Source organism: Atractosteus spatula, chromosome 14 (assembly GCF_055471065.1).
Source record: "Atractosteus spatula isolate fAtrSpa1 chromosome 14, fAtrSpa1.hap1, whole genome shotgun sequence".
In the NCBI taxonomy this organism is placed as follows: Eukaryota; Metazoa; Chordata; class Actinopteri; order Semionotiformes; family Lepisosteidae; genus Atractosteus; species Atractosteus spatula.
The window spans coordinates 38,525,123-38,669,301 of NC_142719.1; the positions used below are offsets into that span (position 1 = coordinate 38,525,123).

The 144,179-nt window shown below is 37.7% G+C and overlaps 3 protein-coding genes across 3 annotated transcripts; 1 reads left to right on the forward strand and 2 right to left on the reverse strand.

The window, feature by feature from the left end:
* Positions 1–41,020: 41,020 nt before the first annotated feature.
* Positions 41,021–74,005, forward strand: synpo (synaptopodin). Its single transcript, XM_088932693.1, has 4 exons — positions 41,021–41,235; positions 48,989–50,909; positions 64,017–65,920; positions 71,132–74,005. Exons 2-4 carry the CDS (start codon positions 50,429–50,431, stop codon positions 71,735–71,737), a joined length of 2,991 nt encoding a protein of 996 aa, XP_088788819.1. The 5' UTR covers positions 41,021–41,235; positions 48,989–50,428; the 3' UTR covers positions 71,738–74,005.
* Positions 74,006–81,128: 7,123 nt separating this feature from the next.
* tspan17 (tetraspanin 17) lies at positions 81,129–109,722 on the reverse strand. Its single transcript, XM_088932270.1, has 8 exons — positions 109,258–109,722; positions 93,629–93,679; positions 92,605–92,751; positions 91,003–91,173; positions 89,262–89,387; positions 88,809–88,856; positions 86,417–86,533; positions 81,129–85,774 (listed from the first exon to the last, which is right to left on the reverse strand). Exons 1-8 carry the CDS (start codon positions 109,342–109,344, stop codon positions 85,709–85,711), a joined length of 813 nt encoding a protein of 270 aa, XP_088788396.1. The 5' UTR covers positions 109,345–109,722; the 3' UTR covers positions 81,129–85,708.
* A 4,068-nt stretch (positions 109,723–113,790) lies between these two features.
* Positions 113,791–118,420, reverse strand: eif4e1b (eukaryotic translation initiation factor 4E family member 1B). Its single transcript, XM_088932695.1, has 7 exons — positions 118,397–118,420; positions 117,902–118,017; positions 116,454–116,549; positions 115,709–115,772; positions 115,293–115,406; positions 114,450–114,589; positions 113,791–113,967 (listed from the first exon to the last, which is right to left on the reverse strand). Exons 1-7 carry the CDS (start codon positions 118,418–118,420, stop codon positions 113,853–113,855), a joined length of 669 nt encoding a protein of 222 aa, XP_088788821.1. The 3' UTR covers positions 113,791–113,852.
* Between the last annotated feature and the right edge of the window lie 25,759 nt (positions 118,421–144,179).

The following is a 144,179-nucleotide window of genomic DNA, read 5'->3' on the forward strand; positions in this document are numbered from 1 at the left end:
AGATGAATGAATTGAAATCATAACATTAAGATTGGGTCCTCGCAGACTGACATTGTATCTAACTGGAAAACTACCACATTAGTCCATAGAAGTGCTACAAAAAGCAGGTGAGCTTCAAATTCTGTTTCCAAGGATTGGTTGACACTTTCAGTCACCCCTGCAATCTTATTAATCGGTTACAAATTTATTTGACTGATGTTTTTTATAGAGAGGGATTTGTACTCAGTTATATAGTTGGGTATTTCACTAGAGCAGTCTGATTGAAGCACCTTGTCAAGAATACAAGAGCAGTGTAACTGAAGTGATCTCCTCATGGAATGAACATTTAAAAAAATCAGCAAGACTCAGCCATGAATATAACAGAAAGCTTGAAATAGTAGTATTTTTCTAATAGAATGCTAACTTTTTTTTTTAATTAAAGAGAACAAAATTTTAAGTGTAATAGGAACACATTAGGGTTTTAGTTGACTGGCTGCAGTTCAAGCCTGCTCTCTGGGGCACAGATCAGAGGCCCTGATACAGCAATTTAGTTTTTAGAATCCTATTAAGAAGCCATCCTACTGTAAATACAAGTGACATTTTGGTGGACACTCCTTACAAAAACCCTATACTTAAAAAAAGCTTCTGCTGTTTATATTGTGCAAAGATGCCAGCTGTGCTATCTGTTACATTTCTCTAAAAGTGAATATGAATGCAAGGCTCTCCCAGAGCTCATGTGAAAGGCCAGCCTGGGCTTCTGCATTTAGGAAAATGTTAATTCCAGTCTGGACCGTTGAGGATAATATTTCTTTTTGATGTTATTATATTATAAAGGGAAAAAATGTGATTTCCTAATGCAAACAATGAAATGGCCAACCCGAGTTACGAATATCTGAAAGCTCCATTTGAGTTTGGGGCTGGGAAGGGGGCTGTAATTTAGCAGAATTAGTTTTATTTTTAAACATGAATTCCTCCGACTTTCTGCTGCTTCGTTGAAAGACTATGCAAACAGTGAGAGGCAAACTTTGAAGGTAGTATTAAAGTAGAAAATAAAGACAATGTTGATTTGAAAACTAGAGAATCTATGACTGTACCTACTGTCTCTGAAATGGAATTATAATACAGTATCATCAGCCTGTTCCTGGGTTATATTAACTTCATTGCTTCAACAATTTTTCATGTGTTTTGTTTAATATGAAAGGGTTATGTCAAATATCATGAGCAGGGCAGAGATGTAGACAAATAAGAGGAGGCACAGCTGATATTTATAGTCCTGATCTGTGACAAACAAGCATGAGTGCTATTATAATGTAACTAATTCGTAAGAGTACAATACATTTGCTGTTTGTTTGCTTTACCACTCTTTACAGGGCAGGTTGCATTTCATATGCTATATAGCATTAGAATTTATTATGAAGTTCTTTATAATGTACGTCAATGGAAAAAGGGCTGTTTTGTAAATAATTCCATCACATTTCAACATTAAAATTAATGTTTTAATTCCTTCGTATTCAAGACGTAAAGCAGCCTTTGAATATCCATGATTAGGGCGAGCAATGATGAGTCCTAGCAACAGGTTTTCCAGACATCTCTCAGATGTTCCCAGCAATCCCTAATCAGATACTGATTAGCTGGATGGCCAATCACAAACGCTGAGGTTCTTCAGTGCTTTGTTTAAACCACAGGCCTCTGTTTAATTTCCTGTCTTGATGCCTGTGAGAGTGGAATTCAGACAGCAGTATTGATTACACAGTTGATTTCATTTCCTGCTGCTGAGGAAATATTTAACTAGGCATCTAACCATCAAACTAGCCATACAAATGAATAAAACCCACTTTACTCTGCCCTTTCTTTCTTTAACTATATGCCTTTCATTTTCTTCTCCTTTTTCTCCTTCTTCCAAATAAAAACTTGTTTTTGAAGCACTGAACTGCATAGGTTAGATGCTGGCTACATGGAAATGTAATTTTCACTTCACATCTACATTTGTGGGACTGAAAAGCAAATAGATGAGGTGGGAATGATGAAAATCAGGGGGAAAGTCTGCTTTTGCCTGGAAACGGTTAACATGACCCACATGTCTGAACAAACCAAATCCTGTCTTTCTAAAATCTAATGGCGAACACGCAGGATACCCCCACTACTCTCATTCACCAAAACATTCACCAGAGAGTACCTTGAAGGGGAAAGCAGTCTCACACAGGGGATGTGCCATCTGACACCACTCTGCGGACTCCTTCCCCACTCTCTAGCCAAAACAGAAGTGCTCCAAGCAGAACCTTTTCATTCTGTCTGCATGCATTAATGTGCTGAGCTGGGGTCGTGTTCACAGTGCAACACGGGGATCAACGTTGCCATTATTTCAAATTTCCAAAGTCCAAGACGCAGTTTACCAGAACAGCCGCTACTCTGTGGAATAATTGGGGTTAATAGCTCTCAGATCATGTGCTTTTCTAATATTTTCTTTCTTAAATGCTTTCTTTTCATATATGCTTTGCGTGCCGCAACTCATATCAATGTCTATTTCACAAGCCAGAAAATGAAACTCGGGTGGCCATGAATTGGGTCATTTTGTGTTGTCCTGGACTGTAATAAAAAAACACGAAAATAGTGTTTGGTGGTTTAATTTCTGGGAACACTCATCTACAACAAGCGGCTGCTTGTAATATATACTGTATGTCCATGGTCCTCTAAATGGTTTTTATCACCCCTTATCAAACATGGTGGTAAGGGAAATTCAAAGCCCTATGGGCTATAGAATGTTGTGTTTCCTTTGGGCTGTATCTGTAAACAACAGTATCACCCCTGCTAACTTTATACTGTTTTTTTCTATTAAGAAATCATCAAGGAGTTGTAAAGCATTATATATATCTTCAGGGTGATGATTTAAGAGTTCCCTTGGGCAGTTTAAATCTTTCTTCCTGATTTTGCAACATGATGAGCTTGTTTTTCCTGTTTATAAAGAAATGTGAGATTTGGCTTTATAGAAATAACTCGTCCCTTTTCTGTGAATCGCAATCAAAAGATGGGTAATGCCCAGAAAATGCAAAGTTAGGGAACTGTGGATGTCCTGGAAGTAAATATAAGTTGCTGAAATGTGGCTGAGGTGGAGGACAGATCGACCAAAAGCATGAACCTTTTAAACAGGATCCAAAAGCATCAGAGAATCGATTAAAAAAAATAAATAAAACAGTTGCTCATTGAAACAGTGCTTAAACAGGTTTTAGACATGTAGGAGGACATGTAGGTTTTAGATATGTAGAAAAAAACACGTTATCAATGTAAAAATAGCTCTCAGCATATCAAAAAATAAGACTTGACAGTTTCACCACTGAATTCATAAATGACTGTACTGTATATCTTACTGTCTTAGCAAGTTATGAACAAAATACCTTCAGATAAAAGGGAAACAAAGCATTATTTCTCTTTGAGTATGTATTGGAAGTGCTCTCTTGCTTTTTGGTCTCTACAGCTTTCTGTGGCCCACCCTTCACTAATTAAAGAGAAGTAAAAAAACATGCTGAATTTGCAAAGCTCATCATATTTTGAGCCTAGGTTCATAACGGGGTAGGTTTATTGCCAGAGACCTTTTAAAAACACACTTGCCAGCATACAGTAGAAAGTAGGTCATGAAACTGAAACCTTCGTCCTTCTTTCCTGCCAAATAAATGGAGTCCTTAGGGGTGAAACGAGCCCTGAGGAGACTTACAAGGGGGACAAGACTGCATAGGCCAGGTGGGGTACAAAAGGGTAGGGTAACCTTTACCTCTAGAAATTCAAAACCATGTGGCCCCTTCATAATTGATGAGGTAGGGAGGATTCATTAATGATACCAATGACGAAGGAATGGGAACATTGTTCTCTTGCTCTGCGGAAACGATTTTTGTTCAATCAATCTGGTCAGGATGAGGCTCCCTTTGGGAAACTCCTAAGATTAGAAGCTATTAATCCATCTACAATATCTTCTCATCTTGCCATGCGATCCGCAGATTTGATCCTTGAGATTCTGGTAACTGTAAAGGTCTCCACTCAACCTGTGTCCTCAACAATTAATATATTATAGAACACCTTGACTTGATTGGACTAGTTTGCACGTGTTAGAGAGGATATTTTGTATTCAACATAAACATGTTCGGTGGTGTGAATATATGTTTTGTTTTGGTTAAAACACATTCACTTATAATAAGTATTACTTTATGGTATGTTGACTTATCTCACTCCCAGAAAAACATCATCTTTTAGTTTAGAATGGAAGAAAAAAAGGTTTCAGATTTTAATTTGAAATTGTAACGTCTTTGTCTACCCTAGGCTAGGAAGCCACAAAGCCACAATTAAAAGTCCTGGGAAATGTTCTTGGAGGCTGAACTGCATAGCCCGAGCTTTGCTAGAAGTACTGTATGCCAAAATTTTCCTTATGTCAGGATATGGAACACAATGAAGCCTGCATACACCTGCAATCTATAAACACTAGTCTTAAACAGTAAGACTAAATCCTACAAAGCTGAGCTCTAACCAGATTCCAGATTTTGGCACAGCTTAACAAAGTCATTTGTAGTCTTTTCTGGTAAAGTAAAAAGAGCAGCTTCCTTCAGGAATCCAAGAAAAACATGCTATTGCAAAAGACGTTTCTCAGATCCAACTTTAAATAGAATAATGCATCCTTTTCGTTGACTTTGCCAAAATACTAATTTCTAGTATGTTTCGATGAAATTAACATGCTGCATACAAAATTTGAATCTGATAAAAACTGATAAGAGGAACAGCTAATACTGTTTAAATGAATAGATTTCTATCTAATGCATATAATGTTCTACCTATTGCAAATGTGAGCTGTCACGTCAGAAATGTAGGTAATTGATAGTGCTATTCCTAAAAACTGACTTGCTAAAAAAGATAAGTGTATTAGTTTTGCTGTTTGCTAAGTGATTTAAATAATTTTGAAGTTATTTCAGTTTTACTAATCATGATTTGGATCTAAATTTAAATATCTTAAGTATAATAAACCTAAACAGTATATAAAACATATAGGTACTGTGTATGTGCTGCAGCAAATTGTCCACCTCATTGAAATCCTAGTGTGTTGTTGTGGTATTTTCTTGGTTTATAAATGCTTTAGGGCATGCAAGGGACCACATTCTTACAGCAAAGTCACCCAGGTTTTGAAAATGAAAGTCAGTAGATGAAGTCTTAAAGAAAGTAAATTTCATGAACCAGCCCTCAGCAGAAGTTTGTGGGTCTCCTACAATGCCAAATGTAAACATCTAAACCAGACTAATGACAAATCTGTCCACATTATAATGACATGAAATCCCTTGAGTCCTACTCCTAGAATATATTCCCAACTCAGTTCTGTTTTTGGCAAGCTGCTTAATGCCTAATAATTAGGATCAGTTTTCATAAGCATCTCGGGTTCTTCTGTCCTTATTATTTGTATGTGAAAGGTCCCCATGCTCTCTTTCAGGTTACATGGGGAAGAAAGGCTGCAGTGTGTGGCAGTGATAGCAGGGTGAACTGTATGGAGGCCTGTCTGTCAGTGTAAGAATCGAGTTATTAAGAAACTATCCCTGTAGATGGGTAGCATTACACGGCAGCCACGCGCTGAGTCCTCCATGCTTTCTCAGTAAGGTCGCTGGGTAACACCAGCGTGGTCATTCAGCCAGTTCTGATGGGGAGGAGGTAACACAGACACAGGAGAACCCTTGTGAATGTGGCAATGTCTCACAAACGCTGGCTACTTGGAATTTCACAGTATGTGCAAGCTTTAATCTCATGACGACAGGTATAAAAAAGGAAGTTAAATTTAAACCTTGACCAGCAGCTAACCTGTAACAGATGTCCTATTAAACAGATCGATCCCATTCTTTTCTTTAAATAGTAATAGTAATTATTGTATACAATATACAGGTAAAATCTTTTAAAATTCACTGATTATGTATGTATTTTTCTGAATGGGGACTATAAGAACAGCTCCATAGAAGAGGACATCTAGCCTGTTTGGTAGTTTTTAGCTATTTGATCCAATAGCCTCATACAGCTGTTTCTTGAAAGATGGCAGAAGGCAGAAGCATTTTAGAACTTTCCTGTGTATGAAAAAACACAACTCTGAAACAAGAGCCTTGTTGTATACAGTATCATACCACAGCGGCTACAGCAGTAGGATCCTTCAAAAGTTTGATCTTCACAGTTCCAGCATGATATGTTTGAGTGTGGTATTTCCATTGGAAGCGGGGCTGTCAAAACAACAGTTTGTGTGCTGTCAAAGCCAAGCTCTTTAATATTATTATTTACGTAGTCCAAGCAGGTTGGTGGGGCATCACTGTTCCTCTGTTCTGAAGTAATCTTACTAAACTCAGGCAACGCATTCTTTGTAAGCGATGTTTGACACAGTGGTTCATAGAAGATTTATGAGTCCCCCATTGGTTCTTAAATGGCCCAGTGTTTTCACACGTGTGCAAGGCTCTCAAAGAGTGAGGGTGTCGCCAATGTAGCATGAAGAGGGAACGTTCTGAAACTGTTCAACTAGCTGATGATGGAGGTCTAAAATTACAAAGGACCTTGAGTGTGCGTGTCCTAGCCTGCGCAGGACCTCACTCTATGAGGGCCCTCTTTGTGTTATTGGAGACGTTAGACTCCATAAAACTGCAGCTGCCATGAAAGGGAATGTGCTGGAATAGCAAAAGCAAACTTGCTCGGGTTCTGTGAAATCATCGTCGCAACTTGCTGAAAGATTCACAGAGCGGCAGTGAAACTAGAGCCTTTCTGCAAAGGTAATGGTATCCTTTATCTGTGGCTGATGTTGTCACATTCACAATATAATGGATTTTTCTCTGCTTTTACAGGCAACATTGCACTCGTCTAGCAATCCTGTGTGATACCAGGTATTTTCTTCCCAGATATTTTGTCTTTATGTTGTCATTTGGTTTCACTGTAGATTCATCACTAAAAGGTTGAGAATTAATCATTAAAGAAAAGCACAATTCAGCACCATCCTGCAGGAGTTCAACATTTAAAAAGAATTTTGACAGAATTAAAATAAATGAATCCCTTCTGTCAGGCTGCTGTATACACAGGCTTGTTAAGGACAGATAAACAAAGACTTGGTGAACTCCATCTTTCAGCAGGTCACAGTGCTAAACTTAAGAATATGTTTATCTTTCACATTTCTCCCTCTGCCTAATTAATAGTGTGTGACCTTTAGACAGACGGGTCTAATGCTTTTTGATGAACAGTTAGAATTCCAGTGGGATCAAACTATTGAGGGGAAACATCAGAGTAACGGGAAGTTCAGGCTAGGAGATCATCTTTGCATTGCGTTAATTTCAAAATGCACTTCAAAGCACATGTGGTGTATTTCAACTTAACCTGAATTGCATATGGTACAAATCTAATCCTAACCACATACAGAGAAAGTCGGGGAAAATATTTTTTAAATCATTTCAGTCCAATACTGTGAATCTCCCTTTTTCTGTGAGTTCAGTTTCAGATCCTCCTCACTGCTCAACTTTCTTTCCCTAAAAAAGGATATTTCAGAAGGCTTTGCTATTTCTGTTCATGTATACAATGCCAAACATCCAAATACTGTAACTGTCTAAATCCTAGTTAATGAGACCCTCCCCTCAAAACCCATGTGCTCGGTTTATGAGTGGAAATATCCCAGGGCCAAAACTGTTACCTCACCTCAGTACAGTTTGTAATTAGTTGTTGGTTTCTTGGGAACGTGTACAGTATAATGGTTACCAATTTGATTTTAGGAAGCACATGTTCAGTATATGTACTCCACATGTGTAATATTATGCATCTCCATTGCATTGGTTTGGTTCCAGAACATATTTTGAGATTTTGTGTCTACTCAGAATATCCATTTCTGGTCTTAATGAAAAAAGTTAATTGCTTCATGGTCAGGGATATGCCTCAAGGTTATAACAGATTTCTGTAGCATGGTTTTGTTATCTCATAAAAAGAATATTGTGGTTTTAGGGGATTGTTTCTAACATCAAACCATGTCTTCTGTTATGGTGGTAAAGGCTGTTACTATCTTGTTAACCCCTTTTCCAATTCTTAAATAGGTCTGATTGTATTTAAGAAAGTAATTTATAAGCATTGTTTAAACATGTTTCTTCATATTTCTTGGTGATCTGCAGTATGTCTGGCATATTCATTTTTTTTATTTGGTTTATCTTGGAAACAATGTATAGTGGTACATGAAGGTTGTTCATTGGAAAAGTTTAGATTTCCACCAAGTGCTGAGTTCACTGGCTGCAAATTCCTTGAATGAATTAAAGCTCACACTGTGCAAGTTAATGGCTGTTTTCTTCACCTGGATACCCATGTGTCTTAAACTCAATCTGTGTTCTGCATTATCAAGGTGCTGTTGATATTTAAAACTCATTGGAAAGCAATTTCAATCCAACCAAAATTAACTCTCAGCTAAATACACAAACGATTTTTTAATCATATGGAAGTTGTGAAATTAACATCTGTTCATGGAACATTACAATATTACTCCTGCAATATTCCATCTGTAATTATTTCTGGACTGGTGTCACCCTGCAGTCTGATGCAAATGTGATTCATTCTGAAACTTATATCATTGGATATTTTTATGGCCTCAAACTCAGGAACTAAAGGTATTGTCCAAGTCTTCATGTGGAAATACTGATGCAATTCTTCATACAATAATAGCAATAAAAACTCAAGACAAAGAGACATGAGAATTCCCAAATCACCGGTTAGCGACAACAAGCATCTACTAAATAAGGTGTTAACAGTGATTAAAAGAGCACAATTAATTTTTCAGAGTTGGGGATTGGTACAGTGCTGTTGGAAGACAACATTATTCACTCAGTAGAATTTCCTCCAGACATTCTCACTTCTCATTAAAACAATGTGTCCCAAAATAGCCCCAGTTCCGGGGTTTACAGTATGACTCTGTCATATCAAAGCTTATATGGTTAATTTGGAAATACGAAATCAGAAAAATGTACCCTTAAATAAGCCAAATACTGCACTGTCTCAGTGGTTACATTTTTAAAATGGAAATTTTATTGAAAAAAAAACGAATGTGGTGGAAATGGTGGAAATGAGTGGTATTAAAAAAAAATACAAGACATGTTGGTGTCGGACCGAACCTTGGATCAACAATGAGAAAAACATTTAAGAGTCATGAAAACAATGTAATTTATATTACATTTCATGTACTGTAATGTAAAATATGTATATTACACTTCGTAGATCTGTCTATAATGGAATAATTTCAGTACAATATTTCACAAATGTTACACCTGAGACATGAGCAATGCAGTTCCTCAGTGCTGGCTCTCTGAAACACCAAATTTGTCATGATCGTAATCCCTCCTCTTAAAGGCGCTCCGGCCCTTTTGTATTTTAGTTGGTTTCATGCACTTGCCCCCTGTTTGTCCGTCTTTATTTTATGCCTCGCTCTAGATTGGAAGACGGGACGCCCGGAGGCCCCACGTCCGCGGTTTGAGGGCTTAGGCTTCTGATCGGCGTCCAGACCTGCTGAGTCCGGGGCTTGCAGCGCCTGGCCTCATCACTGTTTTTATCCTCCTGGTTCCCTCTCCCTGTCCCGGATTTTAACTGTGTTTGTCTCGTCTCGAATTGGATTTTGGATTGCGCCCTGTTTTTCCCTTCTGGACTCCCACTGGACTTGTTTGCTTGCGCCATGCCCCCTGAGCACCAGATCACAGCCATCACGCCTCCCTGTCTGTCTTCCCGTCCTGCTCCTGCTGTGTTTCCCTAGTAGTCTTTTTCCAGTCACTTCTGGATTATACTGTCTGCACAGGTGCACAGGTAAACTACGCATTGTGACAAAATTCAGACAATTTGGTGATTCAGACTGGCTAAATTTTTACAGTATCTTACTGCCCAGTTTCAGTGGTATTTATGATACAAGATGCAACAATAAGGTCTGAACATGTTCATCAGGATATCCAGCCATTTTTAGAAACTTTTGGGAAATATCATTATTTTTAAATATCCAGTTTCTTTAACCATTAACATTTATGGAGCTTGTCTTAAGAAATGACAGTTTTAAAATCTGAAGAGTTCAGTAATTTGAGGCAAAAACCTTATGCTGTACAATAGCATAATGTATACATTATCAAAAAGCAGCCTAGTTCTAGACCCTAACACAGACCCTATCTTGGAAGCCCGGAGAAGGTATGACTACAGTCGAAATAGGATCCCATCTCAGGGAACACACAGAGGTAGGAGACGTCAATTAATCTAGCCAGCATTTCTTTGGAAGGTCAACCACTGATGCCAACTACTCATGAGAAATGCCCCATTTTGGAATCAAAACCAAGACCCATGAGCTGTGAGACAGCTGCTCTAACTGTGCTGCCTATTCTGGAGTGTGTATTTCTCCAGATTCTTTTGTCATTGTGTTAACTGAAGTAGCACAGTCTCGTGTTATTATCCCATAATGTGAGTTTAATCAAACATCCATCTAAATAAACAGGATATTTATTTGTTCTTTAATTTTGTTAGGGTGTATTGCTTTTCTTTTCTTGCTTTTTTCGCCTAATGCCTAAATGAAAGGCCCACTCTCCATTCTGATTTTCCCTTCATTAACACTGTGCACTGGACTTCAAAGGTTTAACAAAACAGTCTAAAACAGTTCGTTTGGTGTCTCATTAAGTTTTGGAATTATTATTATACACACTATGGCTTTCCTTAACCTTTAGAACTTTGTATATGAACCAAAGCAGATGATTTTTAAGCAGCTGCCCTTTCATCTTTGCCGTGTGCGATTACTTTAATAGCTCCCATTTTCTTTGCCCTTTGCCCTGATTAGAGATACAGGACATGACATCAAAGTGGTGGTATGTTTTGCAAGCCAAGCACCAGGTATCTGTGCCAAACCCATGGCCACAGTGCTCCAGTAACAGAGGATGGTGACGTGACTGTCATTGACTTCCTGGCAAGGATGAAACGTTACGTAATGCCCTGAAAACATGAATTGCTCACATCTGTTTCCACACGGAATTGCCCTTGTTTTATCGTCCTGGTTTACAAGGCTTACCTTGTTATTGCTATAAACCAAAAATGCCATCAGTGGTACTTTTGATTTTGTTGCCTGCAGTCCACTTCTTGATACTAACTAGACCACCCAGGACAGTCTAATTATCCAGCTGAGCAGAGTGGAAGTTTCTTAAGGTCGATATTATATGGCTTAACAACATAATGGAAAATCAACTAGGGTTTATAAAACCTTTTCTTAAGACATTTCTGAGATTAAAGCTTACACTTATAACCTGAATTGTTTTGACTTTGGAACCAAAAGTTACAAATACAGACTCATTGAAGCTGGTCCATTCTTCATTGGTGGTATTTTTCAGATGGCGTACAGTTTTCTCTCCAAAATGATTGCGTATTGTACTTTGAAGAAAACAGCATTTGTGATTGCTTAGGTCTTGAGTTGACTAGTATCCCACTATACTAAGAGGCTGATGTAGTGTCTCATTAACAAGCCGATCATTCATATACATGACTTGGTGATGCTTATGTCACAGAAGAGGGGTTTTTCAGTCCCTAACAGGCTAGTGTCGGGGTGGGCTAGTGTTTTAAGTTGAATAGAAAATAGCTGCTCTAAGCTGTTGAGAGCTATACAACAGGGGGAAGAGCCGGGAGAATGTAAGTTACATTGTTCAATTTACTGTACTGTATTGCTGATATTGGTGTAACAGGGTTGAGCCTGTTACCGTTGTGTTAACCCTCTGGAGCTTGAAAGGGACTTCAAAGGTTCAAGTCATATAACCAGTCTCCTTACTCACTAGATTTGTTCACCTGCCTGTGCACTGTGATGTCCAAGAGACCGTAGATCGAATCCTGGCTGCAAATGAATGCATGACCGTTATATTGTTAATGATAGTTTGCCTCCTAGGAATAATTTTGATCTGATGGTCAAATCAAGTCATTCTTAAAGCAGCCTAGGTTGTACACTTCCGCAAAACAGCCATGTGTCTTGTTCAAGCATCCTAAAGACTTTAGGGTTGACTAGAAACACAACAAAGGTGCTGTAAGTCATCAGTACAAGTGTTATGCCTTCTGATACCATCACAGAGATGATAGGTGTGATCGCTGTTCTTTTTTTTATTAATCACTTAAGATAGATTTTTACTGACCCATCAATTTTTTAAATTCCACAATCATTTTTAAAAAATCCGTGCATCAGTCAGCCACTTGAAAGCGTCACTGTCTCTATCTGTCTAAAAAAAAAACAGTTTTCTACAAATAGAAGTTCAAAACAAAAACATTCAACCCCTCAACAAAAAAAAGCACATTTGTCAAGAGAACTTTCTTACAGGAACCGGTTGAAAATCAATTCCAGTGTCCAGTTGGTAAAGTACATAAATCCCAGATTTTTCCCCACATCTGGAATAACAAAGAATCACCAGACTGGATCAGCTGAACAGTGCTGGGCATTGTAAAGACCTAGTGGTGCTGCCAAGCCGAGCCGGCCCTGTACTAATGAGCTCCAGAACATACAGCGAGAGCACAAAACCATCACAGCACCCCTGATCCACTGGGACTGTGGGATTCCAGTTACAGCAGAAAGAAATGTGTACTGTAAGAACTAACACTACTTCCCAGTACATACTGAACTGTGAAATCACTGTCTTGGGAAAGGGGCTTTAAACCGCCGTCTCAGCCAAAGACTCCGGGAATTTTGCTGGCATTCGTCAGGCATTATTTTAAAAATAAAACTGCGGCACAAAACCTACCCGAGTGAAAATGCAAATGCAAAACTGATTCATTAAATTGGATATTGTGGGCTATGATTTAGTTTTTTATGATCTATAAAACAGCCAATTTTTAACTCTTTTCAAGTTTCATTGGGTCATTAAAAATGATTGCAAAGCCAAGATACAAAAAGCATGTTGATGTAGAAGAGACTCATCTGCTGTTGTGCAAATGCAACTTAAATCTTTTTATTCTCTGGTCATGAGCACAAATTCAGTCAATAAATCATTCATAGCAGTGTTCAAAATCTAAAATGTGTCCTTTTTTAAAAACAATGCTCATTGTATTTATTTACAAAATGGATCGATATAAGTATTTCTTGTATTTATGCAAGGGAACAGACAGTATATTACTGGGAGACACAAATACTAGTTTTTCTAAATCTGTTTTATAGATTTACAACATAATGAGCACAGCATTTGTGTTAATGTTGTCATCAACAAAAAATTCATCACTCGACACAGATTAAATCCGAGGAAACACAAGGAAACTTTCTGCCATTTTTTGTTGTTTACACAGGAGAAAGCATAGCACCAAATCACCAAAGGACATATTTTCGCAGAACGCCTCCAGTTGCATGCAGTTACTTGAATGTAACACCTGTGCATTATTTTTCAAAAAAGCAGTTGTTTTTCAAACAACTGCTTTTGTCTCAGCCCCGTGCCCATACAGAAGTGAACAATACCTCTCATCGAAAAATTACAGGACCTTCTAGAACTGAATTCCAAGTTGATTCCATGGAAACGTTTGCATTTTTCCTTCATGAGAGAATCAGGATCATTGTAGCTGTTCTAACAATACAATACAGAGGAGGTGTCGGACGAAAATCTTTGAAATAAAGCCTGAGAACATGAAATGCCTGGAGTAAGGACAAAATGGTTCGAGTTACAGTAGATGTCATCCAGGATGTGGATGGCTGGAAATCAAGGCTTTGAAGTTATCTGTTTTCAGGAACCTTGTCAGACCCATGCTAACTGATCCCATATTGCAGTTCATCAAGTAATCAGCATAACGTTCTGAAATGAGTTATAGTTCAGATTTGCTGTAAACCTTTACTGTTTTCACTGCTCAATAGGGTGAAAGCCAAGAGCAATATTGCCTAGTCTGGACAGGATCTCTTAAAGATTACACACTTGAGTGAGTTGCATTTGGTCTGGTTTAAATACTCAGACTTCATGATAACAGCTCCTTTATTTGGTTATGCTTATTACTGATGAGGCATTTTCAGCCAGTCCCAGTTTATTTGACAGTTAACATGGTAACACAGACTCTGTGTTTGTTAGCCTCTTATATGTTAACTGAATGTAACTCTGATTCTTGTCATTGTTTACAGCTGTAATGTCCCAGAAAAAATGTTGCACAATTTTACACTTTTGTTATTTTTTTAGCTAGTTCAGAGGAGAATACATGATAAAATGCTGCTTAATTACAGATAAAAATATGTGTTTATGCACTAGGTTTATATATATGCTTTTGTTTCTTATTATTGAGATGGTTTTAATCAAGCAATTAAGCTCTGGAATAATTAAATGCATTTTGGGCATTTGGGAATTTGTTGTTGGATGACTGTGTAGCAGAAATAACCACTTCAGATAAACTGAACAATGTCTGGATAAAAAGAAATGTGATGCAATATCGTTTTTTAAAATCTTATACTTTTTATTATTGAATGGAGAATTGGACAGTGATGTGAAAAAAGCACATCTGTAGAGTCAGTAATCTACAAGAAGAGTATCAATTGCTGTTGTATGGCAGGTCTTTTTTGCATAAAATGAATTTAAATTATGTTTCATTGACTTAAATTTACACCCTTAAGGCATGTGAAACCCTAAAAAATGTTGGCCTGGAAAAGTTATTATAGTGATCGGAGCGTCTTGAAAGTTTCCACCAGTGTAAAATTTTGCTCTGCATTTGAATATCGTATTTATAACTTACAGTTTGCAATGCCAAACTCAAAATAAAAAGGTAGCCCAAAAAGATGTTTGTGGCCTTTCTTGGAAAATTGAATCATGTACATGGGGACATACCTTATTACAAATACCTAATGGCTACAGCAATATAAATTGTATATGATGACAATAAAAAGCTAAGAGTGCCAATATGCTTGACCTGTACTTATGCTTACTGTACTCCTAGGATTATACAATGTAATAAGTTACTTAAGAAGCCTAAATCATTTTCCTTACAGTCCTCACCATCTTCATTTCCTGCTGTGTAAACTAAATTGTTTCTGCTGCTCAATTTAAAGCTGTGACAAAAGTTTGAGTTGGGCTCCTGAATGATCTGACACACTACAGTATGTGACCAAAACAAATTGGAGGTTGTCTCAATTAGCACGTTGTTTTATGTCCACCAGTGACTGAACCTGGAGCAAATCAAGTTAGATGCTCACAGATGACCACAGAAATATGAGACAACTTGGCCAACAGTTGACACAGCTTTGTAATATCTGGATTGTAATGAACTGCATCTGATGCACCTGAATTGTGCTTACTGCTGCCATTTGTTTTATCTACTGAAAGCTTGTCTGAATTGACACATTATCCAGGTCTGCTGTTGCCTTTAGCAATTCACAAAAAGCACATACACCAGATCTTCTGAGATAACTTACATGAACCTTCTTTATCAGAGCACAGCACAATGAGAGCACAGCCTGGTCTGCTACTATTCTACCATGTTCAGGGGAACTTTCTCAATAAAATGGAACATTTAAAGCAAATGACTATTGCACAACAAAAGGCTGCTTTTACAGTTTTACATACCATACAGCTAGAATGTCTCATTAACAATGTTCATATCTTCTTTAGAAATCATGTTCTACCTTTGGAAGTACTGTTGTGATGGAAATGTAACTATTCAGACAAGACACAAATTGTTAATGTTTAAACCAAATTTAACCAACCATAATTTTCTCATTGCATCATGATTTCTTTGAATCTGCACGTAATGAAAGCTTGAGAGAACAAAAAGCCACCTGCAAAAAACAAAAATAAAAACAAACAATACCTAGCTGTATCTGATTTCCAGAATATGACTAAATAGAAATTTTGCAGTGTATCTGCCTTTAATAAAACATTAAGGCTGCATTGTAGTAAGGCTTGGAAAAATCATTGCATTAACCTTTATACCAGTTCTTAGAATTTGCACAAAATATGGAGATATCTAAATCTAGTCTCATGTTTTCCACAATATTAAAAAATGTCAGTTGGGTACAAATGCTTCTACCAGTAAAATAGAAAAACATGGAGGATCTGAAGTAAACAGGTTGTTTAAAATGAATAGTTTGCAGACACTGAGCTCCGTAAGAAGCAAAGGCAGATGGAAAATGTTTTACATTAAGGAAAAAAAAGATAAATTACTGCATTTTATCTTAGTGCACTGTGTGACTTCTTGACCTTGTAAAAAATATGGAACACATGTATTATTGTCATAGAAAGCTGAGCCATAGAAGCTATCAGGCTGTGACAGATTCTATTATCATTTTAAACCTGTAATTTCACTAAATATAAAATTGTAACTACTACTCTCCTCAAATGTAATGTCCTATTCAGTATTCTGGTGTAATTCTGATTGTGGTGAGATGATAAATACTGAGGGATAGTGCACTTATTATTTTGGTGTTTGGTGTTACCTCGCCTGGCTGAGGAAAGGACAGTCTTGTCCGTGAGGTCAAGGTTTCCAAACCACCCCTCACATGAGAGGAATGAACCAGGGAGCCAGCTGCAGGGATGAAGATGGGGTGGAGGGAGGGGGGTTAGAAAAGATATGCAGGAAAGGGTACTTAGCAGGGGAAACATTCACATTTAAGACAGAAGAAGGGAAATTATTTTTTAAGTGCTCTTTATGAGAATAAGGGAACAAAAGTGAAATATTCTAGAATTTTGTTTGCTTAGGAAACACATTTGCTTCTCAGTTATCATTATTTAAATATGTATCCATTATCCATTAGAAATGTATCCATTAGAAATCTTTAGTATCCATTAGAAAGTTTTATCTGTTTGGGATTTGGGAATCACAGCTTAATGTTATATGACTATCCTCTGGGAAATCCAAAGTTCATATAAATTGCTTGCGACAACAATAGGACACATATTAATTGAATGACTCTGAAATCACTTTCTTTTCAAGAAGACACAAAAAAGCATCCTGTCTTAAAAACTGAATTGAAATGCAAATAAATAATTAAAACAATATGCTTGGTTGTTTACTGAATACAGACAACACAATAGCTCAGAACATGTGATGGCTAAAAAAATAATTTTGAAATTTGTATTACACAAAACGAATTGCCAGTCCCTGAGATAAATCAAACAAAACAATGCACACAAATTAGTCTGTGGTCAGTCTGGTTCAGCTGTTGTTACCTCCGGTTAGTCAGAACGGTTGTTATTTTAAAGCAAGCTTACGCCAATCAGGACGACCAGGACATTTATTATCTGTTAAAAATAAATCAAGGAATAACTACAGTATGTCAGTCTGCAATTGTGGCGTGGGATACAGATGCTCTGATGCCTGTTGTCCAAGTGTCATTTCCTTTCAGAACTGTGAGAAATCTTTTCTGTTTCCCCTTCTGATGCCAACTTTAAATCAGCTATTCCGGGACACGTAATTCCTTTCGCAATGCTGCTCAAATGATTTTCTTCATCCTAACCATGTCATGTGCCTGCATCCACAAACAAGGCTTGTATTGCTAACTTAAACCTTATAATGATGAAGATGTTGCTGTTGTTGTTATGTTTATTATTAATCATAATATAATCCTGTATGGAATAACATCCTTACTGTTATGAATAGATTAATTGAATAAAGAAGGTACTGTTATTTGGGGCAATATCCTTTGAATTTGTAGAACCAGAGATGTCTTTATGTAAGTTTAAAGTTTATCCTGGTGATAATTTTGCTGTGGTTATTCGGTAAACCAGTTCAGGTGTGGTATGGAAGTATTCATTTATGCAAGGAAGACAGGTGCAAAATGTCAGTAAGTAATAACATTTGTTATATACAGTTTATGAATACAGTTTTGTTATATTTGTTATATACAGTACATTTTATGAATGTTACAAGATACATTGGATTGGAAACTGAATAATGGATAGAAAACAAACAGACACATGACTGAATATTTAAATTGGGGTGATGTAACTAGTTGAGCACCACAGAGATTTATATTAGGAGCACTGCTCATCCTAATTATGTCAGTAATGCAGATTCTGGTATCCATTCAGAAAAATGGTCAAGTCTATATACAGTATGACACCAGAAGTGGAGGATTAGTAAACGCTGTAGAAGCAACCGAATTAAATTCAAAAGGATTTACATTCAGAATTGTTACATGCAGGCTTCAAAAAACATCAACTACAAATACAAGTTGGAAAACAAGGAGTTTGTAGACTCTACCTATGAAATAAGAATTTTTATTGCTGTATGATTTTCTTCCTTTAGACAGTGAGGAGAAGCAATAAAAGAGAATGGTAGGTTGTATAGTTAGAAAGGTAGAAGATAAATGTACCATGCATTTCTAAGACCTCATTTAAAATATTGTATATAATTTTGGTCACCACATGCTATGATATTACCTCTCTGGAGTCAGTCCAGAGATTACCAAATAGGTATATAAATTGATCAAATAAAAGAACGGAACCCTTTTTAGCCTTGGTCATTAAAGACCATGAGAGGGCTCAATGCAAGTAATCAAAATCCCAATAGAGATTGATGAAGTTAATGCAATGTATGGTGAAAATAAAATGAAATACACATGACAAGATACAAGTGTTAACAACAGTATGGAGAAGCTCATTTAAAAGTGAAAACGGAAACTAAGGGGAAGCTGAAAACAGAATGCACTTTTTTGGGCGCTGTGGCTTGATGGTGTCTGGAAAGAGAGACTCAGCTATGTTGTTGAAGTTGATTCCCTGGCATCTTGCAAGAAGCAGCTGGATCAGATCCTTGGAGCAATTAGCTGCTAGGAACAGAAATAACTAAATGAGTTGAATGGCCTCCTGTGATATGTGTCTTCTGATTTTCTTAATTCACTGATTTACTAATTCATTTAATTCATCCAAGTGAATACATAAAGATCAAAAATGCTTATCCTCAACACATGCACAGAGGCTTGCAATATGCGACATTGTTACGTTTCTCAATCATTCCAAGCCTATGAATTATGTGTCATGTCCTAATTACAGTATATATGCTATTTGTTTAATAAGGATATTAGATAATAAATGTAACAAGGTATTTTCCTCAGCGGGTGCTTTGCTGACTACTGTATGTGTAAAGATTTATTGAGCCCATGTTCATTGGAATGAATATTTTCCTGGCACAAAATATTTACACTAATTAGACCATATTGTCAGCTCATATAAAGCTAACCAAACCCAACTGTGTTTTGATGAGGATTTTCTGAAAAAAAAAAACATTACTGGTTTTATTTAAGATCCTATGGTTTCTAAACAATTTGTGAATTGGTATGTTTATACGTACACACTCAGGTTTCAACTAAATGTTTCTCAAATTGATGTACAGTAGAATTTTGAAATGGGAGGAATGCACTGAAAATAATTACATTTCTCTTCTAAAATCCTTTGTTTCAGCAGATCAATACTGAGCAAAGACCCACATTAATAAATATACTGTATATGGTACATCATAAACCTGGTATATCATCACATGAAATAACATGTACATGTGACAAGAAGCAAAAAATAAAAATCCACTGTACATTGTACCCAATGAACATCACATTTCTTTTTGTGCTCTTTAATCTTTTAAAAATAATATTAATGTTTTAAATAGTTTATCTATGTACTGTAGAAGAGGTTTTGAAAATCTAACCACCTGCAAGTTTCTCTGATCATGTAATGACTTTTAAGACTGTGCAAGCATAAAGCTCTGGAGTTATAATATGATCTTAATCCACTTGACACTACTAGGTGGCTAACAAATGGTAATGTTGGCTTAAAAAAGTATACATTTTTACTTCACTGCTCTGTCTTTCCCTGCTGGTGTTAAGAGCATCCTCAGAATAAACATTTGTGGTTTATTATTAAATAAGAATAGTTTTCGTAGCTTGTAATGATATTAAATCCTTGGTCACCATTACAGGTAACCTGATCCATAATGAACAAAGCAGTAAAATTTAAATGAACCCCAAGCTGCTCCAGTCTTTAAACTACTATTTTAATTCTGTATTGAACGTTATAGCGCACATGGATAATATTCTCTCTTCTAAAAAAGAAACATCTCTAACCACAGTTTTTCTCTAGGTTTTTGAACCAAACATCGAACCAGGATTTAACTGTGAAGCAGACAGAAAAGCAGTCATTCATACAGTCAGAGCCTCCTAATCCGGTTTCCTCAGAACTGTACAGTTGTGGTTTTTTCTTCAGTCATACAGTAAGCTCTTCATTGACAAGAAAATAAGTTTAAACCCTCCTACAAAAGGCAAGCATGAAACTATCTCCATCAAATGTTTTTGTGGTCAGAGTTTAATGTTGTCACTCTGGATCAAAGAACTGTAGGCAGGCCTATTACATTCCAGATAGCATTGTTTCGGTGTATGCTGTTTTTTTAATAGAAAAAGTTGGTATGTTTTACATGGTGTGTAGGGTATTGCATGCATGTATTTCAGTTTTATTATGACTTAAACATGTCTGCAAAAATGCCAACATTTATTTTTTTTAGCCCAGATTTCTAAGAGAAGGAATGAGCTGGATTAAAAAAAGAAATGCAAAACAGATGTAAACAGGAAAAGAACAAGAAAGGAGATAAAAAAGCTTGTAGTCCATATTCCACACTGTCGTTTTCTAGAAACCACAGGTAAAATGGTATCGCATTACTAATACGAGCTATTAAAAGCATTAAACTTTTAACTAACAAAAAGGGAACTTAATGAAAATAATCTTGTGTGATCTAGGCACTTCACCTCCCCCCAGCAGAAAATGAAATTCATCCAGTGGAAAATCAAAGCTCTCCAAGAAATTCCAGGGCAGCCTGAGTAACAATATGGGGAAGTGTAATGGGAATCAGCTGTGAGACTGATTAAAACAAGATGGGGAGACAAGTTACAAACAAAAACGAGAGCGAGCGGAAATAGGACCACGAAAATGTGATAACCAGATGTAAGCCTTCAAGAGTAAGGCAGCAAATTAGCCCACTTTCACTGTAATCAAGCCACGGCTTTCATTCCATTTTTCCCCTTTCTGTTTTCCTTAGGAGAATGTGGCCTCTTGATTAAATCCTTTCTGTCATTTATAATCAACAGAGAAGAGGCAGTGCCAGGGGGGGTCATAGTGAATGTCCTAGGAGCCTGATTCCAAAAGTTTCCAAAAGCTTCAGCATTGGATTAAGGGGTTTATTTGTAGCATTAATTTACAGTGAAAACTAAGAACCCTGTTGAACAGCAGTTTATCCATTTTGTATTTGAAATCTCTAATTTATTTTACATTCTTGTGCACTTAACCCATTTCTATAGCTATCATGTGTTATATACAGTATCTATAATATTAGTCATTCTTATAGTGTATACAGTACATATTAGTCATTATTTTAAGCATTGCTTGTAAGGCATAGTGTCGTTCTTTATTGTTGGGAAATGATCTACCGACACTGCTTGTGTCAGAAATTTAATATATTCTATCATATATTTAGTATACTGTATGCCTTGCCCATAATAATAAGCATTTATTGTGTCAGGATACCTGACTGTTAATTGAAAGAACCTGTTGAATTAGACTCAGCTGCTCTGAATGACTAATTAGTACTCAAATTTAGTGAAACCCCACATAAGGGGTAAGGAGCCAGTGGGATAGGCTCTGTGGTCTCTCTTCTGGGCTAATTAAGAGGTTTGCAGTATGAGAACAGCCAGGAAGAAAGGAGGTTTAGTGTGCATCTACACTCCAGGCTGACGAATTAGTGATAGATTAAGTTGGTGTACAGTCCTGTGGAACCCAGTGAGTTATGGATACTTGTAAAAATACAGCTTAGCTTCGTACTGAAGGGTGTAACAGGTGCTAGGCTGGTTGTCATTGGGTAGATTGTTTGGCAGGGTCAGTAGGGTTCAAGCTGCACTAGGGCTCATGGGAAGCATTAGGACCTGATGGAGTTGGGCTTGTCTGTCAGTAGTATAAGTTACTGAAGAGTGGTGTCTCTGGCCAAACAGGATCAGCCAGAAATGTCAGTGCCGGGATTAATTGCTGGTTATTGACTAAGTGCTTGGTGAAGTTGGAGATGGTTGTTGTAGTGCATATTAATGTAATGTAAAAAAAGAACTGGGTGCCGAGTTTTAAGCTGAGTTCAGTGTATGATGTTAAGTAGGATTCTCCAGTGCATGCAGGTCTAAGATTATGGAAGAGTTAAGCTGGTGATTGAGGATAGAGTGAAGAGTTGATGAGAAGATGGTCACTTCTGTGAGTAGAACCAAGTGAAGGATAATGAGAAAGGAAGAGGTTTGTGCAGCCTCCCCTCCCCTCCACAGGGGTTCATTGTGTAGATCCAGGAACCCAGAAAAGGTCCGAAAAATAAGGACAGACCACTTAAATGTAACAAGTGGCATGGTGGCAACTATATGACTATGGGGACATGTGTGACTGTCATACTGAGTGAGATGCAAACCCACCTCACCAAATGTCAACAAAACCTTTACACATTTGTGGTCTATGAAGTATTGCATGCTAATATGTCAAATGTACAGTAATTTAAATCATTAAGGCTTTACTGATCTGACCAAAAAAACGCTGTGCTATAGTTGCCCTGTTTTGGGAGGAATCAGTTTACTGCAGTGGACTGGTGTCACATATTATACTTCATCGTAGCAGCCAGTAACTTCACCACACTCAGTGTTTGACTGTTTAAAATGCAAATAAAATTTACATCCAGGGGCTCCCTTGAACAATTCTCTTGTAGGTGACAGCTTTTTTAATTCTTTTAACAGCTAGAAGCTCTGTCCTTGGATTAGGAGTGACAAGCTACCCATTAGCTGACTGTTTGACTGCACTTCTACTAGATTTACATTTAATCTCTGTTTGACCCATATGGGAAAGTGCAGTGGTAAGATTTGAGGTTTGTGGGACAGCACTGGGGTTAATAAAATTATTGAAAAAAAATGGGAAATTATAAGCAGAGGAAAAATCAATTTGACCATGTTCTCTGGTTTCATTATAGTACCTGTTTTCCTCATGTGCTTCTACACTGGGAGAGTTGTATCATTTTGCTTTTACAGCTCAAACTTACCACTTGTTAGAACTTGACTCTTCCTAAATCTATTGCTTCTCCCATCTGAGCTACTAAAACCACCAGGAATGCAAGTTAATCCTAAGTGGTTAGGGTACCTTTATGGTGAAGACTTCATCGTGTTCATTAAAGTCTGACAACAGTTCATTTGCTGTAACTGTTACTACCGAGAATATTTTTCAGAAAATAAGGCAATGGGATAACCATACAGACAGCTAAGAAAACATTGCAATGTTGGAAAAAAATGATTAAACTATAAAGACACTTGCTCCCTTCCACAGTGGTCCAAGGGCTACGCTATACATTTTAAGGTACACTGTTGCTATTCTCCATATTCTTCTGGTTTCATTCAGGAATGGCATGCTATCATTAAAATGATATAATTTAGTAAGGAGATACTTCCATCTGCCTTAAGGGCAGGGATTTCTGGAAATTCTCCTGACCCCTGGAAATTACTGGGAGCAAATTTTATTTGCTGAGCTATAATTGTGTGTTGTAAATCATTGTAATTTTCTCTGAAGTCAGAAATGAGGGGGTTACTTATACATTTTTTATCCCATACAGAATATATCCACTCGGTCTAATTTAGACTACATCGGAGAAGATAAATTGCCTAAACAAATTCCTACATTTCTTTTTGAACTTGGCATATTCCTGCACTCCCAGCTCCCTTGACTTCCTCAGGTCATGTATTTGATACATAAACTGTTTCTAGATCAGCAGCCTGCATCAGCTCACCCAGAACTGTTTACTTCAAGTCCCTTCCAATAACGTCAGATTTATCTGCTTTGAAAGAAAACAAACTCCCATTTGACTCCTATTTGTGTTTGGCCTGGCTGTCTGTTATTCATAGTTTACATCCAACAGGCCATAAGAGTTCAATAAATATACAACCTCATGAGAATTGTAATAAGTGAACTGGAAGGAATGAAAGAACAGAAACCTCACAGAAAGTGAGGTGATTATTTCATTATCTGCTGATCATTGTGGTCAGAAATAATAATCGTAACTTCTCGGAGACGTAAGGGAAACAGAACAAGGCAACATAAAAAGAGTGGAGGTATTGTTATGGACACTGAAAGGATTGTGAAAATATCCAAAGAAAGACATGAAGGAACCTATTTAATTTTTTATTGTTTTCCTGCTTATGATACACAGAGAACACATAGACAGATTTAACCAAACGCATAGTGTTCACACCATACCTTCACAATAAATATCCTTATTCAAGATGATTCGTTATTTGGTCACAAGTGGTGTCTTTGGGGTTTTATCTTTGAGTAGAACATTGGCGTTTGAAAAGGTGAAACCCAGCTTTAATCGATAATAGAGCTGTAAACATTAAGTACAATCTCTTCTTTGTGAGGCTTAAAATCATCCTAATTCTGATAAACTGTCCAGACACAAGGTTATAATAATAAAATATGTAGAAGAATGTGTATGTTTGTTTCAATATGTTTTTTTTTTCTTCAAATCTGAACAACGTGTGAGTGTATTGTTTAGGCTCCTGATTTTGTTCTGACAAGACAGCACATGAAAATGCCATTCTTCCAGACCATTTCCATTCTTCAGCTGTGTTTGTTGTTGGTGCTCACACTTCAATAACTTAATCTAGAACTATATAGCCTTGACATAAATCTCAGTTGTGAACTGCTGAACAGTTCTGAAGAAAATCTGAGTCAAAATATTCAATGATGCTTTTTGTTTGACAGAAGTCTTTGGCCAAATCCACTTCTCATTGAGCCTGTAGCTTGCAGAAGTAAAGATGGCTAAAGCCTTGATTAACACTTCAGTATCATTAATAGAATTGTGAGACCTTTTGAATAAGATAGATTGACCATGGATATTGAATGTACTTGACAGTGGATAGGTAGGAAATTGCTTGAATAAGTTCTTAAACACATGTAATATGAAAAACTTTGGAAAATCTCAATTAATTGTGTACAATTTTCATATCAAACAGTTAAATAGTCTAATACTGTACCTCTAATACCTGTAGAAATCTGAGAATTAAGCAAGGGGAAATAATTTCTGTGGAACTGTTGTATCTTAGGATATCTAAGGCAGGGACTTGAATAGTTCTAATACAAATGACTTGGCAATTATTGTGTACGTCTGTTCTAATATTTATAATTAGCACTGTATTCTTTTAGGAAAACAATATTTAAAAGCTAATTGCATACACAGAAAGTGTATACCAGTTATATATTCAGTACGAACCAGTAGTATATTTTTCATATGCAGTGTAGTAGAATTTTCAGATAATAACACTGGAAAAAAACACATTTCTGAGTCTCCATAGAAAGGAAACTGCGATTCCAAGGGTTGCGGTGACACCATCCAAGGGAATGTTGATCGATTAGCTTGGCAGTAGCAGCCAAATAAAACTATAGCCTTATATTCCTGTCAAGATTGTTATGTTTACTATTATTTTCGCTTCCTTTCTCAAGGTAATTTGAAAAACCACACCGAGTTGCAGTGTTTTTTTATTTGTCAAATGACAAATTTGCACTGTCAAAAGAAACTGATTCAATTTCCACTGTAAAATAAATTACTCCAGTAGCTGCAGTCCTTCACTAGATTTTAAATGTGAAATTGAATTGCATAAGCTCAGTGCTGATAAAAATAGATTTTACATCTAATTCCAGAGAAGAGTAACTGGTATGGTTTTAAATTAAAGCACTTTTCACCTAGAACATTTTTTAGTTGTTCCTGTTCTTCTAGATTACACATCAGTCTTGTTTCCACAAGGACAATTCTCCACTGCCTCTGAAGATGACCAGAACACGTTCGCAGGTATTTCTCAGCGAGCCAGTTCACCAGTATTCAGTTCTTTGGGCAGTCTCTGCTTTCTCTTGTGCTGTTTTTCACGGTCAAAAAAGGTGCTTTGATTTTGAGCTTCATTTCCCCCCCAAAAGATGTAGTGACCTAAGCTCAGCACATTTTGTGCTGTGGTGGCACAATCGGCCTAATGCAGGGTATTAGCGATGCAGTGTCAGCCTCACCACCAACAATGAAATACCTTGTGGTTAATCAGCCGCTACAGGTGTTACTTGCTTAGTAAGGACAGTGCAAAGGCCAGGGCTTAGGAATGGTCAAAACACACTGTTTTCCTTTGCAAGCTAATGGCGAACAATAGAATGAGCCTTGTGACCGCACCGGGGGCTCGGTGACCTAGTATAGCATTGTTGGGAAAGGAAATCAAGAGCCAGACTTGTAGTCATCTATAAATTGTGGGAATAAAACAACTGGTTCGTTAACCTTTTGTGACAACCTCTTGGATCGTTACTGTTTTGTAATGTTAACAGCAGTACGAACCCATGCAAAAGTAAATATGCATTAAAAATCCCTTTCTGAGACGTGAGCCATGCCACGATGAGGAAGTGTTTTTTAATGTCTATATTCATATTTACCTAACTAGCCTCTTTTTTTCGGACAAATCTAAATTGCAGCACATCTATCTATGTTAGTGCAACTGTCAGCACCTGACAATGCAAAAAGAATGGATACTAGCATATGGTTGAAGGAATAAATGAGGAAATATATGTAATTCAGAAACATGAGATGTTTTTCATAATGGAAATTATGGTATTTTATCTTTGTCAAACTACAGGCTCTACTCTACCTCCAGTAATACTGACCCACTGACAATTTCTTTTCCCCTACAAATTTTGGTTAAATCAATGCTTCCTGTCTCTTTACCCCAAGTAGAAAAGATCAGAATCAAAAATGTGGTGAGAGTTCTATCAACTCAAGACATATTTATACTGAGAGGTATTAAATGTGCAAACAAATTAAAACTTCTACAATAATTTATAGCAACCTCATACTCTTAAAAAGCCAGTAGAATCCTGGAACTTGCTCCTTTTTATGTTGTAATATGTGTGTGTGTATATATATAAATGAACATAGGAAAGGTTAAAATAAGAGGAGGCCATTCAGCCCATGTACGTCATGTGATTGCTTGAAGATAATTTACTGTATATGAAATATTTTGTGCAGCCATTTTGCGAAAGAAGCCAGGGTATGAGATCCAGAAATATAGCTGGGTAGTTTACTTTAAACACTGTTTTGAGCCCTTTAAACTTGGGAATTCACCTGATTGCTAAATACATAATAAATTTAAAGTCAAAATGTATTAAGTGTGATAAATATTGCTTGTAAAACCATATTTATTTCTCAGTAATACAACTACAATGTGCTAAACATTCGTACAGTACATCATTTAAAGTGACAGTTAAGAGGTTTCAGTGGATTAACTAACTAAATACAGTACTAACACTTAAATCAGTGTTACTGAAATAAGAGTTAAGTGACTGTGGTTTAAAAATGATCATGACTTCAGTGTCATCTTTTTCCAGTGAAAGTCAATGTGATCATGGCATGTTTGTTCTGTGTGCCTCAAGGAAAGTGAGGAATTCTGTGGTTACCTGTGAGTACTGCTTGGCCAGACTCTCTACTAATGACGGAGCATGCATATCATGCTGTTATGGACATAGAATAGAGGGCTCAACTGAGGATCAGGCACCCATTTTTAGAGATGTTTACCTGCAACATTCACACAAGACGCCGGAAGGATAATTAATTCGGTATAATGTCAAGCTTTAATTTAGAAATGCAAAATGCAAGACAAGTATAAACTCAAATCAAATTCCCTTGTAGGATCCACAGAGAGAATGCAGATTAATAACACAGTAATGGCTGAATTTATAGGCTCAGTTTAGAAGCCACCCCATTAGGTTCTCATGGAGTAAATTAGACCCCCTCCATAGTTTTACCAAGAGGCCAGGACAGACCTCCCAGGTGTCATCACAATACATTTTCCATTTAAGTAGCTGCCTTTATTGAAATGTCTTCAAGATGGCCCATAATTAAGTCTGCAAGCTATCAAACAGTGAAGGCATTATATATCATTATAACCCACACTACTGTGTCCAAAAGGTACTTAAGAAATAATGACAGTAAAACTAAAAACGTATTTGCACTTTAAACACTTATTCCTTAAAGCATGAGATTAAAATGTATGGGTGGCATCAGTTTCTCCGATTGTATACAATGCAGGCATTGCTTTGACACACCAGTACTGCAGCAGCTTCTTACCTTTGAAGGCAGCATACAGTTAGAGTGTAACACCAGTGGTGTGCAGTGCAGTAGGGTCACTAACCTCACTAATCTTATGTAATATACTGTAAAATACCTGGGTGTCCAGGGGGTATATTGCCTTGGGCCCATTGCTTGGATAGGCTCCAGCTCACCCACTACCCTGTATTGGATAAAAACCATTACAAAAATGTATGAATACCTTTTTCATCAAAAATGTCATAAATCTACTAACAATCGGTTTACTTTAATAAGACCCAATATGCTACACCTAAAATGTAATGTAAAAAAGACTGCTATTTGTTGTGTTGTACTGTATGTGACGATAAATGATTGCAAAGCCCTTTGCCATAAGGACACTTCATTCAATTTGATTGTGCCATTTCTTAGCTTATAATAACTCTCAGTATATTTAATAATTAACAAGTGTTATGGTTACTTTTTGAAATTTGACGCTGAAACCCGACACGTCTGATATTTCACGTACCTGTATAGTGCCTTTATAAAAACCCATGTAAAAATGAGGGTAAAGCACAGACCGATTATGGTAAAACAAAGGGAGGTTTGGTTATACAAACTATGCAAAGCAAACTAAATGCATGATACTAGCAAGGTAAAACACTGGCAGACTGCAAAAAATGCTACGTACATTTTAGTGGTAGACATACTCTTATAGCTACTCTTGTGCGGCTATAACCAAGCATTGCTGTTTAGGTTTCTGTGCTGCTGAGGCTTTAATAAAGCCAAAGACACTCCAGGAGACTGTCAGGCTGTGTGGGAGATCCATCCAACAGCTAGACGCTGAACTTATGAGGGACGTGAGCAGGAATTGAGACATTCCAATTTTCCGCATACAGATTAGGCAGCTAGTCAAAACGGAGGTCTTGGTTGTGTTAGCCAAGTGCTGACCTCTGAAAGAGACTCGGGCTGGCTAAAACACCAAACACTTTCCATCATTAAAGCCATCAGGAGTCCATTTCAGCTGACTGGAGTCACAAATCATTTAAAGTTAAAGACGTGCAGTTATTCTGTTCAAGTAAAACATTCTGTGTAGAGGAAGAAGGACAATATTAAACAAGTTTTCTCTTAAACTACAGCCTCAGATATAAAAAGGGCTTTAATCAGATGACTGGTATTTATAATAAAGTTCAAATTATAGTCTTTATGGACTTTTTAAGAGATCCTTCATTTTTTATCACCTTCTTCATTTCCTAAGTAATGCAATAATCCCAAGAGCTGTACTTTCTTATGCCTGGTAGACAAAGATATAAATTTGGTGTTACGTGCATGCAAGGAGAAGTATGAAAATTAGAGAGGAGTTAGAGGTGCTTTGTTATAAAATTAAACACTTTGTAGGAACTTTAATGTCTCCTCAGGTGCCAGGTGCAAGAACTAAGGCATAAATTGGGCTGGGAGGTGTAGGGCTCTGGAAGTGGGACAGGAATTTTTGAAAGGATGGGGCCCGATGAAGTAATGGGACATTTCAAGAGGAATGGAGTGTGCATAGCTCAGACACTGCAATGAGAACATGTCTGCGGTCTCCCTTATTGCAAGAGAGCTGCGGGCTACAGGCATTTCACACACCTTACTCATAGTGCAGTTCCTGCCTCCATGAAGCCAGATAAGAGACTGCGAGAGTTTGCACTGTAGACAAAACAAAAGAGGGAGAGATTGTTTTGGGGGTGGGGGGTTAGCACAGAGGTTTGTATGTCAGGGTTCTTGTCTTAAATTATTTTAGGCACTATCAGTGAGGAACCAAGGGTCTGATATGTAGTCTGAAAAAGTGAATAAGGAAAACAGAGTTGTTCTTGCATTTTTGTTCACGAGCACCATTAATAATGTATTTATTTAACTTAGTCATGCTTTGTTCAAGTTCATAAAGGCAGATTTTATATCAAATCTCTTATAATAAAACTATGCAATTATGGACTCAGAACAGCTTTTAGAAGCGGCTCTGAGGTCTAGTGCTTATTTTGTCTTCATCCATTTCCATTTATTTAAATTTCTACTCTTCAATGGTCAAACCCAATCTCTTATTCCTACATGGTCTTGTAAAAGAAGGATCTGTGCACATGTGCTCATGAACAATTTTGGCTAAATTTGCTTGCTTTCAATATCCCCTTTCACGGGTGCCAGAAAACAGAACAATCATTCTTAATGAGAACATTCTAAAAGATAATATTGAGAGCAAAAAATCAAAGAATAAAAAAGCACTTTTTTTAAAAAAAATGAGTGTAGGTTTAAAGAGAGAGAGAGAATAATGAAATGAATACTACGTTTGAGAAATACTTCAGTTCCGTGCCATTTAAGTCCAGAACTTGATAGATTCCTTTGTACCTTTGTAACTTGCAGGTAAATCCCCTGCATCTGCACGGATGATAATACTGCTGCATTCCTGAGGCTCCCAGCCTAATTACTCTTATCCTGAGCAGCCATGTGAAGGGTGCCAGGACTGTGTGGTCAGGCCCTGTGAGTGTGAGACCATTAGGCTGGGCTGGACGAGAGTCTGAGAAGGGATGCCAAGCTGAACAAAGAGACTTTCATCAGCTGCAAGCTCTGTAATTTTATTCTGTAAACACAGTGGGTTGATTCAGATCTCAAGCCATCACGTCAAGCCAGGAGAAGATGCTGCATACCAAAACAAACAGGCCGTATTTATCTGTCTGTGTTTCTCTCCATGTCTCTTTCTCTCTCTCCCTCCCTCTCTATCTGTCGATCTGTCTGTTTATCTAAGAGGATTGCATATTACATATTTCATCCATCAAGCAACAACAAAAAATCTCAAAGGTTTCCGAAAATATCTTGTGAAATACAAGGAACTAAATTGTTCTAAATTGTGTTCAAAGCAGTTTCCTAGAAAAATGATTAATTTTGAAAGCTAGATCCAAAGAATGATAGGTGAAAAGGGGGTCACACTGTGGTGCAGTCGTTAGCAGTACTGCCTTGCAGTTCTGAGACCTTGGGGTGCTGTGTATGTGGAGTTTGTACAGTATGTTCTCCCCACGTTCATGTGTTTCCACCAGGTACTCTGGTTTCCTCCCACAGACTAAAGGCATATTGTGTCTGTTGGCTTCTGAGTGTGTGTGTGTAAATGTTTTGTCTGCGTGTGCCATCCAGAGTGTAGTCTGCCTTGTGCCCGTTGCTTGACAGGAGAGGCTTCGTCTCCCCTGCAACCCTGTACTGGATAAATCGGTTAGAAAATGGATGGAAAAATATAGATTTTGTATGTCAGAACTGACTTCCCTCCTTGTATTACATTAATGAGATTTAAGTTTTGTATTTTGGCCACAATCGATGTCAGCAAAATTAAGACTGTAAATGTCTTTGTGGTATTGTCAACTGGACAGATATGTTGAAGCCAGCAGGCAATTATTGCTCTATTCAATCAAGAAAACAATACTTTTATTTGTCAGAACAGTTCCCTTAACGAGCAATTTAATCTGTGTATTTCTTCCCTGCTGATGGATTTCTCTTTCTCCTTAGTTGCTCTTTAGTTCTGTTTTGGACACGTGCAGTTGAGATTGTGAAAAAAAGAACATGGACATATTGTAAGGAATTAATTGTGTCATTGAAATGAGTTTCATTTTAGCCATTTTACTTACGTGTATCCAACCTTAAAAAACTTTGAAAACGTCCATGTTGAGATTAATCATATAAGTACTGTAGTTTACAGAGCTGTGGCTCTGAATTTCAACACATTAGCACAAGAAGCTTGGCAACACGGTATGCAGTGTAAATTTCAGAAAACGATTTGTTGGCATCGTGGTCAAATGCCCTGAGCTGCTCATTTTTCGAGCAAGTGAGCCAGGACAGAATCGTGGAGGCAATAATGGATTGGCAAAGGTCTGTTTACTTTCGATGGTCTTGGTGGCAAGATCCTGTATACAATGTGTTTGATTGTCAGAAGGGTAATAGCTTTTAAGACAAAACCAGTAAAAAAAATAAACAGCAAATAACCCTGCCAACTACAGAACGAGAAAATTACAAACTAAAAAAGCCAGTATTGATAACTGCAGTCCTGGGTTGAGTTTGAAATGAGTCCTTTGTACAGCATGTGTAATGGAACAGAGCTGCATAACTTTAAGGGTCTCATGTCATGTAGCAGCTTTTTTATGAGAGGAAGTTCTTCCCTAGGCGTGCCAGGACAGCAGTGCCAAGTCAGACAGATCTCCGACACTTGCTGACAGAGCTTCACGAAAACGGCTACCCACCTTTTCCTTAATGTTATCCTGTATTGTGAGGGGGAGACAGAAGTTCAAAAGGCCTTTGAAAGACTGTTTAGTTTAACAATGTTAGCAGCATCCATCAGAGCACTGTATCTAATCTGTGGGTAAGCACTACTAAAACCGCATTTTATGGAACATTAAACATGAAAACACATTAAATTAATCCATGCAGATGATCTATTACATTATTAAAGACCAAAACTTTTTTTCATATACAGTACAATTTACTCACATCAATAATTTTTCTGTCTGAAACCTCATCAGTTCTGCCTTTTGCCACAGGTTTAATCTATGGATGAGTATAGTAAGTCAGATCCATTGCACGATTTTGGACTATAGATGGAAACTGGAGTGCTGTAACTGAAGAACTCTCTGTCTGAATATAAATATTTAAATGTTTTAATAATAGATAAATTAGAACAGTCCCTGAGCTAATTTAAAGGGCTTACCAGAAAATAAAAAGCTCTTGTGCCTGTACAGGTAGGCTGTTCCAAGTTCCAGAAGACTCTGTTGATCTGATTGGTCATTTTCACTAAAAAAACAAAAAATCAGGCAAGAATGAATGTTATATAAAATTTCTGTCAGATATCAATTATTCAATTGGCTTTGAAATTAAACATCTGCTAATCCATAGATTGCTGGCTTTCAACATACTTTTGTGGTAATTTCAAAATGTGCTTGTTCGTTTTAATGCAATTAAATCTTTCTATCACACGGGATAGAACAATTTGTATGGTGTTATGGTGTTATCCCTGTCTTGTCCTGGATGGATCACCTGGTTTTAGGACTTTGGACTGCACCCCGGATTTTCCATTCTGGACTTCCCTGGATTAGTTGCCTTCGCCACGCCCCCCGAGCACCAGATCACCGCCCCCTGTCTGTCAACCCGTCCTAATCCTGCTGTACCTTGCCCTGATGTCCTTCTCCACTTACTTCCAGATTATACCGTCTGCACAGGGTCCTGAACTACACTTCACAGGAGCCTGGACCGGCTCCCGTTACATTAATTACAAGTGTTCTAATTAGGAACTGCTAAGAAGTGAATTACAGGGGGATTGCTTTATAAATGTAATCTCAGTTCTTTCTGATAACCCTGTAGGAGATGTCATTTTAGCTCTTTGTGAAGGCAGCTGCCAGAGCCTTTAACTTACATACAATCAAGGCGGCTGCTTGGCATTAACTAAGCCTGGCAAGCTGTACCATCTTGACTGCATAATTCATAACATCCTGAGACAGACTTTTCTTTGTATTCTCTTTAGTGTTTCTTTACTGTTTCAGACTTTTTTTTCTAACCCAAATTAAAACTGTGACATACTGTAAAGTGTATTTCAAATGAAGGGATGTACTGTAGAGGGACAACGGCTGATAGCCAAGACAACAAAGACGAACTTAAAAGCATTTGTCTGAATGACTAACAGGCTCCAATGAATAATGTGAGAACAGTAGCAAATAAATCGTCCCTGAAGATCTATGCCATCTACAGAACTCTCCCAGCTGTCAGCAGTTAAAGAACATCTCTCTACAAACTCCGTCAATTTTATGCTGTTATAAATCTGCAAGAGTCAAGTACCAATTTGAGCAAGAAATCAGGCCTACACAGAAGTGCCAGACGTTATATATAGATTTGCTTAAATGAATGTGAATATACCTAAAACTCTTTGTATTTCTGGGGACATCAGTGTAAAATATGGTTAACTTTGAGCATTTAAGATCCTGTCTGAATATAGGTAATTGTAATTCCAACTGTTCTAATAAATGTAGTGGTAAAAGTATCCAAATTCGGTATTTGATGAAGATAATTCTACTACACAAATTATTTCCACTGCATTAGTCTGTAATGTTGCTTTGAATATCATTCAAAAATCTTCTTAGCAAACACTTCCTTCAAAAAGGAGAGAACCTTTTACCAGATCTTTAGCTAGGAAACAAAATGCAATTCCATTTTCTTCCAATAAAAGAGGCTTTAGCTACAAAAAAATAGAAGCATGTCTTGTCAGTTCGGCAAATAACATTTTGGGAACACAAAACCCAGACTGCGTGGGCATGTATTTGAGAAGATTTAAAAGCTTAATTGCTTCCAGAACTGAAAGAAGCTCCAAAGAAATAAAAGAATCTGGATTCTAGTTAGTTCCAGTGAACAGAGTTGCTTTTATATCTGTGACAGAAAAAAAAATATTGCACTCTTCTGTGAACTGCTGATTTCTGTAATCATCTTCTTTTTGGCCTAGCATGTGGAATATTAGATATGACTAATTATGAGAGAGCTAAATAGTTTTCTGGGACGATTATTGCTTTTATATAAAGCAAAGGTCTCAGAGAAATTGAGATGTCAGCATGGCGTAAATGCAAAAGATGAAGCATGTTTGATAGTTATACAGGTTGTAAGGAATTCTTAAAACTACAATTCAGATGCTGTTTAAATACAAAACAAAACCAGGCAGAGTCCTGCCTATCAATCTTGTGCATTCTTACCTCCTTTTTCAGACATTCAGACCTGTGGCTTTCTTTCATTCGCTTTGTGGGATCTCTTGACTGTTAACACAAGTTACCTTGGGGGGCCTACGGGAGTTAAAACAGTAAAGATATTTACATTTTATTCATAGCAGCAATGAACTTGTCACTGAGGTGCCAAAATTCAGCCTGGAAGATTTGACTGTTTCAGTCAGAGTATTTAAATTGTAGACCTATTTAATTTAACTAATTGTTGACTATTTTATTTTAACTAATGAGTTGTCACAATATGTTGAAATTCCACTGTAATAATGTACTTTCATACCACTTTTCTCACGGTGATGCTTTATTGTGATCGGAATTCAGAAGCAGATTTTGGAATAGCAAGTGTGATGAATGCCAAGCATCAACCACAAACAATCCTGTAAAATGTACCTGGTAAAACTGTATGTTACAATCTGTAATATTTTTATATACCGTACACCATAAATGTCTATGAGCCAAAATGACCAATGTAACATATTCTCAGGGGAACAAAAAACAACAGAAACTGCTTACAGTATAATTGTGCTGAATGTGGTTATCCATCAGTAAATACAAACTTTTTAGCTGTAAATTAAATTAACCCATTTTATTTCTATACAAACACAACTTACCGTACAACTTACTGTGAGACAATGTGAACAACCACACACCAAAATAGCAATATTTCATTTTAATTCCTACACAAAGCACAATTTTTCATTTTATTGTCTCTTCGTTCAAATCGTGAAAGCTGGTTCCTGGAATACCACACTATAGAGTCTGGTGTGAATTTTGAATCAATATTTTCGGCACATCCTCTTTAAAGTTTGTGAACTTTAAATATAAATATTGTGTTTAGAATACTCCTGTGTCTCATAGATGAAGTCTTTTCTTTCTTGTTTTTTTCTACATTCCAGATGACCTATTTCTTCAGTGAGAGAGGAAAAGTACCTGGCTGGAAAAATCCTAATAATTCCTCCTGGTCTGCAAATGAGAGGTTGTACAATAAGAACGCTGAAATATTTAAGGTGGAGATCACAGCAGGAGCACAGGTTTTTGGGGCCAGTATTAACACCAATGTTATCACCCTGTGGTGTGTGTGTTTTTTAAGGTTTCTGGACAGAGGAAAAGCTCACACCCTTTTCCTTTAATTCTCTTGTAGGCATTGCCGCCTTGATCGAAACTCACAAACAAAAGCACTGGCAGAAACACTGCTGGGAAGTTCATAAGTAGGAAGCCCACATTCATTAAGAGTTTTGACTACACCTGACCTTTTTCTGTTGACCATTTAATTTCTTGGTTACATAGAGTCATGCCATGATAAAAAGAACAGCATTGAGGATTAAATAAAATGGATGTAACAAATCACCAAGAACATGGACAAGCAGAGACTGACACTGCAGCATGAGACAGCCTGGACTGACACATAGTGCTGACACACTCATGCAGATTAAAAAAATCCATGAAACCCACAAGGGTTCTGAGGAGTGTGGAACAAGCTAGCCCCCTATTTTGTTGAAGACAATCCCCTGGCATCTTAAAGACACAGCTGAATAAGATTCTGGGATCTGATAACCATTTACTACCAAAAGGGTTAGATAGACTAGATTCTTCTTTCTGATGTTTAAACCATAATGTAATTTAACTATAGAAAAACTAGATGATGGCAGGACTTCTGGCAGGTTGTGTGCAGGCTTCAACACAATTTACAGTGTTAAACACCTCTCCTGTACTACAATGATGAGCTCCAGGTAAAACTTGACTTCTAGCAGTTGACCAGGGGACACAAATGAGAGTTTCATCAGAATGCAGTAGTTGGATGGTTTCTGAGAGAGGCTGTTTTTTTTATTCCTTATATTCTTAAAGCAAGACAAATCAACCAAATCTCAAATGAAAATCACACACAACTCCGATCTGATCCTGGAGTCTTCAGTGTCCTAGTTAACAGCCCTAGCAGGACAGAAAGGTCTGTAAGCATGCTAGTAGACAAAATAAATTATCTTCAACCACAGAGTACAACAGCATCAGTGTATCAGACTACTGTCTGTCTGTGTGCACTGCGTGTTTATTTAAATATGTCTAGCTTATCTGCTATATTGTTTTTCTTTTATGCTATCCCTGGTCTGTTAATGTTTTCCTATTACAACTGATAATATACATTAGACATTTAGAAATTGTTTCATTGCTTCACTTGAGACTCTAAAGTATAGTGTAATCTGATGACTATTTTTTAATTCACTCTAGTGGTTGCAGAAAATGTTACAGTCTGATATAACAATTAAGGGTGAAATTTTCAAGCAGGATTTCAAAAGCAGACAATGAGAATTGCTAAAGTACAATTGCACAGTTAGGTCATGTGTTTTTGTTAGCTAATGTGCTAGATATGCGATTATTTATTATGTGCTAGAGTCATCCAGGCATACACAGTGTTCAATTCAAAACAATTTTTGTTCCAATATATATTTAAAAAAGGGTCTTAATTGTTAACAACAAGGGCCAACATTTTTGGAGTTTCATATCTCACTTTTCTTTGGCTGTTCTTTTTAATCTTTCAGCCTGCTTCTTTCCTAATTCCCATTTTTTTTCTTTTCTCCCTCTGCTTCATAAAATCCATTTGTAAAATGGGACAGGTTCTCAAAATGACCATTTAACAAGTCAGTTGAAGGGGCGGATAGAAAGTACTTTTATTTTTCTAAAAATGTTTTTCCTGCCCAATAACACTCGCTTAAAATAAGAATTCTTTACAATTTACTGTATGAACTTGAACTTGAACTATGAAGTGTTCATAGAGTAAATTACAGTATATTCATAGTAATTGATAACTAATGAAGAAACACCAAATGTACAGTATCCACAGTATTTCATTGGCGACCCAAAAGTAAAATAAGACATTGACAGAAAGATCACACTATAGCACTTCAAAGACTACATAATCAATTAGCTGTGCCTGTGAGTTCAATAGGATCAGAGCAACTAATTATAAGATTCAGGGACATATTTACTGACAACAATAAATGTCAACTCATCTGAATGTGTTTAAGTAGAATTAATCCTGTTTCTTTTTCTCCTTAACTAACTAAGCAAAAGTCACTAATGTTACATAGATCACAAATTGTTCAAAAGTGAACAGCTAGTGTATTTTTCCTGTCATTTTAGATTATTGTTATTGGACCAGTCACACCGCATATCTTTCTTATTAACTGCAGTGCCAACATCTGACTCCTTTGGAAATACAAGCTAATGAAGCATGCATGCATGTGTAACCTGTTTTTTATTGCAATTCGAAATCCCCACATTTACACTATACAGATATTTTTATCATGAACCATGTAGGAGGGTAGCAAGTTTTTCCATCAATAAAACAAAAACTTGGGTGATGTAAGACAGTACCAGCAGCCCCACCTTGCAGCAGATCAGGAGAAACTACTTCATCAGTTGACTTAAGAGGGAATTTTACTGAGGTTAGATTGTGCAAGGGTAGACTTTAACCAGGACAATAGGTTTAACACTTCTTTTTCTATTGCAAGAAGCCTTAAAGCTCTTGATGCAACACACTGTACATCAAAAGCCAGTGCACCTGCAAAGACAAGAATTTAATCAAGTGAGCTTTCTCTGCCAGCTTCCATGAACACTTTCATCTTTCTCTAGAAAACACCCCGTGGCTAGATGAAAAGTGGCAAAAATCGAGTGGAGCTCATAATCATAACCTCGTCTGCACCATGATGCTACTTTGTCTGGAGTAAAGCTGAGTCAGTGAGATGGGAGATGCAATCCAGATCTCCATAAAAATGCCATCAAACTCCAAGAACAAAAGCCCAGTTTTGATGGAATGTCTGCTGACATTTCCTCTGGTTCTTTCTCCCACGCACGGTTCTCCTTCGGAGAGTCACGATAGCTGGAATTAAGAGCTGATTATTATCAGTGGAAGCAGCACCAGTTTGCAATAACCCAAACAGCTAAGTCTGGTTATGAGCAAGAGAAGGAGACGCCTGTTTTTAAGGGGAAAGACATTGAAATGTTTGCATTATTATAATTAAATGCTTATTAGCTCTACAATATTAAGAATGGTATATAAAGTTTTGTTCTTGTGAGCACAATATATTCACTGTACAGATGGATGACAAACACATAATGGCCTTTGAATAACACGATCGATTAGTTCTAGTTTATTTTGCAATTAACAGAAAACCTCAAATAATTAAAGAATCACCAATTCGGCAGTAACGTCTTAGGACCACCTTTTTTTAGTCTTTGTGAAGCAAATAAACCAGATAAGTTATCTTGTCAAATAATATTATGTAGCCTATAAAAATGGTCAGAGGTAGATAACCTCAGCAAATACTGAATTTTGTATCACATGAGGAACAAATCCTAGAGATCAATGAGACTCTGATCATCAAAAACTAAGCTTGTTATAGTGTGGAAACAAAATGTAATAAACCTAAGAAGGCAAAGCTTGTTTAAAAATCCATGACCAAGCTGGGGTCAAAGTGTCCACAATCCTTAAGAAAATTACCCAGTGGAGTTTACTATGCACCTTGTTGGACACGGGAAATCAGGCAATCATTAGTTTTTTGTCAAAGGCCACTTTTTATGTACGAGTCCCCTGTGGACTTCAGAGAGGCTCCCAGATCTTCAGTAACACACTTAGCTTTCATTGCAGGTTTGCACCTGAGAACAGGACGTAAATTGTGTGCCATGACCAGTAATCCTTACAATCCACGATTGGTCACAGCAACAGGATAAGATGGCATAAAGACCTTTGAACTGCTCACCACTGCTGTTGCCACGAACAGTGATTCCTTTACTTCTGCTGATACGGAACGTATTCAGATGTGTCTAAACCAACCTACTGACACGTGGAGAGATCAGAAAGCCAGAGATGCACTCAAACCATCTGGTCAGTTCTTTGCAACAGCCGAATTCCTCAATACTTTCCACTGCAGACTCACTGAGCTATTCTGTTTATTGAATATGGTGAAAATAGCAAAGCCTTTCGTTGGAATGTATTTTTTGAACCAGCTGTTAATTCCAATTTTTCAAAAAGGACTTTCAAGCAGGCAGTTCCAAATCAGTAGTTTGTTATAGCTGTTTATTCATTGGTCAATGCCACAGAGCTACAGCTGAAAATCCTAGGAAGTGCTCTTAACCATCCGCACACCATCTCTTCTGAAATTGTATGCCAACATTTGTTTTTTTCCACATAATGACCATCAAGAAGTTCTTATGTCAAAATTCTGACAAGTTGATTACAAAATAAAATACATATATCTTTCTGTATCATTTGGTTCCTGAATGAGTAAACCTTTGGAAAAATAATGTGCGGTCTAATTCCTTTTCCATACCACTGCATTGTTAGGTATGGCTTTTATTGACTTATTTAATATTGCACTGGCATTTCCTCCAAATGGTATACATATTTTCTTAATATTTGCAGAGAATTTATTTAAACCACCTAAGGGTATACAGGTTTCTGAAATGAGGAAACACTCTAATCACGCTGACAATACTGATTACAAATACAAAACAAGATGTGGGAAGTTACTTTTTACCTCCAGCTTGAGTCCGACTGGGAAGTTCATGGACTAAAGTTTCAAAGCCTCCCAGAACCCACAGGTAAGTCTCGTCTCCTCTGATGTGGTTGGTCCCTTTGTTATGATTGCTGCTGGCTGTTTTTTTTTTGGGACTGGGCTGGGTCTTTTGGCTTAGGCAAAGGTTATGTGTTTATGCTGGAGTCAAGGGAACTGAGGTTCACATCATATCTAGGATGTGAAGCAACAGCTTGGCTGTATATTACACTGTAAATCTGGATAGTAGTGCAGGGAAATTCTTCCCAGTTTTCCCAGCTAAACACTTCTTCGTTTTTTTCCCCAAAGTGTTCAGACCTTATTTATTAGTTCTATCTCCTGGTGGTCTGCTGTTCATCACTCATATGGTAGATGATAACAGTAAAAGCCTTTTCAGGCTTAGCATATGGGTACCTTTGTATGTATTTATCTAATACTCTTTGTATAAATATACAACAGTGAGTATGTTAAGAAGATGGATGGTACTGTGAAAAGGGAACCTATTTATTTCCAAATCATATAGGTTTTAAATATGAAAATATATAGTGGCATAATGCTTTCAGTGTGCTTGAAGTAAACCATATGAAGGAAAACAAAGGGCCTTCTGTGTTCCAAGTACTGCAGCTTCCACACCCCCTTTCCCTGTGTCTGTGTCTCAGGAGAAAGGGATTGAATGTACCAGAGAGAGAGGAGCAGGAGACAGAAACTGAGAAGGAGAGAGATAGAGGTGTGTGCAGATAACAGGAGCTGGACGACCCTGCTACTGCACGCGGCTTTCATTCAGGAGTCCAGGTGAACTGTACTGCTGTGAGATGTGAGACCTGAGATCAGGTCTGAATGAAAACCAGCATTTGTGTGCTGAAACAGCAATGGCAGACGACTTCAGCATGTAGGTGGGTAGATTTTGTGCAAATGTTTTCTCTGAGTGCAGGTAATAAAAGGTGCAGGAGCTGCCAGCAGCATTAACTAACAATTGCTCTCGATCATGGGGGACAGAGAAAGACTACACACTTGAAGTCCCAAGGGAAGGTGTTTAAAAACATTAGGATTTTTACGAGCTTTTTTTTTTGTCAAAGAGTAATGTTTACATATCAAAATAATGCAATAGAAGTGCAAAGGAAAAAATATATATTTCTCTCTACTGAAATGTACTTGTTTTGTCAATTAGTTTAGGTAGAGTTCAGACTATATTTGGTGACTGAACATCTTTTGTTGAAATATGTTAAACAAAGTAGTAGTTGTTTGGTAAACAGCTTTAAAAATTCTACAAAGTCAAGCATGAGTTAGTTTACGAGAGGGAAGTGTGACTGCTTGCAAAATGCATGTATCACAGTGACTTTTGCAAAGTTATGCATTCAACCTTAATCGGTAAATCACATCTCAGAAAAGGCACGTTAAAGTTAAGGCAATAAACACAAGCTGTTATGATTTACTTAATTGTTTCCAGAGCTCCACTCAGGAAGAGGTCCTCAAAGTAATTCATCAAGCTTTGAAAGTCAGAGCCACGGGACTTGAGAGTATGTAAACCAACTTAGGTGTAGACATCTACAGAGAAACCTCCATATTATTGAATTAGTTAATGGCAAAATGCAACAGAAATACATTTTTAATTCATTTCAATATCTGCTAATATACAATTTATTAATGTGCAAGCTAGTTTTACACTTATGCATGAATACTCAGAAATAAGCATGATTGTCTTAACATAATTTTCACATACAGTAAGTAAAAAATAGTAACATTGTAAGGCTGTAGAGTTACCTATAAGAAAGAGTAACTTTTTAAACTTGAGACTGAGCAACAGAAGCCCTTTCAGCCTGTTTTGTGGTGATGGCTACTGTAATAGGAAAGGCTACCTTTCACTGACCGTTTGCAATGTCTTTGTGCATTTGTAATTAAACACTGCACTGAAACAGCAGATGGTGTATCAGATGTAAAAGGCCATTTGATGGATATAACTCATATATTATTTACTACCTTTGTGGACACAGAGTATAATACAGTAGCATCATTAGAAGTATATTAGGAAATAATTTCAATCACATCTATTGAATAGAATAGAAAACAGAAAACACCCACCGTCCACAGTATACAAAACAGAGTCTGGAAATTTAAATCTTTATATACAGGTACTGTACTGTATGCAGTTAATCATTTGCTAAGTGCTTATTTGCACTTACCACAGACAAACAATCTAGGATTAAATGTTGGAAATAGGTATTAGATTTCATTTTTGTAAAGACGTTGATATTTCTGGGTAGTCAACAATAATTTTGGGGTGAGTGGATCTCGCAAAGCACTATGGTCTGTTTGTGTAATCCCACAAGATTAGATATAATTGGAAGGAGCTAGTTGCCAAAAGAGAGGATCACAGAGGATCTATGCCTTCGTGGTGAAAGAGCTGTCTGACATATCAGATATTTTACAAAAGTAGTGCAATGAAGTTTATACATCAAGTATAGTAAGTTTCTATATATTTTTTCAGTTTTTTTGCATGTGTTCCAATGCTAGAGAAAATGATACCAGCAACAGCAAATGGAAAGTGTTGGGAAAAGTGTCTCAGGGAGATGGAGTAAAAAGAGGTTTTAGAAACAGCTAGTACAGTACCTTGACATTTGGGAAAAGTACTGTACATTGCATTGTACAGAATGCATTGTGCATTCTGCTCTCACCTTGGGATTTATTCATGTGAACTGGTGGAAAATCCACCACAGGAAATGTGTGGTTCATTTCAATTTTCATCAGTTGAAGTTAAAATTAATAACAGGTTACATTGTGACTCTCCCCAAACCATTAGCTCAAATGCAATTCGTGAAGCTTATCCAAAGCTGTAACTGTTAATGTGCTCTTTGGAACTCTGTCATCAAACACCACAAGCTGAAGCATGTCTGCTGCCACGGCCTGTGAAGTATTAGCTAAGCAATACCTGTCAGATTTGCCACTGAGTGCCAAATGATTTTCAAGTCCTCAAAGGTCTGAATGGGGCTTTGTTTCATCGGGATTGGGTCCATCCTCTTTAAAAACATTAAAGCGATTTCTTCAATGGCCTATTAGAGAAACAAGACAAGGCCAAAAAAGAAGAGAAAACATACATGTGATAATATTTTTGGAGAGCATGTTGATTGCACTAGGAAACATCAATTAAGGGCATGATAACCATGACATTGTGCAAAGTACTGTGCATGATTGTTTTAAAAAATTACAGTAACTTTTGAGAGGACACAGCATGTACATAATCTAATGAAATATGAGTCATAATGTACCATTTAACTCAATATGATATTATTACTTACATCTTAATTAATTATATTGTGCATGCAATAATTAGATTAATTTAGAACAAGCTCATCATTCACATAAACAAAGATCACTTAAGAACAACCTCAGTGCTGCGACAAGTGAGATTACGTTTTTGTCAGCAATTCATCTGATAGACATTTGACATGCATGTCAATTACATCGGTAATTTTAACGATTTCCTTCTTTCCTTTGCTGGGACATTTTTGTCATTTGCTTTGTTTGTTTGAGATGATGGAGTTTACACAATGTCATTATTAATATGCTATCTTAAATTCCAGCAATATATAACATATGTGGAGTTAACACATACAGTATACGGAGTTAAAATGTAATATATTGTAATTGGCTTCTGTTGCTATGCCCCAGTATTTAAAGCTACAGTATAAGTATCTGGAAATCTGTGTATGTTAGTATAAGAGGTGTTTTAAATCGGTACATGTCATTAAGCCCATACTGTATTTTTGGACATACAGTAGTGTGGTGTTATACTCCTTACCAACTCTCATTACCTTTTCACTTGTGGTGAGTTTGCTTTAGTATGTGCAAACCCAGTTGCCCTAATGTTCTTTGACACTGTTCCTTTAGTATCCTTTTCAGGCCAGAGTTAGGAGTTAGATCCTGTCTAGGATGGGTCATATGAGCTAAAGGAATAAAGATTAATTGATCATTAGAAATGACACCTTTTTAATGTTTATCCCTGAGAAATCAAAAACCTGACAACTTGTCCAAACATAGCGCCCATTTTTCACAGTCTTGCTTCGGTACACTTTGCAGATTTGCAGCTTTTCAACGCCTGTGTGAAAGCTATTGTGTGAGTGTATGTGCATAGTGATGTTTCTCTGGAAAAAAAGGTGAAACAGCCTCTTTGTTTGCAGAGTGAGTCAGCTGTGGCAGTGTGGGCTATAGGGTGTCAGGAGGAGGCTGGGTGGATGTATTTAACAAGACCCTGATGTCTTGGCTCTGCACAGCTGCGACAGTGAGGTATTCAACAGGCAGAGACAAGCCCGACTCCTCTGAATGGTATCTCCGAATCGCAATAAACTGCAAAGCATTAGTTACACCTTTCTGAAGAGCAGGAGAGTCTTGAATGTAAAAAGTGAAAGTTAAGGGAGCACTTAAATTTAATTGTTGAAGCTACTGCTCAAATTACTTTTAAAGTATGTTTTTGTTTCCAAAGAGAAAGAAATGTGTGTCATGAAAAGATTTTCCACACACCTTCTGCTATCAGTACAAACACATTTTTGCTGAATGGCATATGGAAAATGCCCATCACAACTAAGAACAGAAACTGCATTTTTAGAAGTACAGTGGCTAATTAAAAGTCATAACTTGGAGCTTTCAAAGTCTTCATGACAAGAAGTCTGAGCTTCCCATTTGTCTTAAAATGCTCACCAAGTGATGAAAACTGAAAAAAGATATGGTCTTGCTCCAGACATCCCGTTCAGGGCAATTTTTTTATCTAAAACTATAGATTTCAAATGATTCGTTTTTACTACTTCTTAGTGTATTAATATAAAGGCCTCTCTTTCCAGGTTGGTCAACTTTGTGATCTAAATAAGAGGTTCCATATGCACAGTAATCACTACTACCATGTTTTAAAAACAAAGGAAGTGCAATTAATAAACCTACTTTGCAATCAGCTATGAGCTAGAATTGAGTTCTGACAGACACACTTGCTAACTTTTGCCTCTGGAAGGGATATTTTAACTAAGATTTGACATGGTTCTTGAAGAAACCATGGTTGTATCACATCCAGTTATTGTGCTGCTCTCTGCTTTGAGTAGGGCTACAAATATGAAATATTTTGTGTCTAGGAGTAGAGGTCAGAACAAGGAATGTGAGTTTTAAGTTTTCTTTTCTCCTATTACAGCTGGTTAATATGGGAGGACTTTACGTTTTTCTCTTACAGACATGCATAATGCAAACTTTTCTGATGCTGCAATGTAAAAAACTATATAGATGACTTTTCTATTTTGTCACTAAAAATTTAGCTGAAGGAACAATCCTGAATTTTTATCAGGGTATTTTGAATGTACATTGCAAAGTCTGTGTGAGATACAAGAATATCGATCAGCATGCTATTTCTTTTCATTCCAACAGTATATCACTGTTTTCATATTCACATTTCATATCATACAGGAAAAACATTATCTCCCAGTCATCACTTTATATAAGCCAAATTGACATACAGTAAAGTAAAGTACATTGAGAACAGAGGTCACTTAAATTGATGTCTCTCTTCAATTGGCCTGCTCAATAGGGTTTTCTGCCCTTTTATAGATGCAGCCCAAACAGTAATTTTTGAGGTTCTCCTGCCCTTTTGTACACAGACACCAAACTTCTATTTTTTTAAGAATAATTTTAAGTTTTTGAGGTTGATAATGCTACCAAGACAAACAGTAGACAGGAATTTCACATTAAAACATAGAAGAAACATACTAATTCTGTAGCTGTACTACAAACCTGAGGGATTTCTGCATACTCTGTAGATGAAAAAATCAAGAAATTCAAAATATCTTAAGAATGACTACAAGGTTTGCTCACGAGCTACTCATTCCTTATTTACGCACATTAATTTGATGTAATTGAGACAACACCCTTGTTTTCCGCAACAGGATAGATTCGCTTGCCAAAAACAAGTAGAAACGCAGTCCTCTGTTGCTAATACCCACCACCGAGAGCATTGAGAATTAATTTAATCTAAGGTCGCATTTAAACTTTCAAGTATCCAAAAGGAAATTGTCAATGACATATTTTTAGTATAAGTCGTGATGCTCTAATCTGACTGTCAGAATGTTTTATTTCCTGACTGTTGAAAAGCATTCCTTGTGTGTTTAAACAATACACAAATCCCTGATTACCTTCCAATAAACAAAGTCTGTAAGTGATACTCTTCTACTGAGCTCCCCACAATGCCTAGATATGTAAAATAAAATAGATCTTGTCCATTTAAAACGTGCTTTTCCAGGAAGGCTGAGTCTGTTATTGATTCAGTCATCATAATGTGCCAGAACATGTAGCAATTAGGCAAGCTAGAGCATCAGACTCAGCAGAGACAGTGATCTGTGATTAAAGCTACTGGAACACGGTGGAGAGGAATCTGGCTCTGGATACAACATCGGGCACAGCAAGCGGTGGGTCGGAAATTTGTGGGAAGGGGTCCAAATTACGTCAACGGAATCAGCAATCCCCTCAGTCAGAGCCCGGCTTTCAAATGGCATCTGATGCTCAAACAGCATTAGTGAAATAGGATCCCATTCTTGAGGAAGACACTAAACGGAATAACTGAGTGCTGGGTTTGACTAGCATGTCTGTTTTCACAAAGCCTTGGGTTTGGCATCCACTGGAGATGAACCAGTGGCTACCTTGTTTAAGAGCGTGTTTGTGGTACCTAACCAGCTGGTAGCTTTTGAGATTTTTGGGATGAACTTTAGAATACGTCTCAAGTGGAAGGAAGATGTGTGCTTAAGAGGCTACTTTGTGAATAATGGGAATTTAGTTGGCATTTATCTCTCACCGTTCTTTTTGAGATTTTGTTCTCCTCACATGAGCAAAACTCACAAATTCAATGTGAAAGCGTGCCTACACTAGGTTAGTTACTATTCAATTCTTCCACCAAAACACATTCATGAGAATAGGAAGCACTGATACCAGAACATGCTCCGTAGCCAGTAGCTGAAGCTGATTCTCTAGAAAAGAAACATTCCGAAGGTACCCTCAAATTAGTTACTAGTTACCAAAAGAGAGTCTGACTGAATAGCCTCCTCTCATTCACAGTCTTTCTTAGGTTCTTGTATGCTTCCTTAGTTGATTACACAGTCTGCAAAATAGCTAAAGTTGTCAGTTCCATCCTGTCATTGTTTGACCGAGGTCACCAGTCTGGAGCTCAAAAAAATTCCATAACCTTAAATGCCTTTTTTATTAATGAAAACCACTTCTCGTCATCTAAAACTTGCTTTGTTGTGAAGAGGCAGCCAGATGGCAGCCAAATGGTACGTGATCCCCACTATCAGTCATCTGACCACTTATCAAGTCATTTTTTTTATTTTTACCTGACAATGTCATAAATAAAAAGCTATTCTTAACAATTTGGAAAGCCATGTTTTTATTCTGCAATGTGGAACTTGTAACTGTCTTGTTCTAAAATTAATCAGACATGTTCATGTCAAATGGGTTATCCCCTTCCTAAACATTAGAAAACATTAAAGACGTTTAACAGATTTTCTTCTTTGTACGTTAGATTAAAACAGTTGCTACAGTAGCTCTTTCCCTGCTTGTGGTCCTCCTTCCTTTCAGTCTGTAAAACTGGAAGTTAGTCCATCAAGGTTATATCGGGTTTTAATGCACTTAACCATCCCTCTCAGTTCTGTTATCCTGCGCACTTGTGACATCTTCAAATAGTAAAAGAGTGGCTCAACTGGCTCTTTGTTTGAAGACTTCTCAGCTGTAAAACTGATGTATTCCAGCCAAAAATATTTGTGTAGGAGGAGATTAGTGCTATTTGGCAGGGGGAAGGGTTCATTAAAAATAATCTTAACCATATTAGAAGGACAGAGAGACCACAGTCTTTGGAGGAAACGTCCCTCCCTTTTCTTTTTGACAAAGTATGTGCGGACTGTTAATTTAGATATATCACTCTGCTTGGAAAGTAATTGGTAGAAGGACTTAATGTGTTGTCTTGCTAGAACAAACTTACGGGAAACTCCAGTCACTCCCTTTGGCAAATGTTTTCTTTTTTAAGCATTGAGATAGCATTGTTAAATACAACATCTCCTCTTTCGTGGGTCCCAGCAGAAAACAAGGAAATTAAACAATTTCAGAGCTCTTACATATTTGCACTAATTAACTCATTTTAAGAGTATGTTTTCAGTTTCATTCTCATACAATGTCTCTACAGAAGGAAGCTGAATTATAGCTTCTTTAATATATTAAGATATACTTGTTGTATTATTAAAAAAACTCTAAATTGATGTATGCTTCAAAATTAACTATTTTCTGAAAGATTAAGGTGAAATGCTACTCCTCTATAACATTTAAATATGAACAAAAATTAACACTGACCAGTTTAACTATTCACTCCTCACTGGGGAAATGATAAATGAAAATTTAGACTGCAACTTTATTCTAATACATTTCATTTCAAAAACTGCTACTTTTTCTTCATAAGATTAAGAAATGATTGTTGGCTCTTAGATTAGCCCATCTGGTATTTAGTACAGTAGCTTATTGATCCGAGTATCTCATCCAGGCATTTCATGAAGGAAGCTAGCTTCAAAAATTAATTTAAAAAAATCTATCAAAATATGCCTCAGCAGGGACCAACTTCTCTCTTATTTTCGTTTACAGGTAGCTGCTAAGTGGGAGTCAGTGGAATTACACAACAGAGTGCAGGCCGGGTGTACCAAAACAACAACAACCAGTTCCCAGAGCTGGGACTTTTTCATTACCCTCACACCATCTGGGGACAGTCTTCACAAGATTCTATTAGAAAACCCACAGAGCACAAAAAAACAGCGGAAAACAAGAAGAAAGACATTCAGCAAAACAAAACCAGACCAAATGACTTCACAATGACTGCCTCCCTTTCATTGGCCTCGACCTGGAGGTCTTGAGAAGTATTGATCCCTCCACTTGTTTACAGGAAAGTAAACGGTTTGACATGCATTTCAGGACAACAGAGGAATTTAAAGTGACCCATGGAATCAGAATTGCATTTGAAGTGAATAGGTCATAGAAATCACACATAAACCCAGCAAGAACAAAATCATAGTTTATCGAAATTAAAATGATTGTCTACATTTATCTTCACTAAAATTATAACTACAAAATATTTTAAGCAGTTAAGCACTGGCATATTGAAAATGTTGATGTGACCACTACAGTCTCCTTTATCTCCTGGGACTGTTTCTAAGATCTTGAAAGACACTATTAAGGCTAAAGATACTCTTTTTTTTCAGCCCCTCAAAGGCTGTTTTTCTTGACTCGCAGCCAGAAGTAATTGCCAGTTTTATTAAGAAAATACTTACATAAAAACACTTCTTTATAGAAAGTGAACAAAGAAAAATATCTGTATTCAAACTTTACAAAAAGTTTTGAAACAAGGATAGGAAGCAAATCTGTTTGCTCATTTTATGTGAAGGCCTGCTGTAGCCTTCAACCAACTGCGAAAGAAACAAATCTGGAAGGCTTCAAAATGACCTTTCTAACTTCAGTATACACTCAGACATATACACACCAAAAACAGCAACACAGGAAGTTCTAAAACATTGTTGTGGTTTGTTTAAAGTGTAATGAGAAGTTCCTAACATTTACTGGAGCTAGCAGTTCATTCTTACTCTGTATGCAGCAAGAAAGATAATCTACCCAGGAGACTTTCCAATAGAGGCCAGATTTATGTTTATGAAAGTGCCTGCTACCGGATTAAGACATGATGGTCAAAAACATCCTGTATTTGGGACATTCAGCACTGTTTTAAGCAAATAGAGTGGAATTAGTTTGGCCTTTACAGGAACCAAAGTAGAGCACACTCAATGTTAAGCAATTCTGATGGCAATATTTTTTGTGGGAACTGTTCCAAACTATCCTCTCTGGGATTTTAGGGGAGGTCTTCTTAGATTTAAACAAAAACAGCGCATGATGATGTGAAAGTATTCTTAGCATTTATCTTCTTCTTGTTGTTGTTCCATTATCAAACACTCTTTAACGGGAGCCAGAGAGAAGAAATCGGCAATAAACAGAACAATTCGTTTTTTATAAACCTAGCCCTGAAGAACAAAAAACTCCATAATGTTGAAAATTGATGTGCATCCTGATGTGGCTGGAGGGTCTCCTGCTCAAGCTGGGGACGTTTGCAAAGAGAGTGGCATTAGTTTAAAACCCAGCGTTCCTCTACAAGGCTATGGCCTATCTGGGGATACAGAGAGTCCTGCTTCAGAACCTGATGTAAATAAAACCGTGCAAAACCAAGGACTACGACAAACCACCACCTGGTCTTCAACAGCACTGAGTCAACACAAAGAGGTGGAGCAGGACAAGAAAGCGAACCAAACCATCAGGAGAGGAATGAGCTGGACTGGTCCCAGTTCTGCAGCGGCAGGCTGGACCAAGAAGCCCAGCCAAGAGAGGCAAAGGCCACTGGCTGTAACAGAGCCGCCCTGGAAAGAAGGAAGGAGCAACAGAAATGAGGAGATTCAGGACCAGGAGTGGAAGGTGGTAAGGGTGAAACCGGTGGTCAATGCCAGCACCAATCAACAAGGACGAAAAACAAGTAAATATGCCTTTATTCTTTTAGAAATCTGTTCAGTTCTGAAACTCACCTGACAATTTCAGTATTGAAACTGTTCGGACTGTTATATTCCACTGATATGCATTTGTCCATCTTCAGTGGCAGTCAAGAATTAGTGATAATGACAGTGCTAAATGACAAAAAAACACGTTGGAAAGAATACTTGATATCTTTGCAAAAATACTTTGAATTCAGAAATACTTTCTGAATGTGTTTTGTAAATGTTACTGGTATCTGTAAGATTTAAACTAACAAAGATTTAATTGGCATTCCTAATGAATATGGACAATGACATCAAACATTAATGTCAGTTAATATAGACATAATGTATAATGCTTTATCCCATCATAAGGAAAGAATTTTAATCCTACTAAAAAGAACAGAGGCAGGAAAAAAATGAAGAAAACAGATTTTTGACTGGCACAAAGGCCCAAAATTCAAGATACTTAGCAAAACATCTGTTTCCTTGCGGTCAGAAAGAGAATATAAAACATGAATGCCGTCATTCAAAAAAGCTTTTGGGTTCTCACCATACTTCATAAAACCATCTTAGACTACAAATGTCTGACCTTTCAGGATATTTGCTAGGAAAGAACTATGATAGATTATCCAGCTCGTAGTCTTCTAAACTGCTGAGTAACATTTGTAATTCACTTGAATGATGAACATTAAAAAACATCACTGGGAATTGGGATTGGGAATAAATGTAGGTATTAATTTGACTATCTTTTATATCTGGGAGGGCAACACCAGTTCTCAGTGGTCTTTTTTATTTTTATTGCACCTGAACTTAATGACATATTAAAATTAACTATTTTTTGGATAGAATTGATATCACCTGTTTTCTAGCCATTTATCACTTGCTAATTGAAAGATATTTAAAACCTGCAGGTTCCTCTTCTTCTGGAGGCCTCATATACTGTATGCAATCATTTGGTATATAAACCGTATACATCGGGAAGATCTTGCGCTTGGCAAAATTGTGTAAATGTCTCGTGTAGCCTACTCAAAATTTTTATTTAAAACATATCAAGGAGACCATTGCATGGCTAGACATAATTCAAAACAAAAGCTTTCAAAGAAACTAATGATATTGCAATTGACTGAAATGAAAAAGCTCATAGAAAATGTTCCAGCTTGCCCCTATCTGTTGATCACAAAATCAGAGAGGGTTTAATTGAAATATGAATTGTCTGCTTGAACAATGGATAATACGAATGCTCTGGCTTGTTTTTGTCATGTCTAAGCAAACAATAGATTTGAACACTTTTCACAGCGTGGTTTTACAAGGGAAATTCAGTGAAAATATGAGGTGGTCCCATTTGCATGCTGAAAAGATTAGCTGAAAGATCTTACATGGCACATCAGCACAGCCAATATGGTACCCAAAATGAGTCATGCATCTACTTTTACTTGAAAAAAATACCTATTTTTAGCAAACCAGTTTGATATTGTTACCTAAGTAAAGAACATACTTGTAAGAAAGGTCACTGACAGGAAGAGGCCATTTGGCCCATATGACTTGTTTGGTAGTTAGTGGTTAATAGATCCAGCCACTTCTTGAAAGAAGCCCAGGTATTGGCTTCTGGCACATTGCTGGGCTGCTTGTTCTGTACTCCCACGGCCATCTGGGTAAAGAAGTTCTCTGTTTTAAACACACTTCCACATACTGTAGTTTGCACCTGTGTCCTCTGGTTCCTGTTTCACTGTTAACCTTAAAGCATTCTGCTGACTTCATTTTGCCAGAGCCTTTGAGGGTTTTGAATACTTTTATCAAGTCCCCTTATAGTCTTCTCTGTTCAAAACTAAAAAGGTTCAGTACCTTCAGCCTGCCAGTGTAGAACATTCCTTTCAGTCCCAGAATGTATCTGGCTGTTTGTTCTCTGGACAGATTCCTAAACAGCAATATCTAAACATGGTGACCATGTACAAAAAAGCTTATGTCTTCCTTATCTAATGGCCTCTTCTTTAGAGGGGAGGGTTTGAGCTTAATGGAGCAGGAGCTGTGTATAACTGGGTGTCACATGGGAATCTGTGCATCCAAAACACAAATCTGTCAGTTTAGTACTTTGCTATCAACAGTTCCAGATAATTCCTTGCTCTCCCTGCTGCACTGCAAGAATGCTGATGTTATTCTACCCGAATGCCTCCTCCTAGTCTGAAAGTTTAGACCTGACAGTGGATCATTCCTCTGACAGACAGCTTGGAGCAGCACAGAGAGTGCTCAAATTCTTCTCCTAAGCAGTACGGGCTAGAATCCTATCTGCACCTAGAGACCAAAGTCCAAGGTACGTTTGCATCAGAGTTTAATATCTGCCCTTTAAAAGGAAGGAAATTCTTCTGCACTCCCAGTGGACTGCTGCTTAAGGTTCACAAAGGTCAGTCTTTAAACTGGGTAGGCTCGCCGCAGATCACTAGTTTGAATTCAGAAGGCCAGATGTCTTTAAACAGCCTCTAAATCCTCGCATTCAGCAGTATGCTGGGGAGCTCTCCTTACCTTTCACATTGTGAACGCTAGAGGGCAGCCGAACGCAGAAGATTTAAATAAAACCGATGAAGATCTTCACAGTTGACTTTGAAACCTTTAAAAATGTTTGTCGTTCCATATAGATGATCTAAATCCAAATAGTAAAATCTCATTTTTTTGCTTCTATTTCATATGAACATGAGTTTCATACGGTGTTCAGTGAATAAATCCATTTATAGATCTCTTTAAATGTGCAGAAGTATCCTTGAAGTATCCTTGGTATCTAAAGCAAAGCCTAGCATTACATTTTTACATTACTTTTTTTAAATGATCCTGTCTGACATATATTTGGTTAGTCAAGTGATTAACTCAACTTTATATGGAACTCATTAATAATACCACTTAAATGATCCAAGCAAATTTCCCATTTGAGACAATAAAGAAACGTACTGTACTGTAACTCCTGTTGAATGGTGGTATCGGGCAATTCCCGATGAGCGATTTCTGCTATATTCTACTATATTTTACTGTTCGTAAGAAGCATTAACGCAAAGCCCAGCAGAGATACAGCTTTTAGAAACAGGCCATTAGAAATCAGGAGATTGTTGAACTGAAATATAATCCAATGATTTTAAATTAACCCAAGACATCTACAGATCAATTATGATTCTTCTCCATCCGATTCGATTTACATTATTGTCTTTCATCACTTTTTCTCATAATATAAAAATATTTTGATTTCAGATATATACAAGCTTATTCATACGATAGTATCAGAATAGTAATATACAGGTATAGCATTAATAGTATCAGATTATACAGTATATAGTTGGTGGAGAACACATGATTCAATATTAGGTGCTTACGATTGAATCTTCTGTAATGAGCTGAATAAGAGTTCAGTGGTAGATATAATAGGCTGAGCAGCCTGTAATGTAGAGAAATCTGCCCATCTTTCTCATTTTTTTATCTCGTATGCTCTGCAATAATGTCTTTTCACTGTGATAAATGCAATACTTTGTAATAGAATTCTCACACAAAGAAAAATATAACAGCAGTTTAAAGAGTTAAAATAGTCCAAAGAGAAAAAACATTTTCTGGGATATTTCTGCCTTGTATGGTGCTTTTGCTCACTGCTGAAATCTTTTGGGTACAAAATTTCAGTACTCTATCTTCACAAGATCCGGGTTTCGAGTTCAGAAGTCATTGCTTTTTCATTTAAGAGAGTAAACCTACAGTATATTTAGTTCAGAAAAGTTAAGGGCCATGCTTTTCACAAGCAGTATTTCATCTTTTTGTTTGTGTTTTTTTCCCCTGTCATTGGGTTGCTTCCTGTCACTTGCCCTCACAAAAATAATTTTATTGGAATCCTAAACTATTTTGATATAAGGATTGGAAAGTGCAATGACATCACTTCGTACCTGAAGCTTTTTACAAAGCAATAGAATTTAATCATTTCACAGAGTCGCTGTGTAATGAGCATACCGTTGATCCTGTGTTCAAATATTCGACATTAATTATTTCAGGCTTGATAAACACGAAGACGACAGGATTAAAATAAACTTTTCTTAACACACACTGTTGTGACAAGCTGAATCTTGTAGGAGCGGGGAACGGTGTATTGCGGGGAACTGTGGGGATTTCCTGACTAAAATGACTTTTTAATACCCTGCAGTCATTGTGGTTAGAAAAGTAAAAATGAAAGAAAAAACAAATACGTAACTCCTTCAAATTAAAGAACGACAAATAACGAAAAGCTTATAATGGCGTTTACATCTATAATTATTCGCCAGACAATGGCAAGATAATATATTTAAAGGGAAAACGATAGCACTAAGACCTTGGGGCATCCATCCATCTTAACACAGATGATAGATAACTACGATAGTGCTATAGACAGTTCTAAAAGTCGGAGCTGGAGTTCATGATATCAAGATCAGAAGAGTGTTCAAGAACCGAAAGAGCTTTTTGACGGACGCTGCCATTCGCTATGAAAACGAAATACGATCCTCTCTCCGGCTGAAAAAGGGGGTGTGGAGGAAAGCTATACAGTTAAATTGAAAAAGCTGGTGAGAGTTTTATTCAGAGAACGGAGTTAACTGAATAAAAGGTAAGAAGGGAGATCATTATTCTAACTAGGTATCTTTCAGAAACATAAAAAGTATAATGGAAGACCTTATGCAGTCCTGGTATGAAGACCTACTGACCGAAACGGACGGAAAGAAGTTTGCAAAGTCCAGTTTAATACCAAATGCGTTTTCTCATTGCATACAGTAAATGATGGGGCTGGCAGTAAGGCTTCGATAGTTGTGTAAAAACATTTTACGGCGAACGACTTCAAATTATTAGAGTTTGGTAAAATAAATCAGTGTAGTACTACTCACTGTGTTTTATTAAAACAATCGGGAACTCGCTGCAACATAATGTGAAAAGGTTCGTTGAATGTTACCTGTAAGCAGTACTTATGTCTCTTATGAACTTGAGTACTGTACCTCTGTGCGTCAAGCGAATGAAGTTATCTTCTTAATGATAGCTTTTACTGGAGTAGTCAACATTTTTGGTTTTATTTGTAATGTAGACCTTAGACATCTAGGAGTTTAATTTCAAGAGCAGCTTTAGTCAAAGATAAGCATCTTTTCACTAAAAAAGTGTTGGGTAGTACATTATATACCTTTCGTTCTCTGAGAAGACCTTCACAACTCTGAAATGTGGGTATTATAACAGATAATTGTTGTTGGTAATATTTTCTATGTAACAAATAAAAACAAATGTATACAGGAAAGTTAGGTGCTTTGTCTCAGTAAATTTCCCTATCGACTTTCAGTTACTTACAGTTTAGTAATAGTTCAGTCAGTTTCGTTATTGTTGGTATTATCCCCAATCGTATTGCTAATTAGTAGCATTAGCAGCACAATGTTAATATGGACCTTTTATACTTGAGATATATTTGAATTCTAAAACCAAAGAAGTACAAGAGCACATCATGAAATAACTTAAGAAGGGGGTAAAGTGTCTACGATGCTATTTCAGAGTAATTAGTGTATTACGTTTTTCAAACAGTTATAATATTTAATTGCAGTTGGTAACGACTAGTTTATGCTTGTTGCTCTTCAGATGCTGACCTCCGGACTAACCTGTATTATTTCAACATCATGAAATGGCGCACCTTACACCCCCCAAGAAATCTGTTTTCTTTCTAAAGGTTTTAATGACCGAAAACGTTCGTCTCCACTGCAACCATTCCAAATGACACTTGTCCAGTGACAAGTTAACCAGCGTTTTATCTCGGGTCTCAAACTCCCACGATAGATAGCACTTCGAAAGCTGAATATGAGCGTATTCTGTACAGGCTAAGAATCAAGTCCTGTGGAGTAAAACTATTTAAAGGAATCATGAAGTGTTCTCTCACAGGCTTTGGAAGATAGTGACCTGACCAATTAGAAAGACTCTATTAACATTCTGTTTGATTAGCTGTAGTTCGGAAAAATGGAGAACAAAATGAGATGACCCATTGCTTGTATTATTTCATCACAACACAGAATATTTTAATATTTCAATACTTTTCTAGCCAACCTGCAAAGCCCGAAATTTGTGAATATGGCAGAATATGCTCAGTTCATGCTTGTGATCTGTAACTTCCAAAATTTCATAGTTTTGTGTTTTAAATTGTTCTTTCCAAAAGCAGACTCACAACTTTGGTGATGGCTAATTATTCTTTAAATTGTAGAGCTCAAAAAAATAAATGGCAGCTATTGAATGATAGTCCACAATGTTTACTTTCAATAGGTTTGAAACAATAATAAGCAGTTTTGTACCATGCAGTTAGGCTTATTTCAGTGTGTACAATCTATTTGAAAAGTTAATGGACACCATTTCAATGCTGTGGTGTTTTATGAAAGGTTTGTTGAATGCTTTGGGAAAGCAGGTAAAGCTGTGTTTGCTATGTAATTCACATTACATAGCAGGTTACTATGTAATTTAGTGAAAGGGGACAAATATTTTCATATTTAATTCATGTCCAGCCAAAGCACATGTGGCAAGTGATGTACTAAACATTCAACTTCCAAACCAGAAAGCCTGAGTTGCAATTCAGACAACACTGATAACCATTTTTAAACTCTGCCTGCTCTTATCATAATGTACATTTCCCACTTACTCTTTTCTTATTATGAAATTAACAACTGAGTACTAGCATAGCTTTTGAAACCGATGTAAGCTGTTATGTGAGAAATAGGAGCAACCTTAGAGAGTCTTGCATGTGGAAAAAGACAATGAAGTTTGCGAAGTCACCCTTGAAAGTGATAATGCCTTTTTTCAGCTTGTTAACACTATAAATTACTTCAGCTGTGAGCTGAACACTATGTGTGCGCTTTGACGGCAAATGAATAATTTCAAATCAAAGCCGGTTTCCTGTTCTCCTAAATTATTGCACAGGCCTGTGTGCAGTGTGTCCTGTGGTTACACTGGGTTTCAGTCCTGTTTAGATCCAACTGTCTCATAGAAAAGATCCAATAGAAAACATCTGAAACCGGATATTCTGTTTGCGTAACCCTCCTAGCAGTCTGGACTGTTACAGCAAATGTTTCATAACATAACGGGGTTTAACACATACTTATGGAGCAGCACCTTTTTCCATAAAGCTATAATCCTACTGAAGAGGATCTGGCACAAAGTTTTGGAATTGATGGCATGAAGATGTTTTCCAAGTTTTATTTTGAGTAATTGTAACATGATGTAATCTTACAATATGTGGAAATCGAATAGAAAGAAAGCATTTTATTTTTTGTATAAATGGTATTAATCAACATACTGAATAATGCATAGACTTTTATAAGATTTTCATAAGCCTGTTTTTTAAAAACAGTTCCAGAAGCACTGTGTAACTTCAATTTTATGTTCAAATGAATACACAATGTATGGAAACGGATAATTATACAGTACTTTATTCACTTTGTTATTTTAGAAAGACGGCATTTGTAAGGTTCAGGAAGATTTGCAAAAATGATTTGCATTGTTTCCTTACTTTAGGACCAAAACCAAGGTTGAAAATTCCCATTTTAAAGCACTTCTGAAAAATATTTTAAAGTTCAATGTAATGTTTGCAGAACAAGAATGGCCCACAAGTTGACAACCATAAAATATTGTTTTATTAATTTTATAAGGGGGCACCCTTGAAATGTGATAAAAAGACTTGGATTTGCAAGAACAAGTCTGCAGGTTGCTGTGTAATTTAGTGAAAGGGAATAAATTGGTACCTTCATTTCAGACATTACCTCAAGCCTTTTGGCATTTTGATACGTAATAAAATCAGATATTACTGTTCTGCATTAACATTTGTTTTTCAATGTGGAACGTTTTTGGTTACCATCTTAAAATTCATCCTCTGAAAAAAAAAACAGGCTTACACAAATAAGAGAATTTTAAAAACATTATTAAAAGGTGTACCAGGTACAAAATACAGTACCTTATTAAAAAGTGTGGAGCAGTGGATAGAGTTCAGGATGTCTACCTGGAAAACTGTTGGTTCAGATACCTGGCAGGATACTCTGGTACCCTTTAGCAAGATGCTTTATGCAAATTGCTCGAGTAAATTAACCAGCTGTATAATTACAACCAAATGTAAGTCACATTGGAGAACAGTGTGAAGCACATTAAATAGGACATACTTAATCATGATTTACAATGTATGTACATGATTTACTGTGAATATATCATAAATACTTTATATAAGCTATACAGCTGTATAGTGTAGTAGGACACCAAAAGATTTGCGAGACACTAGTGCACTATTCCAGCTGATGTTTTCTTTCCCATAAATCTTACACGTGTTGAACATGCTATGAAATTCATTTTTGGCCTGGGGCCTTCTTGTGTGGCTATAAAGGACTCAGTGTGTCTGTTGTTGTAACAAGCTGTTAAATGTAAAGAAGGTTATTGAACTTTGATAGTTAACAAGAGAGTTAAGGAGAAATTACAACTGTTAAAATGTATAGATTTAGGGCATGACGTGGTTCTGTAAACATGTTCTTCATTTCTGTCGTTTTACATGGTTCTGGCAAAGGTACAAAATATTCAGGACCTACTGTATATTAAACCCTAGTGGAGAGTAAATGAGAGCAGACTGAGCATATATTCGTATTGAAGAAGGCTCCACGGCCGAAACGTTGTGTTTTCTTTCTTCTTTTTTTCCAGCATGGAATAAACCTATTACTTGTTCCTTTGCATATATTCATATTGTACTTTCATTTTAAATATTTAGGATTTCTGCATGTCAGTTTCAGGGATCACCCTTCTTTTATCCCTTCCCACATTTGACATAAATAAAAAGATCAGTTTGTATGTTCTTTTTTATAGATCTGTGTGTTGCAGATTACGAAAAAGTCCAGTTATACATTCTTATTACTTTTTCTTCTGCACTCGGTGACATGTATCCTACATGTGTCCTCATACAGCCAGTATATTTGGGAAGGAATTAGCAATACTGGAAGTGGTTAAGAATGAATGAGTGAGAGACTTAGTCATACATACGAGATTCCAATAAAGCTAGCCACACATCCTGTGTTACCTTACAGTTTGTTTATTGAGAAACTTTCTTTCTTGTTCAGACCTCAGCAAGAACAACACCCTTTTGTTAGTGTGGCCTAATACCTTATCTGCTGCACAATTGTGTTTTCCTAAATTAGCTGTTTTGTTTTCTTTTCTGATCATAAAGGAAAGACGGAACATTACCCATTGTGTAAAGAATGTTCTTTTTTGTTTTAGCTTGCTGTGAAACAATTCCAGTGCTGATGAAGTTCTGAAGGCTTGTTTAAGTGCTACCACAATGCTACAGTATCCCTACTCCATAGCAAAAAAAAAGCTGGCTGCTTCGAGCTTGTGCTAATCGGATGACCTGTTCGTCACATTCAATGATCACATTCAATGATATTGCTCCAATATCATTGATCACATTCAATGATATTGTTTCTTCTGTATGTGCCCTCATACATCTGTCACATGCACTGCTTTAATCCAATTTTGTAGTTCAAGTATCAGGTGTAGAAAATTATTCCTAACTCTACTTCCTAACAGGTGTAAAGTGTATCTGGAAAAGAGCAATGGTGCATATGCTATATAAAGTAATATTACACATGTCATGGTTTTTATTGTTTATTTCATGTCTGTAAGAAATATGTATAGTACAGATAGAGAACCTACTGTAGTCCATTAATATTTCTCTTATCACAGTATTATAAACTTTGTTGATTGCCATCCGTCCTGGCATTGTTGAGCTGGCAGCCAGAGTATAGGCTCAGGCTGTAATTTCCTGAGGGCTGACATTTCAGCCATTCCCAGTGAGTGGTCTGAGGGCATTAGGAAGCCTGAGCTGCACGATTCTAGGCTAGGTCAGGGCAGCATCAGATAGCGTTTCTTCCATGGTTTTGTTGCAGTTCATAAAAGAAGCGGGGGGGGGGGGGGGGTTAAGATCAGCAGGTTCATTTTGGACACAGAGGAGGGCATATGAATTCCTGAGATTTACTGAGCTAACTGCATGTTTTAGATAACTGCAAACAGGCTAGCTGTCACATTAGGTAAGAAATACAGAGAAGAGGTAAAGAACAGAACTGCTGGCACGTTCTTGGATCAGTACTAACCAGACATTGCATGGTACAGTAGGTCTTTTTCTATTTCTAGTTGAAGAATATTTCACTTTCATTTGTATCTCAGAGGGTCTTTTAATTGAGTTTGTTTTGAGCAAGAACTTACACATAATAGATAAAATGTTGCCTCTTGTCTGAAAAAGAACAGCCTTATTTGGTGTGGAAAACACAAACGTTTCAACAAATGCAAATTCCTTTTTCAAGCATTCCTGTGTTGCCAGAGAATGTTTTGCAATGCAGCATAAGTCCTGTCCTTCTCTGCCTAAAAAAAAAAGGATCCAGCTGCATCTGTTTATACTGCTATTTAAAAAAAAACATTCCACAGTTGTTTCCAAGGTGAACCAAGGTGGTTAGGGATCCGAGCCTATTGCCTAGCTTGTACGTACTTAAAAGAAAACTTAGATGCTTGGGTACCCAGTTCATCTAAATTGTAAAAAGAGGGATTAGCTTCTTTGATTTTTTGTAATAGGTTGTGCGTGGTTGGGGAAAAGAGGAAATAGGTTTGTGAATAGCTCACCCTCAGTGGTACAGTACATGATTGTTGCATTAGGGTGACGAGCAAGTAAAAAAATTGAAGACACTAAATAAATTCCAAATTATTTCAGGGAGTATAGTATAGAGACAGGGTAAGGGAGGTGGGGCCTAGCAAAGGTGTAAGAAGCAGCTTCTAATATTTCAGTCTAATATTCTCCAGGCAACTGTTGTAACGTAGACTAGACACCATCAGGCCAGACAACCACATAAGATGCATTGTTAATTTCTGCTGTCCTCAGGGAAAACAGAAGTACTTCTTTCCGGCAATTCATCAACACTACTATCTAGAGGACATCTGAAGAACCAAAGGCATTCCTTTTCTTAGATTTGGGCTTTTAGTACTGACTCACACTATGCCTACACTTCTGCATTGGAGTGGATTAATAAACTGTATTTCTTTATATCACTTATTTGTTTTGACGTACTTTTTTTCTAAGAAGTGCTCCATTTTAATTTGTCTCCTGAATATCTCTTTTGTTTTAGGCAATGACTGATCTTCTAATATTTTTTTCTAGCTTTTAGTCTTTAATCAGTAGTTGACTCAATTTAAGATGTATGATTCAATCGGATTATCTCCAGTTAAAAGATTTCCTTGCTTATGAAAGCCATGATAGAGGGACTGATTAGGGAAAACATATGACGGCTCATTTTTGGCATAGAAGGCACTGGAGTTCTGACGGCATGCTAGGATTTCATGCAACACTCTTCTAGGTAGTTATGGAATGTCCTGGGATGGATTACTACAGATGGCTGAGGAAATAACTGCACAGATAGCATTGGCAGTATAGGTAACAACAAGAAATCAATGCATTGTTGAATAAATGGATTTGACAGATTTTTAAATGAATGCAGAGAGATTTTAAACCCACAAACGTGACTGTTGCTGAGGCTGGGGTTAGCGTTCCCTTAGAAAGAAGAAAATATGTTTTACTTGTTGAGTGAAATAGTAGTCTTCCCTTAAAGCACTTATGACCAAATCCAAGAGATTACTTATTGGCAACAACAAAAATAATGAACAACAGCGCTGGTTAACATTATTTAAAAATAGTATGTCTAGAGAGGAACTTTTAATCTAAATATATTTAAATGCTGTGTTGTAACACACTGTTAATTTAATGCAGTGAAGCAAGCAATGTTCTCATACAGTATATGTGGGAGGCAAATACAGTGACATAATTGGTTTATATATTTTAAGATACTATGTATATTGTGGCCAGTTTTCTTGTGGTTCAAAAAATAATATTGGATTATTTTATGTCACTTTCCATTTTGTGCTGCACTTAATAGGATTTACACTTCCAAGGACTTATGTATTCATGTAATTATCTCAATATCTACAGGAAAGTACAGAGCACCAGGTTTTAGTCCATGGGGTATCTGGTTACAGTTGTGATACATTAATAATGCAGTATAACTACATAGCATTCTACAGGGAGCTGGTTGTTATTTTGTGTTGTTATTCTAGTGCTGACATTCCCATTCTACAGGGTCTGTTTTTATAAAAATCCTAAGTAAAGGTGTGTAATTTTGGGCTCTATTAACAATGCATACAAATATGTCTCAAAATCTGAACTCAAAATTAGTTCACATTGAATGCTAAAACATGTGCTCATCAAAGCACTCCTAAAAATACAATGTGCTACCTGACCCCAAAACTTGACTGTTCGTAATAACAGCCCATTAGATGTAATGGATCGGCTTCTGGAATGGTATTAAAGTTTGATTATTTGACTTGCTTAGTGACAGCAGTTAGTTTTCTTTGAAGTTAGCAAATGGAGAAGAGCTGTAGCCAGAGAAGTGTGGGTGGTGGGAGTTGTGACTTTCTAGACTAAATGAAACAATTGCTCTGCTAGCTTTTCATTTTAACATTGTAGGTTGTAATCTTTGATCCTTCATTTTAAAGCATCTAATACTTTGGCAGAGAGACTGTTTACCATCGCAGACTTGTTACAGGGCACAGACGACGATGCTTCTCTATTCCAGGAACAGCCTCCTGATTTGGATTAGAGTTCCCTTTAATGCCCCCTTCTTGATTTCCCACTCACTACATGCTCAGCATAGTTAAAAATAAAGAAGTATAAAAATTCTCTTGCTGCAAAGAAACCAATAAACAACTGTTTCTGTAGTTGAAAAGAATTATTATTCTGAATAAAGCGAGCAACATGCTCAATGTACATTGACCATCTGAGCTTAGGCAATAAAAAATAATACTGGAGCTGCCAGAGAAGCAGTTAAAAAGCAATATTTTTAAGTTTAATGTTTAAGGAAAAATACTCTTTATGAATTTAAACTTTTTTCCTTGTGTTAGATATTGCATTTAAGAACTGTAAAGTTTCCACATTGTTTTAAACCATTATGTTTCTCCTGAAATGTTTACTGCAGCCTTCTATATCAATTGAACTTCCTCCCTGTTTGTTTTATTGAGGTCCCTCTTTGTTTTAATTGCAGACCTTTCCAGAAGTGCCAGTTTATCTGAAAAAGAGCTGAAAGAAGCAAGAGACAGGAGTCAGATCATAGCTGCCCAGCTGACAATACCAACCAACTCCAGCTCCAGGGGAGTGCAGCTTTTCAACAGGCGGAAGCAAAGGGTGAATGCCTTCACTCTGGTCAGCTTTGGAAAAGGAGTCCAGCAGCAGCCTGGGGGGAACAAGACACAAGGACCTCTCCATAATAACTCTGTAACATGGGAAGAAAAGTGCTCTGAAGGAACAACTGTAGAATCGAGCCCTTGCAGCAGTAGCTCAAAGACCAACTGGTGTCCCAGGGGAAGAAAATATACAGGGACTGAAACAATGGCGGAACAAATTGGCAGTATCCACGAGGTGGAAAATACAGATCACTTGGGCAAGCCAGAGATTCTCCCTGTGGATGGGATAGATGAATTGCCAGTGCAGCCTTTTTGTGAGAGTTCAAGCACGGAAATTAAAGATGAGCCTCCCAGTGATGTTTATAATATTAGTACAGACCAGCCAGCTAATGGGCTAGAGGTAACTGAGACAAATGAGACATGCACTGACTCTTTGGTCAAACCTGCAAAAATTCAGAATGGATGTTCAAGCACTGCAGACGTAACCTTATGTCTAACTAAACAACCACCGGCTATCACCAACAGAACAGCGAAGCCATTTGGCTCACCAGCTATGGTACGGTCACCAGAGGCTAGAAGTCCAGTGACAGATCTTCTTCCACTAGCTCCAATTTCAGCTGCCCCTCTGCCTACCTTTTCAAATCCCCCCCCTGTGTCCCGAGTCATTTCACCATCTCCTCAGTACACATCAAACATCGGTGCAAGTCTGACTCCGGCGTTTGTGCCTCAGCACATCAAACAGTCAGTGCCTGTCAAAACGGGGATTCTGGAAGAAGGCGCTGCTCGTCGGGCAACCAGAAAGTCGATGTTCACGTTTCAGGAGAAGCCCAAACTGGCCCCCAATCCAGAGCTTCTGTCCCTGGTGCAAGGAGTGGACGAGAAGAAAAAGCAAAAGCAGCCATCCGAGCACACACAAGATGAGGAACTCTTGGCTCTCGGTGCTGAGGCTTCCAACTTCCAAACCAAAGCAGATTCAGAGGAAGTCAAAGTACCCGAATGGTCTACGTGCTTGAAGAGCTCAGGAGCAAGAGTTCGGTCTGAGCCCAAACCAGCTCAAGGCCTGATGAACGTGGCAGGGAAGGGAGCAGAGCTGTTTGCAAAACGGCAGTCTAGAATGGAGAAGTACGTTGTAGAAGCCCCATCGATGGTAGAAAATGTTGGAAGATCCCCATCCCCGACTATGTCCCTGCCACCTTCTTGGACATTTCCATCAAACATGCCAGGACGGGTTAAAGCCATGGCTAGCTCTTCCCATTACAATCCGAACCCGTCTAGGACTTCCAGATCTTTGGCTGCTGCTAGTTATGGAAACCAGGAAAGGTCAGTGGTGGAAAATGGCTGCACCAAGAAAGAGATGGACATCATAAAGCACCAGCCCTATCAGTTAAACTCCTCTCTGTTCATCTTCAACCCAGCCAAAGACCCAATGAGTTCTTTACCCAAGGCAGCACCACCGCCTAAACCCATGGTTCTTGATAAGGCTTACACAAGACAAGCTTCTCTGCCGCTGTCTCCTCCTTCACCCTCTCCACTCTTCAACTGCCCAGCACCCTTTAGAGCAACCAAAGGCTTTTCTCCTCAGGTACCACCTAGCCCAGTCAATGGAGTGGGAACCGTGGATTTCAGACCAAGTCGGGAGCCAGAAGTTGTCCATATAGCCTCCCCAGTTTCTGCTTTATCTCCAGAACGGGTATCATCACCAAAACCTGGTATCCAGACACCAAGACCTACATTCTCTGCCAAGAAGGCAGGGATTGAACCACAGGTGTGGAGGCCTTCCTTTTTCTTTAATTAATCGAAAAATATGAACGAGTGCTTGCACCGCACTGATCGAAAGATATTTGGTATCATATTTTAAAATGAAAATCCATACGTCGGCATACTTTTTCTCTTTTTTTCTTTCTTGAGTGAGCCATCGTCATAAGCAATTAACCAATCACCTGCACAATTTGTCTCTCCTTTTCTTGTAAAAAAGGAAAAAAAAGAAGAGAAGGAGTTGAAAAAGATGTTAAAATTGTAAACAAATGTCTGACATTTGTGTGCTGGGTGAAAGAAATTCTGCTACATGGATTTACATTTAGTATCCAGGTTAAGTATTATTAGGGAAATATTTTTTCAAAAGGCTGTGAACTTCTGCAGCTGTAGAAATAAATGGGAAGTCTGTTCAGCAAGCTTGGATGGAAAAGCAGAAATATAATTGGCTGCTCTTCCCTTCTCATGCTTTGGTTAATACACAAAATTCAATATTTTTAATTCAATTTTGTTCTAGTAAACAGAGCCGATTAACATTATTCATTTGTGAATCAAAATTTGTATTTAAATACGAAGGGATCTGAAATACTGGCTATGTCAAAATATGACAAGTAACAGTTCTTTGAAGTTAATAAGCATCAGTTATTGTCATATTGTGCTAGTTAATAAATGCAGTGGCAAGTTATGTTCAAAATAATTGAAATTGTGAGTTGTTTACAAAAAATAGTATTTTTTTTGATTAAATACGTATGTATAGACTTATGTGTTTTGAAACATTTTCCAGAGAGTTTGAAATGCTCCGAAACAACCTTTAGAATGTAATGTCAATTTAAGTGTGAGTAATGCAGTCCAGATTTCTCCGAGATTTGTTTTCGGTTAGCTGCCTGTTGAAGGGCGCCGGTGATGGTAACTACTTGAACAGATGGCTTGGCTCCTTCGGTTTTTGATTTATGCTTTAAAATTTAATTTGTACACCCAAGGAATTGAGGGAACTCCCAGTTTCGTGTTTCACTTTGATTCTGCCACAGAACAGAAATAGCTCAATCCAATTAAAATCCAAATGTGAAACACAGAAAAATAGTGCTATAAAAGCATATTTTGCCTGCATTTTTTCTTTCTTTTTTAACAAGTCCCCTCAAGGGTTCAAGAGAAAGATAAAACATTTAAAACCCTTCTTAAATGTTCCTTTGTGCACTGGCATCAGTTGGTTTTATTGTCACTGTGTTCCTTGGAAAAACATTTATTTACATACCAAACATGATAGGAAGTCTTCTCTGTGTTAATCATCTAATTGCTATAGATGTACATTATATTAGATCACTCTGATGAATAATCTAAAGAATTCCTAAAAAAGCTAGCAAAATAAAAAAAAAATTCGAAGGCTCTGTGTAATAAAACTACACAATTTTGATGGAGTACATCAGTAAATATGAAGTCATATTTTAGTTTCTGCCTTTTCAATTATGTAACAAAAGCCTGTGAGTGATAAAATATTCATAGATTGCAAGCACTTTATTAGAAATATTTCGTATTACAGGTCAAGAACAAATTACCATTAACTGATAACAATATTAATTTTTTAATAGCATGGTACTGTAGGGGTTCACTATATTTTTCAAATATTTATGTTTATTTTCCAAATATTTTTATTATAAATGTTATATTTTAATTTAATTAATTTTGAAGATGTATGACTCCTTTGAAAACAAAGTTTTAAAATTAGCTTTTAAAGTGTTTTATAGCAAGTTCAAATGGCTATAAACTTTTTACAGCCTGTTTGTGTGGAACCTGGTCTTCAGTGAATTAGGAAGACCTAAACTAGCAGATGACAGAATAAAATTGTGCTCTTTTTATGCTATAGATTGATACATACAATCAGATTTATCGTAAAATAGAAGTTACTGATCAGATTGACCTTAAATAGCTGATACTGTAACTACAAAATAATAGTAAAGTTCCTACTTAGAGTTGTTTATTTATGATATGAACATAATAGTAAAATAGCAGTATTGTTAGTAGGATACTCTCAGATCTACAGTCTGAATTAAGTATAAGGACTTAATTCTGTCTTTTGTTATAACGTGAAAGGTACTGTAATTAGTACATAAAGTGAAAAAAGTACAGGTACTTTATCTACTGTATATTTAAACATGATATAAGGTCACCTACACTTCGGTTGTGGGACTGTTTGCAAAACCCATCTTTGTTGGGAAAATGAATCTAAAAGATATTGTAGTATTACTTAAGATGTATTATGCTTTTGTTTCCTTTAACAGTTTTTTTGCTTTATTGTCTTAACTGCATTTATTTGGCTCTGTCTTACCTTCTCCCTGTCTTTATTTTATTTCACTCTTGAAACTGTTTGAAAACTCTTTTCTTTATTAAAGCTTAATCGTCATAATTCTCCTGACTATCTTTCTTTCCTCTCTCTCTTTAATGAACACTATTTGTCATTTACAATATTTAATCTATTTATAATAGATTTCAAATGTCATAGTGTTTAAAATTCCAATAATCCAATAGCAATAGCAAATCCAATAGCATATCAAAGATGAATGACAAGAGGTCAGACATCATTCTCTAGATGTATAAGATGTGGAATACCCAAAAACTTTTCTTATCATAATCAAGACACTGACAATGCAGAAAAAGGTGTCATAACAAGTTGTATGGACTGCAGAATGATTTATTGTAGAAATTGTAATATCATATTCTACATTTAAGCTTTAACAACATACTGTAAATAAGACTGATTTAACTGGGATTCACATGATTGACTCTTTAGATTTAATTGAAGTAGAAAGTGATTCAGGAATGGACCATCTTCTGTGTATTTGGTATAGAACAGAAATCAGAAATTATTCATTAATGAAAAAGCTATAGATTTGTCAGTAAAAGCACTGTCCCTTTAAAGTAAACTTGGCAACACAATACAGGTGTTTTAGCTACTTGTAAACTTCCAGGATTTTTCATCTTGTTGGTGCATTGTTTGGTTTTACTTTATACTGTTTTTTAAACTCTTTTGAAGCACAGCTTCAATAGTTGATAGTGTCTAGGTGGTGAGTTTTTTCCACTTTGAGATCATTCATAGTTTAATGTTTTCCACATTTTGCCTCTACCCATGATATTTCACCGCTGGGTGTAAGATAACTTTAAAAAGTTCAACCATGAATTATGACTTAACAACAACTAGCTGTGAAGTTTGTTTTAAGACATTAGTGTTGAGGGATGGATCTTGATCAGAAAGATACAGCATCTGTGGCAAACTAAGCCGAATGGACACAAACACAGTGATCCACAAAAATGTCCCATAATGTGTCTAGAAAGAGGTTGAAAGGCTTTTGACACAGGAATGCAAACAAGTGATCTTGATCTTATTTTACTACCAGTATTCTTAAGTTCTAGATCCAATGTCAAGTCTGGAAGTCATTTTAAATAAAGGGCAGTAAAGGAAGGGGGAATGGAATGTGGGAAAGTTTATTTTCTCTTTTATTTTGAAAGACTTAATTTTTTTATTCTTTATTCTTTAAGACTTATTTGGCTTCCCCAAATCTTTTTTTTTATATTGTTTTTTTTTAAATGTAAAATTACAAAAAATCAAATGCTTGAGACTTCAAGATACACATAGATTTTTTTAAAAAACAAACACAAAAAGACAGCAAGCCATTATCCTAACCAAGGCCAAAACTCAACATTGACTGAAATTAAGACAATCATTGCACATTCCATTCCAACTCCTGGAGGCTGAGTTTTCGATGGTCCCTGCTGTTTCCATTAACTACAGTTAATAGAATGTGGTCAGGCAGATGTGTTCAGTCAGATGGTGAACAGCAGCGTCCCTGCTGCAGGAATGCATATCTACTCCACGCTGAAGAGCTGATTGACAGTTCCGAGTGTGAAAAACAAATCATGGGAAAGGTTATGGAGTTAATCTGAGCTTCATTACAGTAATTTGAGGAGGACATAAAAACCTGCTAATGGCTGGTGTTCAGGAATCCATGTGTAATCACATACAGATAAAGGATAACATTTCTGCTGAAATACAAGCAGGAATATAAAATTTGGGAATCAAGCATTATGCATATAAGATATTTCTTAAAACTCTTTATTCAGACACATACGGTACTGTATAGCTCTTAAAGGTCTTGGCAGCCAAAGGTTACTATGTAGCTTGGCAAGGTAGAAGGTATGTCCTAAAAATAACTAGGAATAATTATTAGTTTTTAAAGTTAAGAACAGAGACAAATGTGTAAATCTTAGCCCTTTGTATTTAACATTTTCTGCGAAAAGACACTTCCAATATATTTGTTTTCTATTATTTCTTCTGAGATTAAATTATTTTAACACTACAAGATTTAAGTCCCTGCTGTTCTGTCTATTGATTATGAAGAGAAGAGTAATAGATAGTAAGGCACACAATTCAAAATGTTTGTTTAGTAGTAGTAATGGTGGTGAACATCCCTCATACAAAAAAGGGTCAAAAGGACCTCAGCTGACCTTTTGATTGAGAGATGCAGGCTTCCTTCCAATGTTTTCAGTTACAGTAAAAGGGGGATTTGGTCAGTCTTTACAAATTAGAAAAATAAAATTTGGTCAAAATAGTGGTTTGCTACCGATGATGCATATTTTCCCTCCATCATTTGTCAGCGTGAAGGAAAGATTTTGTAACATAATGTATAATCATTATGCTAAGCTCTCCACTTCCTGCAGGCTGACACAGCTAAAAAGACATTCCCTGCCCTCTTCACTAAACAGCATTATCCAGCTGTTGTGTTCAATCCAAACCTCTCTGCTTCTAAAAAACTTTTTGTGTTTTCATGCACAAGTAATCTACAGCCTTGCCGTATCTTCTTCAGGCCTATAAGATTAAAGACTTTTATGTTTCCCGCTCTGAAAGCAAAACTTCTGATGATTCAATGACAATGCATTTATGACTTTGTACTCGATATAGGGGATCTTCATTGTCCTGATATTTGTAGATTTAAGGGCTCTGGAATTCTGTGAAATCAGTGTGCTTGTGGTCGAAACATCACAACACAAGTAAAGTGGGCAAAGCTTTGGGGATTTTACATAGTCCCTAAAGGAATACGCGCTACATCAACATTTCAATCTGAAAAATACCTGCTATTGGAGAAAGTCTGTGGAGAGACCATGCCACACTTATTATCCCAGTACTTATCTATGCTTATCACTAATTTTTTAATGTCATTCTTTCTTCATGCAGACCCAAAAAGTGCCTGTCCCTGTAGCAGCCACCTGGACGCCTACTCTGTCTGCACGGGTCAGCAGCCCAGAGTCTACCGCGGTCAAGGCCCACCCAGCAACAGAAGTCCAGTTACCGTCCTCGCGTTCCCCTTACCCTTCCACGGGCTCCTCCCCCATCTCCCCGCCCTGGGAAGACAGATGCCAGTCCCCCATAGGGCAGGATGTCAAGACCAACCGTCGACTGCTGGCCAAGAACATTATCAATGCTGCTAGAAGGAAAAACAGTCCATCTCCCGGAGGACTAAATGGGCGAGGGACTTCCATATCTCCTGTAGGTGGTTCCATTATACCCCACGGACATCAGCCTTTGAGCCCCTCCACCATCCGATCCAGAGCTTTATCTAATCAGTCTCCATCTTTTAAGAGCCCCCCAGCAACTCCATCTAGAATGATCAGGTCACCAGTGCACTTGTATACTACTCGGTCGCTGACGGATTCTGATGCATCGGTAGAGTCTGAAGATTCAGGGCTGAGGTCTCCCAGCATCCGGAGCCACAACACCTGTCCAAGAGGTTGGGAGGGCAACTTCAGCATTAAAAGAGGAAGCATTCCAGCAGATCTATAAGGATACCAGAGCAAGTCCCTGGGTAGGCCCCAGTATAAAGGCGTCACTTCGATGAAATGTTTGGCTAATACAAGAACCATTCCTTCAAAGAAAGGGCAGAGACTGTTTCATTTTTTGGAAGCATCTCTTGTTTTCAGGCTTTTTTTTAAAAAAAAATGCAAATACTGTAAATTGAATAAACCAAAATGAAATTCATTCTTATTGGAATTGTTCCTCCTACCAAAGAAAACATTTTTTTACAAGTTCAAAAGTATTAACAAATTTGAGTATTTTATTATATTATTACTGTACATTATAAAATCATTTCCATAAGTTTTCAATAAGCATTTATTTGTGCTCCTTTGAGTTTTTTTCTCATTTTTGTACATTCTACTTTTTACAAATACAGCAGCGTCTTGAGAAAAGGAACAGAATCCTAGCAAGCACATACTTCTGCAAGATATTTACAGCCTGATTCTGATCATCAGAGAGACTGTGAGGACATCAAAATGATTCTTCAAATCCAGAAGGAATTTTGAGGCGCAAACATTCCAGGCAGTACTGGTGACCCGGGACACTGCAGATTTTCAGCTACCAGGTTCTGCTTTGTGGATGTCATGAATGCACTTTGATGAGGGAACATGAGTGAAGACTTTTCTATTCCCAAAAGACTTCAAAGGGGATTTAGTAGAAACAGGACATAACTGCATTTACATTCCTTTGCGAGTAAGACTGATAATAGCATTTCAAACCAAAAAAATACTGCCGTCTTTCAAGCTTTGAGGCTGCCTCATATTTAGACTTAGAAATATATACTAAAACATTTTCTACAACAGCAATAGATATGCTAAAAACCTGGTTTTAAATTCTTGTAACAGTGCAATAATCCATATATCCCTTAAATTGTGTATGTTTTGTGTTTGCAACCAGAATGTCTTAAACCACCTGTGGTAATTGTATGTGAGATTGAGCAAGTGAAAGAGCCATTGATTGGTAAAAATTCTTGTCCATGTGATGGTTTGCTGATGGTGAATTAGTGAAGTAGTTCTTTCAAGCACTGCAGCTGAAACAGACTCATATGTAAAGGAGGTTCTTCTTTATAAATCCAGGACAAGGACACACATTTATAAAAATGCAAATTCAGTTTCCTTAATTTTATTAAGGTAGATTGATTTTTAATTTGTGCTGATAATACACACCAAAGAGTATAAATAACTGAAAAATACAGCTGCTTTAGAGAAACCTTACTTTCTATGCTCTATAGTCAGCTCCACCATAAAGTATACCATAATATTAGTCATGTCAATAAGGCAGAGACAGGAAAAGTAAGACGTGAGAAGCAGAATAAGTGGTCTTTTATTGAAGTGTAAATGGGGACAGACAGCTGTTGATAACCATGTTACTATAAGAAATAAGTTTGAGGAGAATACATATCTAAAGACATCCCTGAAAGTAGTGTGTTATTACATATTCTCATTGTAAAAGGATGATTAACACTAGGATGGAATGTCTGAAACACCTGTTTTAACACTGTCAAAGTTTAAGTGTGTTTTACTTTCTTTGCCTAGCATTTTGACTTGTAATAACGTGGTTAAACTGCTTTTTACTGAAAGGAGTAGAGTGCTTCCAGAGGGATTTGTATTTGTTTGGAAAACAAAACTGGGACTTCACAGGTTATCACACACTGAATATTTATCACTATCATTATAACTATAAGTATTAATAACATTTTTTTCTCTTCACAAATTTTTCTAAAGGCAGTTTTGCGTCATTCTTGACAAACAAGTCTGCAAATACGTAGACAGTTTTAGGTCAAGAAACGCACTACAGCCTTTAATAAACATTATGTATCATGCTTTGTTTTACATGGATTGATAGCATTTAGAAGAATATCAGTTCTTCAAACACCACGCAGAAAAATCTTACGAAATGGAGATGGTGTGACGTCCCAGTTCAGTTCATCAGCAGATTTTTGCAACCTTTAAGGCCCAGCGATTATTTACAGACCTTCTGATTGATGAGCTACCAGCTGTGTGGTGACATTGCACCTCCAACAAGAATAACTTTTCATTGTCACAGTCTAGTTTAAATCATAAGAGCTGTGCTTATTTAGCCCTGTACTCAATCAATTTAAAAAAACCAATATCTATTTTTCCCTAGACTGTCAAACACATGGAATCTTCCATGATAAATTGATCTTGCAATGCTCTTACTGTTAATTACAGTGCCGATTACAACAGAAAACATATATAAAGGAATAATGCTACAAATAAATTATGGCTATTGTTATTTGTGTGTTCTTCCTTAAAAGTTTAACATAATCATTTTGTATACTTACAGTACATTTGACATTCAAAATGGAAATAACCTTGCTTGTATTTTTAGTCACTTCTAACAACTATTTCATTTAGAAGACAATAGAGAAAATGCCAATGATTTGGAAAGTTTAAGTGTTTTCTTTTGTTGCTGCATAATGGGAATGTGTTACCAAATGTAGCAGTTAAAGTAAAAGAGTAAAGCAGTTTCATTAGGAGATCCAAGAAGCATGTCAGAAAAATGAACACAGTAAGGCTCCCTTTTTTCTTGAAATGCTCCATCATATTTAAAAGGGCTGCCAAGATGTGGTTGGGGTGTTGTCTCTGGACGTCGTATGAAAGTCACATCTCTTTTCCCTGGAATGCAGTGAGCTTCTCATTTTACACATGCTAATGGAAACACTACAAAACTTCTTAGTTTAGACAACCAAACATCCATAATGTTTTTAAAACCTTGCAGGAGTGTTTATTGGACACTGCTTCCTACTGTACTGTATATTCCAATCAGAAATCACCGGGTAAATTATTTTTTAATGGAAGAATTCTCTAGTTGTTATATTTTCTGCAAGGAATGTTAATGGTAAAATAGCAGGAATCCCAGGTTCCAAAATCGGATGGGATCAACTGGAACAGCAGGAATCATTATAGTGGGTAGCAGTGTAATCTGGTGTGTGTTATGTACTGTAACAGTCTATATAGAAAGTGGTGTCCTTTAACATCTCTGCATACATTGTGTCACGATCGTAATCCCTCCTCTTAAGGGCGCTCCGGCTCTTTCTTATTTTGCTAATTACGTGCACCTGCCCCCAGTCCTGCCCCCACCTTATTTAAGCCTGGAGCTCTCGCTACTCTGGGCTCTGCACTGGAAGACGGACACCCAGAGGCCCGCCTACCATCAAGTCGCCCTACTGTATGTCCGCGGCTTGAGGGCATAGGCCTCCTATTGGCATCCTGACCCTGCTGAGTCCGGGGCTCGGAGCTCGCCACCCCGTTTTTAATAACCCGTCCCTGTACCGGATCCCATTCTGGCTTTTAACTCTGTTTTGTCCTGTCTCGATTGGATTATCCGGTTTTGGACTTGTTCACCCTGGCTACGCCCCCCGAGCACCAGTTCACCTTCGTCACGCCCCCCCTGTGTGTCAACCCCTCCTGTTTCACGTTGTCTCCTCCCCGTCATCCTTCTCCACTTACTTCCGGATTATACCGTCTGCATTGGGTCCAGAACTACGCTTCACGGGAGCCTGGACCGACTCCTGTTACACATTGTTGCACACATGGCATTTCTATGCACAATAGAATATATAATGAATAGATATTGTATTTCCTTTCCTTCCCCTCAAGCAATTAAATGTGGTTGATCTTCCTAGAACTCTAGAGCAGTAGGGCACTTTCATAATTGGTGATCGAAATAATACACAAATTTCTAAATCAATTCTTACTAATGGTCTATGTAATTTTAAATTTAAATTGCAGTATACTGTTTTCACTATCCTGTCCTTTTTCCTATTGTTTCCCCATGATGTCTAGATCAGGACAACTACTATAGCACTTTTCCCAAGGATTCCCCTTTTAATGAAGCCAAAAGGGCTTAAACTGTGTTGTATTCTAATCTGGAAACTATGCTCTGCCTATTAAATGGCATTTCCATACCAAATAACCCAACATAAATCCAAATTCCTTAAGATTCTTGTGGTCTGTGAGATGTATTCCTCTTAGTACTTCATCTTCCAACAGAAGATGCTTAAAATACAACAACTCTTACGTTTTCTGATTTAAAAATCCCACTTCACTCATAATACATTTCTTTATTTTTTGAATGCACCCCATTTTAAGTGTAAATATCTGAAAGGTTTTAAATTAGAATAGGTTGTTTCACCCTATTCTAGTGTTTTTCAATAGGTGAACTTTAAGGATTGTTGTTAAGACATTTGGGTTGTTGACGTTTTACTTTAGAAAGAAACCACTCCGTTTTAAAATGGAACTAATCGTTAGTGGCATGTATTTATTTTTTACGATTTTCCGAGGGATCCCTAGACGGTATTGGCTCACTCTCCTCACTAAATTGATATCATGCCAAGGACCGAAAATATTTTTCCAACTCCTTCCATATATATAAAAAAGTTTTATATTTAGTAACATTTGTGGATATAAAGTTTCCCGTGTTAGTGTTCTTTTTGTCTCAACAAAAAGATGGCGCTGAATGACAGTATTTGCGTGAAAAAATACTGCACTTAATAAAAATCACAAAATAAATTGTATTTTTGAACACTTTCACCGCCATTTAGCAATCTTCATCCACGAGATTGTAAATATTTAGTCTTTCTAATGCTAATATCGAAATTTTTTACTTGGAATTGTGTATCACGCACTTCAATCGCAGTACAGTCGTATTTATCTATCCCCCACTATATTAAGTACAACGTATAAAAATCAAGCTGTTATTTTAATACAGGGTAGTTTTATTAAACGACAACAGGGTTTAATTACCGTTAATGTGCACAGCGGTCGTAATTTGTTTTACTGGCATGAGAGGTTAAAACGAGGTCCTGTGTACTGCGTCATGAAAGTCCCCACCCATATCGCCACTTATATGAGCAGGGGTGTAACCCCGATGTCCTGGCTCAAGTTCTCTCTGGGTTTACAGTCTTGATTTCCTCAAGTCCCCCATTAATTCAGCTGGCGAATTTCCAACATTTGTAACTGATCCGGTTATGTACTGCGGCATAATGGCTCCTGCACACCAATCAGGTGAGTACTGCAGCTCAGTGGAGGATGAGGTAGGTCCTCTCTGCTCTGTAAATCAGAAGGAATGAAGTCCTCTGTGAATGCGATTATTAATAATTAAACACCGCTAACCGGTGATTCATATGGGGCATTTTTGCTTCCTAAAGGGGATTTTCCGTTACTAACCAATTAATCTTTTATCACAATTTTAAACAACGTGTAGATACACTGTACCGTACATTAAATTAAACCACTTTATCTGCATATATTTGTAGAAAAAAAGTGCATTCTGGATATTAATTACAGGTTTTTGGTGTTTAATTAACTGATCACACTTGAGTGACTTTGTTGCGTGTCTACTAAAGCACCTCATGATTTAGTCGAACTGAGAAACGGGACAGTTGGGGGGCACAGGCGATGAGATGATTTTAACTCGTTGAATGTCATTCCTGGTGAAAATCAAGGAAAGGAAAAACAAAAAACGGAACCACCATGCCCCCCTTGTCAAGGAAACGGCACCTTTTCGCCATCAGTATGTTGGAGGCTTGACTGTATCAGTGTACTGCCTCTTCATGTCTGTGTTGTTTACAGTCCACAATTTCTAACCTGCCAGAATGTTCCGGCCAGATACAGGCTGTCAACGGCAGGCTATAATCTGGAAGAATGCGATTTATGATGAGATCAACACATCATCATCCAAGTGTGATGATCTGGTCAGAAGTGTTAAGTCAGTACTGAACACCTCTTGTAGTGATTGATGGGAATCTGCCTGCATGTCTCTACATTATTAAGTCTTGGGACATCACTCTCTGCCCTTCCTGTGGGCAAGACAATGTACTGTATGTCCCCATGCTGTAATGGTGACTTTCTTGTGAGATGAGAGATAACAGGTACACCATTGGTGTCATATGTTCCAGTCATTTGGAAATAGATCCCCGTTGATCAGCTTTTTGGAAGACAAATGTTAATCAGCATGACTTAACTATGTCATGTGTGTTCAATCTCAATTATACATAAATATGTGGTCACTGTTCTGGACAGTAAGTTAAGTTTTTTTTTAAGGGAAACAAAAAAAATTTTTTTTAAATAATTTTTCTTAAGAAAGCTTAAACATTTTAAGGTTGGTAATTTGCTTTTTATCATGTTTTTGCAGTCTTTTATTGAACCTGCTTTAAACACAGTATATTTGCATGTACAAAAAAGAGCTCTCAAGGCAACTGGGCGGTTAGTTTTGAAATGCATTTCAGAATATTTAATTTGCTTGTATGAAAACAAGCAGGAATGTACATGAAGAAAAGTTAATAATTGCACATTTAATACACTTTTAGAACACTTTTTGAACACTTTTGCAGAAATCTTGAATCGGCTTTGAACTTGTTTTTGAATGAGATGAGATGAACGAGACTATTTCTTGTGCAGGATTATTAGGGTTAGAAACACCATAATACCTTGACTTCAGCTAACATCACTGTTGCATTACTCAAGTCAAAATTAGAACTGGGTGATGTGAATTGCAAGCTTAGCATGAAAGATTTGTGGAAGCACGACTTAGCTAAGTCACATCTTTATTCCTAATGCAATCTCCAAACCCTAAGAAAGGCTGCAAAAATATTTGGAGCTAAATCCAAAACACCAATTTTCCTATATTTTAAATTGCATCACAAAAACAGCAGCAACATTAATAGATGTCTACTCTGAAGGTGAATTAACCTTAACTCTAGCGCCCCTCTCAAGTTACCATTAGGGAACTATGGTTAATTTCAAAATGCTTTTTGAAATACACGAGCATCTGTGAAAAAGAGCAAGAAAAAAAACAATTAAGAAAAGTGAATAATTGCACATTTCAAAAACTTTTAGAGCACGTTCTTAACACTTTTGCAGAAATCTCGTATCGGGTTTGAAATAGTTTTTTTGAATGAGCTTAAAGTCAATGCCGATGACAATTCCCTGGGTAGGGATGGTTAGAAATACCATAATACTTTGATTTCATCTAACATTATAGTTGCTCTTCTCATGTCAAAATTTAGACTAGGTGATATGACTTGTAGGTGTAGCATGAGAGATTTGTGTGGATGCACAACATTGGTTAGGTCACACTTTTACTCCTAATGCAAACTCCAACCCCTAAGGAAGGCTGCAAAAAGTATTTGGAGCTCAATCCAAAAGTCCAAAATCCAAAAAATCCCATTACAAACACAGCAGCAACATTAATAGCAGTCTACTATTAAAGGGAGTCCTAACCCTAGCTCCACTCTTAAATTAACTTTTCGGTTAATTTTGAAATGCATTTCATTATACAGTACTTAAACAGTTCCCAGATTTGATTGTTTGGGAATCTGAATCTGAGGAGTGAGAACAAACTGCTGAATATTGTCATACCGTGTCAGAAAGTCTCTGATGATTGATCTTTCGGCCCTATCCCACATCTATCGTTGACAAATTTAGAGTTGGAACATATTCTAACCTACAGGACTATTGCTTAATTGAATTCCAATTGCTCTCCTCAGAACACAGATTCCTATTTCCCAATTTAAAAACTCTCAGTTCTCAGTTGTAACTGTTGCTATAGAAACAAGAAATATGTTTATTCCGTGCTGAAAAGAGAAGAGAAAAGCTCTTTTCAGCATGGATTAAACCTATTACTTGTTCCTTTGCAGACTACGCATGCTGACGTAGCTACCCACCTGTTTAACGGATGTTTTCTTTTGTGCATGTACCATATACAGTATGTGTATTGTTCGTATGTTTTCTCTTTATTGTCTACTGCTGTAATACAAATTGCTTCCAGAGGTTTTTATAAAGACTCTCTGTTAATTGATGTGAATAGATGCTATCATACCTGAATATTGATCAATAGTCATGACTCAATATTTAGATTTCTTCAAGGTGAAACTGGATCCTGGGCACGCTGGCCCAATACTGCTAATATGTTCTACTACGGATATCAAGAGCTCATTGCTCTTCTCTAAGACATTAAGATTTCCTTTAACATGAGAAAATATTTCCTAATAAGAAGCAGAAGGTATTATTAAAAAGGTCTGCCACTAAATCATGAATTCATGTGTTTTAATGTGCCCTAAGATAATTGTAACCATACTTAATCAATTGTAAACCCTGATTAATACCAGACAGATCAATAGTAGAAAAGAGTTTTGCCATATTATGTTCAGAACACTTGCACATCTTTTTTGGAAACTAAGACATTGTTTTTTGTTAGCTTTATATGCAGAAATATGATCCTTGTTCTATGTGGTCTCTGTTCTAAAAGCTCCTGTTAACTTGTGGCCATTGATGCAAATGGCAGAAGTAGAAGTAACATTGTAATTCCAGCATTCACAGAAAAACAGCACTGATTAAAACTACAAAACTTGAGTGTGCTAATGTTTGAAGCAGAAAATCTGTGACCGAATAGTTTAATAACGACTTCTGTATACATGTCATGCTTTTTTTAAATGTAGTTAGTAACATAGGAAGAAAACTATTGCAATTGACCTTTGTAAATAGCATCCTCTAGTGGTGATGAATGCTACTTTAAAATCAAATGACAACTGGTCAATAGCCCCCTCTTGTGATAATGCAAAGAAAGGTAAATGGAGATGGAGAGAAATATTTTCATGTTTGTAGACTTCTTTGCAGCCTTTCATTCAAGATAATTTAAAGATGAAGCAGAACAGACTTGTGTATAAAGGCTTGTACATATTTCTTCTGTTAGTATTATTGCTTTGTTTTAACCAATTCCACAATACCACTAATTTTAATACAAAATATTAATACCATTCTAAGGCTTAGTGGAGGAATATGGTTATGAGGAGGAGATCAGACAACTGACATCAGTGCCTAGATGTTATTTGAGTTTCATCTGTACTGCTACACCTGATCTGAAATCTGTCAAGTCACACTACTCAAAAAACAAACAGACTTGTGACTCATAACATTAACTTTAATAAATCCCTGTAGTTAAATCCCCACACATGAATTGGGTTTCAAAATCTTAAGAAATAAGTGTTTTGGGCTGCAAATGACTGCTGTGCACGAGAGACTGGGCAGTGTTAAGAATTGCAGATTGCAACTTCTGAGCTAGAAGAATTGCAACATTGTATAGACCTCCTTACCGTGCATTTGTATAATTGTGTCAATTCATTTAGATCATTTAATATATTACAATTCTAATACTGTACGTTTTCAGTGCTTGTCAATATGCAAAGGCACATTTACTTACACTCCATTCCAAAGTGAAAAAACTTGTAACTAACCCGCAAACTAACTCCTGATTTTGCAAATCGTATATATATATGAGAGGGATCAAAAGTGGTATTTAATTCAATGTTAAAAACAAAACAAAGAGCTTTATGAAGACGCATAATAACCACACATTTGTCAAATCATTTTATTCAATATGAAAAAGAAGCATATCTGTAAGACAATATACAGTGTAACAGACCATGTCCAACAATCAATGTCCTTTCTTTTCCTCAGAACTAGTAGTTCAATGAAATTGGTTCAGGAATTCAACTTGTAAACAATTCAACATCTTAAAACGTTTACTATCAGAAAAAATAAAAGGAAAAGTGTTTTCTGTTTTTTTTCCATTTCTTTTTAACTTGAACAACTACTTGACATTTATATATAAAGGACCTGGTAATACTGCATCACAAATTGTTTGGTAACATATCTTAAAAATGAATGTATTCCGTTGATGGTCACTGGGAACTCAAGCCCACGCATAAGAATATCAACATTGAGTGGTAAAAAACAGGAAAAAAAACATTTAAATACAGAAACATACAGTAGGTCCAATGAATGGATGGGCAATGTAATTAATTGTTTTTATTAGTAACATAAAATTGTAAAACCTAGGATCCACAAAGAAGGCATAATCCCTGGGGAAACGTGTGCCTTTTTGATTACAAGAGTATAGATCCTGCCCCCTCTGTCATAAAAGTAAGGGACATACATTCTATATAGTAAAAAAAGTTATACTGTGACTAACGTTCTACTCATGCATTGAGTAAATAGAGGCAGCAGGTCAGGTCTATTAGGCAAAGACAAAACCATCTGTGTTTATTTCAAAGGATACTGAAATTGAATCCATTAAAATCAAGGTGACAAGAAAACTAAAGTCTAATGGCAAGATCAATGTTACAGTCCACAAAACAAAAATAATTAGAAGTACTGGCCTTGACCTACATTTATAAATATGTTCCAACATTTCTCTGTGAGAACAGCATTAAATATATGGTTAATTCTGTTTCGTCATATTGAGTATGGTATAGAACTACAGCCAAAACATTAATCAGCCAAGCATCATACCAGCAAGACTATGACCTGAGAATCAAAATTTGCTTGCCTCTTTACAGAAAGCCAAGCACGTGGTAAGGGGACCGCTTAGAACACACCGATAAATGAATGAAAGAGATTAGGAAATTAAATTAATTTAAAACTAACAAAGAAGCACAGCTTTTAGATACTGATGTGTGATGGGCTTGGTGTGGTTCACATTTTTAAATGCTTATGCCGTTTTTAACTTATGTGGGTAAAAATAGTAGTATTTCCAAAATGATCCCACAATCTCTAATTATATATTGGGAGATGATTTTTTCTGTGACTTAAGGCTTGGTTAACAGTATTTTAAACTGGCAATAAGAAGTCAGAATTTTCAGAATTTGTTGTCTTCATGTCCTCTATGCTAACTACGCAAAAAAAACCCCAGAAAGGTTAAAACCTATGAGTTTTGTTTTTAGGAAAATTAAAAAAAGATGCTTGTAAAATGGTAATTTAAATGTACACATTTTGTGATATGCAAAGCAACAAGAGAAAATCCTATCTGATGTGATTTAGTCCTATTTTCTGACTTTTTTTTAAACTGAGGTAGAGTTAAAGGTTTCTATGAGTGTAGGCAGTTTGACAGCTTGTGAGCACACCAAATATTTTTTTTTGTGTGTGGGATTTGTCTTTAGAATTGGTCCTGTTCATGAATTAAAAATCACTAAAATGTTATGATTTATCTTGGGGGGGGGGGGGGGGAAGAACAACCTCTTGTTTTAAAGAACAGCTTTAAAAATATCTGCAGAAAATTAAAAAAAATGGAATACCCAATATATCCAAGAGTATCCTCTTCATTGATCTTGGACTGCAAGCTAGTTGTCAGACAACTAGATTGTTATTATTGCAGAACAACACAAAGATAATTGTACAGAGTAGGAACAGTAGCACAGTTCCTCTGCTTACAGATGTAACCTTTCCACAGTAAGTTGTGGTGCCTAAAGAAACTCTGATCTGCTCTTTTTAACATTCTTTCTAGATACATCTGAATGTTAAAAATGACCTCATCTAGAATGTCAAGATATGAGGTCAAAACTGAGCTTGGGATTTTCTACAGGCAGCATAAAACTATTTAAAAAAACAACAGCAAAAAATGAAGGGTTTCAACTTGTAAACGAAATTTATTGAAATCCAGTAACGCACTCACTGTGTTAAAGTCTACTAAAATTGCTGAAAAAGTGTCAACTGGCATATTTTAATCAATTCAAGAGGTATAGGTGTGTTGTCTAAAAGGAATGTACATCAATGGTAGACCACAGTTATAATGTAAGATTGCACATTCACACTATCAGACAAGGAGCTTCATTGTCTACATTACTATCACTCCAGCCCAGGAATGTTATAGTTTAAATCTACCGAGACAGACAAACTTTAAAGAAGGCATCTCTGTCATAAGATGTAAAAATAAGCAAAGTTGTCCAGAAATGCAAGATCATCATAATGTCCGTACAGGAAGACACGACAGAATTGCATATTAAATTAAAATGCTTACTTTTTTTATGGGTACCAAAATATATCTACCCAGCACTTCAAATGTACAACTGCAGGAGTCAGCATGAACATTAGAAAGTAAATAGCCTGGATGTTTTATTAATATAAAAAAATTGAACGCCAGGCACGATAGCTAGCACAAGCTCAGACGTCCTGTGTATATGCTGAAAACCACAAGATAAAAACTCTTATTTTACTCACAGGCACCCAAATTATATTCATGGAGCTTTCATCAGGGCCTCACATTTAAGAATCTAACATGCAAGATATTTGTCCCAGCTGTCCCAAAACACTTCTTTCTGTGCTAACACAGTCATCCTTTAATAAAAACCATATCCCTATGGATGAGAGAGTGGCTGATTTCAGGAAAAAGGGAAGTGAATGCTACAGACATTAACTTTTCTTTAAAAGAGTGCATCTGAAAATGACTTTGTACAGGATGCCACCATTTAAAAAAAAAAATCCCGTACAGTATGTACTGTACTGTTCCAAGTGGCGCAATGCCTTTTTTGTTGTAGCGATGCTTGTTGGCACTTCAAGAATGCTGGGGGTTGGCACTCAAAGGTATGTGGTTAAGAAGCACCAACCTAATTTCTGAGTGAGCTCCACCAAATTTAGATTCTACACTAAACTTCTGTAAGCAATGCAGACTGGAACTGAAGACCTGTATGAGAAGAAAAGGGTATGGCAGATGAAAAAGGTAAACCTCTGTTTTATAAGTTAAAAGCCGTACACAGGCAACACCCAGCAGGATCTGATCATTTTAAACACGAATCCAGACAAACACTAAGTTTCAAAACAACGCAGTCAACCCTGTCTTTCTGGGATTTAGATGCGTGGCCAATTTCCAGCTTCCTCTTCCTCACAATCAATCACGTAACAGGAAGATGACTTTGTTTTTACCAGGGAGGCTGGTTTCTTCTTTATTTAGACAACACTAGAACAAAAAATAATTGAGAACTGAGAGGCACTGCAGCACTATTCACACATTTTTAGTTAGGTTCTCATTTGAAAAATATTTTTATATTTTTCTTACTGGATAGGTTTTAGGCAATAAACCTACATTCAGTAGAATGTAGCCTCCATTCAAACGCAGTCTAATGCAGTGTTCTTTGATGTGTACAAGACTTCTAAAGTGAGGTGAAATCATGTCTTTCTAGAATTTTTTTTAAAAAGTCTTCCTCCTTTTTTAAGGAAACATTTTTATGCAACACCAAGAGAGGGAGGAAAAAACACTTCAAAAGGATTTATACAGAATAAAACTTCTGCTGAATTTCAGTTTGGCTTTTGAAATTTCAGCCAGAACTTTCTATTTGGAAAACGAACGCAGAATGACCGCCTGTAGTGTCAATAATGAGAAATTAAATTATGCTACTGGATCCCTATAACCCAAAGAAGGAAAAAAAGTCTAGAGGCAAAGGGACTAAAACAAATGAGGACACATTTTTGAATATCTTTGTATTCATTTACCAAGTTATAAATTATCCAGGACATGATGTCAAATACTCAGTTCTGGCAGTTCGCTGGAAGGGAATGTGTCCTCCACCTACCCTCACTTCTCCAGCTATCATGTCTCCTGAATGATGTGTATCATACTCAGTAGGGGCTCTGAGCCACAATTAAGCCCATAATTTAAGCAAATGAATCACTGCCGGCCTATCAGATCAAGAAAGAAAAGCAAAGATTAAAAAGAAGGGAGAGGGAAGAGCAAGTTCTTGGGGGGAAAAAAAAGGTTCTGCCGTGATCAGGAGATAATTATAATCTCCGATCAGCTGTCGTTCTAATTATTATAACAACAACAACAAGGAAAGGCGTTTCCCAACGGTACTTTTTCCCTTCAGCCCAATGCGGATTTCTTAACATTCTTGCAAGGGTATGTGTGCTTTGTGACAGCTCTTCTGCATACCGCTTAAAAAAAAAACCCAAAAGAGAAACAAAAATAAAATCGATTACTTCAGGAGCCGGCTAACTTATCAATCCACAGGATTGTGGATCCGCTTGAGAAAGAATCGCTCCCCACCCCCACCCTGCCCCTGCTGCAAACACTGCTCCATGCATTAGTTCAGTTTCCAGTTGCTTGGCAGGGCAGTCTGGGGGTTTAGCTCTGGCTGCTGGCTTGGCTCGTCTTCCTGGCCCTCCATCACCAATTTGCCTTCACTGCTTTAATATCGCTTACAAGGTTTTGTGCCAAACAGATTCCAAAGATCTAAAAAAAAAAGGGGGGCACTTATTAGTAATATTAAAGGCAGCATCATGAAAACCAATTGATGGGAATCTACGTCTGAAACTTTTATAGGACATGTTGCCAGTGGTGTGAAGGTGCTTTAAGAGTAGCCTAACAAAGCTGTTTTAAAAAAATGAAGGGAAAAGGTGTCAAATGCTAAAGATGAAAAAAAACAGACAAAAGGTCGTTCTGATGGGAATTTAAGGTGCTCTTGAATTTGCTCAAGCTAAACTGATTCTCTTAATTCTAGGGGTGTCTGTATTATAAGGCAGTTCCATCTGCTGGAGAGGTGCAGTAAAACAATGCACACCCGAAGTGAAAACAATTATAATGAAAACAAGAATGGTGCTGATGTGTATCTGAAGTTACACCATGTTTTTACAATGTTTAGGTAGTCAAATTTGAAAACTGGACTTGAATGCATTTATTGTAATACTCTATGTCAGCACCAGAGGGCAGTGTCATTTAAGACACAATATCTTAGACAAGAGGGCTGTCACAATGTCGGAGGCAATCAGCAAAGCCCACGTGACCCCAACACAGGAGGTGTTGTTTTTCCCCATTTGTGAACTTCAAACAATATGTTCTTCAGAAAATAAAACACGGAAATATACCAGTCCCTACCTGAAGTAGTGCAATTCCAACAAAAATACCAGCAACGAGGATTAAATTGTCTTGAAGCCACTTTTCAAATTGTCCCACGCAGCCCTTGGTGTAAATATATTTTTGTTGATCTAGTTCCTGTTAGACAAAAAGAACCTTTCGTTAGACAGAAACTGAATTAATTGTGTGTACTGCTGTAGTAGCATATGTGAAAGGGCCTTGTAAAATGATCAGTGAATGCTGTGTAACACTTTTGTCCTTCAAAACTCCTTTTACAAAACAGGTGGAATTCCATCAGTTTGGATAACTGGAATAAAACAGCAGGACCACAGTAGCACTACAAAGCATAGTAGCTAAGAGTTCCATACTTTGATACTAATGGACAGACAAAGAAACCATGACTTCTGTGTAACTTCGCTGATGCGTGACTGGTCCTCCAGCTACACACATCCCAATACAGTATCAAGATCACAGCACACCAAACTGCCAAAATAGCTGAAGCACATCCCTACATCAAATGGGTGAATTCATGGGATTACCAGAAAGACTTTTGTTGGGGGGGGGGGGGTAAAAATGACCATATGAGTGGCTTAATCTGAATTTATGAGTAAAAAACAAGCCTTATGAATTAACTGCTACAGTGTGCTTTCTTTTATAGAAGAACTTTTGTTTTACTTATTAATGGCCATTTTGAAATGACAGACAAGTCGAACTCTGTAAAAGGATGTGTTTCACTACAAGCTGGATGGACTGTGCAGTTGAGGAGGGGAGGATATTCAATAGGGAAATCCAGAACCTAGCCACCCCCCCCCACCCCTCTCCAGAGACCCCTCTTTGTTTGCAAAGCCACAGACAGAAGGAGTCTTTTGTTTCCTTGAGAAACCAACAAAAAAAAAAGCTTGGCTATTCAAATCCCAACAACGCTACTGTCTGTGAGGAATGAAGGCTTGGTAGTTTGTTACAGGAACCACACCACTGCCACAACATGACTTTGACTAAAGGACTCGGAGGTGTTCCTGCTGCCTTTCACTTTGTGAAACCCTTTTCTTCCTGAGGGCAACACACCCTACCTACCTACAGGGAAAAAAAAACTTGGCGGTACAAAAACTAAGATTCACTAATTGCCTCAGAACAATTAGAATTTCTCAGAATTGATTTTCCTAGCAAAGATTGTGTAAGTGAGAGCTGTGGGACAGGCTCCATTTTTGTTGGAGAAAATACTTCTAAATTCAATACATCAATTCATGCAAATAATCTTAATGTCTCCTGAATTATATTCTTTACCATATTTGTGTTCTGTAGGCAGTTCCCTGGGTGTACATATATGATATATAACAGTTAAAATAAAAGTTTATATGCCATGAGCTAGGAAAAGAGATTCTTATCTCCTGAGAGGATACTGACATCAGTGGCACATACTGAACTGCCTTTGCATGTCCATTTCAATATTGAAGAAGAGTCTGAAGGTCAAGACTGGAAAAGTGTCTGCAGACGGAATACTTACAGAATGCATACAGTTGTAATCAAATATTAACAAATTGCATTCCACGGCTGAGACTGCAATTTTTATGATATGCAAGTTTTTGTTGCTAGATTCCAAAACCTTTGTTCTAAGCAGTTAGAAAATGGATGGATGACCTACGCTGTACTGGAAGATAGCCAACATAATCACTCTCATCTGTCATGTCCAGTGCGCTGTCTGTTTGCTGATTGCATTTACAGGCTTTAAAGTACACGATTTAAGCCCCACACTATTCCTTAAATTTAACCCTGTTTCCTTTTTTAAATGTATGTATTGAGTCTTTGAAGTGCCACTCTTCTAAATGAAAATATCCACATCTTAATGGCACACTAGATGACACAACTGGAAATGTATCTTTTCTACTCGCATTCAGACGTACTGCAAATCAGTAACATGAGAATCAGCTGATCTACTAAGTTAGTTAGAACTCCTGATTCTTTCAGAGCTTTGGGAAAATTCTGAAGCAACTTTGGTGCTATCTGAGTTTGCATGTTTTCCCTCTGTTCATGTGGGTTTCCTGTGTGCTCTGGTTTCCTCTAATAGTCCAAAGACACACTGCTACGTTAAAAATCTACTGGGAAAACTGACCCTTGTGTGTCTGTATCTGTGTCTGTGTGTGCCCTGTGATGGACTGGCCTTGCACCTGTTGCTTGCCAGGATAGGCTCCAGCTCCCCCACAACCCTCAATGAGATGAAGTGGTTAGAAAATGGATGCATGGAAAAAACCAAAGTAAATTAACAGACTAAACCTTAATCTGAACCAGAGGGAAATTTAGGTATCACACAGAGAGACCCCTTTTTTTTTTTTTGCAGACTCATGCAACAACTTCATCAACCTTTTCTCCATTAAGAATCCAAGATGAGGAGACAAAGGAAAAATGCCATACTTACACCCTGAAGCCGAACGTCGTAGCCACACTGTGTATTAAGTACATCTTCCTGCCCAGAAAGAAAAGGAAGATTTAATTGAAGTGAAAAATCCGTAGTTGTGAAAACTGCAATTTAATTTAAGTACATGGGCAGACACGGTGTCTTTTGGTATTTGTTCTCATCATGCTTGCCATTACTTAATTGGTTCAATTATTTGATTAACTGTTAAATTACAAAAAAAAAATAATTTCCAGGACTCAAAATGTTTTACAGATCTTGCACTTTGAATCCAGTGAGTCTTTCATGGTCATCCGCGCTGGGGAAAAATCAAAACCATGACCCCAGCTGAAACAGTGAATCCTTTTGTATGTGTATGAGGGAAGCTAAAGGAGAACGGGGACAGCAGAACGAGTATAAGCCCCAGACAGGGCAGAGGCTCTTGGTGTTGCAGGTTGAGCGAGACATGATTCTTACCGCAGGGTCTCTGACGCAGCAGGAGAAAGGCACTCCACAGCGCTCTCTGCTGGGGTTCAGCTCAGTGCAGTTAAAGTAGATATTCAGGTTCCAATCGTTGGGGCCGTGCGCGCCACAGCAAGACCACTACAAGAGCAAGCTGATGTTAGATAAGGAAGGTATGTGGCGTCTCCTTCGGCTTATGGAAATAAAGAAAAACAAAAATGAGTCCTACAGATCGCGTACAGAACCTGGGCTTTGCTGCAGTGAAAACGGTCAAATCCATGCTTGGGCCTAAAGGCTCATCATTGTTTCTGTAGCACTAAGCAGACTGAGAATATAGGACTCCCTCTGGGTGGATGCTCATCCAGCTTGGGGCTAACCCTAGTAATGCAGGCACACACCTGTAAAGCAGAGTGGAGTGGAGCAACTGGGACAAAGATCCTTGCTCAGTCCAAAAGAGACCCACAACCATCAAGGGTTGAATCCAGTGCTCTACTCACTAGTCTGTGCTGGTCAGTTGGATACAGAGGACTACAAATGTACTATATTCCGTTACTTTTCTAAGCCTCCAAGACATCACCCAGTACAGATGGGTTGTATCAAAATGTAATAAAGAAATAGGTATTCATGCAGAAATGAAAAAATCGAACAAATGTTTCAGAAAGTTAAACTTATGAAGATGAGTCGGAAATTACAGCCAAAGTGAGTTTGTCACAGATCTAAATAGGGCGTTTCAATTCCTAGCACAAAACTGTATCCCTTCCTGCACATAATCACTGAGAGGACCGGCTCTGACCCCTGCCTTGCGTATTGTGTTCCCCTCTGTAGGTCTCTAACTGAAGCAGACTGTTTTTATAGCCAGCTCCCATATCAATGTTTTCACAAGAAGAAACTCAGCAGGCTCTATTGTGTTTCAGGCCTGAACTTCAGCTTGGGCCTGCCTCTATCAGAGCTGGAACACTTAGAAAAAAACTGTCAAACATTCATCCCTAAATTTATGGAAACTCAACATCCTGTACTTATCTGTAAACGGCAGGCCCTTTGACATCAGAGTGCAATGTTGCTTGCTTTTTATTTTACTGAAAATGCACAAGACCTTTAAGTTAACAAAAAGCCAGTATTTATATTCGTTTTACTGAGTTTTACTACAGTTCAGGTTTTTTTTTTCAAAATACCCATAAAACAAGACTGGCCAATATTCGAACTAATCCCAGAGAGCTTGATGTTGGTGCTGCATTTTTACTCCAATTTTGGCAATTTGATTCCTTATCTAAAACTGTCTCGGCAGAACCCGAGAGGTTATCTGTGTACGTATTGCTTTGCGAAGTCCATTGCAGATGACAGAAAAACGTGTATCTTCCACTTCTGAGCCATGAACAAACAAGAATTCAGAAGCAAGAAATTACAGATGTTAAACTGAAATACAGGAGACTCGAAACCATGAGTTCGTGCTTCAGCTTTCATTCTTTTGGCTGAGAAAAGTGTTCCAGAATTCCCAAAACGATTGCTAGAATTTTCTCTTCCATCGTAGCCAAGTAAAATCCTCTTTCATTACAAATCGCAGCAGTTACCCAGAAAATCCTCTACAGGCTCATTTGCTAATTTAATATCCCTTAAATAAGGGGTGGTTCTGACATGCTGGACCAGACTCAAGAGCTGTTACGGTGGGGTCTTAACATTTTCCAGACAAAGAACCTACAGTCGTGTCATCTTATCGGGTAGTGAGACTCTGTATGTAATGATACATGTGTAAACTCACATATTCTTGTGCAAAATCGATGAGGTTCTGTAGATCAATGTCATCCCGATATGCCTTGACGTTGTTATTAATGAAGAAATTCAGCTGATCCTTGATCCAGTCCTTAAACACGAAAGCTAAGATCCCTGCTGTTAGCTCCAGGAAAAAAATGAGACCTAAAAATACAGAAAACTGGGAAAAAAAAGGAAAACATGTTTAGTCTTCGCACTTGGCTAATGGGAGACCACAGTGGTTCACTTTACATAAAGGGGGGGGGGGGTCTACATACTCAGAATTACATGTTCAGAATGAAAACCACTATGCAGTAAAACAAATTTTCCTTTTTTTGTTGTTTAAAACTAACAGAGCAGACAATTTATAATGATCATTAAAAGAATATTTTGAGGCCAGACCAAACCAGAATACAATGGCATTGTTTTAATTCGCTGGGTTAGACCAAAGCAGAAATTCTGAGAAAAATAAACACAGGATTCTATGTTGTTTAAGCTAAAAACGCATGTTGTGTGCCCCATCTGTTTGATCTGTAATGTGTTGACTGTAAATACTTCAGTGTATCTATATCATGCTGGTCATAAATCACTTTCTCGGCTTCTGACAGGCTAAGATTGCTTTGAGGAAATTTATAGGTGAAAATGAAATTATATTAGCAGCATCTGTGCTGCACACACAAATACTGCACCTGCATTAATATCATTTTAGTTCTAGCTCACAGCAGTAGCAAAAATATTTGTCCGCTGTAGACAGGCTATTCTTCATGAGTATGTACACTACGAGGGTATCCTTGTGAAATAAGATTCAATCTGCCCTTTTAGTACATACTGTATAAAGTCAAAAGTAGCATCTGCAGACAAGTGTTTTTGCTTTTATTAAGACATATATAAGCCTGCATCACTGGCCAAAGTTAGCAATCTTGAAAGAGCAGTGTGGTACTACTACTGATACCACTTTTGACTTTAAGGCAGAATCAACATTCATAAGATAATTCCCCATCTCCTGTAGTGTTGATTGGACGAAGGGACAATCAGTATTCATGCCCATACTTTATTATGTTGATAAGCTCCAGAGATGCCTCTGAATGTAACACACACTGTTAAAAGAAGAAGTATCATATACTGTATACCTTTGATTGGAAAAAACACTGTCATATGTACAGTATTCCCAGTATTTCAAAAGAATGCTGTGACTGAGCTGCTGGCCCTTCTAGCATAATTTATATGTCCTCTTCAGTCAGTTTAAAAACTACATACGCACATCTTGAGATTCCATATAAGTACCGAGGAATGTGATTTTGGTTAATGACTAGCTAAGACCGTGGAATTTGTTTATCAAAGTTAGTTTTAAACTTCCACACTTCAATTTTACGTTGGCTAACGCATCAGCATGAGTCAAAAATTAAGGTGCCACATTTTGATAATGAACATGTTTAGGTAATTCATATCACCATTGCTCCCAGATCATTGCCACACAATTTCTTCACTAACAACAGGTTATTTAATATTGTAACTGTATTAGAGAAATTATACTGATGTTACAGGAAAGCAAACAGGTGAGACTTAATGGTAAGAAAACTAGATTTAAAAATATTTCTATATAATATCTTACAAATTTGAGGAGGAATGTGTTTTCTCTGAGGGCTCCGATACAGCCAGCAAATCCTAAGATGAACATCACCCCTCCAACCACTATGAACAGCCACACTGGATCAAATCCTCCAAGGTCTGTGATGGAAGAGATATTGGACAATACACCCTGCAGGCCAGAGGAAGAGATTGAGCAGAAGGTTAACTCTGTGCCATCTCAGTCATGCTGAAGTGTCACTGAACAGCTCAACAAGGAGTCTGGATCAATAAGCTGCAATCAATCAAGTTAGCAAAAAAGAAGGAACTACCTGCTCCCAGACAGTTGTTTTTCTTCTATCTCAAAATGGCAATACCCCTTCTGTTTTGTTTAAGACTAAATTTTAAGACTAAATACAAAAAAAGACTTGAAAAAAACTTGATCAAACCATATTAAAATATTATTAAATCACTCTCAGTTTCTTAAAACATCTGCTCACGTGCAAAACGATTTACTTGCTTGACTTCCAGAAACATAACTCACAGGTTAAGGCTATTGCTATAGGAACATAGTTAGCCTGAGTCTTACACATGGCTCTGAAGAGAGGTATTGCATTGCTCTTAACCGAATCATATTACATGTCACTGGTGTACATATCATCATTAGCTTTTTTACACAAACAAGATATTCTGGTGTTGGTGCAATGCATTTGATACAGTGACAAAGGTAGGTTGTTGCATTTCAGGAATGCACAACTAAAATGGCAAGAGGTCACAGTGAATCATTTTATTCATAGTCTCTTATCAATCACATTACGTTGAATCAATGACTTGTATCTATCAGAACCAGATCAATACCTCCTAGCAAAATAACAGTACCTATTCAGTTATTGCACCAGTTACTCTGCTGGGAAGGCCAAAGAATTTGGAATCAGTAAAATTGAAGCTTGGTACTTCAGCTAGAGAATGAAATGGTAAAGGCATCATATTGATCTTGTCATGCTTCCATAATAAACAAGCTGAAAACACATCAAGCATTTCAACTATGTTATGGCGCTCAAGATACGTGCCTTCTCTGCCCATGCCCACAGTCCAATACCCAGGAATGCTGCTCCCAGCAACTGGAAAACAAAAAGACAAAGACAATCAGCTTCATAGGCTTCATATATAAATTAGCATATTGCTGTTGGAAATAGTGCACTTTTAACTTGATTATTTGGAAGGTAAAATCCTGTGGTACAAAACTTTGATGGTACAAAGGAATGATTACTACAGACCCTGTAGTTTGTCTTTTCCAGTTTACCACCTATAAACACTGACATGTAATGATAAACCTGATATATTGCATTTTCAGAGAAGTTGCCTTTAAATGGGTTTGACTAGGGAGCTGTGTCAATGTGCGCCGGTTGAAAAAGGAACAAATTGCTAATGCCACGCTAAAAAAAACCTATATTTTTGGTTGTTGAGTTTTATTCAGGTATCTTTAAGAGACAAAAAGCTGTTTTTCTTCTTTCTACTCAACAGTGCAGAATTACCCTTTACTTGTTCCTTTAAATGAAAAGGACTAAAAATAGCTTTTTTCCTGGAACCAATATAATAGAAGAACAGTGATAAGTTCTAAAATATTTCAGTACAGAATGCACAGTAATAATATTGCGCCTAAAGTAAGCTATAAAATCTCATGGAACAACATTGCTTTTTGGATATGATTATTTTCTGCATTATCACCTTACAAACAGTTTTCAAAGGAACAAATTCAGGTTGAAAATCGAGGGATGTATGTATTGGCAAAGAATACACACAACATAAGACTACTCAGAAAATAAAGGAGACTCACTAGATTCATTTGAACATTTGGTGCCCTTCCCAGAGACACACAAATCTAATGTTGCACATGATAAGTATTCATTCTGCTTTAGGAAACCGGTTCCTCTTACTAGTTTATCCTGCCCTCTTTCCTTGATACCTGTCCCTAGGGGGTTTACATCAGAAGTTATATAAATTGCCAGCTTGTCCTTACCTGTCTCACTTAAATCTGGGGCTGCCAGTTTACAATTCCAGCAAAGAATTGGCTCCTTACCATCACTACAGCAACCATGTGTTCTCACACTAGCAATTCTAATGAAAAATGTGCCGAGTTGATAGCTAAAATAACTATGCAAACTATTTTCAATACATTACATGTATATCTACTATAGTTAAGGCCAGAGGATCTTAATTTGCCATTTGTAACCTCCTTCCTGACATACACATCCTGCTACAACAAAATCAATTAATGTTTACTATACCGACATCCCTCATGGCTTGATCATTCAAATCTGCGTAAACAGAAGGTAGTGATATTTTGAAAAGAGCACATCTTTGTGGAGATAGTAATCTGAACTAGTCCTTCACAACACCTCTTATTTCTCCACTGTACTGTATACACTCAGTTGATACATTAAGACAACTAGTAAGAGGTAATGCTGACTGGTCCTGCCAAAGTTATTTCAACAATCTAAAGAGTAAGGAGCTGTCGGAATGCGAGTTTGACATCTTTTCCTTCATCCTCCTTCATCAGGAGGCAAATCAAAATAAAAATTAGCCAAAGTATTTTATCTCTGACCTCTCAAGTAACAAAAGCTTCTGAAAAAGTGCTTAATACTGCGTCGGAGACACTCATATGTCCTTCTGTTCTGTCCAGCCTTGAAAGCTTAAATCATTAACTGTGGGTTTTATTTCTCTCTGGCAGCCATTATCTCTGTGAATTCTGCTGCTAGAAAACTTAGCTTGCTCGCTGTCTTCACATTCTTGCTGTCTGCAGTTTTACCTCTCTACTGTCTTGGTCACTTTAACAATCAATTACATTAGAATGTCTAAGTGTAAAGGTTAGCTATTAGTCCTATGTGGGCTGTTAAAAGGTAAAAACCCATCATTTCAGCTGTGAAGCCAACTTCAGGTGTCTAGATTCCTACTTGTTCCTTTGCAGCTAGAATGCTGACACAAATACCTACAGTACGTGTAAGAACGACAGACACAACGTGTTCAGAGACAGGCAGTGGAATCCTAAGGAAAAGGAAATTGAAAGCCCGGATGTATTGAACGGTCTTTTTTTCCATTATGCCTTAGGTCAAACTGTGCAGCACACATGCTTTGGGAGTTCCTGATTTTACTGAACAACTGGAAGGCTGGAAGTTCACTGTGGAATGAAAGAAGCACATTCTCTTCATTTAAACATTTACAGGGGCAACAAATGTGATTGGTGCCAGTATTCATATGTTTCATTTCTAATGTCTCTATTGTAACACGAGTACTCCATGGCAACATCTAACAGCATGATAAAAGTAATAAAACCTTTGGTGTGTGGTCTTTAAAATTCCTTACCATTCTCCATGCAATCACTGCACTCATTTACAGCCTAAGGCAAAACTCATGTTCTTTGGCAATTACTACCATGAATACAGCTTACTTTCCTGCGGCCTGCGGACTAAAACAACATACCCAACAGCATCACTGACTTTTTCAGTCCAAGCATGAAAAGATATTATTGTAAAGCTAATCTGAGTCAATTTATTTACCTAGAACTAAATCGGGACAATGCATTTGCCAGCAGGAGCTTAGCCAGAGACAGAGTAATCAAAGAACCTTTCCATGACCATGTTGTTAAAGTCGTTTTTTTGTTATTTGTTAAAGTCTAGATAGGCTCCTATGTTCTCAACCCTTATATACTGTTTAGAGTACTTTAATTCTGATAAAATTTTTAATCAGTAACAGTGAAGGGAGCCTGGTAGATCTTAGATAGAACAAGAGCTGGAAGAATAAGAGCTTGGATTATTCCTGTCACGAAATTAGAACTGGTCAACTAATAATTCAAACATAACTAATACATTTAAAAGCTCTCTGAAACAAAGGAGTGAACTGTTTCATGTGAATGTAAATGTGTTTGAGCAGCCAGTACAAAGTCCTGACGTGAATCTAGCTGAGGTCACATGGTTTTATTCCGAGTCAGAAACAGAATGAAATGGAATCCAAGGAACTGTGTTTGAGGAAAGTGGAACAGGGCTACAGCGCTGATGGTGGATCAGCAGGTGTCACTATTCCTTAAGGCTCCAGTCCCTGATTAATTGTGGTCATTAAATATCCTATAGCTTTAACCCCAGAATCCTGGCTAAATTCAGTTTTGTTCTAATTCCTCCCCTTTAACTTGGTGGATGAAGTAATTCTTACTTCTCCACCTGGGCAGCTGTATAGTCCGCTGTCACCAGGTCAGTGGTATTCTTTAGTGCTGGGTGGATGTAGTAGCTACCTTCCATTATGTAAGCTCTTATAAAACTCTATGTAAATGCAATTCTGAGCTTGGCACAATCATTTTAAATAAGTATGCACTGCAACTAGCAATAATTATAAAGTGGAGAGCAAAATTCAAATGACACTATGCAATTTCTAAATCACCAAGCTCCCCGAGACTGCCGAGAAGCGAAACTTCTAAATTTGGCTTGTGCCTGTATACCCTGTCTGTCCCTGTGACTAGCAATTTTCATAAATCTATAAATGCTGTTCCAGGTCCATTATTTTCCACCTACCTGTAATGTGAGAGTAACTTGCATTGAAATTACATTCCACTTAATGTATAAATAATCAATTAGTTGCATTACAGTGATCATTAGGGAATACTATAAGTACTGCTGTAATGAACCTCAGTGGTTATCAATATCATCAAAATATATTCAGTATAACTTAGTTTCCATTAAAATAAAGCAGAAAAGGCACCTTGCAAACAAATGACAGTCCATACATGACTTTATTATTTAGGAATAGGATATATACTGTATGGGAAAGGGTTATGTACTAGTTATGTACTAGCAAATATCATTAGTGGTGCCACACTGTTTAGATTGCACATATACTGAAAAACAAATATTAAAGAGGAAATTATTCACAAGACTCCAGTAGTTACAGTACGTCTGTACCAACACTCAGCTTTTAAAATGAAAGACATACTGGTTTCTGAGACAAAGCAACAAAATTGCTTGGTTAAAATTAAACTCACACTGTCTGGACTGTTTAGTGCTGTTTAGAAGTGGTGTTTTATTGCCCATTTATCCCCACCTTACACTTTGCATTCATGTAAAAAAGGATAAAAACAAGTTTCAGTACAGAGAGTACAAGTCTGTCCTGTAAGGACAGTAGGTACCTTGGAACCCCACAAGAGCTATCAGCCAGATGTTTTCTGCAATTTCACAATTCTGTTAGTAGTTTCTTTTCCATGCAACGTTTCCTGTGGATCTTTGACCAGAGCTTCCTTTATTACATTACTATCACTGCACATGCTGCTAGCCCCGCATATCCATTTCTCTAAAGCTTAACGCCACATCTGTAAATAAAAAGGTTATAATGTCTACATGAACAGAAGCTGTAATCTTGCAATACCAATTAAGCACAAATACATTAACATACAGAAAAGTATGTCAAGTTGTTTTTTCTTTTAAATAAAATGTTTGTTCACTGTTAAGTATACCCAAGTTTAATATATATATATAATCCATTTTACTGCAGTCTAATTCATTTTGAGTCCTCCAGCAAAAGTCAATTACATCAAATTGTTGTGGTATACTGTAGCAATTAATCTAATTTTATTAAAATACAGATTTAATTTTAGAGAACAATTTACAAGCAATGTTGTGTGCTGCCTCCTGTTATCTTAATTCTGTACATTTTAGATAAGAGATAGGATCACTTTACTGGCCATATACAATTTCTTGCATTAGGAATTCGTCTTTTCGCATACCCCACCTTGCTCTCCATGAGACACACAGACAGAGAGAAGCTTGGGGTCAGAGCGCAGGGTCAGCCATTTATACGGCGCCCCTGGAGCAGTTGGGTTTAAGGGCCTTGCTCAGGGGCCCAACGGAGTATTATTCCTCTGCCGGCCGCACAATTTGAACCAGCAACCTTCCAGCCACAGGCGCAGCTCCTCAGCCACAGAGCCACTGCACTGCCCCAACTTTTGGACTACCAACAGCCATACAAACCACAACATTCTATACAAACATACTGTAACTAAAATAGACTATGTATTATTTTAACTGTCCAATTTGTGTAAAGTTACAGATCATTTTGGGCAATGATAAATACAATTATAACCCTTTAATATATTGCCTGCTGGAAATATGGAGAATCTTTGTACAGTCAAAATTAACTTGAACATAATGAGGTACAATTAGAATTTTATTCACCTATACAGTACCTATAATAAACTGAAGAAAGCTACTTTCTCCCCAAGACCTATGAGGTTACATTTTGAAAATTAATGAAAATTAATGATTAATAGTCTATTTAAAATAAAAGGTAAAATAATACATTTAAATATAAAGACCCACTGTTATAAATACAGTAAATCTCTCAGGGTAAACATGTCAGAAAACACAAATCTAAATTCAGAAGACTGGGACTAATGCTAAGATTTGTTTTCTAGTCCATTTACATTCGTTGCATTTCTGCAGTAAAAACTGATTTCAATTGGAACAGTCACCCGACAGCAGCAACGGTTTATTTATTCAGCCTTGGCTAGCATTTCCCCACTCGATTGTGAGGCAGTATTTCAAGATTTGGCACCGTTTGATCTCAAGTTAAACTCTAAATTCAACAACATTTCGCAGATGGCCTAGTACACTTTCAGCTGAATAGAACTGGCTTCTTTTTTTTTACCATTTTAAGATGTACATTCATGATTTATTCTATGTCCTGCTGCAACCTGGTGGAAAACCTGCCTAATCTAATATGTGCACTAGAGAAGGGGTTCTTGCCTCATTAAAATCTGAACAGTCTTAGACGTTTTTATTTTAGCACAGAAATTTTATTAATGTAAAGCCTCTTTCATTTTATTCTTATATAGCCTTTCAATCAGAAGATTCTCACGGCACTTTGTATTCTGAATGGATTAATCGGTCAGTGCCGGTTTTAACACTTCTCAGTCCCCAACCCTGTAGAGCAAACTGTTTTCTTCTTGATAAATACATACTGTGAGTCTCCACTGAGACTTGTCCAACATGAACTGAGTATAGACACGTATGAGCAATGACTGAGCCACTGCAGTATTACAATATGTCATATAGGCCTTGATGGAAAAAAAAAACAGCACATGATTAGACAAGAGACTTTCCGGAGCTCTGCCGAGCCACTGCCCTGACCTTTATGAGCCCTTCCAGGATTGTGTCTCTGCTTGACGCTGGTGTGAAGGGCAGCGGTTGCCCGGGTGACAACAGCGGCCTTATGAAGATATTCTCACAAACGGAGAGGTGGTAGCGGTGTTGGTAGTGGGTGGGCTGCACTCAATGTGTGTAAAAGAAGAATCCCACCTCCTACAGATTGTTGCCATAGTGACCCGCCTTCCACCCCCTCGATTCCTCGCATTGCATGGCAATTAGGCCATGGTTTCAAGCCCGCTGTGCGCAGCTCCTCTCTTCAGCACGGGACTGGAAGAACTCCAGTGTGTGTTCACAACACGTAGAAGAGTTTAATGAACAGGTCAATACTGTGGCCCCCACTGGGAACAGAAGAACAGGCAGTACTGTACTACACTTCTTTTGTCTGTCAGAACACTGTGCATGTAATTGCATAGGAGGCATAAATTAGGAAACTTTCTGTAAATTCCTTCTTTACTGTACCTATGAAGTCGTGTATAAATAAGGGAGTTAGCTTTGAACAAACATGCATCAACAAGCTCTTCAAAACTTCTCCTACAGGGCATGTCTTTCTGGACTTCCATGTAAATGTAAACACTTCCATGTAAATGCTACTGTATGTGAAGGCTGTGGTTAAAGTTGTGGTCCCATTTTGAGACATACTATGGGTTCAATTCCCATCATGCAAGTACAGCACAGTACTTTTAATAAATGGCTCCCAGCGTTCACTGGGGGTTCACCTGTGACAAACTGGTAAGACACGCAGAGAGAGTCTTGCAGTCTTGAGAACTGCTTACTGTACTTCTTTACACAAATGTTTGTGGGGAATACTGAACAAACTACCCAGCCATACTGCAGAAGCGGATACCCAGGCTTCTGTTAAGAAAAAAAAGGCCAGCAGCCATATCACCTTGCAACTCACAACTGGCAACCCACTGAAGCTAAGCAGGTGTGAGCCTGGTCAGTACCTGGATGGGAGACCTCTGGGGGAAAACTAAGGTTGCTGCTGGAAGAGGTGTTAGTGGGGCCAGCAGGAGGCGCTCACCCTGCGGCCCATGTGGGTCCTAATGCCCCAGTATAGTGACGGGGACACTATACTATAAACAGGCACCGTCCTTCGGATGAGACGTAAAACCGAGGTCCTGACTCTCTGTGGTCATTAAAAATCCCAGGGTGTTTCTCGAAAAGAGTAGGGGTGTAACCCCGGCGTCCACATTTCCCATTGGCCCTTACCAATCATGGCCTCCTAATATGAATTGGCTACATTACTCTGCTCTCCTCCCCACTAAGAGCTGATGTGTGGTGAGCGTTCTGGCGCACTATGGCTGCCGTCGCATCATCCAGGTGGGGCTGCACATTGCTGGTGGTGGAGGGGAGTCCCCATTACCTGTGAAGCGCTTTGAGTGGAGTGTCCAGAAAAGCGCTATAGAAGTGAATGAAAGTGATCCTCAGATCAATCGACGACTTAAATACTAAATGGGCTAGATGGGAGAAACGACCTCCTCTCTTTTTGTAACGGTTTTTACGTTCTTAAGACCATCAAAAAGGCAAGCAAGCAAGCTTTCAGATGATCGGCACAGGGCTGGTAAAAGCGACGAATCCTATTTTGCTCAGGCTCAGACTAATCCAATCGGATTAGAGAGACATTGCAGTGAAAGCAGCATTCAGTGTCCCTGTCAGTCTACACTGGGAAGACAACAGTATGCGGAGAAAGCTCTCCATTACTTACACACCTCAGGAAGGGTGAGCAACGTGATACAAGCATTATTTTTTCACGTATTTATTAAACTCTCTGAGTCTTAACAACATTTGTGCCAGAGCACTTAACTTTGATTTTTCCCCAAAGAAGAAGCCTTGACTCTTATTAGGGTGCTCCCATAACCATGCATTCCAGCCAGCAGCCAGACAAAAACACAAATCCACATTTCTTGACTTCTGTAGGGCAGAAAGTAAAAGTAAAGGAAGAGGTCCTGGTCTGTGCTCTATCTAAATTAGCTCTGATGTGGTCCAGTTAGGTACAGGGTGTGGCATTATTTCCTTTAATGCAGAACAGCCCTAGTTAACCAACAAAGTCTGAGTGGGGAGCCGTGTCAGAGTGCGAGCTATAAAGGAACAAGCAGGCTTAGAGGTTAAATCCATGCTGAAAAGAAGAAAGAGTAATTGACAGTTTTTTTTTCTTTCCTTAGTGTGAAATTAACCTCTGCTTCTCCCTTTATTAAACAATGCCTGGCTGAACTCAACAACCTGGAGCCCTGTGTTGCAGAAAATCAAATTTCAGAGAAACATGTTTCAAAAATGCAGTGGCAGTTCTCTCTTGGTAATGCATGTAATAGCTGCAATTTCTATAAATGGCATGAGCACACTACTATTTTTCCACAGTCAGAATGATACAGTAACTATGTGTCTTGAAACACAGCCTCCATTTGTGCAACACCCACTCTAGCAACCATTTAGCACTGTAACAATTGATTTTCAATATAATACACTCCTTTCTGAAGGAAAGAAATAATACTGTACTCTGCCAGAGGCTGCCTGCATACTCTTTTGTGTGGGAAGACACAGTGCAAGTTGTTAGACAGGGCACAGACTACATCGTTTTCTTATTTTAAACTTGCAATGCCCAGCACAGGTGGGTTTGACATAATATAGTGTTGGAATAAAGTTTCAAATATCACTAATGATGGATCCCAAACTAACACTAACAAAACTCACAACTAAAACCAATCAGATCCAGCACTGCTGTATTGGTTTTGATTGTATATTTATAAGTACTTAAATAACCATTGTAAAACCATTATTTATCATTTCTATTATTAGACATTTTTTTCTATATGTTTCTTCAACTGAAAGTTCTGCTCCCAAAAGTGACGATTATTAAAACTGATTTTCCAAATGCAGACAGGAACTGGTTACACATACGGTCTAGGTAAGGATTCTGCGGAAGTTGCATCGTGCAGAAGCTGATGCTTATTTAACCAGACACCAGGGAGACCACAAACCACAGAATTACAGCACTCAATCTCTGAAGATAGAAATGCACGAGTCAACAGCTCAATGCAATGCCAGAAAAAGGTGTCTGAGCAATAAACCTTCATATAGTCAAACGCTCTGTGATTTTATTAACTTATTTTGTAAGTAAGTAAGGAGGTGGATGAAAGGAAGAGATTTTTTATTTTGCTGTACAATTTAAGACATTCTACCGCAGTCCCTGTACAATAACAATGACAAGGTCAAAACATGCAGCCTTCAGGGAAAGTAGATTCAGCTGCTCAATGGCCACGTGTATAGGCATATTAATACTGTACCATTCATTAGAAAGCTGATCTGTTACTACTGCAATAATGTTACTGTTACAACTCACCTGCAGGAAGATTATCATAAGCAGACAAACGTTCCTCTCAAGCTCATGTTAGAAAGCAGAACACAAAACAACTGGAACAATAAATTCTATTAAAGTGGGCTCAATTGTACCTCCATTACTGGAGACAGATTTGGGATACGCAAATCTTGAACAGCACTTTAAAGAGCACATTACATTAATGAGAAGCTCAAACAAAAAAGTATTTAAAATGTCCTTACCCTTCCAGTGAAAATATATAAATTGAATGGATCGCCATCCCCGATTTAGTGCTGCATTCTTTGATCAAAAGATTGATCATTAATAAAGATGTTTTGTTTATCTGATTGACGCTGAAATTATTTTCAAAACACTATATAATACTGTAAGCACTGAATGAAAGCACAATGTAGCGCTCTGTATAAAGCTAAGTACAAATGTTCAATCCTAAAGAAAAAAAAAGGTTAATAATGCGTTTATCAACTGTGCTTCTAAGATGATAATTCCAGATAATTTAACATCAATTTAAACTTAATAAAACTAAAGTAATGGTTTAATAATAAATTAGTAAAGTAATACTATATTTTGCTTGCAAGCCAAAGTTGCTCGATTTGGTATGTCTCTGTGTCAGAGTTGTCATTTCCATTGTAACCATGTGTCTGTCCACATGCATGGACAGAGGGTACAAAGGATCTTGATTAGCGTGTGGTCATGCAGGCAGGTTTCAGGAGATTAAATGTGTGAGGGCACAGAACCATTCACAATGAAAGCTCTCGTCTCTGCGCCTAAGATTCTTAAAGATGTCGCGTCTTAGTCTAATACCATAGAATAGATCTCCATAACCTTCTGCGGCATACAGAGCTTCTGGAGTGTACAAGTCACTGAACAGTATGAGTGATGCGCAGAATGAGATTTCAGGTCTTTTGGTTTCTGGCAAGGAAGTTAAATGCTGACTGGCAGCCCATTTTACACACCACATGGGCAGGTGTCATAAATTCTTTTTACATTTTTTATACTACATGTAAAAAAAGAGAAGCAAAAACATCACAGGTATCGTAGCTAAAATATGTCTGTACTGTAGATCCAGGAACACTTAATTCAGAAACACTTAATTCAGAAACAAAGAAATGTTAATTTGTCAAAAGCAAAATACAGTAAAACATTTTGATTTTTTTCCCCAACCGCCTACAATCTGAGAATTTCACATTCCTGTGTACTTTACTGCATGAAGCATTGTGTATTAATATTTATACACTATTTTATGGCTATAAATCTTATGGTGCTGTGTCATATATAAATAATTATTAAAACTATATCACAGATAATTATGATCTGCAGGATAGTATTGTTTAACACGGTCTTAAAAAGTTAGACTTTAATATTTTACCACAAACTTTACAGCAAAGTTTGTTTATTGTGAACTAAACCACAATGTACAGTAGGCTGTTAAGTAAAAAGAGATGAGGTTACTTACAGTGGTACAGATGCAAAATGTACTCACAATACAGTTCTACAATAACAAATCTGCACTTTGCTGCTATATTCCTAATCTCACCAGTAATTCAGATTCCACACCAGGAAGGCAGGTTTCTGTCTGTTTGTTCTGTTTTGAATTCTGAAGGATCACGCCAGTTTCCTTTTCAGCTTCACTGGATTGTTCATTAAAATTATTTTCAGTCTTGCAAATGAAAAGCTGGATTAGAAGGCCAAAAGTACACTACAATAAAAAAGCTTTTCAAAACACCTTACTTTTGGAAATGTGTTGCACTTCCTTTTCAGCAAAATGCTTTTTTTTTTAACTGGTAAGGAATAGGGCACACATTTCCAGATCTAAGGGAAATGTTTAGGAACATCTGAGTTTCATATACTGAGGGAACATCTGAAAGGTGTTTCAGGGCAATTCTCAACTACCTCAGAATGCAATCTTGTTTTTTCAGAACAAAGAACCAGAGACAAATCACATTTCCCCTTCCAAAGAAACTGTGGACTAGGAAAGAAACTGTTCTCTCAACACAAGACAGTCTAACAGTATAAAGGTTTACGTAGGCCCTTTCACAATATCAACAGCTTAAAAAACCTTGAAATATTATGCTTCTGTGTGCAAAGTACGTTTTATTATCCAATAGTATTAACAGATTATGCAGTAACATAAAGCATGTTTCCTCAGGCAAGGTTGCTAATGATCTCTGGGCCCATGTGTGTCCCCTGCATGCTGCTTCTTTTTTAATTATCCTTCGATATAAAGGAGCAAATGTTTTCAAGAGAAAGAAAGACGATCTAGAATGTGAATTAATTTGAATAAAACTCCATTAACAAAGATTTGAGTGCTCACAGGGCTCCTACTACAGACCTCTGGGGCTTCGGAGTGCTGGTGAAAGGCAAAACATAGAAAAAGACTTGTTTCTGAAAAAGGCACCTCAAGTCCAACTAGTCTTGGGACAATAAAAACAATTCTCTCCGAGTGAATAGGACGGGATGAAGAACGTGCTCCCACCAATGTGCACAAGGATCTCCGCCCTTTATTCCCACATCATTCCACAGGATGGCTGCTTTCCATTTTGAACTGAGGCTAGTTGGAAAAAAGACTGATACAAACTGAAAAGCACAGGAATCTATACTCCTTTCCATCAACTCTCTCCTCTTGGCTCCTGCAATCAAGATTTTTAAGAAATGTCAATTGGTTTTTTTTAGCTATAATCGGTGGTCTTATTCTGTCCCAACCATGAGTGGCCCATTTTATAGGCAGCACAGACATCATCTGTGAGAAATCATCTAAAATAAAAGCTTCAAAACAATTAGCGTTGCCTAGAGGCTCCCTGAGCCTGAAGAGTATTCCAAGTAATTTACAAGAAACTTATTAAAATCAAGAAAATTGTAATCGCTATTTAATCTTTATACTTTATACTGTTTAACACAACTTGACCATGCAAAAGCATGGAGGAGGTTAAAAAGTGCAATATAAGATATAAGCCTTGAGGAACTTTCATTTTCCTGTATTGTGCTTTCTTTTTTCAACAGAACACACAGTAACCTACTGTCTTGAAAAACAAAGACATCGCTTTCCTGTGCTGAAATACGATGACTAATTGTCCACAGTATAAAAGGAATCAGGACAAGTTGCCTCTGTGTTCAACGTGAAGCTTGTAAAAATGATCACATGACTTTAGTCTTCAACTCTGCTACAGTTGAAAATACAGTATCTACTGTAAATACATTTAGAAATTCTCAGAAATAATAGCACGTTTTGAAAGTAATTACTCAAATCTGAACTACAGCCAATGCTCTTTTATGAAACGTGAAGTACAGTACATTAGCAACACAGGTTACAAATCTCGACTTTTCAGGCTCAGCTAGCTTAAATTTCAACTTTTATAATGATACTCACTAGGTACAAGGTCTGAGAACATGCACTGCAAAGTGCAGTGATTCATGCAGCACCTGCAGAAGCTTATCTATATTACAGAATATATTAAGAATATATTTTTTCAAACATGAAATAAAACAGAGAAAAAAAGACTGAATAAGGGGGCTGAAAGCAACAAGTAAGACGTTTTCAGAATCCACAACATCAGTGTCTTACAGCACAAAATCATCTGGAAATTCTCAAAATAACTAATTGTTTTGGATTCCCCCGCATTCCCTCACTGCTCCATAGGCAAAATCCATACTCCATTATGGCAATGGAAATAGCATTTTCTGAGCCAACCACACTTTTGCTACTCATATTTATCAAATAGGTCTTGATACTGCAACCCACTTGTAGTGTGATAAATTATTAAGCACCTGAAAAGGCCATGTACACATTTCTGTATGTCTGGTACAGAATTTTAAGGGCAGTGGCAATTGATTAGACCTCCTTCTTCTGAACAAAAACATATTTTTTTAATTGACAATGGCAAACCAGACCTCAAAACATAATGCAACATTGTGGTTTCCAGTCCCTGGACTGGATGTTCATAAACTCGCAGGTCTTCTTTGTGACTCTAATGATCAAAGGGTAGGAATCAATTTTAAATTGGACCATCTACGCAATTGATTGCTTCAATTGAGTAACACACAGCTATGCCAGAATGAAAAGCATTCTGTAGTTTTACAGTACTGCATCTCACCACTAACAAAACACAATACCAGGAGCAATGTTTTTTATAGTACACTGTAATCTGTCTTTCAGTAGCTAGACACTGAACATGACAATTAGTCAGAAACTTGGGTTCTCATTCAGATCACATTAAATCATGACATTCCCCTTCAAATATCATAAAAGTATTCAAGAGGCAGCACAAGTACAATGCCTGATTATAAAGAACCTAGAAAACATGATTTAATATCTTCATTACAAACACTGTTGGCCTAATTGCTCTTGAAACCTTCCTCACAGCTACCATGAATCTTGGCATCCCTCATATCTCAGTTTCTGGGTTTTCATGAACTCCTTTTTTTACAAGGGGTGGAACAGGAGGCACTGTACAACAGAAAACCGAAGATTTAAGTTTTTGAAAAACCATCGAAATTTGAAATGGTCTGAGCTGTGAGAAATGTTAACACTGAAAATCCTGCAGCAGGATTAAAAGAAGTCCACCAACAGCACCTATCCACAGGTGCATGGTCCTTAAAGCCAGCATTCCCCTTAACCTACTATTCTGATAAAGCAGGACTTACAGTACTTCACCTCAGGAAATTCGGCCAGTGCGTTATTTTAAAGTAGAGTTCAAAACTAGTCATGGTGAGCCAGGGGTCTGACTCACAACCAGCCAATCAAAATGACTTGGAGTTAAAACTGTTTGTCTAGTAGTCTTCATCTGCTTCTACTAAAATAAAGTGACCACAGAAAAACAACCAGTGCCACACACAAGAGATGCCAAGGTACTGTTACGAAATCCTCCAACTCTTCAAAGTATTATTTTGTTACGTATTTTCTCTGTAGTTCTGGCTTCATCAAAAAAAATGGAGGAAGGGATAGCCTACAGTTATCAGAAATGTATCTTTCTTCCATAAATAGTTTTGTATTAACCTTAAAGTATTTCGTACATCGCATCAAAGTTTTGTTAAAGAGCCTCAATATCTAAACATGAAACAAAATACAGGTCTCCTGGTCCCTTCTAAAGTTTCTTACTTCATTTCATACCCCATAGTTGAGCAAACTTGGCAAAATCAAGTGTTTAAAGTTGTTTTAAAAGAAACAACTGAAGTAGTTTTTTTTTTCCCCCTGCCATATATATGAATTTGGGAGGAAAACAAAAACTCGTACTGGCACGTTTTCCAGCATCCTCAAGTACATAAATAAACCCAGTTACGCAACCAAGCTGGGTTATTGGCTGTGGCAATCGACTAATTCAAAAGGACAGATACCCGAGTCTAAAAATACCGAGTGCCTGCGATGATCTTGGAGGGGTTGAATTCAGTGTAGCACAGCAGTGACTAATTAAAAGATGTTTTCTATTTTTTTAAAAAAAGAGTACAAAGACAGACCACCTTTTTCCTTTTATTACAATCTGTGGTTTAAGACACGTCCTGACAGACTTCAGAAAGCGCTGATGAGGCAACAGAAACTATCGTCTTTTAAATCTGCTCTCAGCTGCCTCCTCTCCGTCAGACTTCACATCTTGTCTACAGATTCAACTCGCTTCGCGGGGGTCTGAAGTTCACTTACACCAGATCTCACCCCTATTTTTTTATTGTAAAAAAAAATCACAGTTCCCTTAGAAAAGTGACAGCGCATACTTCAAGGTCATCCACATAGACTGAAACACTTTAACGCTGTTCGGGCACCTTTTCCTTACGCGTCTGCGTTAACAACCGCACGTAAAAGAAAATAAACAGCATTTTCTTCTAGGTAACTGCCTTTTTTTCCCCTCCACGTTCCCAGCCGAAATACAAGAAAAGACGAGAATGACACCTAGAATTAATTAATGCTGCATCTTGTTTATATATCGATAACCTGGACTTAACTTAAAAATGTGTTAAAGACTTCCAAACCAGATAATTGTTCTTACATTTTGTCCTGATTGCGGGGGGGGGGTCCTCCTTTTTAACAGCATTGTAATTTCCTGTAAATATTCCCACCAGAGGGACAGTCATTTATCTCCTCTCGCCACCGGGCTGTTTTAATAAAGTCACATCCTTTTTATGCCCCTTGAACAGCAAACTCGGCACGAAATCACATTTAAGACAGCGCATTTTAGATCTTGGCGTTACTTACCCAAAAAATAATGTTGAATCCAAATAAGAAATACTTCACGCAGCAGCTAACTTCGGCTACTTTAAAATGATGATGTTTCCTACTCATTCTTGTACTGGTATATTATATAATCGGCGTCAGGTCAGCTCTATTTACAGCACATGTACAGTATATATACGAGAAGGAAATAAAATTAACATGGGACTACCGAAAACAATTAATCAAAAATATATACATAAACAATAGCCCAATAGCGCTTCCAGCAATATGGGTGGATAATACATCGACCCGATTCATCTGCAGGTTTAAATTAGTTTATTCTACGGAAAGCAAAGCAAAAACGAGCTTTCATGCCGTGAACGCAGACCGACATTCCCCGAGACGCACAGAAGGTTGCATTTGTCTGATTTCAGTGTCGTCTGTAAATATCCTCCATGACAGCAACAATGCACCTCCGACTTGCTCTGAAGACAACAGTTCACCGCTGGAGCGCTGTCATAGCTGCGAGGGAACACAGAAGTAAAACAAAGCCTGTTTCTAATCCAAGCTATTCTTCGTGGGGACCTCTAGTGGAACCTGACAAAAATCACTTTTGGGCGAACCGCAGAATGGGGAAAAAATAAAACACGACAGATTTCCCTGTGCTGTACATCTGTGCAAGTATTTCGTGCTGCTGTTAGAAAATATGCATGTATTGTTATTATATTGCATGAGCAATTAGACTGTTAACTGAAGGAGTGCCGTATAATTAGTCCAGTCTTACACCAACACAATATGGACACAATCGTTTTTGTCCTGGTATGAAGATCTTGGCAGCACTGCACAATTTACAGCTTAATGTTGTCATTCTTTTAAAAATCATAGTACTTTAAGCTAAAACGTTTGCAAATACATAAATAATCCCTTTTCAGATCTAATGGGATCTAATATTACCTAATGCTACACTTTTCTCCACTAATGTTATACTGTATATTCTTTTGTAATATGCGTGAAAGAACTAACCATGTGTCTTCTGATTTGATTACTGGAACTCCTTCTTGGCCAGCCAATACTATCTGTCCACTCAGTCAGCTATATTATCTGGTAGAATCCTAAATAAGCTGTCCATAAGTGATCTCAACACTGCATTGGCTTCCTGTGATATTTTGAATTTGTTTCAATACCCGTCTGCTTCTGAATTCTTCAGAATTCAGAGCCTTGCCTTTCCTTCCTCAGTTTTCTCCCACTGCTGCATGCAACCGATACAAAAGCTTAATTCTCAACGGACACTGTCTAAACCACACTTCTTTCAGTATCTTCTCTCTCCCTACACCCCTTCTACAGCCTTCTTCCTTGATGAGACTATTGCTGGCACTATAGTAATTTATCTGACCTCACTGGGACTGGGTATTAAGATTTTCTCTTGGTTAACATTTGTGTGTGGGTTGACTACATCTGGTGTTTCACTCAATGATGGGTCCTGTCCTGTTCAGTATTTATCCTTTCCCTTGCTCAAATACTAAACTTGCGTGTGAATCTGAATTAATATTTCTCTGCAGATGATATTTATGTTTATGATAATTAGTTGCATCTGAATTGCGATAAGATTGAGGTTATATTATTGGGTCCTTTCCATCGATTATGTAACACCAATGCTGTACCCTTGACAATTAAAAGCACTATGCATGGGTTTTGATCAAAAATGAAGAATTTAGGGATGATCCCCTAGCCTGGCCTGACATTTTTACTTCATGTGCAGAAAACTGTAGGATATATATCTATATGCAAACCGAAAACACTGCCAGGCTGCATGCCAGGCTGAAAAGTTGACGCGCGCATTTTTTGAAGAACAAATTATTGGAATGCCTTATTTATTAAACGAACTGTAAAATGAGAAATGTCAAGTTACAATATGTTCAGAATGTGTCAGCTAGAATCTAACTCACGGACAAACGATCTCATCACTCATCTTGGTGCCATTGCATTGGCTTCCTATAAGACTTTGAGTTATTAAATCCTTCCATTTCCATTCAAGGAGCTACACGTTCTCTCTCCAGCAGACAGTATATCCTGTACATTTACACCTCTCTACATGGCCTGATTTACTAGGTATTCCTACTGTTCTGTACAGTCCATGGGTGACAGGGGCTTGTGTTGTTATGCCAATGGTACTTTTATGTCCAGCCCAAAAACTTATTTTCAGAAATGCTTTAACATGTTTTAATTTCTCTTTTTTAAGCTTTGTAGTTTCATTTTTATGCATTATAAAGAATTTGAGAACTGCTTTTAAAGGTACTATATAAAATAATACATATACATAGAATTAATATACTGTACATAGAATGAATTTTAAAGTACTGCGCCTGGTTTTTACGACTCTAGAGGGCAAAGGTCCCATCTACCTAGCTGATTTTTTTTCAAACTTCACCCCAGGCTTTAAGACCAGGTCAATTTAATCTGCTGCAAATCCCCAGAGACTCAAACTACACACAAAGGGTAACAAGGCATCTCAGTCTATGCGCTTTGCTTGTGGAGCAGCCTCCCTGATCATCTCCAACTAGCAGTTTCAACAGAGACCTTTAAAAGATCTTAAAGCCCTTCTTACCAGCATGCCCACCAACTTCCAGTACTAAAAACCCATTTCAATTTTCCTTGCTAGTAACTTAAGTTCCTTGAATTTTAACTTTCCTTGCAAAAAACACATTGAGATTCACTGTATACGTTGAATCACATTGAGATGTGCGGTAGAAATTAAATGTATCGCCATTAACTTGGAACACAAGATTGCTGATAAAATCTATTCTCATTGCTTTTTTGCACCCCAAAATACATTTTGACTTGCACTAAAGGTAAGATCAGAAAGCATGTGGATCAGATTTCACAACTTTTTCCAAGAAGGGAGTAGTACTGTAGATCAAATGATAAACCACGAACTAATCTTTGATCAGTGCCATTGAATAAGGGTAGAGTTAAGATCACAATGTAAAGAATAATTTACTGCAGAAGGGAGAGGTTCTCTGTTTGTAAGGTGGTACATTTGTACAGTACTTTACACAATGTACAATGTTAAGTAACAAATAAAAATAAAACACTGTGTAAAGGAGATGGAGTACCTTTATGTTTTACCAGGTACTCTATTTCCTTTACACACTAATTTTTATCAGCAACCCAACACTGTCCCCATAGCATTCATCTCTCCTGAGGAAGGGGAATGGCCTCCCCACTTTATTACAGTACATACCCATGAGCGAGTGGGCTGCAGTGTCTCTGTCCCCTGTGACAGGTATTGTTTGTCTACAGTACATACCCTTATTCAAAGCAACTGGAAGCATAAAAATCTCACATTATGTGTACTGCAAGTACCAAGAAAAAATAAAATGCTCTGTACGGTACTTTTTACTGAATGTCAAGAGTACACAGGTGCTATCTAAATCTTGAACAGGTGCCAGAAGGAGATGAGGGGCAGAGCAGTCCTGATGTCTCTGGGGAGTTAATTTCCCCACTGAGGGGTGAAGGTGGAGAATTCAAACAGAGAGCAAAACAAGGTTGGAGGATTGTAGTGAGGGATAAGTAATTACATGGACAGATCTTCCAGGCTGCAAGGTGGTTTCAGTTTATGATGTATTCTGGATTTAAACCTTCATACATTAAAATTCCAATAACACATCATGAGCTATAGAATACACAAGGAATTGAAATAAAGTGCTTAGAATTGTCAATTCAAAGAATGCAGTATCTATAAAGTGCACATCTGACACTTCCCTTGGGGGAAGTATCATTTTTATTATAGGAGTTTGTCTGAAATCAAGTCAAAAAAGGTTGAGAAATTTGAATATGCAAGATATAAGGACATAGGATGTAGAATACTGTGCAGGGAAAGCCTTCTTAAAGTGAAAGAGTGACTTATAAAACTAAGAAAACAAAATGCTTTTTATCACTCAAAATGGGTCTCATTAGCTTAAAACTGGAAAGGTTGTGTCTTGACACCATTCTCCCTTAGTACAAGCAATAGCATTTCAATTAAATGAATGACTTTTGGAATATTCCAATCAAAAAGATACCTAAAATGCAGAGTTTGGTTCTCTGTTCTTGGAATTTTTACCTCTCCAGTCCACTTTACCTCTGCCAGAGAATCTATACAATTGCAAGACCAATCAAAGGAATAAATCGAACTACTGGTTACAGTCAAACCAAATTTTATACTTTGCTTTATTTTCAACAAACCTCAAGCAACAAAAATATCAAAGTGCAAAAACTATGAGGCATTATCATCCTTACCAAGTCCTAAGGCATTACATATTTAATGAACATAAACAAACCTCAGATGTCCAACATCACCACAGAAGAACACAGGTGTGACAGTTTTCAACGAGCAGTTCTACACATCTAGGATTTCAAATGGGCAAATTTATAATTAGACAAGGACAAAAATGAAAAAGGGTAGCATCTTGACATTGCAGATCATTTAATCTCACATTACTGAAATGTCATCTTGTACTTGCTCTCTCAATTTCCCCCCCAATTGGTCCACTAGAAACATCTGTCAACTTGCTCTGCTCCATTTGTGTCCTCCAACATGCGTGGAGCATTGGACAAACAGTACAACATACAAAATTAACAATTACAAAATATTCATTTCAGACGACAAACTTATTCTTGGTAATGGAGTTGCTCTTGGTCGCAGTATCGGCATGGGCCTGATAGCCAATCACAATTTTGGCAGGCAGGCCTAGTCCTTCCTTGAACTTGCGGCTAAAAAAACAAAAACAAAAAACGAACAATTCAATGTCTTAATATTTTTGCAGTTAGCAAGGGGCAACAGATGTGTGGACTTGTTGGGACCCAAAGTGCAACTGACTAACTGGCAGTGAAAATTAAAGAGAGAAGTTATCAGAGTTGTTGTAAGCATTACTAAAAGATCTGCGAAGAAAGTCAACATGCAAAAAAAAAAGTCAACTTTATTGCCTAATTAACCCTTCAGGTTGTTAGAAAATTGTGTGGTATGCTCGAAATAAGAGATACAAGAAAAAAAGGATACAGGAGAAAAAATCATAACACCTTACACAAAATACAATATGGCTTTTAGGAAATACTTTGATAACAGCGTTGAGTTGAGACCAATTAGCCTCAGTAGTTTTTCCAGAACTACTGTTCTGGATCTGATACAACTTAGCCCTCTTCCTGCTACACACCTCACATACTGCTCTTGTTCGACATGCTGAAAGCACATTTACCCAATGCAAGTGACAGCCTCTCTGTTTTCTGCATTTGTTGTCCAGATGGCAATTTTATCACCTTTTGCACGTACATTAATGACGGCGCCACACACATCAGCACTGTACACATCAAAGCCCTCTCCAATAATGCACAGGAGCTTAAGAGGGAAAAAAGTAAAAATAGCCAGTTAATCAAGGCAAGTGACATGTAATTTCTGACTTGCATTAGGGATTATAATTTTTTGAGCAGCTGTCAAGATTACAAGACTTCTTGGCGAAGCTTTAAAAAAAAACCAGTCCAGTAGCTTGTTCCTATGTATTAATTCTACAACCATAATTTGGAATGCTTTCAGCATTTTTTGCACATTAAATTGAGGCTAAGGCGTATTTAGCTTCAGCCGTGATGGATTTAAACCTTGGAAGTTTTCTTGGATGGAGCTGGATCCATTGATGGCTGTAATGCACATTCTTCCCAAAGCAACTATTTCCCCCTGCCCTGTACCAATCACGGCCTCCTAATAATCCCCATCTATGAACTGGCTTTATCACTGTTCTCTGCCCCACTGAAAGCTGGTGTGTGGAGAGCGGACTGGCGCACTCAGGCTGGCATCGCATCACCTAGATGGGGACACACTGGTGGTGGTGGTGGTGGAGGGGATCCCCATTACCTGTAAAGCACTTTGAGCATAGTGTCCAGAAAAGTGCTGTATAAAAGTGTAAGGGATTAATAATTCAGCCTCTGAATTTAGAAAAAAGAGATACTACTCAAACATATCAGATTCACAAATAAAACTAACACAACTGAGAATAGAATCAGTAAGTTTAAAAAGTATCGGCACAGAATTTACAGGCACCACTCACTGTATCAAGCCAGAAGCGGTCAAGCTCGGTGTGTCTCTGCTGTTTGGACAAGGTGATCAGCCAGCGCCCACCACACTTATTACTCCTGTCCTCCCACATCGGCTCAATCCCATCCTAAGAAATACACCCACAGGAATAACCCAACGTTGCTGACTGAATGAAAATGAATAGCTCCAAGGTCCAAGATTACCATCACTTTTCACAGAGTAATGTCAAATTTACATTTTAATTGAATGAACAACAAGGAGTTGGAGAGAACTGCATTATGCCTTACAGAAACTATCCCATCCCCCAGCACAAGTGTTTTTAACAAAGCAGCTGAAACCACAGAGGACCCATTTCATACTAGAGTGTGAAAATCTCGATTACCAACACTGCCCTCTATAAAGCCCAGGAGAAACTAAAATCTAGATTACCTTAAACACAGAATAGTCACAGCCTGAGGACAGCTTGCTGGCCACTTTTATGTTGTTGTATAATCTTTAAAAAAAGATGACATTTAAAAGGAGATGGCACAAAATATCCATTTAAAAAAAGCTGCATTTGGAGGTGGAAACAAAATAAAAAGCAGCACAATTGCCAGAGTTTGAGCCTATCTGACATTACAGGTTTTCTTTCAACCTACTGTACATGCTGTTTTAAGGACTGGATGGAAAAAATCATTGTGGTGAAAATTTTACAGAAACATTTGGATTTGAAGTAAAGTTAGATTTCCTATTTCTTAACTTTCCCTCCAAGCACAAAAGAAACTTAGTATGTAACATTTTAGATCTACCCAACAAAGATGCACACAAAACAGATGACAGTCTTGCTCCAAGTGCAGTTTGCGGGGTAAACTGATGAAACGATACCCATTTGTGCCACACGATGGCAGTCTACATTTAGCTATGATGAAAGATTCCTAAAACCAGGGCATGCCAAAGGATTTTGCAGTTTCTCCAACACCCAGCCTACCTCTACAGATGATGAAAAAGGCTTACAGTATGGAGCAGCACAGAAAAACCATCTAAATTATTTAACATTTTCCACAATATTACTTAGGTGTTGCTAGCATGGGATGGCTATGATATTAAATGTTTTCTCACCCAATAAGGATTCTCTATTATCCACAGTGCTAAAAATGGCACCCCCCCTTAAATCTGGAATTGGAGTATTACTCACGCCCAGAAGTCCTCCACTGTGTCAAACTTAGTGATGAGCCTCAGATTTTCTTGCCAGGTTTTGCTTTTGTCGTTCTTATAGAACCAGAGGGCCCACCTGCAAGAAGAAGAAAACCCACTAGGAGTTTCTTGATGAGCCAAATGCGACTCCTGAAGAAAAGTCCCTGTAAAAGAACTGACTCATTAGTGCTGCTCAGCACATTAAAAATGTCACTTGACTTGAACCCAATGCAGAATTTGGTTTGCTTAAAACATGGATATATCCTAGACTACATCCACAGGAAGTCAGTAGTAAACAAAAATGATAGCTTTAAATGAATTAATGTTTATAATTATGCTGATATTGCATATTATACTGTCTGTCGAATGCTACGCGTCACAGGAAAAGAATGGAGCAGATTAAGCTGACAGATGTTTCCATTGGGCCAGTTGGTACAGTTTAGAGGGCAAGTAGAAATATAAGCTCTAAAGATGACATTTCAGTAAAGTGCTTTTGCAATGTGAAGAGGAAAATTAAAGTCTATTGAAACGGACATCTACTAATTCAAGCACAATTCAATTTTTTTAAATCTTGCAATACCAAACAAAACTTAAAAAAAACTTCCTGAAAAATGCAATTCAGTAGCTTACAACTGAAAGCATTAACATTGCAGCCATAGAAAAGCCCACCATATACATACTGTATCAAAGTGACCTTTGTTATCTTAACCTGGTGGGTCCATCAGCACTTACAGGGACTTAAAGCAGGAGGCAGATATCTATCTGGGCATGAAACTGGACAGCATTTCTACCAATAAGTACCACAGGGTCTTATGCTTCCCTGACACAAACTGCACTTTCTCTTGAACTATAAAATAAAGTGGAAACAAACTAAACTAAGAGGTGTTAAACACCACTTCCTCCCAATGTTCTCTTGAATGAAAGGCTCGTCTATTTACTCTTCTGTTCCCCACAGGTTGTTTTTTTTGTGCCCGACTGGTTTCTCTCTTCCTGACTTTCGTGCTGGCCAACAGGTAAGAAGTCGGGTCTCCTGCCGACAGCCTTCACTAAAAAGACACAGCCGCACTCTGCACAGGCACCTGGCTCTTGGCAGTCAAGCAGAGTGCAACAGCTGTGCTGTTTAGCAGATCTGCTAAGTTGAATCGGCAACCCAAGTGCTTGCACTTCAGCAGCAACGGCAAATTCAATTATACATTACTAGCATGTCGGACGGTCAGAGAAATTCCTCAACTCACACCTAAGCGTTCTTATGCATCCAAATTCAGTGGTAAGCAGCTTGCCAGAACTTCAGCAGTAGATGCTGGAGTCAGGCCTAAAAATGCACCTTAATCGCCTACAATGTCCTGCCAGTCACAAGGTCACGATCGTACCGCAGCCTTTCTCTGCAAGGTGGAGAAAGTTATTCTAAACAGGTCACCTCACACCAGCTCAAGCACTGATCCACCACACCTGTTTTCTAAAGGATGTTTAAGGCGCTTTCCCAGCAAAAGGGCCGCTTCTTTTCCATTTGCTTTGGCCGTTTTCCTCAGCTCTCCTTTGTCACGTCTTGGGGGCAGAGCAACCCCCTGTGGAAAAAAAAAAGACCAGTAATAATTAAGTCTTTTTAAATAAAAATACAGATGAAAATGATGGACGAATGCATCATTGCTTCGCCATACCTGTCTTGGGTATCATTAATGCGTTTTTTTACCTTCAGAAGTTGATATAATTGCCATAAATGCTAGAAGGAAAGGAAGAGAGCAAAGATCTAACGCCGCTTAAGCGCTCAACATGTGTTTCTATTCTAATTTCTATTTCCTCTATCGAGAAATAAACCCAGCACCTATTGTAAGTGTGAGCTGCAGTTTACTACGAGCTACGTGTAATTGGAAGGGACATAATTCGAGCTAAATTTCCCCTACGAAAGGTTTCGGACACAAACTTCGCAGCTCTTTGAAAGCTCACCGGGTGCAATGCCGCTGTTGCCATGATGATTTAATTAAGACGGGAGAAGGCCCTTCTCAACACTTAAATAGCCCCTGGGCATCCGGAAGTAGACCACTTATATATCTTATTATTGTCATTATTATGTTATTATGTTTTTATTTATCATAATAATAACCATCATAATAATATTTTTATTTCTATTTTTAATGAAACGATACTTAAAAAGAACTTCATACTGTTTTGTTAACTGATAACAAATATTTACATGTTACTTTCTGTTCCTAGGGATGTTTCATTAATAATATAATGAATTTGTTTCATATTATTTTATTTAGCATATTCAAGACTGCTTGTGCTAAAAATTCAGAATATCGATTGAATTTTGTCATTTTAATCGTAAGAACGATCCTTTTTTGTCTTGTATCACAACACAAATTCACCGCCAGAGGGCGACTAATACTTTCATTTTCTGTGCTGTTGTTAAATTATCAGATGCGGTGTAGAAAAGCTGTTTAATGACATTTTTTTCCCTTGGCACATCATGCAAAACTATGATTGCACAGATCTTTGTACATAGCTAGAGCTAAAAGCATGGAACCAGCATACAATGAGATCAAGGACTAAAGGACCTGTAGTCTTTTACAGGGTTGCCTGTGAGTTGTGTCCTTGTCATTAAGACAGGGCACATCTACTATATCTAGTTTGGAAAAGACAGTTTCCCTCGTCATGGCGACTAAGGTCTAGGAGGTCTTAAGTCACCCTTAAATCTGAAATTCGTAAAGGTTTAGAACTAGTCTTTATCAGTGTACTGAATTAACTGGTCCTGGAAAAGACAGAGAGTGGTTGTGGGGTGCTGGCATTTTTATTAAAAAAAATATCCTTAAAATACTTCATTGAACAAATTACTTGCTTTGAAATTGTTAAGAGCCTGTAGAAATTCATTATTTAAGGGTAACTCAGATGTGGTTCTCCAGGCCAGGAATGGTCACCACTGGTTTATTATAAGAAAAAAAATATAAAGAGTTCTTCAATTCTTAATATTACATCATGAAACATGACAATTGAAGATTTGACATGCACAGCTGCATATATTTGAAAGTGTTTATAAAGGCAAACGTAAATTTGCATATAAATACATTTTTGTACATATATACAGTACAGGCAGAAAGGTAATATATATAAACATTTACCAAAATGTATAATTATAGCTGTGCATATAATTGTCATTTGTGCAAACATTACCTCAAGACAGTTAATATTCAGTTCATGTCCAGTAGATCCAGAATGAAATTTTAATTAATATCTGACCCAGAACCAGAAAGTAACATTAATTATTCTGAAAATTTCCCATTAAGCTGCCCCAGCGGATGATAAACATGACATAATAAAAATGATAATAACTGTGATTTTCACTTATATAATTACAGGTTCCTGGGACTCACAGAAAATCAAGGCAACATTTTGATGGTACCGTAAGGAAACGAAAAATAATAAGCACTTCATCTGAACTGACATGGATTTGAGCAAACCATACTTATCGATCCATCCTTTTTCTAACCCCTTCTTCCAATTTAGGAATGACGTGGGAACCAGAGCCTATCCTGCGAGCAGTGGGCACAAGCCAGGGCACACCCTGGACTGGACAGCAGTCCACTGTAGAAAATGATGAGGAGCTCTGACCTGATACACCTATTCAAAATCCCCAAAGTCAACCCAACAGGCCTCTTCCGAATGAACAATAAAACATGAACCAGAGCACACGAGTGGAGGTGCTTTTAAAACCAAGACTCGGAGGCACCTCGTTACCGCAGAGGTTGGGGGAGTATTGAGCCAGCTACCCAGCCGTGTGGTTGAAGCCATAACTTTGGCTTCTTTCAAGGAAAAGGCTGGACGTGATCCTTGGATCCATAAGCTCGGAACTAACTTGAATGGGCTAGAGAGACCCGTTTGTAACCTTCCTTCTGTTCTGAGCAAAAGACCCTGTGAAGTTTTGAAAGGTTGTGTAGGTATCTGTGGAATAGGAGGTGTTAGTTTACACCAACCGAAATAAAAGACGTCCCTCCTTCTTGGCATCGTAAGCAATTAAACACATGGGGCAATAATTTGCCAATTCATGGGCACCATTCCTTGCCTTTATGATATGTGAATAAAGCTTTTGTCCCCCCTGAGCTGATGCTGTGAAGGGAGTGCCACTCATATTCAAATTCTTGCAGCTGTCATCAGAGAGAATTGGATTATAGAGCTCCTTACCTTCATTAGGTGTTTCTATTTCTACCACCATCCAGAGCAAAGACCTTTCAAATTACAAAATGCTTCTTATAACAATTGGCCCGGGATGTTTTTGCTTCACTGTTACAAATGCTGTGATAAATGTTGCACCTTACAAGTTCCAGAGTAAGAATGCTTTACGAAATCCCCACTCTTCATACTCTGTCTTTAACTGTGAAATGCAATGTTTGAACCTAAAATGAGGTGAATTCTTAGGTTAAGTGAGAGTGAATGCATTCAGAGCAACATAATGGAGTCCATCATGGACTGACAAAGACAGATGGGCTGCATTCACTTTTCCCCGAATTGTGTGAGATAACTGAGGAGACAGCAACGGTGGAAGGAACGTTATTTATCTCCCAACAGTGATGGTTTAGGTAAGCTGGTAAACAGTGTAATAAACAAATTTTCACTTACACTCCTACATACAGAAACCCACACACAGAGGATATACAACTGTCTAGAACTTCAATATTTCTTGTAACTTTCTCCTCGATGTAGGTTGTAAGATCATACAATATAGCTGCCACAACAGATTAAGTTTATTAATTCAGCTAAAATGCCATTAATATTCCAATACGACTAAGTAGATTTTGCTTAAAACTTGACTACTTCATATTTTCACCTATTAAAAATTGTTGTAGTGTTGGGCTAATTAGATTCTCATAAGCCATTTAGTGCAGCAGACCTACTATTTCTCAAACCTGGACAGAATAAATGAGTTTTGCTGGTCTGAATCATTTTTACTAATATTAATAAACAGGACTATTTTGCACTCAACTGCACAGTTGTGGTGGTACAGCACGATACATTTTTTTTTTTTTACTTTTGAAGAGCTGCATCAACAGTCCTTACAACCATTACTTGTATTATATGTCATAGGAATCATGATTTCTTTGTATCTGACATATGCCAAGGGAAAATGCTATCAGTAGATAATAAAAATCTCACAGCATCTAAAGTTTACCTTTATGTGGCGAGGAAGGAGTGTAATACCGAAGAGTCACCACTAGAGGCCACCTGGATATGGTATGTGGGTGGAGACCTCAAGAATTGGTTGGAGATGGAGGAAGGAGCCTCAGCCTAAATCTTGAGTGAGCTCAGTTTAGGGGCTCTAGTTTAGGGCTTGTAATTTTTGAGTAAATCTTACTTTATTATTTTATATAAAGATTAAACCCCTTACTGAACAGAAAAGGTATCAAACATGAAAAACACTTAAACATGAATATTCACTTTCTGTTTAGAGGAGAAGTGTAGACGCAGAAGATTGTAGTCTACCTGAGGGCTGACGGGAACGTGGGAGATAACCTCAGGAGTCAGGCACAGCTTTTCTCCAAAGTGCATTACCGCTTCTGTGTCATTTATATATAATCGCATGACGTTACTCGGTTTAGCTCATCTCCTCTTGATGTGGGCAAACAGCATGTTGCTGTTTTATGGAAATAAGACACAGAACCAAAGCTAGAGATGTAGTCTGTCTGTGATCTACAAAGCAAATGCCTCTTAATTATGTACTCAGGATGCTGTACAAGAATTGGGCTATTATATAATAAGGTTATTATGTTTTGCTTTTATTGAAGCTGCCAGTAGGTTTATTTTGTAAGACTCCGGGTATATAGTTCATGACCATGTGTTACTCATATACTGTTTAAAGGGACTCTTTAGAGGTTAATGCATGAATTAAATTGTTTGTGCAATCCAAATGTTCAAAACACAAACACACACAAAAAAGTTCAACTTAGTAGTGACTAGTATTGAACTAAGTAGCTTTCTCAGCTGTAACAGTTGAAGGAGAGAGAATATGATCTGGTGTCCTGCAAAGATCTTTCACCTCAGCTATTATTGTACAGGGACATGAACTGCATGGAAAAGGAATTGACTGTTTTTGTTTTCCAGGTTCCTAGTCTTCTGTGAATATTAACTGCTCCTTTGAGAGGAAAGCGCTGGCTATGAATGAGGAGTGCCTCAATCTGCGTCATGCTCTGGATCTGAAATCGCTCATGTTAATTAACTTACGGATGGGCATCAGAAAATGTTTTCATTTCATTTTTTGTTTACATATCTCTTCTCTTGCTTTTAAGCCCTGCCTCAAAACACTGATACTTCCCTTTGCAGTTTTAATAACCAAACAAAATATGGGGACATAGAGTAGGATCCCGAAACCGTTATTTGTTATGCAGTATCTGTTGTGTGACTCTCATGTCCAGACTTTTTTACGTTTAAGTAAAAAATTTAATTGTGCATGTATTCTTCTGTACTTTTGCCCAATTCTAAAGTTAAGGCTGTAACAGCTGTGTCAGTGACTATTTTATAACTCAGTTTTGCTTCGTCTGTCGATTATTTGACTGATCTGTACTCTGCAGTGGGCTGATCGACAGTAAAAGGTTCAGAAATGAATTACAAATGAGTCAGTTTTTTCTAGTTTACCCATGATTTTTACAAGGCTTCTCTCTGAGAAATGCAAAGTTCATGACATTTGTAGCTCTTTATTGCTTGATTAAATTTTTTGCTTATTTTAATTTGATTTTAAGTCTTGCCAGGAAGCAAAAGTGAATTGAATCAGAGTATTATGCAGTTAATCAGAAGATTAGTTAATTCACTCTGCTAAATCTGACTCTTACTTTCAGTGACGTTCTCTGATTTCAAAGAGACAAAGATAACTACTAATGTGAGTGACGAAAGAAGGCTAAATTAGTGATGGATAGGAATGAAGTGTAATGAAACACAGCTAGGAAGCAGTATGTAAAAGAAGTACTGGAGATACTGTAACATTCTTACTGGTCTGTTGCATTACCTGTAATAATGAGAGGAGATGGCAGGATTACATCATTATAATAGGGGTCTGGAATACAGTTAAATAAAAGCCCTTCTAAAAAGAAGGTTTTGAGTCTTGATTTGAAAATACTCAGGGGAGGTGACTTTCAAAGTACTCAGGGAAGGTGAATTTAGGGATAGAATTTGAGAGCTTTGGGGAGTAGCAAGAGAAGACCCTGTCACCCCAAGCCCATCTACAGCCGTAGATGGGCTTGGGGGACAGAACTAGTCGAACAAAGGTTGCGATGTGAGGAGTAGGATGACAGTAGGTCAGATACTGTAGGTATTGAGGTGCCAAGCCATGTAGAGCCTCATAGGTGAGGATGAGGATTTTGAAGTAGACTCGAAATCTGATACGAAGCCAATGCAAGGACTCCATGATACTAAGCATATCCTGGATACTAAACAATGACATGGGCCAAACAAAATTAGGACTGCCCACACTGTAAACATCAGGGGCATACTTTGAACAAAACAAAAATAATAATACAATTAAAAAGAACTTTTATTTATAAAGCATCTTTTCATACCCAAGGACCCTGATCATGCAGTAGTGATAAAAAAATAAAAACAAGTAAAAGAAAAAAATGAAACAAGAACTTACAGGATAGACTGTAGGGCAATGAGACCCTAGTAAAAGATTAGGTTTTAAGTTTAGGTTTGAAGAAAGTCAAGTATTTGTAACAATAACAATGGAGAAGTTACTGAAAAAGCACGGTCACCAAAAGTCTGAGATGTAGTCCCGGATTCAGTGAACAAAGCACCAGCCTCAACTGATCCGAACCTGAGGGAGGGAGTGTAACCATGAAGGAATTCAGAGACGTATGATGGAGCTACAGTAGATTATTTAAACCCTTAGATCTCCACAATAAGATCTTAAACTGAATATATTACGTTATAGGCATCCAATAAATATGTTTTATTCATTGGGGTGGAGCAGTGGCTCTGTGGCTGAGGATCTGCACCTGTGGCTGGAAGGTTGCCGGTTCGTATCCTGTGGTCGGCAGAGGAATCCTACTCCGTTGGGCCCCTGAGCAAGGCCCTTAACCCTAACTGCTCCAGGGGTGCCGTAGAAATGGCTGACCCTGTGCTCTGACCCCCAGCTTCTCTCCCTGTCTGTGTGTCTCATGGACAACAAGTTGGGGTATGAGAAAAGACAAATTCCTAATACAAGAAATTGTATATGGCCAGTAAAGTGATCTCTTATCTTCAGTGCAGGAGTGATATGCCAAAATCTGGTGTGAGTTACAAGTCTAGCTGCAGAGTTTCAGATGGATTGCAACTTACTGATTGTTAGGGAGCCCATAGAGTAAAGACTGGCAGAAATCAACCCTTGAAGTTTTAAATGCGCGAATCAAGCACTCAGTATCAGACATTGATAGAAATCGCCTAATGAGGGCAATTTTTCTAAGGCGAAAAAAAACATGCTGACATTTGTCTCCAGCTGACATTTGCTGCCCACCAGTAAAATTTCTGTTTTTTCTGTTTTTCGTCACTATTTAGCTTCAGAGAATTCAATGTCGACCACAGCCTGGTGCAATGCAGACAAGAGATAAGTGATGAAGGCAGGATATCAGAGTGGGAAGAAGTTATAATGTAAATCTGAGTACTATCTGCATAACAATGTGACCAAGAGGAAGCATATATATAATTAAAAGTAACGCGCCCAAGCCTGAACCCAGCAGCACACCATGATTGACTGGGGCCATAGGCGACACAAAATGCTGCCTGACAGCCAGATAAGAGCAGAACCAGTTAAACACAATACCACTGATATACAGGAATGTTTGCAAACATCTGAGCAAGACTGAATGATTTACTGTATCAAAAGCTGCACTAAGATCAAGGAGTATAAGATTAGAATCATTCATAGCCCTGACAAGAGCAGTCTCAGTGCTATGAATAAAGAGCGAAAACCAGACTGGAATGGTTCAAACAAATCGTTAGCTATCATGTGAGCTCGTAATTGATGTGCAATCACACATTCTAAAACCTTAAAGGCACATAGAAATGGTAAATTAGAAATTGGTCTTTAGTTCATCATTATATCAGAATCCAAGCCACGATCCTTAAGTACTGTAGTGATTGATGCCGTCTTTAAAGCATTATGGACCAGACCCATGGAGAGGGAACTGTTGGTAATATTGACAATGAAAGGGCATATGTCTAGCAGGCAGGCTTTCATTAGAGAAGGAGGGATGGGATCTAGTTGACAAGAAGTTGTTTTACAGCTGTTAATAATTTGTTTAATTTGATCTAACTGAACTAAGTGAAATTTAGAAAAGTTAGGAATAGGGGGGAATGTTAATGGACAAGCTAGGGTTCAAATAGTTGTCCAAATCCAGTACAAGACTAAGGCTTGATTCAGGTCATTGCATGATTTCTAGCATCAATCTTGGACTAAAAGTATTGCAATAACTTAAGACAGAGGTTAGGAGTGGAAGAAAGAGCAGAGTTGTCAAGGGAATTAATTACCTTGTTAATAACAGAAAAGAGCACTTTATGATTTAAAAATAAAGTGTAATTTTTAATTTAAAAATAAATTGTAAACAATAAATAAACAATGTATGAATATGTCATAACTTATATTTTAAGAAATAAACTGAAAAATGCAGAGTCTGGTCTTCAAACAGAAAAACATTACTCGAGCTTTCTCTTGTCCCATTTGACATAAAGCATCAAAAAGAAAGATTGTTTTAAAAAAATGTATTACTTTGTTATTTGTTTTGGTTTGGAGCTGAAGATGTGTTTTGTTATTTCACTCCAGGCACTTTTCTCTGATATCACATGGATTCAACAGTTTTTTTTGGTCGGTCTGTTCTAACACATCCTTGTTTATTGTTCAGTGTTCTCATAGAACATAAGAAACATAAAAAAAACATTTACAGACTTGTGGAAGGCAGTCAGCCCATCCAGCTCAATTTGTTGCTAGCAGAGAATTGATCCAAGGAATTCATCCATCCGTTTCTTCACAGAAGCAACGGTATCAGCTTCAATAACATGGCTATGTAATCGATTCTGACTCCCAAAGCCCTTCAACGTTTAAAAGGCTAAAAACTTTCTCTCAACAGGTCTGAACAAAAATGTCTAAGTTGTAAATACCTGTGGTAGTGGTCTTAAGCAAGCACAGTTTTGTCACAATGAACATATTTACTTAGAAGACTGCCTGTGTCACACCCTCATCCCACCAGATTCTCACACGGAAGAGAACTCAAGCTACTTACACTCCAGCCCCGAGCACTTCTGCCAAACGAACTGCTCCTGTCAATCAGCCAACCAGGACACTCCAGCAATCAGCGCACCTTCTTCTTCGCACAATACTTAAACCCTCCAAAAGCCTTTGCTCTTCACCTGGTATTGGTTGTTCTCTGGAGCTTTTTAATTTGATCAAATTAAATGTGTAGAATACAGGGAACACAGGTTTGGATAAAGATTTTTTTTCCTGTCTTTTATTGTGTAGTTTCTCTCTGTTTTGAGCTTAGATCTAACAACACTTTTTTTCTATTTTGTAGTTGCTCCTCAAGCTTTATCAAAATAAGAAATGCATTTACATTGATCTCTGTCCATGATGGTTGTCCAATGATGATGGTGTCACAGTCATCATCCCTCTTAAGGTTGCTTGACTCTTTCATATTTTAGTTGATTATGTGTACCTGCCCCCTGTTTTGTCTCATTATTTAAGCCTGGTGCTCTCGCTATTCCTTGCTTACCATGGGGAGATGGAAGCCTGCCTAAGTGGGCCCAGGAGATACCAGACAGCATAGGCTTCATCATGGCTTCCTGACCATCCAAGTGCAGGGCTCGGAGCGCCTGGCCTAATTACCGTGACTTTATTCTCTGTTCTGGTTTTAACCCTTTATAATTCTATTTAACCCTAAATAATCCTGTTATTTTTAATCTTGTTTGTTTTGGATGGATGGATCCCCTGGTTCCTGGACCCTAGGCTGCACCCCGGATTCCCCCTTGGACTGTTTGGACTTGTTTGCCTTCACCAGATCACCGTGGTCAACCCATCCTGATCCTGTATGTCTTTTCCCTGTTGTCCTTCTCCACTTACTTCCGGATTATACTATCTGCATAGAGTCCTGAACTACGCTTCATGGGAGCCTGGACCAGCTCCTGTTACAGACAGTTCTACTTCTTCCAAACAGATGAGCTGCACAAAGAAACCTGTGGTTTTTTTTTAAGTTGTTGCACTGGGGCAGTTCCACTCTCTCAACCTCAGAAGCTCGTGTCCAGTGGTACGAGTAGTCGTCATGACTGGACACTTCCTTGGTTGCAGTGATTAAACTCTATAATGGGCAATTGTATCACATTTGGTAAAAAAAAAAAAAAAAACATAATGAAGGTCCCCATTCACAGATACAGTACATTTCTGTATCTGTACTGAAGTTTTCCTACAGCACAGCAGGACACAGAATCAACTTGGTGAGGCAGTAAAATGTGCAGCATAATGACATGGGAATTAGTATTCCAATAAACAGTTCAGTTCTGGCTTTGGATGGTTGTTTAACTAGGGTTTTGCACAGTTTCTGTCACGATCAGAAACCCCTCCTCTTAAGGACATGCCAGCCCTTCCTCATTTACTTCAGATTTCCTGCACCTGCCTCCAGTTCCAGCCCCTTTCCTATAAGAGCCAGACATTCCTGCCCATCTGGGCTCAGCTTTGGAAGATGGAAGCCCACCTACGAGCGAGTCCAGGAGGGGCTCGACGGCTTAGGGTTCACAACCGCGTCCTGACTTTCTGTGTCTGGGACTGGAAGCGCCTGGCCCCGTTACCCCCTTTTATCTCCCCCCCCGACCCTTCGCTGGATCCCGCTCCGGCTTTATACTCTTGTCCCGGCTTTGGACATTGGCTTTCTCAGGATATTCTCACGGACTCCCTTTGGACTTGTTTGCCTTGAAACACTCCCCCCTCCCCCACCGAACACCAGCGCACCTTGGACATGCCCCCTGTTCCTCTTCCATTCCCTATCCTAGTCTTTCCTCCTGGTGTTTTCTCACGCCCCTCTGGATTTTGCCGTCTGCATAGGGTCCTGAAAGACGCTTTGTGACAGTTTCTTCTCACACACAGATTAGATTTTATTGGTTACTCTACATTTTCCTGTTCTGGTGAGAGAGAGATGATTCCAGCTTGACCAACATTGATTATGTCCCTGAAATGGAACCGGTTGTGCATGATGGGGCAAATTTGGCAACATCTTGATGTTCTGCTTTGATGTGTCTTGAAATAAAATTATGTATTGCCAATAATAGCAGTAACACTTTCCAATATCAGTACACTTGACCTCCTATTACTAGAATCTCATTTTATGTAATTCTAAGGATTGATTAAAAGATGCTTTTCCTGACTTTTAAAATTCCACAGGCCAGACTCCTGTCTGGCTTTGTGCTTTCTTAGTACCACAGTCCGGGCTTTGTGCTACATTCTATAAATTCTCCCTTTGTGAGTATGATTTATTTCATCTGCCACGATTATCACAAGCCTGCTTTTCACAATTCTTTTCAAAAAGATATGAAACTTTCTAGCTCTTAAAGTTTCTCTGTGTGAATGCTAATTAATCAAGCAATCATATGTTCTTAGATATTCCTCAAAGCGATTATAAAAATATAAACTTCACTTTTTTGGATGAATTGAGAGATAAAAGCTATTTTAACAGCTCTATAGAACCTTAATGGAAGAACTAGCATTATAATAGAGGAGAATGTTCTTTGGCAGCACATGTTATAATGGCAAGTATTTGCTCTTTGTATAATCAATCTAAATTTAAACTTTCAATGACTCTTCAAATGTAGCCTATTCACAGCTTTAATTGAGGGGGGATGGAATTTGGGGGGGCATCCTCTTTGTCATACTTTTGTCTTTGAAAATAGTTGTGTTCCCATTTAGAAGTGAGAGGATATCATTCCTCTTTTTTACAATAAAATTCTAAAAGTCAAAACTCCCTCCCCTGAATTCCAACCTATGAGCAGTTAGTGCCATCATTCCTATCCCCAACACTACAGCCTAAAGGGAGATTGGATCACATGTGTCTTTTCTTAGATTCATTATTCTGCTGTTTATCTAGTTCATGTATATAATTTTTTAAATCCTTTTTAATCTTTCTGTTAAAATAACTGGCACCCAATACCATTAGGAAATGAGAGTGCAAACCCCGTATGAACAGACCGACAGTAAATGTTGATTAAAATGTGTGCCACACCACGCTGAAAACAGAATTGAAAAGAAGCATTACTAAAGACATACCAGTATAGAACTGATGTTTTTACATTACTATTCAAGTAAAACACCAAATAGCTGGTGAGGCTGGAAAGATAGAACAAACTGATGCTCTGTCACATTTGTACTGTACTTGCTAGAGGGGTTGTTATGAAGCTGCCCTGCAAATAATGTGAAAGTAAAAAAAAAATCATCAAAACCTCGTTGTATCAGTAAACATGAAAGAAAAAAACTTTTAAAATGAATTTGTATTTGAGGTTTCATTTAGTTGGGGCTCTCTAAGTAAAGGAAAATGTCAACATATGGAAAAAAAGCATTGTCATAGGCAGAGCGTTGCTCTTTTATAGGACATTTTAATTTTGTATTTAATGGCTCTTGGAATGCTAAAATGTTTAGTCTAATAGCAGATGGCATAACAGTTGTGCTGATTTGGCACCTTTTGTGAAAAACATTGTGGAATTTGTACATATCTTCAGCAACAATGCTACTAATTAGTTGAAAAGGTTAAATGAAAAAAAAAACAGTTTTTGCCGGTATAATGAAGTTTATTATAAGCCTGTTAGAACTGATGTATAAAAAAACAGTATGAAAATGTTTTTTTTAGACCCAGCTCTCAAAAGTCTTACTTCGTAATGCAGTTAAAAGTTACTACTTGTTCTTTTTCCACTGGGGGATCATTTTTCATTATCGGAGATTGATTGGCGTCACCCCATTCCACTTTTCATTCTATTGCACATGTGTGACAGGAGAGTTAAGATGTTTTGTTATGTGTGAAATGTTTGGCTTATTTTTTGAGGGAGAGAGTCTTTTTTTAAACATTGCGTTGCTTTTTAGACATGGCTACAAATGCGTTTAAAACTACACTGCATTTATTTATTTATTTGAAAAAAAGCTTGCTGGGTTAATTTATCAGGAATGACCCCAAAACACCTGAAGAAAAGACATTTGGAGTCTCAAAACCTATGTGTATTTTTGTTAACGTGATATATTTCAGTGATATCATATGTCTATTATATCAGTGCAATAGCATTGTATTCCATATATTCCATCCTTGCGGTCTCAGTTATGTTGGCTAATGTATATTTTAAATTAAATTACCTGGACATGCGGTATAACATGATGATATAAGGCAGATTAATTAGATACATTGTATTCGCACTGCCAAAGACGTTTGGACATTATAAATAAGCATCACTAATGTCCACTTTACATGCATTTTAGAACAGTTGATATAACAAGACAATTTATATCTAGTGTCTCAGAAAATAATCAAATCGCTGAGAAAGCAAAAGGATGAATATAACTGCTTCACACAACTGTTGCATAAGAACCATGTAGATTTCAGAGTTTTTTTGTTAATTGTTAATATTTCTCATGATTACTGTCAATCTACTGTACATAAATTTACTCATAAACTAAAAAAAGCATACTATGTCTATACTTTCAAAATAATGAATGTTTCGTATTCAAATGATGTCTAATATATTATGCGCTGCAGAAACAAAGGGAAAAAAGAACACTCACCAAGATATGTCAGATCAGACTCATTTAAGACCTCACTCATGTCACCAGCTGACAGGAAATATATCACCAGTAGGGCCATCTTTGTGTGGAAGATGGTTCATTCATATGCGGTGTATGCCCCAGCAATTTTGAATTACAGCTGTCTTGTTCAGAATCAATAAGGGAGGATATCAGTGTAAAAGTCTTGTCACTGAGGAAGAAGAAAAAACAGAAAGTTGTAGAAAAGAACCAAAATTAATGCACGCACAAAGGTCTTTTAAGCTGTTTTATTCTTTTCAGTATTTAATAAGTATGCATTTGACCACTAATTGGTAGTGTAATGTCATTTGCATATGATCTTTAACATCCAACAGTTGACAGAAGTTTTTAAAAATGGGTTTGCCTGTGTAAAAAATCACAGCCATGTATTTAAACCACTGTTAGCATAACAATTTCTCACTGAGTGTTTGCATAAGGGCCAGAAGTGTGGCTGTTGAAACTGCACAGAAAGGTCACAGCTAATGAAGTGCTATAAACATCTGGTGTTTTGCAACAACTGGAGGCAAGAGAAGTTTCAACTAGACTCCTGTCAAGTAAGATGAGATATTCTGACCTAAATTGAATAAGACAGGGTGCATAATTCAGACTGGCATGCACCGCAATATCTTAACACGGAATTCCTGGAGTGTTTAATAGATAACGAACACTCTATTAAGCCTTTTATTATCTTAGGCACTTTGTTCATTTTCACATTTCCATTGTCCCAGAGAAACAATAAGGCCTTTCGAATTGCAGACTTAAATGCCGTCTGATGTTTAGCAGACCTGGTAAAGCGAATGCAATGTGCTACGAATTGATGAGGTGATGAGGAATTATTGGAGCTTAAGGTACAGAAAAGACTGCTTGTGTTTTACGGGGATTTTAGCCGTTGAGTTCATTTGTGGGTTATGTGGGTTACAAAGCGTTATCAGTAGCGTTAAATTAGTAGCACAGGAACTGACATGAGGCCTACCCCAAATAACACGGATAGAGTATTAATTTTTTGGTTAATTTCTTTGGAATCTCACTGTGTGTGCATTCAAAGGGGTTCTCAGGTCTTGTTGGTGTTGATAGTCCTACTAATATAAACATTTTCCACCTCAAGATAAGGCCTTCTGAAAAGATTTTCTGAGGCTGAACCTAGAGTAACGGTGCCCATCAGGTGTTTCTGGATACTCCACAATGCCATTCAGATTAAAAACAGCAGCAGCAACAACAACATAATTATCGTTTCTGCATATTTCATAGGATATGAAGCAGGCAAAGGGTGTCATTGGACAATCTGAGTGACGGCAGCAGCTACCTTTAATTTATTTTTCTTCTTCTAATGTCTAGTTTTTGGTCTATGTACATCTGTCACCCGTCAGTCACAATTTAATTTACTGTCTTTTCAGGACGATGGCGGGTCTGTCCAGAAATATAAAGATTGGCAGTTTTCTGAACTGAAAAAAAAATCAATGTTTTATGCCATGAGGTTTAGGTGGATGTGGGTGGAGGTGTTGATTTTGAAAAGGAATCCTTGGGACCCACAGTGATAGATATATACGGTGTATCTCTACCCTTTTTAATAAATGTTTGTGGTTAGTCATCTGCAGGTAATCCTGGGAGATTTTTATAGCCTCTGCAGAAGGTCAGCTGCCAATCAAAAGTGCCACCTCATTCACTGCAACATAAGTCTAGCTTGGTTTCAAAATCAGGCCCAAAAAGAACATCTCTTTTAAATCTCATGGGTTAGTAAACAAATCCAACAGTTCAGCTGCAATATTTAAACTGGTTGCAGTATGAATTGGGGCCAGTCCTTAAAAAAAAAAAACGCAGCAGCCTAACTGTAAGTGTTATTTAGTTGTCTTCTTAACAAAAACATAATCCTTTAATCAAATCTAATTACATTTAAATACAAGTATTAAAAATCCCCAAAGACACAGGACAAAGTTGACACAGCAAGTTTCTTTAGAAAGGAGTGTGAGATATAAATCAGACAATACAAGTGGGAAATATGTGAAAGTACATTCAAAACCAAGAACAGGATACCCTGGCTTCTTTCAGGAAATGGCAGATGAAATGCTTGAATCAATTCGCTACTAACTAACAAACAGGCTAGATGGCTAACTGGCAAAAAGGCTCAATTACCTCCTCTGGTTTATCTTTCTTGTGCTCTTATGTGCCAGAAAAAAATGTTTCACTGTTTTTTTGTTCTTTTCTTTACTTTTGAGGTTGTATATGCACTAATATTCCAGGTGGTTTTGAGAAAAGATGTATATGTCAATTACAAATCTATTATCTACAGTGTACAGTGCACAATAGAGATGTCTACACATAACCATACGCATAACAGGTTTCATAAAGCCTTTAAATGGCAGTGGTGATTTAATCTAGTTACATGTGCTATAGAAATAGACTGTTGCTACCAGTAAACCTGAAGATATACAGGAGGAGATAAAAAAGCTTATTTATATTCTTCAAGCTGAATGACTGAGAGATAAAGACGAAGGCTGATAATCCCTTTAATAGAAGGGCACAAACCATAGAGGGAATTCAAGCTTGATACTGGCCTTTAGATGACCCACCCTGTTGCTTCTTGATGATATAATGCTGAAATTAGATTCTTGTCTCTTGCTTATATTATATGTTAGTGTGCTTATGTTGATATTTTTTGCAAACAAAAACTAATTTCAGATATCGTAAATAAAAATACTATTTCTGATTTTGTAGCATGAAAGATATTGTCCATTTTTATCGCTAGTCTTTAACTTAGCTAGCCAACACACTGTGGAAAAGTGGCAATCTTCCTTGTACAGTGCAAAACCCCACATCAGGCTGTGTCTCAGTAGAGGTTTTCATTCTTTTTGAGAAATTATGTGATGTCAAGACTGCATTTTTTATAGTGATAGACAGTGCAGATACTCAAAAATGAAATAACTTCAAATTACACGGCCAGTCAGTGAGAAACTTCTGTAACAACCTCAGCTCTCCATGAATAATAGATTTTTCCATTGGATGGCAATAATTTCAGCTTTGTACAGAATTGCAAACAGCATATCTTGTGCTGTTTACTTGTCTTTCTTATCATGTAAGCCTAATGTTTTATTCAATCCCAGCAACTCAACATATCAAGCCCCACATTTTCATGTATACAGTAAACAGCTTGTCTCCACATACTAGTGCTATCAAGCTGAGAAGTGACTCTGACTGCCACCCTTTACAGCGTCAGTGTAGTACTTTATATGTTCTGCTAATCTTAATGTCAACCACATTAACATCATGGAATGCCACTCTTCCTAACAAGCAAGAGGTGGGGAATGTAGTAGTATCTGGTGGAAAGATTACTGTCACGATTATAGTTCCCCCTCCTTAAGGGTGCTCCAGCCCTTTCACTAAAGACTTTATTCTCTGCACCTGTTCCCTATTCCCAGCCCACCTTAAAAGCCAGGCGCTGACGCTCATCCGGGCTCTGCATCTGATTTCCATATCATGCGAGTCCGGGACCAGGAAGCGCCTGGTCCCGTTCCTGTTCCCCGTCCGCCGGTTCCGACCCGGCCTTCGTGGTTTTTAATCCTTCTTCTGATGGATCTCCTGGTTTTGGACTTACTCGTGTGTTTTGGATTTTCCCTACGGACTACTCTTTTGGATTGTTCGCCTCGGCCACACCTCCCCCGTGCACCAGCGCACCTTGGACACGCCCCCCTGTCTTCAGCCCCGTTTTCCTGCATGACGTTTCCCCAGTGTTTCCCCACTCAGTCGGACTGTGTCGTCCGCATAGGGTCCGGAAAGAACTGTTCGTTACAGAATGCAGAGCCAACACCTGGACCCCGCGGACGGCACCCTGGCAGCCTGGATTCCATCAGTTTTTTTTTCTCCCCTTTTTTTTCTTAGGGCTTCGGAGCCGCCCTTAAAAGGAGGGGCGTACTGTCACGATTATAGTTCCCCCTCCTTAAGGGTGCTCCAGCCCTTTCACTAAAGACTTTATTCTCTGCACCTGTTCCCTATTCCCAGCCCACCTTAAAAGCCAGGCGCTGACGCTCATCCGGGCTCTGCATCTGATTTCCATATCATGCGAGTCCGGGACCAGGAAGCGCCTGGTCCCGTTAAGGTTTTAACCTCTGTTCCCGTTCCTGTTCCCCGTCCGCCGGTTCCGACCCGGCCTTCGTGGTTTTTAATCCTTCTTCTGATGGATCTCCTGGTTTTGGACTTACTCGTGTGTTTTGGATTTTCCCTACGGACTACTCTTTTGGATTGTTCGCCTCGGCCACACCTCCCCCGTGCACCAGCGCACCTTGGACACGCCCCCCTGTCTTCAGCCCCGTTTTCCTGCATGACGTTTCCCCAGTGTTTCCCCACTCAGTCGGACTGTGTCGTCCGCATAGGGTCCGGAAAGAACTGTTCGTTACAATTACAAACCCATGAGGCCGTCTCAAAATGGCTTCTTAGGATATCTGGTTTAAGTTATTTAATCATTGTACAGTAGTTCTGTAATTGAGAGTTTGTGTGAATACTTACTGTATATCGCTACCTGAAAAGCCCTGTTCAACCTGCTGCTGTTGAGTTTATTGCTATTCTTCAAATGCCACGCTATGAAAAGATTGCAGAATTCGTGCTGATGTTTCAGCAATAAAGAATGCCTTACAGTGGATGAACCCCTTCCCTTTTTTTTCTATCCAAGGATTGGGATTAATTTTGTAAGAGCAGTTATTTCCAGATCTGCAAGCAGAACATAGCCTGCTGTGTTTGTGTTTTCCACCAGGCAAGTCAAGTGACAATGAATTCTTGCTTACCATGACAACCAATTCAGCAATCAGAATGAAGTACAGTACCTTGCTCAAGGGAACAGCAGCAGTGTCTCACCCCGGACTGAATCCCATGACCCTTAAGTCCAGAGTGGAGAGCCCCTAACCACTGCTTCACACAGCTGCTCTCCTTGTTGTGGAACCACATACTGTGGTTAAGTGCATCAGCACATTGACATTTTAAAAGGAAAGACGCAGGAACGAAGTGCAGAACAGTAAATACAGTACTGAACATCGTTATAAATCGTGTTGTTCTAGTCACATGGAGGCCCATGGATGATTTTGCCAAAAGGTCCACTTTCTAACTTTGAATATCACAAGATTTCAAAACATACTTTCCTAGAGCATTCTTTCATACTTTAAACAAAAAAAATAGAAAACAGAAAGTTTTTGTTTCATTTCATGTCCCATTTTCTGATTATCTTACAAAACAAATCTGAGAGCCCAATCCTAGTGAATAATGGTAAAGTCTTTAGATTAACATAAGAATATAAAGGGTAGCATCATTTCATTTTCTCTAGATGAATTTGCAGAATATAATTTCAATCATTTTAAATGCTGCACCTTTCATGACAACAGGAATGCACGACATGAAAATGAGATTGTCTTAAATTAATTAAAAGTATGTATGTAAATCCTTCTACTTATAGATGAGGAAATGAAGCACAACATTAAAAATAAGAAGCACTCTAAAGAATGTGAAAGAGATTAGGGATTACAGTAATTTAAGAGCAATTATAATTGAAAAAGAACATTACTTCCCTTGATGATAGATTTCCAAAAGGCATGGAATTAACTATGTAAAACAACATGATTCGGCAAGCTGTATCTCTGGCTTTTTAAAGCTGCCTGAGAATGAGAGCAATTAAAGATACACTTACTTTGGGGATTACTTTATTACTTTTGCTTCTCAATTATTTAAAGTTCTGCAAGAAATGGATTGTAGTAATCTGATGGATTGTGGATCTGTTCTATGACCATTTTAATTGTATGCTTGTAAATGAAACATTTTTAAACAGTATAGCCTTGATTTGGGGGAGGGCTAAAATATCACCCTGATTTAGAGAATCACATATATTGTATATAGTGGTTTTCATGCATTTATTTTCTTAAATTAGATTCTGTGTCTTCACATTGAATAATATAACAATTGGAATGGACATCTGACAAATTCTCATTTATAATCAAGAAAATCATATTTTGGAACCTTTTATTGGAGATATTGATCAAGAATCATTATCTACTGTAGGTATGATCACAACTGGGAGTTGCCAGCTCTTCAGAATGCTGAAAGAGAATGTAAAATATCAAAGATATTGATTTCACCTTGAAGCCACAATGCTGAAAATCCAGAATTTTTCTGCCTGGCTGTTTGCTGCTCTCTTTGAATCTGTATATTTTGGCCAACAACAATGCAAAACAACAATGTTTAGTTTTTTTTTTCAGTATTGACACATACCGTTTGTGTTGCTGAAGTGAATGACAGATCACCACAACTCGTAGATTAACTGTATCATCAAAATCACAGAATTAAATTCCATTTGGTTTAAAGAAAAAGACATTTTGGGCATTTGTGTCATGAACAAAACTGGGTCAAATATACTATACTGTGCATGTAAAAATTCAGGGAGGCATGGTGCCACAGTGGTTGGCATTGGTTCCTTGAAGCACTGGGGCCCTGTGTTCAATTTTTGGGGTGCTACCTGTGTAGAGTTTGTATGTTCTCCCTGTGCTTATGTGGGTGTGCACAGGTTTCCTTCTAGGCCAAACAAGTAGGTTCATCAGCTTCTGTAAATTGGTCTAGGTGTGAGTGTGTGCATGTGTGTGTTTGTGACTGGCATCCTGTCCAGGGTGTATCCTGCCTCACACCTGTTGCTTTCTGGGATAGGCTCCGGCTCCCCCGCGACCCTGTATTGAATAAAGCAGTTTAGAAAATGGGTGGATGTTGGACGAGAAGATTCAAACCAGAAGCAATAACACAATTCATCAAACCGCAGTAAAGTTAACTCAATTGACATCTTCAGAAGGAGTAGTGAAACACACAACAGGAAACCTGTGAAAATTATTTGGAACTGCATTTTAAACAGAGAAATCAAGGCAATTCTTTATAGGAAAATGGAACAAGCTATCTGCCCTGTTATTGAAGCTAATATCCATAGTTCTTTCACGAAACAGGCAGATTAGACACCTTGGATCAATTAGCTACCAAATGCCAAATGAGCTGAACAGCCTCTTCTCATGTTTTGTATTTCCAATTTTTATTGTGTCTATATAAACGAAATATATTTTTTAAAAAGTCAGTGGCATTAAATAGAAGGAGGCTAACAACAAGAACAATTATGATGTGGGGTAGGAAGGATTTTCAGGCTGTGCTCTCTCTTAATAGGCTATTTAACTGTGCATACAGTATAGCAAAATCAATTTATAAAACACGAACAGATAAATTGTAAAGGTTGAAATACAAGCTTTAAATATTAATCTTTAGTACATGGATTCCATTCCATTTTATATTTTGATGAGACCTTCACTTTGTAATCACATTTTGCAATCCTCATACACCCATGAGAGGAGTACCCTTTGAACTACCTTTGCAGTATATTCTTATGTACAGTACCTACTGATTGTTCCTTTTCTTATTCAAAACAATTCATCAAACCACAGCAGCTTTATGAATATCACAGAAAAGAGGCCTTCTGAAAATGAAGAATAAAATTATTGCACTCAAGGTACTTGCATTACATTTTTTCATATGATAGTTTTTTTAAATAATAACTGTTACAATAATTTGTGCACATAATAGCCTCAACCAAGTTTAATGTGAAAAAGTCATTGTAATTTTTATCTAATTGCTAATGAGCTATTGATCTCAGAATCTAATATAACAGTGTCATAATTGTAATCCCTCCTCCTTAAGAGCGCTCCGGCACTTTCACATTTTAGTTGATTTTGTGCACCTGCTCCCGGTTCCTGCCCTTCCCTACAAAAGCCAGACGCTCACTCTGTTCCGGGCTCTGCACTGGAACACGGACGCCCGGAGGCTCGCCTACCATCGAGTCGCCCTACGCCCGCGGCTCGAGGGCATAGGCCTCCTATCGGCGTCCTGAACCAGCCGAGTCTGGGACCTGGAGCGCCTGGTCCAGTTACCCCGTTTATCTCCCCGACCCTTCGCCGGATCCCGCTCCGGTTTTTAACTTTGTCATGTCTGTCTTGGATTGGATCACCCTGCTCTGGACTTTTGCCTGCTCTGGATTTCCCTTTGGACTCCCACTGGACTGTTTGCCTGGACCACGCCCCCCGAGCACCCGAGCACCTTCATCACACCCCCTGTTCATCTACCAGCCCAGTTCCTCGTCTCCTCCCCGCTTCTGTTCACTCCCTTCCGGATTGTTCTGTCTGCATAGGGTCCTGAAAAATGCTTCACAACAAACGGGTTCTTAACATACTGCAACATTGTCATTCTCTTTCTGGTATTGAGAAACATCTAATGACTTCTCGAATGTTAATATTGTGTCTGAAAACAGTCAATTAAAAAACTGCTTACTTTGCCATACTAATATTTCTCTCTAAAATCATTTTTGTTGAACTAATACTGAACTTCCAAATATCACAGTGTTGTTCCTCACTGCAGATTTAAAATTGTGTTGAGATTTACCAAGCCAGTTTTTTCTTCACATTGTTTTCACTTTGGCCATTGCTGATTGGTTTGAAAATAAACAAAAAATGTATATTGTTTGTACTGTATAGTTTGTTTGTATTGTAGTGAATCCATGAACGTACAGTATACTGTATACAGTATATATTCAACACAAAATTTAATTTTAAGAAGCTGATTTTAAATGAACTATGCATATAAAATCGAGGGTAGCTGCTCAGCTTAAGAACGGAACAGGAACAATACACCAGGTAATTCAGATAAAACCCAAACTGGAAATTGTTATCGCAAACTCGTTCAGCCCTGCAAAGCTTCTGTGTGTAATAGGCACCCTAAGGAGCTAAGGTTGAATCTCCAACCCTGTTATGTTATTCACTTTGACAGCTGAATTCCCCAGGACAGATCTTCCTTTCAAGTATTTCACGACATAAAGCACCTCTCTTCTCCCCCAAATTCCAAAATGACACAGGATGTGTACCTTAGGGTTGAAATGCTTATTTACAAAGGTGGAATCCTCTTGACTTTAGAAGATAACACAAATACATATTTCAATGCCCTAATTGCTGAGTGTTGCTAAAAAGAAGCATCTGGCAGAATGAGCAGGGGAGCTCTGGGATTGAACCTGAAGGTTTTGCCTGAGATCCTTCAACGACCCTGTAGTCCCCAGTGAACAAGTAAATGGTCCTATAATGGAATCAAAGCCAGAAAAGAGATAGGTGTGATTGTTCAGTGGTTTTGGGTAACAATGGCAACAGATGTTTTTAGAAGCTTTGATTACATATTTTTGAATAAATGTGTTAATTTTCTTTCTTTCTAGCGTTTTGTACCGTACATGTTTTTTTCCATAATGGTAGAAACTGTCTGGCTAACGGAAGATTGCCAATCTGCTTAATGCCTGTAAAGACATCAGAGGGTAAAGTCTGAGGGGGGCAAGGTTAAAATCCGTGGTATACTCTCAGAAAAAGCCAATAAGTACTGTTTTCCACACAAGGGTATGACACGCTCCATCATTCAAATGAGAGAGAGAGAGAAAAACCTGCATTTAACTGAGGAGTCTAAATTGTAAAAAATTTCCTCTGAAGGTTTGTGAGGTACATAGCGACAGGTCTGTGGAGGCTTGGAGTGAAAGACAGGTTTGTGAGAGGAAGACAGGTCTGTGAGTGAGACTCCTCATGGTGTGCTGGGAGATAAGGGTTGTAGAAGTGGGCCACTATCTCGGTTGCTAAGCAACAGCACTTGGAATGCTCTGGGCAGAAGCTGAGTTCATGGAGGAGATAGGGCAGCCTTGATGAGGGAACTTGTTGTTTTGGGCAGTTTATTCTAGTTCCACTCACGAGCCCCATCTCAAGTCACATGAACCTGGCTGAATTTCTTTTTCACGATCCTCAGATTCTTACACGTCTGGGCTCTTTTGTCACTTGCCTTGGGAAGAACATGTCCACTGTGGATTACAGTGGATTACAGAGATCCCTTGTGTGATGATTTATTGCAAACACAATTGCTCGTAGAGTATTGGATTTCTTCATCCTTCTGTGAGTACAGTGCCCCCTCACTAGGAAATTAATAGGGAGAGCAATTTGCCCATTTGCCAAATCAAGTTTTATTCAGTAAAAGGCCTTTTTATCTCTTTTTCAGGACTGTGATAACGCATTTTTTAGAACATTACTGCGACAATGGGGGAAAAATGTCTACCTCTTCTTCCTTTCCTTGTCACAGTCCAATCAGCCCCATTTGTCAACAGTTAAAACACCAATGAAAAAAAATGTTTTATTTATAAAGTGAAATACTCAAGGCAGTACTGAAGTGCTCATGTTTACTGTTAATATGTATATGTGGAATCCCAGAAATGAGAGAGTGCCTCTAGCTTTGCTTTAGACATGCTCCAGGCAATATTATCACTAAGGATCAGCACTTCATAATTTAATAAGGGAAAAATTAAATGTATAAATACAGAATACTCACAAAGGGAGTCTTCTGACACTATGTTTAATGTAACAGTGCTGTCTCCAGGAATATTAGTGATTCAAAAAGTATTTGTTGTTTTTAGTATTTCTTAAATATTGGTATAACAGCTCAGGAAAGATGTCCAAATTATACTATTTCTTCAATTAATCTAACCAAACTGAGTAAAAAATGTCATTCAATATATCCACAATAGGAAATTTGCCATTATTTTAATGAGGAAAAAGTGCTTATGATAATCCAGCATTTACACAAATATTTTTGTACTAATAGTGATAAGATGGAAGAAAACTAAAACAGGCTATTAAAAGGAGTTGCATATGATTGAAACTGTTCCCAAAAAGTTTATTTTTTGTGGAAGAAAAAAACATTATGCTGTCAGCATTGCTGCATTCCTGCATTCCTTCATTCTTTACTTTCAAAAGTCTATGATTAAGTCAAAAGTCTGGATTATTTGTTATTTGACTTTATATTTTGAAAATATATTAATCCGGATTTGTTCAAATGATTAACAATTGCTTGTTAGGATGTATATAACAATATGAACACATATTATATAACCTATATTAGAAATATCTTTGGTTCAAGTGTATGTGTGAATGATGTTTCTCACTATGTCAAAACTGAATCTGTTCAACACAGCAGAGATGTCATCCATGTTTCCTCAAAGGCATTGAAGGGTCCTGATGTACTGACATGAAACTTTCTACAATGTGCCAAATCAAAACAAGGCAGAACAAAGAGACATAGATGCTCTGTGTACTTGTGTGTTCATGCTGTTTACACAAGTAGAAATAACAGAACCTCAATACCTCACAGAGAGGTAGTGAGAGAAAAAGCAGTAGAATGTGACACAGAAAAGAGAGAAATTCCATGTGAAAGAAAGGAACTGTGAGGGTAGACTCTGTATGGAATTAACCACTCCTCTGGGCTAATTAATAGGCTCATAATAACAACTAGGATGGAAAGGAGAGGCTCTGGCCTAGAAGGAAGTAGAATGAGAGTTCCAGAGAATAGTTCTGCTTAGTAATGGATTGGGCTGGTTTAGGACTCAGTGGGCTGGCTATGTATGCTTGAGACAGTACAACATAGGCTGTACAGTGTAACAGTGTGGGTTCTTGGGAGGAGCAAAGGTGATCACCGGTAAAAGTCATGCCGCGTATTAGGGGGCGGAGGCAATGGTGTGAGGTCAGCAAAAAGAGAAAAAAAAAGGAGAAAAGGAAAAATGTCTCCGCTTGGAACAGCGGCATCCAGGCTGGACTGTCCCTATTTAGTGAGGTCCAGACTGGAGTAAAAAGAGAGCGAGGCCTAAAGGCTCAACCTTTCGTGGTGAACTTTCATGGCGGGACAGCAGAGGAGAAAAAGAAACAAAAACGCTCTTTCTTGACAAGCCCCTCTGGGACTGTCGCTCTAATGTCTCCCCTTGCGGGGATTCAGGACTAGTCCTGTTAGCTGGTCCCTCCGGGGAAGTGCTCAGCGTGCTCCTTAATAGTTCCCACAGCTCTGGCTCTGGCTCTGGCCAAAATTAATTACCTCAGTTGTGGTTATCAAGGCAATGCGTCGCCCATAGACAAGGGCTCTGCAACCAGATGTAAATGCCCTGCGTAATGCTACAATGCTACAGGTGCTGTGCGGCAGTTTGTTTGCCAGACAGAAGGTATTGATACCTGAAGAAGTGAGGTATTGCTTAGCAAGATACACCTTCTCCTCACAGCTGAGAGGAGTCTAGGTGGCACAGGATGAGTCCTAACCATCAGAAAGCAGACTGGCAGTCTCAGAGAGTATTTTGGGCTCAATAAATAAAATGATAATAATAAGGGATAATATGGTATAGGTGAGTGGTCCATTCCTTCAAAATGTATTTCCTTTATCAGTGCATCCTTACATCTTGCTGTGCAACTATGGCCATTAAGCCAAAAAAAAAATCAATTCACTGCTGTATGTTATATTTAGAATATCTAAGTGTTTGTATAAAGTGCCAAGGTTGTGGGTAGAATCACTAAATGGGCCAGCTGTTTTGTGTTTCTGAATGTACTGGATAGGCATGGAAGGCCTCCTCTCATTTGTATCCATTCTTATTTTTGTTTAATTATTACATCCACAGAAATGGATGATTAAATTTGATTTTGAGTTTAGTGTAAAGTTCTTTCTTTGCCCAGCTGTGGTTATAGTCATAATCGTAACTGAAGGACAGCCAAGCTTTCTCAAGGCTCTAATGGTCTAATTCTGTGATTTCTTTCTTTATTTTCTCCCTTTATTTAAGGGGAACAATTTAAGGACCCAATGTTCTTGTGCCTACAATAAGCAATTGTTCATCACATAACTGTTTTTTTATGAGTTTTCACAGTTCTTTGCTGTGGTTTTTTTTTGCTTGCTGACTCACGGTTGCAGATCAGGATGAATTTTTTATCCGTGTATGAGATTTGAAAGGCTTTGATTTAGCTTCAAAGCCTCCAGGAGGATTGCCACATCAGACTGTTGGTGCTTAAGTGAGGAGTGCTGAGAATAGATTTTGTTTTCGACACCCTGGCTTTGAAGACAGGTTTTAATACCAGCAGG

Coding starts and splice junctions, on each gene's coding strand:
- synpo (XM_088932693.1), top strand. CDS start 50,429: ATGTTGAAAATTGATGTGCATCCTGATGTGGCTGGAGGGTCTCCTGCT. Junction 50,910..64,016: donor TCAACAAGGACGAAAAACAA/GTAAATATGCCT, acceptor TTTTAATTGCAG/ACCTTTCCAGAAGTGCCAGT. Junction 65,921..71,131: donor AGGCAGGGATTGAACCACAG/GTGTGGAGGCCT, acceptor TTCTTCATGCAG/ACCCAAAAAGTGCCTGTCCC.
- tspan17 (XM_088932270.1), bottom strand. CDS start 109,344: ATGAGTAGGAAACATCATCATTTTAAAGTAGCCGAAGTTAGCTGCTGC. Junction 93,680..109,257: donor GATTCAACATTATTTTTTGG/GTAAGTAACGCC, acceptor TTTGTTTTCCAG/TTGCTGGGAGCAGCATTCCT. Junction 86,534..88,808: donor ACGACGTTCGGCTTCAGGGT/GTAAGTATGGCA, acceptor TTTGTCTAACAG/GAACTAGATCAACAAAAATA.
- eif4e1b (XM_088932695.1), bottom strand. CDS start 118,420: ATGGCAACAGCGGCATTGCACCCG. Junction 115,773..116,453: donor ACAGTGGAGGACTTCTGGGC/GTGAGTAATACT, acceptor CTTTTTTTAAAG/ATTATACAACAACATAAAAG. Junction 115,407..115,708: donor GTGACTATTCTGTGTTTAAG/GTAATCTAGATT, acceptor TGTATTTCTTAG/GATGGGATTGAGCCGATGTG.